This window comes from Salmo salar, chromosome ssa21 (assembly GCF_905237065.1).
Source record: "Salmo salar chromosome ssa21, Ssal_v3.1, whole genome shotgun sequence".
In the NCBI taxonomy this organism is placed as follows: domain Eukaryota; kingdom Metazoa; phylum Chordata; class Actinopteri; order Salmoniformes; family Salmonidae; genus Salmo; species Salmo salar.
Window position 1 is genome coordinate 14,823,181 of NC_059462.1, and position 144,179 is coordinate 14,967,359.

The 144,179-nt window shown below is 41.4% G+C and overlaps 4 protein-coding genes across 9 annotated transcripts; 2 read left to right on the plus strand and 2 right to left on the minus strand.

Moving 5' to 3' along the window:
* Positions 1-390: 390 nt before the first annotated feature.
* Positions 391-6,119, minus strand: LOC106581808 (CD302 antigen). Its single transcript, XM_014164142.2, has 6 exons — positions 5,732-6,119; positions 3,425-3,550; positions 3,154-3,264; positions 2,389-2,571; positions 2,017-2,040; positions 391-1,853 (listed from the first exon to the last, which is right to left on the minus strand). Exons 1-6 carry the CDS (start codon positions 5,820-5,822, stop codon positions 1,654-1,656), a joined length of 735 nt encoding a protein of 244 aa, XP_014019617.1. The 5' UTR covers positions 5,823-6,119; the 3' UTR covers positions 391-1,653.
* Positions 6,120-15,967: 9,848 nt separating this feature from the next.
* LOC106581710 (RNA-binding motif, single-stranded-interacting protein 1) lies at positions 15,968-88,327 on the minus strand. 6 transcript variants are annotated; one of them, XM_045704464.1, is made up of 14 exons: positions 88,058-88,327; positions 61,613-61,791; positions 49,492-49,550; positions 46,865-46,956; positions 37,172-37,329; positions 33,949-34,028; positions 33,237-33,352; positions 32,898-32,947; positions 32,729-32,816; positions 31,905-31,955; positions 30,557-30,622; positions 30,179-30,256; positions 29,911-29,989; positions 15,968-18,834 (listed from the first exon to the last, which is right to left on the minus strand). In XM_045704464.1, exons 1-13 carry the CDS (start codon positions 88,127-88,129, stop codon positions 29,918-29,920), a joined length of 1,161 nt encoding a protein of 386 aa, XP_045560420.1. In that variant the 5' UTR covers positions 88,130-88,327; the 3' UTR covers positions 15,968-18,834; positions 29,911-29,917. The 6 variants fall into 6 exon arrangements, with proteins under 6 accessions (XP_045560420.1, XP_045560416.1, XP_045560419.1 ...); XM_045704460.1 differs by having other exon boundaries at positions 30,557-30,667; XM_045704463.1 differs by having other exon boundaries at positions 46,859-46,956.
* A 17,305-nt stretch (positions 88,328-105,632) lies between these two features.
* LOC106581807 (TRAF family member-associated NF-kappa-B activator) lies at positions 105,633-112,060 on the plus strand. Its single transcript, XM_014164141.2, is given in 9 exon segments — positions 105,633-105,812; positions 107,048-107,189; positions 107,532-107,643; positions 107,913-108,022; positions 108,999-109,072; positions 109,153-109,271; positions 109,853-110,147; positions 110,149-110,254; positions 111,583-112,060. Coding segments are annotated over 8 exon segments (1,107 nt in total). The 5' UTR covers positions 105,633-105,812; positions 107,048-107,090; the 3' UTR covers positions 111,775-112,060.
* An 18,902-nt stretch (positions 112,061-130,962) lies between these two features.
* On the plus strand, positions 130,963-138,074 carry LOC106581806 (T-box brain transcription factor 1). The gene is made up of 6 exons (XM_014164139.2): positions 130,963-134,228; positions 134,528-134,682; positions 134,930-135,051; positions 135,378-135,536; positions 135,700-135,761; positions 136,386-138,074. Exons 1-6 carry the CDS (start codon positions 133,546-133,548, stop codon positions 137,221-137,223), a joined length of 2,019 nt encoding a protein of 672 aa, XP_014019614.1. The 5' UTR covers positions 130,963-133,545; the 3' UTR covers positions 137,224-138,074.
* Positions 138,075-144,179: the final 6,105 nt, after the last annotated feature.

A 144,179-nucleotide genomic window follows, 5' to 3' on the forward strand; every position in this document is an offset into this window, starting at 1 on the left:
ATAACTCATTCTGATATTTTCTTCCACTAGTTGGTCTTTTGACCAATCACAGATCTTTTCACAGCCAATCTGATTGATCAAAATACCAATTAGTGAGAAAAATATCAGAATTGGGCTGCTTGTGTAAACACAGCTTGATGAGGGATTACTTTAAGATTCCATTAATGAACTATGTAACATTGCTAACCATGTCAACTTGTTCTGTGTCAGTATGACAACTGCAAATTGTCAAGACTTGTCAAAGAAGCAATATGAACACAACTACTTTGACTGCAATATCATCTATTATGAAATCTCAAAACAAGCACAAGGTAACCATGTTTGCCCACAAAATGAGACGCACACACAAGTCAGTGTAAAAAACAAAAAAACAGGCCCATAACTCACAGGTGATTTCCAAACTTTATTTTGAATAACAAATAGGGCTTAGCTAAAGCCAAATTAAATTAATATTGCACAGTAATTAGCAAAAAGCTTTCACAGACATTCAAAGACCTTACGAGGGTGTAGTTCTGTCAATACACATTTTTAGGCCCACTCCAAACTGTAACATACTGTATCACTAATGCATTAGTAAAAGCACTGACCATATCAAAATTAGTCAATAAGAATGTGGATTAATAGCTTTGTAAAAAATAAATGATTATTTAGGAAGTTGGAACAAGGAGATGGTTCAGGTCAAAGGCAAACAATCCTCACTCTAAAATGTTTTCTCCCATGAATAGACGTTTATGCATGTCACTACAGACTAACGCACCAAAAAAAATTGTATCTATTATAAATGTAATCATCTGTAAAAGCTCGTCAGTACATTGACAATCGCCATAAAGAATGCTTTGAACTAAGTTACAGCAGCATGCAAACAATGGGGGACAGGACCGCCAAGATTCCTTTTTTTGAGAAAATGCACACTGGTTGAATCTGGCTCTTTGACAAGCCTTAATCTGTTTGTTTGAGATATAAATGATGGATTATCCCTCTGTAATTTCAATTACTTGTATTCATCTCTTAAATCAAGAACTAAGACATTTGAAGCCTGGACACTAGAGGAAGAGATGAAATCATTGAAAAATATGAACACTTACAAGGGCAATAGAACATGAAGATGTTTGATAACTTATCTCAATCGGACTCGCCATGCGGTACAAAGATCACAAATTGTATGCAGACAAAAACAACAGGAGACCGAATGTCTTTGAAGATTGAAAACAGTGATTCTCAAAATTCAATATTGAATCAATTGTAACTGCAAGCAAATGATAGTCTACATTCACAGCAATGGACTTTAGGGCACCCTGAACTATGAAACCAGAGTTTCTGAAGGAAAGTTTTCTGAAAACACACTTTCATTAGGATCCTGTTCGGCGAACACAAACATCCATAATTAAAATAATACATCTTCAAAAAAAGCAGACGGACCCAATATCCATAAAGGAGTCCATTCAGACAGGCAATAGTGTAAAGGACCTAAGCAGACGGTGGCTCTAGTTGGTGGTAAAAGTTGCCACGTGTCATTCCATAGCACCATGTTATTTTATCTGTCAAATCATCTCTTCTGGACAATGGAACCCGTCTCAATTAAGGTCACCTTTTTCTCTCCTACTCCGCTCCTCCAAGAGTGACTGCACACAGCATAATCTAAGAGGACTTCCACTAAGCCATGTCATCAGTCTCCTCGGTCTCCACTAGGCAGGCCTCGTCAGAGGTGGGAGACCTGAATGGGGGGTGGTACTCGAATGACGTGAGGACGGTACCGTGTCGGTGCTTCTGGTGCAGGAACCAAAAGACTGCCGAGATCCCCATGATGCCGATCACACTGAGAATTACCAGAGCTGAAAGCAGTGGACTGGGAGCTGAGTTCACAAAAAACAATGCAGGGATAGGTCACCATTGAGCTTACTGTATTTATAGAAATATAATGAATAGAACGCGCCAGGGCGCCTGTTCTATTCAGTCTATTTCTATGACTGTATGGCTATCTAAAAACAAAATGGAAAATGGCTTCACTTCACTTACCAGGTTTGCCATATTTCTCTGCTTCTGAAGAAGAAAGCAACAACATATCAGTGAAACATGACTAAAACTCAGAAATGAAAATTAACATAAATCTGCAACCACTTGTTAATCAAACTGACAAAACAACATATTGCTGCAGTGGATTTATGTCAACTGGGCTATTAGAAGCAGGACACACCATAACGTAGATCACCTGCGATTCAAAATGTGTAATTGTTGGGAAATTAAAAGAAAATGACGGCCAATATTCGGTTGTCAGAGGCTATTTGACGGCCGCCTACTGCGCACGGATGACGTTCGTTATGGTGTGTCCCGTCTCTTAAGAGTAAGAAAGGTTATGGTTCACAAATGCTGCTAAAAATAGGGCCTTACTTTCAGCAGTTTCACAGACCACGCCATTCTCTGGGTCTTCGACACAGCTGACTTTCTCCCACTCCCCTGTGCTGCTGTGCATGGCCACACAGGTGTCCATGGGAATCAATTCAGACTCACTGGAGCTATTCCCCCAGTTATTAAAGCTCAGACCCGTTTCATCTTGCCACTTAAAGTCCTCATCTTATCAGACAAATAAACAAAGACATCAAATTTAGAAAAATAGCAATGACCACTTATTCTCCCTCTTAAGTTCACCTTTCTTTCATAACCCCTCAAAAATATATTGTCCTAGAGAAGTTACACAGTCAAAACAACCCTGTTCAAATAAAATCAGTGGCGTCTGCTTTTTCTTTTTCACATGAAAGCCGTTAATAACTGGGTGTGGATCACAGTTTCTTTGAGTTTCTTTTTTTTAACCTCCTGTAACACAGAGCTTCATAAAAACAGGATTTCCTGACATTGTGCAGTTCCAAAATGGGACAGCTGCATTATCCATGCTTAACAAAACCAAAACTCTTTCCAGGCAGTTTTGGCACTACTGACAGAGTGTACAAGACCTGATGGACCTTATTAGCAAAGAAATGTACTCACAATACTCATTGTTACAAATATTACAAACGACACTGATCCCAAGGCCTACTTTAATATGGATTGTGGCAGTTGGTAAAGTGACCGCATTATACTGTACAACCAAGTGATATGGCAAAGTAGCATTCATAATACGGAGGTGTCATATTTTCTAGTACATCTAAAAGTACTTACCGTCACTGTCATAATACATGCCCAGCCACACGTGTACGTTGCCTTTCCACACCTGCGGACTGTACTTGATGATGAAATTATTCTCCTCTGCACTTTGGACACTCACCAGTTCTAAAAAGACAACATGGGACAATCTGTGGCAATTGAAAAACAAACATTGAGAGTAGTTTGAAATAGTTCCAGTTCAATTATAGCCTTTCATCTAATACATAAGAAAGGTGTAACATTATGTAATAAAAAGACAACTTCATATCGGGGGGCGTCGGAGTACCATATCCTGAGCAGATGGTTTTCGCAGCGTCAATCGTATAGCTTTTAGCCACGTCTTCTTCTCCATGGACGAAGTGGTAGCATCTTTGTCTGAAAGGCACCCAGGTGCGCCCATCTGCAGGACAGTCTGTGCAGAGAGTTAATCATGAGACAAAACCACTATAGTTTTCTACATCCACTTTCAAACAAAGTTAGGCGTCCCTGGTCCAACATACATTTCCAACAAGCTGCACAAACTAGTCAAGCAAGTGACCGTTTTATCAGTAGGGATGTGAATGACAAACAAGGATGTATGTTTGACTTTGTTAAGCAAGAGAGACTTCAGTGCAACATCCATTACATCTCGAGAACCCAAGATGGCTTATAGCCGGTCCCCATCTTTGGGTTCTCACCTGATGGTATGGAGGACAGCTGGCTCCATGTGAACTACAATACCGGCACTCTGTTTTAACCTTTAGAAACTGGATTAATCCTTGCTAGTGATACGGTTTTGCAAAGCCTTGGAACTTAACCTTCATATAAGCAAGAAAGAATCTTTCAAATGCAAAAGATACACCAACTGTTTGCAGTTTAGCAAAGTTGCACCTGGTTGTTTTCGCACACTGCCTCAGCTATGACACAGCCTCTCACCTTGTGCTCGCATTTCCATTTGACCGGATCGCATGCATTTCTCAAAATACAGCCGGGTGAAACTTTCCTAAACTGCGTAAATTAAGTGTATCTTTTGTATCAAAAATGATTATTTCTCGCTTATATAAAAGTTACGTTCCAAATGTTTCCAAAACGGCGAGGCGTATTTGCGTCTAGACGGAGCTTTTGGACAGTGTCGGGGCATTTGCCTAACAAGGCTAAATGGGACGTCCAATGGCTCAATGTAATGCAATGGATTTTATTTTATTTAACTAAGCAAGACAGTTAAGAACAAATTCTTATGTACAATGACGCCTACACCAGATGACGCTGGGCCAATTGTGCGCCGACTTATGGGACTCCCAATCACAGCCGGTTGTGATACAGCCTGGATTCGAACCAGGGTGTCTGTAGTGACATTTCTAGCACTGAGATGCAGGGTTACATACTGACTAAACCGCCCGTGTTGCATGCGCTGCAAAATAAATGTACACATACATGTTATTCAATCATTTAATCCAAACTGCTCGCAGGCGTCTGTGTAGCCAGGCGCTAAAATATGATCCAGTTGGTGGCGGTAATGCATCTTAAAGTTGGTTGCCAACCATCATATAAAATCCACAGAAGAGTGAACGACGAGAGATTAATCAAATAAAACTAAATGAGTTTCCCTTTTTATCTGTAGATTAACTGTCGGAGTAGAGAACACACAATTTGGTGTGACTCAATTCTACAAAGATCCAGCAAAAAAAGGACCATGTGCATTTCAGGTAAAACAACAACCCACTTATCTCCCAGGATTACCTACTAACAGCAAGCGAGCAAAATGTCCATAAATGTTTCATGTGTTTTGACCTGTTCCCAAATTAATATAGTGTCATGAAAATCAACAGGCACACTAATTAAATTGTCATATAGAAATCAATTGCAATGTGATCACCATTACACCTATTTACATGTATATATTACCATAATTATTTATATATTCCTACAACTAGTCACTTTTCAGCCCTGTTTACATGTATATCCATTCACCTATCACACCTACACTGACATTCTTGTGCTCACACTCACCACCCACACCACCACTTACGCTGCTTCCATACTGTTTACTGCTATTAATCCTGCTAGTCACTTTCTCCTAATCCCTGCCTAAATGTAAATTTCTACTTCAAATACTCCAATATCCCTGCAATTGTAAATTTGGTACTGGCACTAACCCCATGTAATTAATTGTTTGTTTACATTTTGTATGTGGCCCCACTTTGAGAATAGTCTATGCACATTTTACTGAGTATGGTTTTTAGACTACACACTTCCTGCTTCCTTTGTAAATTAGGGTCACATTGTTTGTTTCAACCTTATACCTCGTGTTGTCCGAACTTGGTTACAAGCCAAGTCACAATGCAGAAGGGTAGCCTTCTGTATTTCTAATAAAAACTAGCAAATATGAAGAAAAATATGAAGCCCTATAAAGCAGGAAATATTATCGTGCGCAACGCAATAGTAAAATGTTACAGTTGTTCAGCAGGAAACTGTGTGGAAAGGTTCTCGTCCAAGTTTAAAATGAACCACAACTTCCAGTTTTCTCGAACAATACCGATGAGTAAAGAGCATTTCGCACCCGGTTTTACACAATACAATTCTGATTGAAAAAAAATATACTATCTCGACTTACCACCAGCTAGAGTATATTGCCAACAAACAAAAACAAAAAGGAAATTGCATAAATATATGGGGCAAAGACGACATTTCTTCAGTGACTCCATGTTTGCGAGCTCCAAATCATGGCTCCAAAATGTTCTTCTTCGGTGTGGTATTAGGACGGACTACTTCCTGAAAAGTTGTATTGCCGCCAGAGATATTACGAACGAGAAAAGGTACACAGTGGACGTTAATATGATTCCAATGGAGTTTCCTATCTCCTCAAAGGAATTTCTGTTGCCGCCCACTACTGTACTCAGAAAACAAAAGGGGGAAATCCAAAACTTTTAACACCCTCTAACTTCCGGGAAACAACATACAAAACTAAACAAAAAGCAAGACAACAGAAAACATTTCGTCCCCCACGAATGATGCAGCGCGCCCCCCTCTTGGGCCAACTGAGATATCACCTGTGACTAACACATTTCAGTTAATTACTATAGCTCTCCCACCTTGGGCCAATCAGTGTAATTTCTGTGGCAAGACGCCTCATTCACCCAAATTTTGTCAAAATCGTGTCAGTGCTGTCTGAGATAGAGCATGTGACTATACGGGAACGCTCCTGGCAATGTAAATAGTTTGTTTGTATGCTTGTTTGCATGTGACTATTCCTCTTTTGTTTGTTGATATTTGTTAATACATTTTTTTTGTTTAATCCCTTAAAAAAAAAAAGACTATATGGGCAGGCGTAATCCACGACCGTCTAGCAATGTAAAGGTTGCGTGTTCGAGTCGCATGGGGGATGTATGTACGACCGCTGTGCCAATCATAATGTAACCTAATAGTGTAACATATCATACTAAACGGACCACGTTGCAGCATCTCACGTTGAAATTAAATCCCACCCCACTAACTTTAAATAGTGGTAAATACTCGCCCCAGTGCCAAGGGGCAGATTTGAAGGCCCCAGGATGAGGCCTAGGGCTGCTGAACAAAGAACTATTCAGAGCCAGCTATTTCAGGGGAACGAATCAGAATGAAAATGCTAACTGGAAAGACTTGAAATGCCCTCTATTACTAAATGTCTTTGCATCACCACATAGAATAGGGGTGGGCAATAATTTTGGTTTGAGGGCCACACTGGGATAAAAAATTCAACGGGCCGCACAGATTATTTTCCAGACCGATTTGTTTGTCAAAAGCAATTTGGGGGCTAAAAGAAGGGCAGTCGCTTATGAAAGTCTACAAACCCCTTGCACATTCTTCAAATTTTGCTGTCTTAAAATTAAATCTACTATTGCAGTGTTATGGGTATGCTTGTCACTGGCATGGACTGGGGAGTTTGTCAGGATAAAAAACAAATATGAAAGGAGCAAAGCCCAGGTAAAAAGTTAGAGAAAACCCTCAGTCTTCTGAAAATCTAACCCTAGGATAGAGTTTTATTTTTCAGCAGGACAATTACAAACATTTTAAGACACACCAGAAGGGCTTTCCAAGAGGTGTTGAGTGTTCCTGAGTGGTCCAGTGTCAGTCCTGACTTAGATTAGCTTGAAAAATCAGAGACAAAGTTTGAATATTGCTGTCCATCAATGATTCCCAACCAAATTTACTGAGCGTGAGCAATTTTGACAAAGATCCTGGATATCTGTTGCCGTAAGAGTTGTGCAAAGCTGGTAGAATATTTTGCAAAATTATTCTGTTTTAACACTTTCAATTTAGGGATTCATGATGTGTAAATTCTGGGCCAACACCTATATCTGATATTTTCTTTGCAATATCAACCAATACATATATATTAGTTCATTTTATGGACTTTTAAACCATTCTAGCACAGATACAAACTGCAACCAAGTTTTTATGTTCATAAGGCTAATAAGAAAATATGTCAATTGACTTGAATATGGGAAAGGTGTAACATTTCTTATTTGCATCACAAAGTGAGTGAAATACATCAGAGAGGTATTGGAAAGTTCGGGAAACCATCAGAGAAGATCATCAGGTATTAGGTAATAATTATGTGTGTAGAAAAAAAGATCTGCATTATTGCATACAGATGTCAGAATTCAGATATGACATCATTGTTTTAGCATTATTCATTGAGTTTTTAAAGTATGGCGCACTACATGGTTCAATGCGGCAATAAATCAGCACAATCTACTTTTTTGTTTATTTCAAATGGCTGGGGTCTTGAAGCTAAAATTGTGATCATGTATACGAAGGCCGGCCCAAGCCTTTTGGTGGCCCTAAGCGAGATTCGGTTGGGGGGCCTCCCTCTTGATGGTGGAGAGAAAAATGTACGTTTGAAAGTACATTTCCTGCAATTCTACACATGGGGCGTAGAGAAAATGTTGCAGTTTTAAAGCAAGTTTTCTGCAGTTCTACACATTGACCATGCGGCGGAGAGAAAATGTTTCAATTTTATATCACATTTCATGCAATTCTACTCATTTTGCCATGGGGCAGAGATACATTTGTGCAAATTTAAAGCTAATTTCCTGCAATTCTACCAATTTTGCCAAGGGATGGAGCTTTTTTGTGTTGCAGTTTTAAAGCAAATTTCCTGCAAAACCACACATTTTGCATGCCTTATGCCATGTTAATGATATCTGTCAGCTAAATTGTTTGCTGAAAAGGCTAATTGAGTGACTGTCAGTGACTGACAAAACAAGAGAAAAACTGCTGATCCACAGCCAAATTTCGAACTTGCACTTTGTGTATTCTACTATTCTAACCCTCAACAGTAAGTTGAGACCCCGACTGAGTTCAGCTTATGTCGCTTATGTCTTGAGCCGGCCCTGATGTATACCGTGCTAATGGCAATACAAAAATAGAGTAAGAGAGAGCAATGTACAATACGGCGATTGTGGAAAGTGCATGGGGGCTGCCATCTTTATGCGTCTCTGAAAGATGCGATTCTGTCACAATCCCTTCTAACGTGTCTTGCACTGCTTGTGAGCATCGTAGAGGGAAATAACAAGACAAAAATCAACAGGGAACATAGACGTGATGTCTTCTGCATATCCACTCCAGTTATTAGCTTTCGGTTATGGGGTCGTAAAAGCTAATATCACCAACCGTTCAAAAGCTACAGCCAAATTCGGAGGGGAAAAAACGATCCATTTGCTTAAGAGTGCACATTGGAGATTACTCACAAGCAGAAGATGGCCTCAAGCAGAGGAGGAAGATGAGATAAATAATGTATTATTCAACTATTGTAAGTATGCCAAGATCACGAGGCACATTGATGACTTGAGACCCCAGGCAATTGCCTTAGTTGCCTAATGGTAAATCCACCACTGCCAGTGCCTGAATTTACATGTTCCCTCAAAAAGTAGGCTTGCAAAGTTCAGTGTATGTTTGAAGCTTGTCAAAACAAATGGTTATGCAGCAACTCCCTTTTACATTTTTAATGCACCAGCTAAAATTATTGGGAAGTTGAAGAATATCATTGTACATGCATTTCATTCTATATAATTGTATTATAGATTGTGGAGAAGGAAACAACATGTTAATTAAGGGAGAAGTGGTTTTATTGTTATGTTTTGTTTTGAGAAAGGAGTTGGGCCCCAGGAGGACATTGATTTACAGAATAACCCATTAAGTCCTCTAGATGGTGCCATAAGTACATCAATTGTACAGATTTCAGTGATTGCAACCCAGTAGGATAACATGCTGCCTGAAAGCTTGCAGAGTGCCTCTCTATTTAATAAATTACAGTATAAATATGTCACAGTCACACAGGAACATATTTTACATATATATTCAACTGAAATTACTGACCAATTGGATGTAAATAAGAAGCACAGTGAATTCCACCCATTCTTAGGTTGTATAGCCAAATCCTTACTTGTAGGCCTACCACGACTCAAATGATGAATAACATTATTGTCTAATTAATTCATCCAAAGCTCCCAGTGAAAAATAAACAAGGCACAAGACATTAAGAAGTGAGAAGAATGTTGGTGAGAGCTGGAATGGCAGAGAGCTCAGTGGGGTATACGAAAGCCACAGCACTAGACAAAAGACTAGAGACACTACATTAATAAACAATACAAAATCAACAGGGAACGTAGACACGATGTCTGCTGCATATCCACTGCAGAAATGCTTCAGCAATGCCAGAGATTCTTTGGAGGTTTAACAGCCAGCCTGAATGTCTTTTTTTTTTAAATTAAAGTGAAGACAAGTTACTGTAGCAATGGACAAGACTGATTGGTAACTCACATGAACCCACTTAGCAAATATGTCCAGTAGACATCTCATCTAAAAATAACAAAAAACATGAATACCCTGTTATTATCTTCAGGAGCCCTCCAGGACCTGAGACCATACAGCCATTTTAGATCGAACCCTGTGTGAGCGAAGACAGAAAGAGCAATCATAGACACCCATCCATTCAAAGTCATCAGACTGTTGAATGTAATAAATCATAAATAATGGTCACATAGAAAGAGAACACTCGTATTTCACGCTCCACTGAGATAGACCTTGCCAGAACCCAAAAAGATAAAGAGCCCTTTGTACTCTCCCTGTGTAAAGGCCACGTTTTTCGATGGAACTAAAGACATGGTTATTTCAAAGACGACACATCACCACACAATCATTACACCTTTGTTGAGATCGCTCATATTACCTGCAGACAGACAAAGGGGCAGAATGGGTAGTATGCCGTAGCTGTAGTAGATGCAGAGGCGTGTCCGGCTTGTAACAGCTAGACGCAGGTGGCTGCAGGCCACAGACAGCTGCAGCATGGATCTGGCTCCTCGTCTGTCTGCTGCTCACGGTTTCCCGTCGGGTGGCACCACACCCTGCAGGAGACCAGGAAGACCCATCTGCCAGTCCAGGGCTTGGCCACCATGGCCCTCTCCAAGCCCCCGTCCCTTAATCCTCCCTCTCATCCACTATCCACCCAGGCCTGGTCACAGCCCTCCCCAAGCCCCCATCCCTGTAGCCCCCCTCCTGTCACCACTCACACTGGCTGAGATTGGGACATGCATGTTAACACCATGGCCAGGACATGGTGTTGATAATCTCTACACTGCCCTCACCCTCAGGGCTGTGAATGTGCTAATGCCAAACACACTGTAAGTCCAACTCAACAGAATGTCTCATCAACAGTAAGGCCTGTTCAGGCATTCTAAGGACAGACTAGAGAAGTGAGTCCTGGTATATTGATTAGATTGCTTCCATAGCTGATTTACAAAACAGTGCACAAGATGAGAAATAAAACAGACGAAAGGTTAATGATAAGATGCATTGTCAGAGTTATATTACTCGGCTGGATTGACATGATTCTACCCCATTTATCCAATTTCCTTTTCCTGAGGCTTCTGTACAAATCAAATCAAAGTTTATTTGTCACGTGCGCCGAGTACAACAGGTGTAGACCTTACAGTGAAATGCTTACTTACGGGCTCTAACCAATAGTGCAAAAAAGGTGTTAGGTGAACAATAGGTAAGTAAAGAAATAAAACAACGGTAAAAAGACAGGCTATATACAGTAGCGAGGCTATAAAAGTAGCGAGGCTACATACATACACAGGTTAGTCAGGCTGATTGAGGTAGTATGTACTTGTAGATATGGTTAAAGTGACTATGCATATATGATGAACAGAGAGTAGCAGTAGCGTAAAAGCGGGGTTGGCGGGTGATGGGTGGCGGGACACAAAGCAGATAGCCCGGTTAGCCAATGTGCGGGAGCACTGGTTGGTCGGCCCAATTGAGGTAGTATGTACATGAATGTATAGCTAAAGTGACTATGCATACATGATAAACAGAGAGTAGCAGCAACGTAAAAAGAGGGTTTGGGGAGGCACACAATGCAAATAGTCCGGGTAGCCATTTGATTACTTGTTCAGGAGTCTTATGGCTTGAGGGTAAAAACTGTTGAGAAGCCTTTTTGTCCTAGACTTGGCATTCCGGTACCGCTTGCCATGCGGTAGTAGAGAGAACAGTCTATGACTGGGGTGGCTGGGGTCTTTGACAATTTTTAGGATCTCCCTCTGACACAGCCTGGTGTAGAGGTCCTGGATGGCAGGCAGCTTAGCCCCAGTGATGTACTGGGCCGTACGTACTACCCTCTGTAGTGTCTTGCGGTCAGAGGCCGAGCAATTGCCGTACCAGGCAGTAATGCAACCAGTCAGGATGCTCTTGATGTTGTAGCTGTAGAACCTTTTGAGGATCTCAGGACCCATGCCAAATCTTTTAAATTTCCTGAGGGGGAATAGGCTTTGTTGTGCCCTCTTCACGACTGTCTTGGTGTGTTTGGACCATTCTAGTTTGTTGTTGATGTGGATGTCGAGGAACTTGAAGCTCTCAACCTGCTCCACTACAGCCCCGTAGATGAGAATGGGGGCGTGCTCGGTCCTCCTTTACCTGTAGTCCACAATCATCTCCTTAGTCTTGGCTACGTTGAGGGATAGGTTGTTATTCTGGCACCACACGGCCAGGTCTCTGACCTCCTCCCTATAGGCTGTCTCATCGTTGTTGGTGATCAGGCCTACCACTGTTGTGTCGTCTGCAAACGTAATGATGGTGTTGGAGTCGTGCCTTGCCATGCAGTCGTGGGTGAACAGGGAGTACAGGAGGGGACTGAGCACGCACCACTGTGGAGCTCCAGTGTTGAGGATCAGCGTGGCAGATGTGTTGCTACCTACCCTCACCACCTGGGGGCGGCCCGTCAGGAAGTCCAGGATCCAGTTGCAGAGGGAGGTGTTTAGTCCCAGGATCCTTAGCTTAGTGATGAGCTTTGAGGGTACTATGGTGTTGAACGTTGAGCTGTAGTCAATGAATAGCATTCTCACATAAGTGTTCCTTTTGTCCAGGTGAGAAAGGGCAGTGTGGAGTGCAATAGAGATTGCATCATCTGTGGATCTGTTTGGGCGGTATGCAAATTTGAGTGGGTCTAGGTTTCTGGGATAATCGTGTTGATGTGAGCCATTACTAACCTTTCAAAGCACTTCATGGCTACGGACGTGAGTGCTACGGGTCTGTAGTCATTTAGGCAGGTTGCCTTTGTGTTCTTGGGCACAGGGACTATGGTGGTCTACTTGAAACATGTTGGTATTACAGACTCAATCAGGGACATGTTGAAAATGTCAGTGAAGACACCTGCCAGTTGGTCAGCACATGCCCGGAGCACACGTCCTGGTAATCCGTCTGGCCCCGCAGCCTTGTGTATGTTGACCTGTTTAAAGGTCTTACACACGTCGGCTATGGAGAGCGTGATCCCACAGTCGTCCGGAACAGCTGATGCTCTCATGCATGCCTCAGTGTTGCTTGCCTTGAAGCTAGCATAGAAGTGATTTAGCTCGTCTGGTAGGCTCGTGTCACTGGGCAGCTCGCAGCTGTGCTTCCCTTTGTAGTCTGTAATGGTTTGCAAGCCCTGCCACATAAGATGAGCGTCGGAGCCGGTGTAGTATGATTCAATCTTAGCCCTGTATTGACACTTTGCCTGTTTGATGGTTCGTTGCAGGGCATAGCAGGATTTCTTGTAAGCTTCCGGGTTAGAGTCCCGCACCTTGAAAGCGGCAGCTCTACCCTTTAGCTCAGTGCGAATGTTGCCTGTAATCCATGGCTTCTGGTTGGGGTATGTACGTACACTCACTGTGGGGACGACGTCCTCGATTCACTTATTGATAAAGCCAGTGACTGATGTTGTGTACTCCTCAATGCCATCGGAAGAATCCTAGAACATGTTCCAGTCTGTGATAGCAAAACAGTCCTGTAGTTTAGCATCTGCTTCATCTGACCACTTTTTTATAGACCGAGTCACTGGTGCTTCCTGCTTTAATTTTTTCTTGTAAGCAGGAATCAGGAGGATAGAGTTGTGGTTGGATTTACCAAATGGAGGGCGAGGGAGAGCTTTGTACACGTCTCTGTGTGTGGAGTACAGGTGATCTAGAATTGTTTGCCCTCTGGTTGCACATTTAACATGTTGATAGAAATTTGGTAGAACTGATTTAAGTTTCCCTGCATCTCCGGCCACTAGGAGCGCCGCCTCTGGGTGAGTGGTTTCCTGTTTGCTTATTTCCTTATACAGCTGACTGAATGCGGTCTTAGTGCCAGCATCTGTCTGTGGTGGTAAATAAACAGCCACGAAAAGTATAGCTGAAAACTCTCTAGGCAAGTAGTGTGGCCTGCAATTTATGACAATATACTCTACTTCAGGCGAGCAAAATCTAGAGACTTCCTTAGATTTTGTGCACCAGCTGTTGTTTTCAAATATACACAGACCACCCCCCCCCCTCGTCTTACCGGAGTGTGCTGTTCTATCTTGCCGGTGCAGAGTATATCCCGCGAGCTGAATATCCATGTCGTCATTCAGCCACGATTCCGTGAAACATAGGATATTACAATTTGATGTCCCGTTGTTAGGATATTCGTGATCGTACATCGTCTAATTTATTGTCCAACGATTGCACGTTGGCGAGTAGTATTGACGGTAACGGCAGCTTTCCCAGTCGCCTTCGCTGGGTCCTGACCAGGCATCCGGCTCTTTGTCCTCTGTACCTGTGTCGCTTCCTCTTACAAATAACGGGGATGTCGGTCCTGTGGGGTGTTTGGAGAATGTCTTGTGCGTCGTCTTTGTTGTGTAAAAAATCTTTGTCTAATCCGAGGTGAGTGATCGCTGTCCTGATATCCAGAAGCTCTTTTTTTGCCGTAAAATACGGTTGCAGAAACATTATGTACAAAATAAGTTACAAATAACGCATGTCATTTGCTGCCGTAATGGACCACATACATAAATTTCCCCTCTGTCTCAAGAGGACTTGTGTCACGTCTTCATAGTATGCGACAGCGGTGTCAATCTCAACTCTGTGTGAGGTAAGGTCAGTGTGTTGAGGCAAATGACTGGAATTCTCATGTACTATGAGGAAATTGGTACTGTAGGAATAATCTCACTTCCGGGCCTTGGTGAGCCAGTCTCTGGTAAGGAGATAGGCCTTTACAGGCCATGCTGTGCTGTCGCTCCAATCATTCCTGAAAGCTTTTGTTTTTGTGAGGAAGATCCATAAGAAAATCACTGCAAAGGCTATGTCAACGGTAACTGCTGAAATTGTTTTCATTCAGCACCTTATCTGTGGAAACAGAGGTTACCGGTATCATTTACGTACAAAAGGAGACTCAAAGAAAGGTTAAAATATAATACACTTTCAAAGATAGGCTGAATTTCTGATATGCTTCCAATTTTTCTGTTCTTGACACATTTCACAGTATGGAAATATAAAATAATAAGCTACTAATATATTTTTTAATCTTCAAAGTAATTTGTCTTCCACTTGTTACTTCTGATTGTTACTGAACATTTTTACTCAGAAATGTATGTTTATGTAGAGCAGGAGCAGCTGCCATTGGTAAAATTAAGTACAACCAATACAGACAGTGGATTGATGGGGTAATGATCAGCAATAAGGAGGGAGGAGGCAAAGACTGTGAAACAAAACTTTATAGCTAAAGACAATGAGGGGATTTGATTAATGCCCCGGGCGAACCGGATTAGTGTTGATTGCAATCGTTTTAAAACCGGGCTGCCTTCCGGGGGTGAGCCAGGTGCCCTGGTCAAATTCGACGGCAAAGACGGCTGAAAACAAAAGTGATGTATGTCAAGCACGTGGAGTAATGAGTTAGGATTCAGTGTTTCCACATGCAAATTTGTTTACTCTTTATAGAAAACTCATATTGCTTTACCTGCATTCCCAAGGAAAACTACTATATATTTTATAGAAAATACATGTTTTATGTTTCTGAATGATTCATCATGCTGTTTTGTGGACATTATGGCCAGGGCATGCTCGACTTGAGGTGGGCACTCCTCCTTCATCACTTTTTCCCTGTGACCTAACGGGCCGTAGCCCGGTTTACCCAGATTCAGTCTAATCAAACTCCCCCATTGGCCGTGTTTGAGATCATCAAAGCCGGTTTGTATTGTGGGTAAATTATGACTGGCTGACCTACAAATCATATTGAGTAGTTATTTATGATGCAAGGTGATTTGTAGATCAGTCAGTCTCAACTCGCCTTTCAAGTCGGCTGCAATGTCAAACGCGCCCATTTACTTTGGGGGATTCGGCCTGTATAGTTTTAGACATAGAGATCCTATAACTTAGATAATGCTAACTTGTAACTACGATTCTTTTTTGTTATGTTGCTAGGATGGAAATGAACAAGCTCTTCATATGCAACTGGCTCAGCTCTAAGGGTATGTTTACAGCCAGATATCAATATAATGAGATCTCTTCCCTCCCACACCAACAGAACACAGAACAAGTCCAATTTAAGTTTTTATTTTTAAAAAAATCAAAGAAATTAATAGAAATAAAGCTTAAGTAACAATCTACTGAAAATATTTTTGGCTTTAACAAACACTATAAAACAAAAACACAGAGGATGGTTTCCTTAAACTGGACATATGTTACCACTGGGAAATGTGTGGCACATGTAAAACTAAATAAAAAATTAACTCTCATATAGATATCTCTATGAAAATCTTTTATTTCTTCAAACGATCTGTACAAAACTTCTTTCTTCATAAATTATTACTTTTCAATATAACTTAATGACTTTTTAACATGATGGTTGATTAAATGAGCATTTTTCTTTCTTTATGAACCTTTCCAAACCCTCGACCCAGACGCAGTATGGCACTTGGTTCAGACATTACTAGCAGCATAACCCTCACAAGCACTCGACAGTATTAGTTATCACTCTCAGGCATTACACAGAAATCTCAAGTATAGTCACAATGGCTCTTTACTTTGGTAACTCAACTCAAGCTGACTGCAGAGGAAATGCTGCTGCAAGTCTGTCTGGACTGACAAAGGGACTGACAAAGCAACAATGATGTTCTCAGGAGATGTCACAGATCCAGGAAATACCACTTTCAGCTTTAGCTTTTGTTTGTCTTCAACCACTTTTATTAGCCTCTGGTATGTCTTGTGATGAAAGCAGCAGTTCTACTTTTGAAACTATGAAACTTACTGTCTGAACACAACTAAAATACGCTCAACGCACAATTGTCCTCAAAATGATTAGAATAATATATCATCATTATTTATTTTTTTTGTGAAGAAAATCAAAAAGTATTAAAAACAACCTGAAAGAAAACAAGTGTATATGGCCAGCTCCTGAGCATGGCATTTGGTCTGGAAGGGCAGGCTGGACCTGCTAACCCGGCCCAATACAGAGGAGAAACGAAACTCTGAGGTAGATAACTGGTCAGTCTGTCCGACCATCAGGCCAGAACACGGGCTTCTGGAAGACAACTCAATCATAAAGCCTGTTCAAATCTACTATGATAAAAAATAATCAAACTTTTAGCAATATCATTATCTGTTGCACAATGTCAAAACAGATTATTATAAGATTTTTTTTGTTGTTGTAATTTCATAGTTTCAAACTGCCTTCTTTGTATTTCTAACACTGCATTTTCCATTTTTCTGTAGTGATGAAATCAGCGTGTGGCATTTGTTGGATCCAAATCGTCCTTTAAGCTTGTTTGTGTCCATACTTTCATAAAACGTATGAAAACTGAAAGTAAATGTACAAAAAAAGGCACATTTTCCAAACTGCAATCTAGTCTGGCAAAAAGTCAATTAAATCCTTGTGAGAGGGAAATGACACTTTCCTCAATTTACTAGCTCAGTTCTTTGGTGAAGTAAACTATAATTGGAAGTGCTGAGCTTGTTTGTTTCCTATCAAAGAGCTAGGTGCAATAAAATCGACATATCAATCTCAATTTTTTTCCCCAACTCAAACTCCATGTTGTACGTGAAGGCTTTGATCGTTTCTTTGCACAATAATATATCCACGTTTGCCTGTTTGCATTTCAACTGAAAGTGAAAAAGAAACACCCTGCCAAGCTGACAGAGAACGACAACATCTCTCAAAAAAGACACAACCACGCCCTCCCTTATTCCATCCCCACCCTAAGAAGTTCATTTTAGGCTAATCTACAACACCAAGTAATTGAAAGGCAAGATTGAAAATGTGATCATTCAGCAGGATATCTACCACATTCAACAACCAAAGACCTTTAAGGCCCTCAGATAATACAAACATGACATCCTATTCAAAATCATCATCAGATTCAGAGGGTCGTTTCACTCTAAACATTTTTTTTCAAATACTTCTACGTTAGATTCATTTTTAGAGGGGAAAAGCAAAACACATACGGATGTAGGATCTTTATTTGAGCCAGTTTGCTACAGCAGGAAAATAATCCAGCAGTAACAGGAAATGTGAATTATTATGTGGATTATAATGAATGGACATTTTTGTAGTGGTTAATATAATTTTCGTAAGGGAAATTACAAAATGGAAATTACACACTTCAGAAGCCTTTTGAAACCTCAAATACACCACAAGTTTAAAATGTCCTGCATTGCAGGAAAGTTCTCTGGCAACAGGGTGATCAAATTAAGATCCTACATCTCTAAACACAGCAGATTTTATAAGCTATAGTCAAAGGAAAAGCCCTATTTAGCTGATTTACAAGGCAATAGCTCTTAACATTTCTTGCTCATTTCTAGCCTCGGAGGTTGCCTATACAGCTACTGTACGGAAATCTTTAAGGCAAATTGTATGAGACAGAAAGATCAATCTAGACCACTAAGATAAATCACTTTACAAGAAAAAACATTGAACACTTCACCATAGCAACACTCACACAGCAAGCACAAAACATCATTTTCAAGATGTCTGGCTAATAAATCTTCAGAAAAATCAATTTCAGTACAAAACAAGAGAAAACAAAATTTAAATCATAAACAATATTAACAAAAGACATCTTTACTATCATGCACCTTAAACAACAAGTCACATGATCCGCTATAGGTTCTTGCATCCATGTGACAATCCTTGGTAAAAAATAAACATTCTTTCTTTATTAAAATACAACAATTTTTTTTATTCTTTTTTTGAGAATTATAGTATCCTTTGATGAAATTAATCACTTATTTGCACCTCATGGAACTTATAACAAAACAGTCTCACTTGTTTTTCTTATCACAAACAAAAGGAAATCATTGCGGAACCTGTGCAAAATTGGGATAAATCCTTAACGCACAATCCATCATCAGAGGAAGCCATGATTGTTTCAGCTGTCATACAACTCTTTCTTCTGGGCTCCTACCACACCTGAGAGGACACAACCAAGACAATCAGATGAGTTAAACTCCGGTACTAAGTGTCTTTCTATCATATGAAACATCTACCCACAACCATACAGGCTGGGGGTATTGGCTCCTTCCATGGTTCTGTCCCAAATGGAACCATATACATGGGTCATTCTATAGAAGTGGTGCAAATTGGGGTTTGGAAGAAAAAAAAATCACGTTTGTATCCTATTTTTCCCAAACTTTCAGCACAGATGTCTTACAACATATGCCAGGTAGGCATATATACTACTCACACAATGAAATAATAATATATAATATTTTACCTGAATTCCTTACCACCCCACTACATTTGTCACTACCGAACCATAGTGAAAAAGTTGCAATAAAGGGAAAACCATGCACAGCGGTGATCATTTTGATTAACCTTCAATTACAGATACATTTTAGAGACTGAACTTGCATACAAAATTAACAAAATAGTAAAAACCCAATTTTTTTACCTGATTTTCTAAACCTTTAGATTGAATTTAGAGAAAAAGAATCTAAATTATTCTCTGTAAAATGTTCAATGTTGATTGTATGAATCTGAAACTTACTTTATTACTTGTATATCTAATCAATGATATTGTTAGATGTTTAAATGATCACTTTACCTATCTTTATTTTGGCAAGATGACAGGCATTTCAGTGTCAAGTGTCAATCATAAAGATAAATGGAAGACTCGTTTTAGTATAGACATTGCCATTGACTGTTTCCACCATTTAAAAGTAGTCAACTGGGTGGGGATTCCTATGTGTTGGAAGCGATCAACCAATGATCAGAGAGCATTGTCTTCTTCAAATTGGGTTGCCTATGGTTTGTAAACCAAAGACTAAGGTAATATCCAGGAGCCACGACCAAGATCTATAACAGGACATTGGTCCCAAGGTCCAGACCCAGACCTAGTGAGTTGAGTCCATGACAAGTTAAAGACCGAATTTATGTGGTCTCAAGACCACTAGATCTGAGAGTCCATGGGCCCTTTCTTCAATTGTAAGAAACTCAAGTAGAGTAAACTCGAGTACAGTACGGTACAGTAGAGTAGGGTACAGTACAGTAGAGTAGGGTACAGTACGGTACAGTAGAGTAGGGTACAGTACGGTACAGTAGAGTAGGGTACAGTACGGTACAGTAGAGTAGGGTACAGTACGGTACAGTAGAAAAGGGGACAGTACGGTACAGTAAGGTACAGCACGGTACAGTAGAGTAGGGTACAGTACAGTAGGGTACAGTACGGTACAGTAGAGTAGGGTACAGTACGGTACAGTAGAGTAGGGTACAGTACGGTACAGTAGAGTAGGGTACAGTACGGTACAGTAGAGTAGGGTACGGTACGGTACAGTAGGGTACGGTACAGTAGAGTAGGGTACGGTACGGTACAGTAGGGTACGGTACAGTACAGTAGAGTAGGGTACGGTACAGTACAGTAGAGTAGGGTACAGTACGGTACAGTAGAGTAGGGTACAGTACGGTACAGTAGAGTAGGGTACAGTACGGTACAGTAGAGTAGGGTACGGTACAGTAGAGTAGGGTACAGTACGGTACAGTAGAGTAGGGTACAGTACGGTACAGTAGAGTAGGGTACAGTACGGTACAGTAGAGTAGGGTACAGTACGGTACAGTAGAGTAGGGTACAGTACGGTACAGTAGCGTAGGGTACAGTACGGTACAGTAGCGTAGGGTACGGTACAGTAGAGTAGGGTACAGTACGGTACAGTAGAGTAGAGTACAGTACAGTAGAGTAGAGTAGGGTACAGTACGGTACAGTACGGTACAGTAGAGTAGGGTACAGTACGGTACAGTAGAGTAGGGTACAGTACGGTACAGTAGAGTAGGGTACAGTACGGTACAGTAGAGTAGGGTACGGTAGAGTAGGGTACAGTATAGTAGAGTAGTGACGTGCGGTCAGGGTTGGGAGGGTAGACAGTGCCTACCCTGTGAAACGAATTAAAAAACAACTGTCATGAAAAATGAATACATATAAATGTTATCAATAATAATTTTGTCCTCTTCATGTTTTTTCTTCACGATAAAATGGATTTCTGAACTAGTACTTCCCAAATTTGCGGTGATCTACTACAAAAGATGGCCAGAGGAAAGGCAGCCTTGCCTTGTGCCTTTCTCCCGCCCTTCAAACTCCAAACTCAATGCAAGGCATTGACATGACTTGTGCATGCGTGTTTCTACCTTATACTCCCAGCTAATGGACACCGAAAAGCAGGCACAGCACTTCGCTGCCTTCCATGTGTCAATATCTCCCATTCATTTTCATTGCACTCAAATAATAAATGCGCATGCGTACTGGAGTGAAAAATGTAATGGGATAGGCTGGAGGATAGGCAGGAGGACAGGAAGAGCTCGCTCCTGCCTATGGACGTCACATGTCATCTGCCGCCTTTTGACGGTTACGTTCGTTTTACTGCTAGCTAAAGTAAGCTGATCAGGATGGCTAACATATAGCATCTGAAACAGTTTTCTAGCAAAACAGGGTGTGATAAGGGAGGGAAGAACAACACCTGGGTTTAGGGGCCTACATCAAAGGAAGGGACAGAAACTAACACAATTATTTCAATCTGAGTGGTATCAACGCCCGGAAAGACTGGCTCTGTGGCTGCGCTGCTAGCAGTGGACTCCGCTTCCCCCGCTTGCTGTTCCACCAGTGTGGACAAGAGCCGGATACTGCGACTAGAACAACTTGTCTACAGCACTCAACAAGCACAAGAAATCTGTGTCATATCCAAAGCCAGATAGCTTTTAAGACATTTGGCAGCTCACAGATAGATCTGGCAATAAACAACAGAGATTGAACATCAGCATGCACAATGCAAAGCTAAAGGAGAACTCTGAGATTTTGAAAGATCTAGCTAATTAATGCGACATGCTGCCGAGTTGGCATTTTGTGGTAATGATGAGAATGCCAGCTCATCAACCAGGACCAGGGGCAACTATGTGGAAATATTACATGCCTTAACCCTTTGCAGAAAAAAATGAACAGTTAGCAACCCATTTTTTTATTTAACTAGGCAAGCCAGTTAAGAATAAATGTGTATTTACAATGACGGCCTACTACGGCCAAATTCTAAACCGGACAACGCTGGGCCAATTGTGCGCCGCCCTATGGGACTCCCAATCACGGTCGGTTGTGATACAGCCTGGAATCAAACCAAGGTCTGTAGTGACGCCTCTAGCACTGAGATGCAGTGCCTTAGACCGCTGCACCACTCAGGAGCCACAGTTTTTCTTTTTGCTCATGGCCTATGATGGAATTTTCAATGAAACTGACGCGCTTTTCTATGTTCTGCAGAACACAGTGATGGATATGTATTTCTGCCGTACCCTCAGCAACACACTGGAACGCCAGCGACAAGACTTTGATCGTTTCTATGAGCGATTCAAACAGAAATGCAATGAACTGGGCCCGGCAAAAAGCGAAACTCATAGTAAACAGCCATTCAGAGGAGAGAGGGGGCGAATCTACTACAACATACTGGACAATATCAATGTTCAGATGTGAGCCAGGTTTGACCACTTTGGTGAACTTAATTTTGTTCGATTTAAGGCTGATTTTGTTGGATTGTACAGTTCACAAAAGGTATTATGAGACAAATCACCTGGACAGCTCCTCAGATTTTTGTTCCAGCATGACCTGACACAGACTGAGGCGACAAATTTACTGCAGCTGGTCCTCACTATACCAGCCACAAAAGTCATTTTCTGCGCAGAAGCAAATAAAGACATACAGTGGAAACCAGACCGATCCAAGACGACTCTCAACCCTTGCCATCATCTCCATTTAGATTTTTAAAACCGATGGCCAACAGGGACGAGTGTTACAGCTCAGTCACTGATGTCTTTACCCGGAAGGATAGACGGAATGACTTTGTTTACAAAAAAATGTAAGTGCACGTGTTTATTTACAGTAACACCCTCTAATTTTTTACTATTATGTCTATTGTGCCAGTAAAGTGCATTCATAAAGTATTCACACCCCTTGACTTTTTCCACATTTTGTTGTGTTACAGCCTGAATTTAAAATGGATTCAATTGAGATGTTGTGTCACTGGCCTACACACAATACCCCATGATGTCAAATTAAAATTATTTTTTTAGAAATTGTTACAAATTAATTAAGAATGAAAAGCTGAAATGTCTTGAGTCAATAATTATTCAACCCATTTGTTATGGCAAGCCTAAATAAGTTCAGGAGTAAACATGTAATTGCTTAACAAGTCACATAATAAGTTGCATGGACTCTGTTTGCAATAATAGTGTTTAACATGCTTTTTGAATGACTACCTCGTCTCTGTACCCCACACAGTGAATTTTAAACACAAATTCAACCACGAAGACCAGGGAGGTTTTCCAATGCCTCACAAAGAATGGGCACCTATTGGTAAATGGGTACAAATAAAAAAGCAGACACTGAATATCCCTTTGAGCATGGAGAAGTTATTAATTCAACTTTGGACGGTGTAACAATACCCCCAGTCACTACAAAGATACAGGCGTACTTCCAACTCAGTTGCCGCAGTAGAAGGAAACCGCTCAGGGATTTCACCATGAGGCCAATGGTGACTTTAAAACAGTTAGAGAGTTTAATGGCTGTGACAGGAGAAAACTGAGGATGCATCAACAACATTTTAGTTACTCCACAATACTAACCTAGATGACGGAGTGAATAGAAGGAAGCCTGTACAGAAAAAAATTATTCCAAAACATGCGTCCTGTTTGCAATAAGGCAATAAAGTAAAACTACAAAAAATGTGTCAAAGCAATTGACATTGTGTCCTAAATACAAAGCGTAATGTTTGGGGCAAATCCAACACAACATATCACTGAGTACCACTCTTCATATTTTCAAGCATGGTGGTTGCATCATGTTATTGGTATGCTTGTCAACGGCAACGACTAGGGATTTTTTTAGGATAAAAGGAAACGGAATAGAGCTAAGCACAGGCAAAATTGTAGAGGAAAACCTGGTTTAGTCTACTTTCCACCAGACACTGGGAGACAAATTCACCTTTCAGCAGGACAAGAACCTAAAATACAAGGGCAAATATACACTGGATTTACTTACCAAGACGACATTGAATGTTCCCAAGTGGACTACAGTAGTTACGGTTTACTTAAATCTGCTTGAAAATCTATGGCAAGACTTGAAAATGGCTGTCTGGCAAAGATCAACAACCAACTTGACACAGCTTAAATAATTTTAAAAATAATAATGTGCAAATATTGTACAATCCAGGTGTGCAAAGTTCTTAGAGACTTACCCAGAAAGACTCACAGCTGTAATCACTGCCAAAGGTGATTCTAACATGTATTGACTCAGAGGTGTGAATTCTTATGTACAGTTGAAGTCAAAAGTATACATACACTTAGGTCGGAGTCATTATAACTCGTTTTTCAACCACTCCACAAATTTCTTGTTAACAAACTACAGCTTTGGCAAGTCTGTTAGGACATCTACTTTGTGCATGACACAAGTCATTTTTCCAACAATTGTTTACAGACAGATTATTTCACTTATAATTCACTGTATCACAATTCCAGTGGGTCAGAACTTTACATACACTAAGTTGACTGTGCCTTTAAACAGCTTGGAAAATTCCAGAAAATGATGTCATTGCTTTAGAAGCATCTGATTGACATAATTTGAGTCAATTGGAGGTGTACCTGTAGATGTATTTCAAGGCCTACCTTCAAACCCAGTGCCTCTTTGCTTGACATCATGGGAAAATCCAAACAAATTAGCCAAGACCTCAGAAAAATAATTGTGGTTCATCCTTGGGAGCAATTTCCAAAGCCTGAAAGTACCACATTCACCTGTACAAACAATAGTATGCAAGTATAAACACCATGGGACCACGCAGCCGTCATACCGCTCAGGAAGGAGATGTGTTCTGTCTCCTAGAGATGGACATACTTTGGTGGGAAAATTACAAATCAATCCCAGAACAACAGCAAAGGACCTTGTGAAGATGCTGGAAGAAACAGGTACAAAAGTATCTATATCCACAGTAAAACAAGTCCTATATCGACATAACCTGAAAGGCCGCTCAGCAAGGAAGAAGCCACTGCTCCAAAACCGCCATAAAAAAGCCAGACTACGGTTTGCAACTGCACATGGAGGCAAAGATTGTACTTTTGGAGTAATGTCATGGTCTGATGAAACAAAAATAGAACTGTTTGGCCATAATGACCATCGTTATGTTTGGAGGAAAAAGGGGGAGGCTTGCAAGCCGAAGAACACCATCCCAACCGTGAAGCACGGGGGTGGCAGCATCATGTTGTGGGGGTGCTTTGCTGCAGGAGGGACTGGTGCACTTCACAAAATAGATGGCATCATGACAAAGGAAAATAATGTGGATATATTGAAGCAACATCTCAAGACATGACCGAGGAAGTTAAAGCTTGGTCGCAAATGGGTCTTCCAAATGGACAATGACCCCAAGCATACTTCCAAAGTTGTGGCAAAATGGCTTAAGGACAACAAAGTCAAGGTATTGGAGTGGCCATCACAAAGCCCTGACCTCAATCCCATTGAAAATTTGTGGGCAGAACTGAAAAAGTGTGTGCGAGCAAGGAGGCCTACAAACCTGACTCAGTTACACCAGCTCTGTCAGGAGGAATGGAACAAAATTCACCCAACTTATTGTGGGAAGCTTGTGGAAGGCTACCCGAAACGTTTGACCAAAGTTAAACAATTTAAAGGCAATGCTACCAAATACTAATTGAGTGTATGTAAACTTCTGACCCACTGAGAATGTGATGAAAGAAATAAAAGCTGAAATAAATAATTCTCTCTACTATTATTCTGACATTTCATATTCTTAAAATAAAGTGGTGATCCTAACTGACCTAAGAAAGGGAACTTTAACTAGCATTAAATGTCAGGAATTGTGAAAAACTGAGTTTAAATGTATTTGGCTAAGGTGTATATAAACTTCTGACTTCAACTGTAAATGATATATTTCTGTATTTAATTTTCAATAAATTTTCAAAAAATGTCTAAAAACACGCTTTCACTTTGTCATTATGGGGCGGCAGCGTAGACTAGTGGTTAGAGCGTTGTGTGTAGATGGGTGAGAGAAAAAAATATATTTAATTCCATTAATGTCATGGCATGGGGCCCACACTAATTTTATTCTAATGTTTGATAGCATAAGAACACGACATAAGCCATGGCAAAATGTGTAGAATTGCAGGAAATGCGCTTTAAAACTGCAAATTACAATGTTTTATTAGCACCCTGCACTTTCACTTTTTGTATTGTTTTGAGCATGGATTAAATTAATTGTACTATTTTTGCATCTTGTCCTCCTTGGGTTATTCCTTTTCATGGTTTTGAGTATGAGTACTTTAACTCTATAAATGTGTAAAATTGCAGGAAATTAGCTTTAATGTGAAAATCTCACTTTTAAACGTTTATATTGTGTTAACTCATACCCAAACAATGTTGTTGACTTGTCCTATACTTGTATTTGAGGCCAAAGCATAAATTGTAGAAAGAAAAAACACTTCAAAAACCGCACCTCAAACTTAAAAAAGTGCTTGCTATTTCCTCATAGAGTATGATGTGATACTCCTCAGAAGGATGAGCTGGCCAATCAGCGGTCTGGAGGAGGATGAGCTGGCCAATCAGCAATGTATTTACGTTAATATTTTTAATGACTGGTATATGTGGCTAGCTAGTTAACGGTGCACGCTAATAGCGTTTCAATCGGTGATATCACTCGCTCTGAGACCTTGAAGTAGTTGTTCCCCTTGCTCTGCAAGGGCCGCGGCTTTTGTGGAGCGACGGGTAACGATGCTTCGAGGGTGACTGTTGTCGATGAGTGCAGAGGGACAGAAGCAATTCTGTTACCAAGTCTGATCCCGTATCCTATGCCTCTCCCGGGGAAACGGTTAGAGGCCTCAGGAATACTTATGTCTCCTTAATGCTCATCGTCTATGCAACATGAGACAGCGGATGGATTATAATAATTTACAATGTATGACATATCCTTCACATTTAGAGGTGCTATCACACTGGCCAGCTAATTCAACTATTTGGGTGATGAACGGGTTGAGTAATGTAGGGCTAGGGTTTCAATTTTTTACGTTGGTCATGCTATGGTTACGCATATGGTTAACATGTTATGGTTACCATACTATAATTTCTGCAGCCTTGAAAGGCAGGCATCAACATGGCAGAACTAAAGGCTGCCAGCGATTTATAGAAATCGCATTCTATGGGTACAACCCTTTTCCCCATGAATATAAATCGCTTTCTACGAGTGAGAAATTTCTTTCTAGCGTGAGAACTTTTTTTTATACACGTCATAACTTTTTTCTACGACTACTAATCGGTTTCTACGTGTGATAACCTTTTTTTCTCCTATGCGTGCTAACTTTTTTTCAACACATGAGAACTTTTTGTCTTTTTCTTGTAAAAACCCTGCCAAAAATCAGTTTGCCTAAGCGCTTCCAAATATAGAGTTGCAGGTTTTGCCATATCTGTCATGTTTGCTCATATCTCTCCTATGCGCAAATCTTTATGGCAGTCATTTTACTTAAGGCCCTTAGAGATTATCTGCAGTTATAAAACAATTCTAATGCAATATATCGATTTACAAATACAAATCAAAAGGTGTTTGTTTGTGGATAGTGAATTGCATTTCTGGATAGCGATTTACATTTGTGGAAAGTGATTTACATTTGTTGATTGGTGATTTACATTTGTAAATACATTTGGCATGATAGTGATCCCATATATATGCCAACACCACTCTGTTGTTGGGGTATGCCTATTAGTGTTGCATGGTATACCGAAACAATTTTCAATACTAGAACATGAAAAACGGCCCGTTACTAGAATTGTTGTTACGTGCGGTACTTCTGTCAGTGTCTCACGGATCAAGTCTATCTATCAGCGCAGCCGATGTTCCCCTTATACCGCACCTTGCCTGGTCCACTTACAGCGCAGTCCACATAACACGTTGGAGGCGATGAAACAACGGAGCTCCATTTATTTTCAATGGAGGGGAGTGAAGCGGGCGGGGGATCGTTGGGCGTGGGCTCTCCAGGCTAACTTTCATTGCTAGCTTACAGCTGAAGCTAACATCAATTCACTACCCTGGTACTTTGTTTGTGATAATATGCAAAACATAAGGCAAAATATGTTGATTTTAAAGCTGATTGCCACCAAAACTTTATTAATTCACTTCATCAGTCTCTCTCTCACGTCTCTCCCAAAAATGATCTATTGCCTCATCGAACCGACGGACCTCCAGTCCTCTTCCTCTTGCCTTGTGTATGATGTCATTAGTGGTTAAAGAGACAGTGCACACTTTCATAAAATAAATAATAATAATAATACAAAAAACGACTACTTCTATGCCAATGTTGTTGATCAGTACAATACAATAAATCCCACATGGAAGGGAAACAGATTGTTTTTCATCTGTAGCCCCATGCAAACAGGCTCAATAACTCAACGCATGCACACACTCCTATTGAATAAGCATTCATCTGTATTGTGAACAGGCCTAAGCTCCATCTTGATTTACCCAGTTTATCAATAGAGATTTACCATTCAAATAAATTATTACTATTATGTAGTTAGATGGGTAAAAAACAAATTCAATTTGACTGTATGATTGTATAATTGATTCATTAATACATACATGGATGTCTCTGAAAAATGTTGATGTAAGAAATTCCAAATGTCATGACGTTGAACTCAAAATATGTATTGTATTGTGATGGTATCGAGTATCGTGATACTGAACCTGGTATCGGTATCAAAGTCAAAATTCTGGTATCGTGACAACACTAGGCTTTTTAACAAACGTAATTACACTTTTCTGTAAGGAAAACTATTTATAGGTCGTACTTGATAGAAATCTGGAAACACTGGGTAGTTACTTTAAAACTCCTATATGAGGGTCCCCCCTATCCCTACGCTAACTTTGCCACCGCTACTGAAAAAAATCCTAGGGGAACACTGTACAGTACAGTATAGCAAATTAGAGAAGTCTATGTCTTGGCCAAATAGATGTCAATGTTTGGGCTCTTGGAGAGTTGGAGCCCCCTGCTGACTATGCCTCTCAACACTCTATACTTTTTCCTGAAGTGTGCACTTGTCCACTACCCACATTGGAGTCCTCAGCTCAGTTGGTAGAGCATGGCACATGCAACTATACATGGATATAACCTCAATGGCGCTGCCTGTGCTGTCACATAAATGGCACAGATACAAAGATGAGACCTCTATATATATCTCTATAGTGTCAACTGTTTCGGTTGTGACCATTTTGGTTTGGCTGATTTTGGACTTTAAAGAATCCCCATAGCCAGCCATATGTTAGCCATCTTTCATTTGGACAGATGTACATCCCAGCAAACCAAATCCACACTTGATATATTAGATATGCGGTACTGACACTTAAAAATACATGCAGAGTTACCAACTTGCTCACACATTTTCTCCATAATCTTTGCAGACAGACTACTCATCATGTGGCCATGAATTGCAATCCTATCACTTGTTGATATTTGTAGGGCTGTGGCTTAAGGCACATTCATTCCACAGTATTGGAATGCGTGTGTTTTGGTAGTGGCATTAAAAGGTGGGACATATATGTTTAAAAATAAACAAAATGACTAATTAGATCGGCATCTTTCAATGTAACAATAGAACAACTCAATATGTTCTATTAAAATATTAGTGTGAAAAAATATAAGAAAATCATAAATTGCTTTATAGTCAGGGTTTGGGACAGCCACCTCTTAATATAATAGTGGTATAAACAATGACTTTGTACTACATTCATTTAACAAATATGTTTGTTATTGCCTTGGATTGAATTAGAACATATCATGATGTAAATAAATGTCCTAAGTTTGAAGACTTAACTGTTTTTTTAAAATTATATTTTTGGGGTGGAACTGCAATTTGCACCACTTCTATAGAATTCTGACCAGAGGACTATGTGCACTAGGGCACTATATATAGCGAATAAGGTGCCATTTGAATCGCACCCCATTCACAATATAAGACACTGACTGTACCTCCGTGTTACTTGGTTTGTTGGTAGGTGTAAGGAGAATGATCACCGGATGACTCCATCTGTTGTTGCTGACTGTTGTCCTGGAAGGAAAATGAAGACTGGATAAAGCTCAGCAGCAGTTTATCATCTAGAAATACATCAATAGTTATCCATGTGAATGACCTCTCTAACCTAGTGTCTATAAACACCCAAGTAGTACGTAGAGCTAAAATCATATAGCTATAATCTTATACCTCGGGTACTTTATGAATAGTAAGTTAATCACAAACCTCCACTGGAACATTTGCCGTCTGCATGTGTGCATACTGGGGAATATAGGCTCCTTGCATAGAGTTTGCAGCCATATACTGCACAAAGAAGGACAGAACTGTGTAAGTATAAATCCATCTAAAATTCGACTTCAAGACGACAAACAATACAGATCCCAATATCAAATGTACTTCTGGGGCCGTATCTATCAAGTGTCTGAGAATAGGAGCACTGGTCTAGGATCAGGTCCATGTATTCTTATTCCTGATCTATTAGTCCAAACTGATCCTAAATCAGCACTCCTACTCTGAGATACATACGGTGTGGCCCTTGCTCTAATTATGTAATACATGAACCCAGTGTTAACCTATTTGACCCCTTGACCATTCCCCTCTTACCGTTCCTGTGCTGCCCATGGAGAGGTGACTCATCTGCTGAGTGAGAGGGCTCATCATGGATGTAGGCTGTAGTGACATTGTATGGTCCATAGAGGGCGATATCACCGCTCCCTGGGACGGAGAGTGTGAGGATGAGAGCAGAGGGTAGCAGAGGCATACAGACATCCATAGATCCTATATTTATTTCTACTTATAACAAGTAAATGCAATACAAACCCACGGTTACTACCCAAAATATCTAAATGACAGAAACAGGAGTAAGAGAAAGGGGAAGAGAGAAAGAAGGACAGACTGACTTTGCCCTAAATGGCACCCCATTTCCTATGTAGTGCACTACTTTTGACGAGAGCCTGAAGGGAACCTGGTCAAAAGTAGTACACTATAAAGGGAACAGGGTGCCATTTGGGATCCATCTGCCCTGTTCAGTCTCTTGGCACTAGTCAGGGCAGACAGGTGGAGGCTGGAGAGGGTTGCAATAATACCTAGATGAAATCCTTTTCCTTCATGAATCATTTATCATTCCACCAGGGCTTGCCCTGTGTCGGGTTTCAGACCAAGAGGGAGCTCAACTGAGCTCAGTGTGTCGGACTTCATATCCTGTATCCACATTACAAGGTAGCTGGCCACACTGGCTTTAGAAGTCACTGGATGCATCTGAAATTTCACCCTACTATTCCATGTACAGTGGACTACATTTGACCAGGGCCCATACTCCTCTGGTCAAAAGTAGGGCACTTTATAAGGAATTGGGTGCCAACTGGAACACAGACACTGACAATCCTGGCTGATTAACACTGAAAAGGCTAGAGGCACATGGGGAGGAGTATTTGTAAAAACATCCATTGGGAACTGCTATTTCCTTGTAAAAATGAGAAATACTTTATTACAGAGCAATACTTACTCAGCTCCCAACCATCTGTTAGGAAATACAAATGGAATCAGTCATCAAACACAAGATGTTTGAAGTGTTTCCAACTTGTCGTGTGGTGAGCAACACCAAGGGAGCCAGGCATCCTGGTGCTAGTATTTTTGTCAACACCGTAGTGCCAGTAAATCCCAGAGAGCCCAGTCACACACTGTACTGTATGTGTGGCATCATCACCCTCCATGTCCCTTTCCACATCCCTGTTTCTCCTCTTTTTCGAAACAACACAAAGCAAAGGGAACAGCTGATTTATGCATCTGACCAGAGGTAAGAAAGAACAGAAGAGATAAGATGGAAAGGAAAAAAGGAGAGGAGAAACATGACATTCCAAAGTGAGGGAGGAAAGAAAAGGACAGGAGATGACGTGAGAAAGAGGCAGTAGAGTAAAGGATGGTGAGAGAAAGGTAGTATATTTGGTCTTACTGGGTGCTGCATGATGTAGGGCTGGTGAGTAACCCAGGAGGGATTCTGTACCTGGAACATCACACATACACTCTGTAAATATACTAGCACAGGGCAGGCACTGGGGAGGAGCTATTTCAGGAGCTCACACGCCTCTGTGTTTGGCTCAGCACTACATGACTGCAAATGGCACCCTATTCCCTATGTGGCGCACTAAGTTTGACTAGAGCCCCGGTGAAAAATAGTGCACTATATAGAGCACAGGGTGCCATTTGGGACGTAGTACCTCTATACTAGGCAGTGTCAGAGAAAGGCCCGGGAAAATTGTCTAAAGACCCCAGCCACCCAAGCCATAGACCTTTCTCTCTGCTACTGCACGGCAAGCAGTGCCGGAGCGCCAAGTCTGGGACCAAAAGGCTCCTGAACAGCTTCTACCCCCAAGCCATAAGACTGCTGAACAGTTAATCAAATGGCTACCCGGACTATTTGCACTGACTCTCTTGCACTGGCTTTATATACACACACACACACACACACACACACACACACACACACACACACACACACACACACACACACACACACACACACACACACACACACACACACACACACACACACACACACACACACACAAAAACATAGCTCTGAGAAAGGCCATAGTGACCTCTCACATCCTGAACCACAATCCTCCAAGGAGAACACTCCAATATAAGTGTCATAAAAGGTTCATAAATACCTGGTCAGTTACAGAAAATGGGTATTATGGGTGTAGATAATAGTAACGCTATTCAAAGTCATGCAAACCCATCTATCCATTGAAATTGAATGAGGTAGATGCCAACCTGGTACGTGGAGAGAGGTGAGATATATGGAGACATGGACGTTTGAGCGATCATCCTGTTTCCGATGCTGTACGGCGACACATAAAATCTGTAGAAGGAAATTCAACTGTTTATAAAGTCCTACAAGATAATAGGAACACTATGGATTTGTTGCAGTGGCTCCTCTTACCCATTTTGCATAGCAGCTGTGGTGGGGTCGTATGTGAGGGTCATTCCAGCCTGGGGACATACAAAATAACAGGAGCTAAAATGAGACGAGCTAACCTAATGAGAATAAACCATACCCTGAGGCAACCTACACACACAAACACATCTCCCCTTGACACCTGTGGACTAACTACACGTATTTACACTTCATAAATCTGTCCGTTTTTTGGTATAAGATTTAACCTTGACGCATGTTCATTAAAACTGGAGCCAGAATGCCCGCGATAGATGTGCTCCTCCACGTACAGTAATCACACTCCATCCAAAATGCACGCTGAAACGAAAGGGCAGCAGCACTCACCAGTCTAGCGTCGCCGTCTCTAGCCCACGCGCGGCTGTTTTGCACAAATTTATTCTGGCTTTGCCTCTTTTTCTGCCCGCCGTCAGCAAACTTGCACAGCAAGGGCTCCGGTGGCGCTGGAGAGCGAGTGAGAAAGAGAGAGAGAGAAAGGGAACAAAGGGAGAGATAGAGAGGGGGGCTTCACAAACGCTACCATAGTTTGCACGGTGCTGTCTGCATTGCTTACTGTACTGTCAATCAGGCGGCCAGCTCTTGCTGAGCTTGGGAGTGGGCTTTAAGACGCCCGGCTGGGAAACACAGACATCACATTTGGCAGCTGTGGCCCTGTAATCCCTGTCCTCTCCTAAAGGCAGCAGGGCCAGAGGACACTATTTGAGTCAAATAATCCAATTAAATAGCTTAGAGTGGGAAAGAAGGCAGGCAGCTCTCTGGCCACACAAGGCAGCTCTGCACTCTGCCTCTTAGTGCTGGGTCTATGGGGGCCTTATAATGTTGGGTCTATGGGGCCATCGCCACACACATACCCAGTATTATCAGTTGCTTGACCCCTCGCTGCCTGACCACTCAATGTATTGGTTCTCATCCCAATGAACCAACAGGCAATCCATCATTTACTGTAATTTGAAGCTATTTAATAAAAGTGCTAACCCTTGAGAGCAGTGCTGCTGCTCAAAGAGCGAAAATAACTGATTTGTAGAAATCGGTCTCTTACCAGGAACTCCAGGTGGTGTCTTAATAAACTTCCCGTTGAAGTGAGAGATAACCGCATCACATTTATCCGTCGACTCCATCCTGAAATATGCAGGTTAAATGAAGTTAAATCAATTCCATGATATATACTGCAGAATCACACGGTGGCATCCTAGAGTGCTTTATGTTTAAGAGTGAATACAAATGCAGCCTTTCCATAAAATGTAGTTTATTTTAAAGATCAATATAGTGGACTTTTATCTGGGTTGGCAGGTCTTAGAGTACACTTGAGGTTCATATATATTCATATATTTGATATAGTAAAGGGACTTGACAACACACCCTCTCATAGACAGACATGTCTATGGTTCATAAATAGTGTTGCTAATTTGTGAATCAAACCCTTTTTAGATTGGTCTAGTGTCCTGTTATGCGAGCTTGAAAGGAGGCGGCCCCCATTAACACTATAATTACGCCCTTCTCAACAGAATGCATGCTCTCTCCCTTTGTTCCCTTTCTCTCGCGTTCTCTCTCTCTCTCTCCCTCTCTCGCGCGCCACCGGACCCCTAGGATCAACAGCTAACCGCACTGTGTTCACTCAACCTCTCTTGTGAAAAACTGAATTAAAATAAGTGGAAATACAATAAACACTTTTATTGCAAACGAATGGGCTGTCGCTATAATCAACCTAATGGGCACACACTGGTTGAATCAACGTGTCTCCACGTCACTTCAATGGAATTACATCCAACCAACGTAGAATATAAATTGAATTGACGTCTATGCCCAGTGGGAAGCCATGTATTGTTGGGAATTTTTGATTATGTGATATAAACGTTAAGCCTGATCTCAGATCTGTTTGTGCACTTGTAAACTCCATTGCTGGCCTTGCGAATACATTTGCATAACAAGGAGTGACAAGGAGTTGGCATAATAGCACAAACTCACACTATCAATTTCTGTCATGTGGATAAAAAAAGTAATTCGGGAATGTTGGGGTTGTGACTCCTGTTCATTCTACAACTACGGTACGTGGTCATTTAGAATAGAATACGTTCATTCTACAACTACGGTACGTGGTCATTTAGAATAGAATACGTTCATTCTACAACTACAGTACGTGGTCATTTAGAATAGAATACGTTCATTCTACAACTACAGTACGTGGTCATTTAGAATAGAATACGTTCATTCTACAACTACAGTACGTGGTCATTTAGAATAGAATACGTTCATTCTACAACTACAGTACGTGGTCATTTAGAATAGAATACGTTCATTCTACAACTACAGTACGTGGTCATTTAGAATAGAATACGTTCATTCTACAACTACAGTACGTGGTCATTTAGAATAGAATACGTTCATTCTACAACTACAGTACGTGGTCATTTAGAATAGAATACGTTCATTCTACAACTACGGTACGTGGTCATTTAGAATAGAATACGTTCATTCTACAACTACAGTACGTGGTCATTTAGAATAGAATACGTTCATTCTACAACTACAGTACGTGGTCATTTAGAATAGAATACGTTCATTCTACAACTACAGTACGTGGTCATTTAGAATAGAATACGTTCATTCTACAACTACAGTACGTGGTCATTTAGAATAGAATACGTTCATTCTACAACTACAGTACGTGGTCATTTAGAATAGAATACGTTCATTCTACAACTACAGTACGTGGTCATTTAGAATAGAATACGTTCATTCTACAACTACGGTACGTGGTCATTTAGAATAGAATACGTTCATTCTACAACTACAGTACGTGGTCATTTAGAATAGAATACGTTCATTCTACAACTACGGTACGTGGTCATTTAGAATAGAATACGTTCATTCTACAACTACAGTACGTGGTCATTTAGAATAGAATACGTTCATTCTACAACTACAGTACGTGGTCATTTAGAATAGAATACGTTCATTCTACAACTACAGTACGTGGTCATTTAGAATAGAATACGTTCATTCTACAACTACAGTACGTGGTCATTTAGAATAGAATACGTTCATTCTACAACTACAGTACGTGGTCATTTAGAATAGAATACGTTCATTCTACAACTACAGTACGTGGTCATTTAGAATAGAATACGTTCATTCTACAACTACAGTACGTGGTCATTTAGAATAGAATACGTTCATTCTACAACTACAGTACGTGGTCATTTAGAATAGAATACGTTCATTCTACAACTACAGTACGTGGTCATTTAGAATAGAATACGTTCATTCTACAACTACAGTACGTGGTCATTTAGAATAGAATACGTTCATTCTACAACTACGGTACGTGGTCATTTAGAATAGAATACGTTCATTCTACAACTACAGTACGTGGTCATTTAGAATAGAATACGTTCATTCTACAACTACGGTACGTGGTCATTTAGAATAGAATACGTTCATTCTACAACTACGGTACGTGGTCATTTAGAATAGAATACGTTCATTCTACAACTACGGTACGTGGTCATTTAGAATAGAATACGTTCATTCTACAACTACAGTACGTGGTCATTTTAGAATAGAATACGTTCATTCTACAACTACAGTACGTGGTCATTTAGAATAGAATACGTTCATTCTACAACTACAGTACGTGGTCATTTAGAATAGAATACGTTCATTCTACAACTACAGTACGTGGTCATTTAGAATAGAATACGTTCATTCTACAACTACAGTACGTGGTCATTTAGAATAGAATACGTTCATTCTACAACTACAGTACGTGGTCATTTAGAATAGAATACGTTCATTCTACAACTACAGTACGTGGTCATTTAGAATAGAATACGTTCATTCTACAACTACAGTACGTGGTCATTTAGAATAGAATACGTTCATTCTACAACTACAGTACGTGGTCATTTAGAATAGAATACGTTCATTCTACAACTACAGTACGTGGTCATTTAGAATAGAATACGTTCATTCTACAACTACAGTACGTGGTCATTTAGAATAGAATACGTTCATTCTACAACTACAGTACGTGGTCATTTAGAATAGAATACGTTCATTCTACAACTACAGTACGTGGTCATTTAGAATAGAATACGTTCATTCTACAACTACAGTACGTGGTCATTTAGAATAGAATACGTTCATTCTACAACTACAGTACGTGGTCATTTAGAATAGAATACGTTCATTCTACAACTACGGTACGTGGTCATTTAGAATAGAATACGTTCATTTTTGAGCACAGTATGCCAGAGGCTGACCTCGCAAAGCCCACTCCTCTACTGGCTCCATTGGAGTCCCTCAGTATCCGGGTAGAGATGACCTGGCCAAACGGTTTCAGCATGTTTTCCAGCTCCTGCTCGTCCATTGACAGCGGCAGGTTGGAGATATACAGGTTGGTGGGATCTTGTTCTTGTTGCTGCGCGGTGATATAAAGACAGGAAACATTAAAGGTGTTAATGACATGACACACCTGGAAAAACACCAACATCTCAAACATTCCAACTCAATCTCTTTATTGACATTCATTTCAGTTTCAGGCACGGCAGGTATGAGGGAGGATTTGGATTCTGTTTCAACGTAGTTTATCCAGAGATCACCAGAACTGCTTACACAGTCATATCCCATGAATAATTCCTTCTCCCTGTCCGAGTCCCAAATTGCACCCTATTGCTTTTAGTGCACTACTTTTGACCAGGGCCCATAGGGCTCAAAAAGTAGTGCACTGTAGAGGAAATGGGCAGCTGCTTTTAGCAACGCTGGTTTATTTACACTAGCCTTGCACGCAATTGTGGGAAGCCAGAAGTTATTATTAATATTATTCATAAACAGACGTTCCATTTCTCTCTGCTTACCTCAATCCTGTACGTGTGCCATACTGTATGTGCACAAACAAGGAATAACTTGTGGGTGACTTATTTTTGACATGGTAAGCAGAGAGGAAGTGGGTCTACAACAGACCCACGTTTGGAAAGTCTGTTTAATAATACTTTCCTTTAGAGCAGTGGTCACCAACCTTTTCTGAGTCAAGATCACTTTCTGAGTCAAAGTGCATGCCGAGATCTACCGCTCTGATTTTTTATTAACGTGACTTAAAAAATGTAAGCCTATGCAACATTAACCAATTAAAAACAGTACTGTAGCAATGAGGTTTGTGCAGTAATTTATAGGCCCAGTACATTATCACTGCATGTTGGCTATGCTTGAATTGCCCTGCCAATGTTGATGTTCTCAGACCATTTTGAAATTATATTTAAAAAAATGTAGGTATATGATCACACTGGTAATAGACAATTTGTTGTATTACTTGTGAGGCATAGCTGACTGAGCATAGTAATTAGATGTATTTTACTGGAATGATGGCTTGCATCTGATGGTCAGTCTGAGGGGAGGGAGGAAACAGCGGCGAGGCTGTCTCTCATCCGACTCACCGTCCCTCCGCTCTCCCTCCCTCCGCTGAGAAACGGGGACACAGTCTTCCAGGTGATGGCGAAACTCAAGTCGAACAGCATTATCTTTGCATCATGCACCAATTCATGTTGTTACTCCTATGACCAGAGAAAGTAAAATATTCCTCAATATTAAAAAAGACACAAGCCGCTAATAATAACAAAGCAAGCTTATGGGAACACTTTGCTGTACTTATGAATTGCAGCTGCAGTGCCGGTTGTAGTGTGAGTGGAAGTAGGGAGAAGGCGCATTTTATGGCTTATAAAAATGTTGAACAAAGTTTGGGCAGTGCTGAATAACAATTTAAACGTGCGCTTACTCATAAAAACAGCAGCTCTTTTCTGTATTAGTTGTCTCTCTGTAGTCGTGGTTTTACAAGTTTGGAAGTCTTACAGCATCAACTTTGTTGTGCGTTCAAGGTTTCTTTTTACAGTCTATGGCTCGAGGAAACTGTGCAGACACGGTGATCTGAGCTATCTGATTGGCCAGCGGCAGGCCTTATAGTTGCACACGATTTGCTCTCTTGGCCTTCGTTGTAGGTGGAGTTCTACCGTCAGACATATGAAATGGTTCCAAATGGGCTCACTTTTGCCTTCCCCGCGCTATGGCTGCTGAATCAAGTGCACATACCTCCAACAGCGCGAAAAGGCTTTATCGTTCTTTACAGAAATGTTTGGTGTTCGATGAGGAATGTCTTGGAGATTGCATTGGTGACCACTCCTTTAGATACTTTGTCTTAAATTCCCCCCGTTTTAAGGACCAGCAGTCCAGCCCACCGGCACAGTAAGTTGAAATTGAATTTGATTTAACTTCTGGCTTCCCGTGGACTGTTCCGTTTTTTTTTTTGCAACGCAATTGCGAGCAACACTAGTGTAAATACACCAGCGTCGCTAAAAGAAGCTAGGGAATAGGGTGCCATTTTGAATACACATTCTGAGATCCATCTGACTACCGTGATTGGGTTAACCCTGGCCATGATGTCTCTCTCCCGCTTTGCCGTCTTTGTCTGCCTGTGTTTTTAGCTAATAAAGGGTCACCATGAATAGTGATGAGTAGTGATTTGCATGCAGCCCAGGGCTGGTTGAGACCCACATTAGCTGATTTCTTCCTGTATTTCAATAGCATCAGCAGAAACATAAGACACAGTTACGGGTCCCCGGGGAGCAGCCGCTCACCATTAATATTCATCAGTGTCCTGCTGTATTCAGAGCTAGCCTAACACTAAAGTAATACGCTGACAGAAAAAACAACATCCAACTATTAGGAACAATGAATTGGCCCCACACAGAAAAGAACAGCAGAGCATAGCCACACCCAGAACATGTGTTGAATCAGAGGGGTTGGTGAGGAGGTAAGGGTGAGATCGATGGCTAGGCGAAGGGAGGAGTGTGTTTCAGGACTCAGCAGCACCAGGGCTCAGAGTGTGTGTGTGTGTGTGTGTGTGTGTGTGTGTGTGGCTGTAATAACTCTAAAGAGCTCTCTGGAATGGAAAGAGGGGTCAGCAACACTCCTCCCTGTTCACCACACAAACACACCTTTGTTTTACTATCCTTGTGGGGACCCCAAAAAATGTCCCATTCAAAATCCTAATTTCCCTTAACCTAACCTTAAACCCAAAACTCTAACCCTAATCCTAAAACTAAACCTAACCTGAAACATTTTACATTTTAGTCATTTAGCAGACGCTCTTATCCAGAGCGACTTACAGTAGTGAATGCATACATTTCATAGATTTCATACATTTTTTCCATAACCCCTAAGCCTAAAAAAAACGTTTTCCTTGTGGGGACCCGGCGTAATGTCCCCACTTGTCCGAATTTTCCTTGTTTTGCTATCCTTGTGAGGACTTCTGGTCCCCACAAGGATAATCAAAACCAAACAACACACACACACACACACACACACACACGCACACACGCACACACACACTAATTATATTCAAGCGCCAAAAGACTGCCTTATCTAAAGGGTAATGGTGAAGCGTTCATCCAGTTAAATGGGCTTTAGAGATGTAATATCGAATAGGCCACATAGATCCACTCAGATAGCAGGCTGCCTACATTATGTGTTAAAACATGGGAAGTAGGGAATAGTCAACACACAACCTGTATTCCACAGGGAATTTGACTAGTAATATAGTCAATGGATCAAAGGAAGGGGTTGAGTGTCGGATAATTTCCACATGGTTTACCCGTGATGAGTCATCCCGAATAGGAGTTCTCTTAGTATAAGCCCCGGCTAACTACTAATTCCGTCATCATCTGAGAGAAATTAGAGAGAAGAAAGCCTTCCTGTGCGTGTGGAGCGGCTCTTAAAACGCAGGGACCAAAATTTGGCAGCGAGATAAGACATCTGTTTGTGCAGCAGTGAATGGGGTCAACAGCAAAACAGTCAGTCATTAGAAGTCATGTGACCGAGGCGTGCTCACCGAGGGCCAGTGGCGGGCTGATGGGAGGGGATGGGGGTGGGGTAGAGGGGAGTGTTTGCTTGTCTAGCCTGAGAGGGAGTCCCTCCAAATGGTGTGCTTAGGGCACAGGGTTATTACTATGGTCATCTGTTTATGTCCAAAATAAGTAGTGAAGTAGAGCTTCCTCATCCGTCAACACTAGAGGATGTTTACTAGTCAATCCAAAACAAGTTTATGCACACATTATTAAGGATGTTATTTGTATCATCCAATGCTATTGATATATGATATACTCTTCTGCAACATGTTAGTATGTCAAATCAAATTGTATTAGTCACATGCGCCGAATACAACAGGTGTAGACCTTACAGTGAAATGCTTACTTATGAGCCCTTAACCAACAATGCAGTTTAAAAAAAAGTATGGATAAGAAATAAAAGTAACAAGTAAATCAAGAGCAGCAGTAAAAGAACAATAGCGAGACTATATACAGGGGTGTACCGGTATAGAGTCAATGTGCGGGGGCACTGGTTAGTTGAGGTAATATGTACATGTAGGTAGAGTTATTAAAGGGACTATGCATAGATGATAACAACAGAGAGTAGCAGCGGTGTAAAAGAGGGGGGGGGGGGGCAGTGATGCAACCAGTCAGGATGCTCTCGATGGTGCAGCTGTAGAACCTTTGAGGATCTGAGGACCCATGTCAAATCTTTTCAGTCTCCTGAGGGGGAATAGGTTTAGTTATGCCCTTTGTTTACAATTGTCTTGGTGTGCTTGGACTATGTTAGCTTGTTGGTGATGTAGACAAGTAACTTGAAGCTCTCAACCTGCTCCACTGTAGGCCCCGTAGATGAGAATGGGGCGTGCTTGGTCCTCTTTTTCCTGTAGTCCACAATCATCTCCTTTGTCTTGATCACGTTGAGGGAGTGGTTGTTGTCCTGGCACCACACGGCCAGGTCTCTGACCTCCCTATAGGCTGTCTCGTCATTGTCAGTGATCAGGCCCACCACTGTTGTGTCATCGGCAAACTTAATGATGGTGTTGGAGTCGTGCCTGACCGTGCAGTCATGAGTGAACAGGGAGTACAGGAGGGGACTGAGCACACACCCCTGAGGGGCCCCTGTGTTGAGGATCAGCGTGGGGGATGTGTTGTTACCTACCCTTACCACCTGGGGGTGGCCCATCAGGAAGTCCAGGATCCAGTTGCAGAGGGAGGTGTTTAGTCCCAGTGTCCTTAGTTTATTGATGATCTTTGAGGGCACTATGGTGTTGAACGCTGAGCTGTAGTCAATTAATAGCATTCTCACATAGCTGTTCCTTTTGTCCAGGTGGGAAAGGGCAGTGTGGAGTGCAATAGAGATTGCATCATCTGTAGATCTGTTGGGGCGGTATGCAAATGGAGTGGTTTCTGGGATAATGGTGTTGATGTGAGCCATGACCAGCCTTTCAAAGCACTTCATGGCTACAGACGTGAGTGCTACGGGTCGGTAGTCATTTAGGCAGGTTACCTTAATGTTCTTGGGCACAGGCACTATGGTGGTCTGCTTAAAACAGGTTGGTATTACAAACTCAGACAGGGAGAGGTTGAAAATGTCAGTGAAGACACCTGTTTAAAGGTCTTATTCGCATCGGCTGCGGAGAGCGTGATCACAGTCTTCCGGAACAGCTGGTGCTCTCATGCATGTTTCAGTGTTATTTTCCTCGAAGCAAGCATAGAATTAGTTTAGCTCATCTGGTAGGCTTGTGTCACTGGGCAGCTCTCGGCTGTGCTTCCCTTTGTAGTCTGCAATGGTTTGCAAGCCCTGCCACATCCGACGAGTGTCAGAGCCGGTGTAGTACGATTCGATCTTAGTCCTGTATTGACACTTTGCCTGTTTGATGGTTCGTCAGAGGGCATAGCGGATTTCTTATAAGCTTCCGGGTTAGAGTCCCGCTCTTTGAAAGCAGCAGCTATAGCCTTTAGCTCAGTGCGGATGTTGCCTGTAATCCATGGCTTCTGGTTGGGGTATGTACGTAAGGTCACTGTGGAGATGACGTCATCGATGCACTTATTGATGAAGCCAATGACTGATGTGGTGTACTCCTCAATGCCATCGGAGGAATCCCGGAACATATTCTAGTCTGTGCTAGCAAAACAGTCCTGTAGATTAGCATCTGCGTCATCTGACCACTTTTTTATTGATCTAGTCACTGGTGCTTCCTGCTTTAATTTTAGCTTGTAAGCAGGAATCAGGTGGATAGAATTATGGTCAGATTTGCCAAATGGAGGGCGAGGGAGGCTTTGTATGCGTCTCTGTGTGTGGAGTAAAGGTGGTCCAGAGTTTTTTTTCCCTCTGATTGCACATTTTAACATACTGATAGAAATTTGGTAATAATGGATTTAAGTTTCCCTGCATTAAAGTCCCCGGCTACTATGAGCGCCACCTCTGGGTGTGCGTTTTCTTGTTTGCTTATGGCGGAAAACAGCTCATTCAATGCTGGTGGAATGTAAACAGCTACGAAAAATACAGACGAAAACTCTCTAGGTAGATAATTGGTCTACAGCTGATCATGAAATACTCTACCTCAGGCGAGCAATAGCTCGAGACTTCCTCAGATATCGTGCAACAGCTGTTATTTACAAAAATAGATAGTCCGTCGCCCCTTGTCTTACCAGACGCCGCTGTCCTATCCTGCCGGTACGGCCTATAACCAGCCAGCTGTATGTTGATAGTGTCGTCGTTCAGCCACGACTCCGTGAAGCATAAGATATTACCGTTTTGAATGTCCCGTTGGTAGTTTAATCTCCCGCGTAGGTCATCTATTTTATTCTCCAAAGATTGCACGTTTGCTAGCAGAATGGAAGGAAGTGGGGATTTATTTGATCGCCTATGAATTCTCAGAAGGCAGCCTGCCCTCTGGCCCCTTTTCCTCCAACTTCCTCTTCATGTAAATCACAGGGATCTGGGCCTGTTCCCGAGAAAGCAGCATATCGTTCGCCTCGTCAGACTCGTTAAAGGAAAAAAAGGATACTGCCAGTCCGTGGTGAGTAATCACAGTCCTGATGTCCAGAAGTTATTTTCGGTCATAAGAGACGGCAATGGCAACATTATGTACAAAATAAGTAAAAAAATAAGTTATAAACAACACAAATAAACAGACAAAAAAACACAATCGGTTGGGGGCACGTAAAACGTCTGCTTTCTTCCCCGACGCCATGTGATAATATAAGTATGCATGCATCTACGAAAAGGAACCAACCTAACCGTGATTCATCCATGGGAATACCATTAGGAGAACATTTTCAACAGGAAACCCTTATGCTGACTTTCCACCCACCTGCCTTTGAAATAATAATCAGTGAATGCCTTTTGAATGGTGCCCAGGCAGAGAAAAAAAACACTTTCAGGAAAAAGGACGTTTGCTTGGAGTGTCCATTAAGCCCAAGCAAGTCCTTGTAATAATGAGAAAACATAAACTGAAAAGGCTGACTTTTTAATGGCCTTTACCTTGAACAATGCCTATATTAAACTTAGGCATGCCCTACAAAACAGCTTTATTTTAATTAAAAGTTAAACAGGTGCACGGAGGGATGTCAAGAAGCTGCAGAGATTCACGGGGGAATATAATTTCTAGGATTCTTGTTCAGACTTTTCAGGCCTGATTTCCACAAATTTAACTGGCTGAGTTGCCATGACAACCTCCAATTATTTACTTCCCTTTCTTCTGTCCAAGAATGTAAACTACATTGTTCAAAGTTATTACAGGGCCTGCTACCCCTTTGAAGACCAACAATGTGAAATCTCTGCCCAATTGACTCCCACCAGAAACTGGCCTCAAAACTGTGGCAGCCTTACTGAGCTCAGTCGACCTGACGCATAAGACTTTCAAAGGACATTCTATAACAGGGCAAACTAGCTACACGTACCCTGATCATAGCCCTTTCATTACAGGCAGTCTAGTTAGCCAGGCCTTTTTAAAGTGACACAAACTGGTGTGACTTCAGGGAGTACTGCTGCACCAAGCTCGATCGGTTACACACAAGATGCAAGGCTCATGACTCATGCTTCTCAAACTAAGATCTATCTCACCACCTTGTCTTATTCATAGTGTCAGGTTACTTTTACCCTTTTTTCCTTCCAAATTTCCACAGCAATACTTCCAGAAGCTTGAAAGAGAAACTAATGGCTCATTTAATGTATACACTTTACTTCTTCACACTATAAACTGGAAAATATGTTTATGCAAGCACATGATTTTCCAGTAATTACGGAAAAGTCTGTGAGACATGAATATTCGGCACTGTGTCAAAAAGCAGCCCAGCCTTCACCTGTCTTGCCTAAAGCCAAGGCGATCAAACTTGTCTCAGTGCCAGGCTGTACTTGAACCTATTTAAGACTTTCTAAACCTGGAACCCCGTTGATTTACATTTACATCTATCATCTTTGGATGTAGAGAGAGGACACGGGAAAGTATATTTCCCAACAATTAGTGCCTTGGTTGGTTGTGCCTGAAAGTCCGATTGGCCGGAGCTGGCTTTGGAAAGGCTAGCGTAAATAAGCCCTTTGAGCAGACGAGATGAGCCTCCTTTAGATAATACACACTGGCTGCGTCTCAAATGGCACCCTATTCCCTATGTTGTGCACTACACTAAATAGGGAATAGGAATCCATTTTGGGACGCAGCCACTGACTGCCCTATGAGCCTCCTTTAGAAAGGAGACACTGAGCCCTCTCTGCTCCTGCTGAAGCTTAGACACACGTCCCCAGAGAGGATTCCTTCTTCAGCACGTCACCCTGTTGTCATCGCAGCGTATCATCAGCCTGTCCTCTCCACCTCACAGTCGGCGCCACTCACTCCTGGAGCCCCTCCAAAGCGGGTGAGCACTCAGCTGACAGGATGACATTAGGCACACACACACACACACATTACATGACCAAAAGTATGTGGACACCTGCTCGTCAAACATCTCATTCCAAAATCATGGGCATTAATATGGAGTTTTTTATGCACTACATGCTACAGCACTCAACAGTCCCGTTCTGTGAGCTTTTATGGCCTATCACTTAGCGGCTGAGCCATTGTTGCTTCTAGACGTTTCCATTTCACAATAACAGCACTTACAGTTGACTGGGGCAGCTGTAGCAGGGCAGAAATTTGACGAACTGACTTGTTGGAAAGGTCGCATCCTATGACGGTGCCACGTTGAATGTCACTGAGCAGTAAGGCAATTCTACTGCCAATGTTTGTCTATGGAGGTTGCATGGCGGTGTGCTTGATGTTTACCCCCTTGACAGCAACGGTGTGGAATTGTCAGTAGAGCTCCGAGACAGAACTGTGTCGAGGCACAGATCTGGGGAAGGGTATCAAAACATTTCTGCAGCATTGAAGGTCCCCAAGAATACAGTGGCCTCCATCATTCTTAAATGGAAGAAGTTTGGAACCACCAAGACTCCCCATCCAACCTGACAGAGCTTGAGAGGATCTGCAGAGAAGAATGGGAGAAACTCCCCAAATACAGGTGTGCCAAGCTTGTAGCGTCATGCCCAAGAAGACTCAAGGTTGTAATCGCCACCAAAGGTGCTTCAACAAAGTACTGAGTAAATGGTCTGAATACTTATGTAAATGTCATATTTCTGTAGTTTTTTTTGTGTGTGCAGAAATATATAACAACAGTTTTTGCTTCATCATTATAGGGTATTGTGTGTAGATTGATGAGAAAAAAATGACATGTAATTCATTTTAGAATAAGGTTGTAACAAAACAAAATGTGTAAAAGGTGAAGGGGTCTGAATACTTTTTGAGTACACTGTATGCAAGTACACACGAACGTAAGAGCGCATGCACAAACAAACAAACACACGCACTTGCACACACACACACACATACTGCCTATGGGCTAATGTTACTGCACAGTGACCACAGAGTCACGGGGGGGCTGCAAACCAACTCGAGAGGTACACATGCACCCCTGGCATGGAGATTCCTATCCCTCTACGTAATGCTGGGTGGGTCAGGTTGTTGCTGCCTATAAATGGACTACCTAACTCCATTGAAGGCTGTGTATTGTCAGGTGTTTGTGTGTGAGAATACAAATAGACTGGAAGCATACCCTCACCTTAGCCATCTGGGCTTGGACCCCACTGGTCTTCAGGGCAGTGACGGCTTTCTGAGCTGCAGCAGGGCTGTCAAAGTCCACAAAGCCGTAACCTGAGGGATAAAACACCACACCAGTCAAGACACTTCCTACTGTATGTATTACACAGTCTACCTGGAAAGACCACCATGCACAACTATCCTGATTCATCATTTAGCTATATCATAGGTATTCTGTTGTTAACACCGTTAAAAACGTGCTCCGGTACTTTGTCGACTAAGTAAGTATTTATTAAACCTCTTTGGGCTGGATGTATCTATGTATAGTTCATACATGCATAATCTATGAGCAGAATTACTGTCTTACCTCAATTAGCCACGAAATCCCTAGTTTGAAAGTGACCATTTTCTGGAAGCTATGTGAACCATTTAGAGTACTGCAAGCTTGACCACGTGGGTCAGCCCCCTAGCAATTCGAGTTCTAGCCAGTGAGGTTCAGGCCCTTGCCATTTGAGTGACAGCTAGCAAGAGGCCTGCTCAGCGTTATCCAATGAGGTTGCAGGGCGGGCCCAACAACTCACTGGACGCAGCAGAAAGAGAGCGAGCAATGACGTGGTGTACATATCTGCACATACGTGACTTACTACGACATTTTTGGGGACCACTTTTGGTTTGTGAGCCCTACTTTCAGAACTACTGGCTAAAAAGTATACAAAAGTACCAGAGAATAATCCCTAAAGTAGCACTCCAGTCTCCTTTTCACACCATTTAACACCTGATTTACTTAACAAAAGGAACATCTCAATAGGTGGTCCAGGTAAGTCATGACATGGCACATGTATGGGGTTGGCCTTTCCTCTTCTGTTTTCTACTGCTCCTCTATTGTTCCTCAAGCAAGGGGGAGGCCGATGACATCACAGATTCCCATAAGAACTCCTACTCCTTGAAGTTTGCAGTCGTGAAAAAATAAAATAAATGTTTTGCTCAGAAGTAAAAATATAAAAAACTTTAGTGTGTGTACTTTACTGTATTTATATTTGGGATATCGCTTTTCAACAGTAAAAGTTCTGAAATCGCTGGAGGAAGTCTAACAGTATAACAATAACAGGCATACAAATGTGTATCCGTGGTGAAATCTTGACTTAGTCTGCCTCCCAAATGGCACCCTATTCCCTACATAGTGCACTACTTTGTAACAGAGCACGATGGGAATATAGGGAATAGGGTGCCATTTGGGAGGGAGACTAAATCTCACGTCTAACTTGACATCTACAGCAGTAAGTGGCAGGCTGTGTTTGACACCCACCACAGTGAGGCCAGGCCAGAGGCCACCATGTTCTGTGGTGTGGTTGACCCCCACCTACTGTATTTGTGGCCCATAACGGTGGTCAGTCAGTGACTGGTGGTGAGACAGTGTAGTAGGCCGGGGTGGAGCAGAGCACAGTGCTCAGGCTGCAGATTGCAATGATGACGCCCAGGGCTCAGGTCAGCTCATTGTCCCCTGGGGCTGCATGCAGGCCAGGCCAGTCTAGAGTCAGACCTGCAGCCCAGTTCCTCTCTACTCTGTGTTGCTATATTTAACCATCAAACAACCTCACTGCTGCTCACTGTGGAATCTAATTACAGATTCTAGTTTGATCTTCGTGATAAACAGCCCAAAGTATATAATGAATCCGAACATTCAGATATTTGTTTTTATTAAGGACATTCAGATAAATGGCAAATGTTCATTTTCCTTTCAAGTTGGGATTTTGGGAGTTTTTTTTAAGTATCTTCAAGCAAGCTGCGAGTTAAAGTCAAAATTGGAATGCAAGATGACAGGATGTTTCTTAGTCTCCACCTGTGATTAGTTAGCGTATCGTAATCCCCAGCAGGACAGTGACCAAGCTCTTTTCTTCTCAGCCCATCTGTGGTGCGTGCTGGCTGGGCTGGCTGGGCTGGGCTGGCTGGGCTGGGCTGCGTGTCAGCGTGCTCCTCAGTAGTCAGGACAGGGTGTTGGGCCAAGGGCTGCAGCCGGAGCCAAGACTTTGCGTCACGCTCCAGAGGGAGGGGCACGAGCTGTCACTTGGTGTGGGGATCCGCTGCTAGCGCAACGCATGGTAACAGACAGACCATCAGTAAAGGGCCAGGACTAAAATAACACAAAGTGGTGGCAGCCTTTTGCCTGTCTGCCTGCCAGCCTGTCTGTTTCCTGACTAGCCCGGCCCCTATGAGCCACATAGCTGTTGAATGACTGAATGACTTCAACAAGGCCGGGCCAGTGCACTGTGACAGTACTGGGCTGCCAAACCCACTGCACGAGTCAAGGGGGCCTTAAGCAAGGCTCTACATCCATTCCTTAGCATGGCCATTGTCTTTAATATAATAGCATTAGGAGGATTATGGTAAAAGTCCTCTGTGTCATCATATCACAGACTGGAAGCTCCAAAGCCTTTGCACCGCTATCCTGGATTACAATGAGTCATTGTGATACACACATCCAGCATCCTCTCAATGATGCATGTGATGAGTTTTTATTGCTTTAAGCCTGACGGTTGTTATATGAGCATGACTTCTTGATTTGTGTGCATATTTTTGTGGGGGGGGGGGTGTCTAGATCTTTTTACGGAATGTCTCCACTACGTCACGACTTGCTGAAGCCATACACACCTTTACATTTGTTTGTCGTCTTATCCAGGATGGCCTTTGTTGACACAATTTTGCCATACCTACGAGAGGAAGAGAAAGAGCGCTATTGTTAGTTGTGCTACGTTACGTACCAGACAGACAGCCTCTCCTAAAAAAAAAAAAAAAAAAACACACAAAGAGTGAGGCCTGGCTTGCACAAGAATTTATGACATCACCAAAAAAGCACGAGAAACAGGACGTCGTTTCCATGTGGATTTAGGAATCTCAGCGGCGCAAGAGCAAAGGTTGGCTCGATTTTTTTCCTACCCTACAGCAATATTAAGCAGGATTAACTATCCTCTATACAAAAGGATTTAAAACAAGTGAAAATGACTGAGAAGCTTCTTCAGTAAAACATACAAAACATCTAAAAACATTGTGTGTAAGTCTTAAGTGAAAAACGTGTATAAAATGTGCATAACACACTGTGGATTTATGACTTCTTGACAACGTAGGGACGGAGCGGACCGAGTGGCATTCCACAGCTACATCCTGTGCTTTAACAGTTATTTGGTGCACTGTGTTACTGCTGCCGCTGCCAGCTCTGACAAATGAACTTTGCGGTGACCCCTAAACCCCGGCTTCACTGCATTTCTTTTCAGCTCTAAGCTAGTGCACTCTATTCAGAATGAATAGAAAATCAATGCAAAGAACACAACAATTACATATGACGACTTTCTCTCTGTACAATGATGAATGCAACATATAAGAACACACAGACGTCAGGCCGTAGTAGTAAATTAACCTCCCTGGTAGTAATCAGCGCGGCAGACAAATGATTGATGAGGGGATTGGCTCTCTCGATGGAGGAGGAAGTGTGAGCTTTGACCTGAGCTGGGAGGTGGGCAGGTGGTGGTTTTCTGAAAATGAGTCCTCCACCTCGACCCCAAGACGTAGATAGAACAGATTATGACAGATCTGGTTGTGTGGCATGGTTTTTATGTTTGCCACAAAGGGAAAGGTCACCTATAGCAGTGTTTTCCACAAGTACATAGAGTAGCCAGCCAAATAGAAAAGGTAGGCAGCCAGGTGTCCCCTGCTGAGAAATTAGCTCTATTTTGGTGGCCTCTGGTACATTCTAATGCCTTTATTCCATATGAAATACACAGCGAAATGATTTAATACTTGTTGTGGTATTGTGTAGCGAGACATGACTTTACTATTTCAATTACTGAAAATGTATTAATTAAATGTATTGTCGGTTGTTTTGGATATTGTCTAGGTCTAAGCCTACTGCATATGCTCAGGACTATAAAATAACATTCAACTTTTTAACATTTAACCTGTCTTTTCTTGAGATTACTTAAAGTTTTACTGCAATATACAGTACCAGTCAAAAGTTTGGTCACACCTACTCATTCAAGGGTTTTTCTTTATTTTTTACTATTTTCTACATTGTAGAATAATAGTGGACACATCAAAACTATGAAATAACACATATGGAATCAGGTAGTAACCAAAAAAGTGTTAGACAACAAAAAATACAAGTGTGTACTGTACGACAACGTGATAGACCGTTTTATCAACATGAAAGAGAGGAGGATGGCATTGGCATTTCTCTACAAGAAGGGTGAATCAACATGTTTTTCTACTTGCACACACACACACACACACACACACACACACACACACACACACACACACACACACACACACACACACACACAGAAATCAGAAACATGGACAGCCAAATCATATTTAGTTTACGTTGATTGGACTAAATTGTTTTTGGTATCTTTTAGTTGTCACTGTATTAGACTAAGCATAGGTAATTAGATGCTGTTCAAATGTTAAAGTTAAAATGGTGCTGGAATAGTGGAGGCAGCTCCTGTGTTCTTTGCAACTTGCGGTAACTCTCTGTGGTTCTAAATCAATCGTTGTTCAGTGGTCCGAAAATGTCGGAAACATTAACTTGCTTGACCACGCTGTAGGTCATGTAACTGTCTGTTACATGCAATATGCTTTGTGGACTTCACCAGACAGATGTAGCTCTCCGGTTTTGTGATGAAACAAACGTGTGGTGGAATTTATTCTGCCACCGTCTTCTTATTGTCTTGGCCTTAGGCCTATATATCCCGGTCACAAGGCATATGAACAAATATAGAGCAAACAAGACAATTATCACAACACATAGGCTGTAATGCAGCTTTTTTTCTGGCTTCCACGGTGATTTTACCAAGGCACCTCAACTGCAAGGTGCCGAAAGCGTTCCACAGGGATGCTGGCCCTGTTGACACCAATGGCTCCCACAGTTGTATCAAATTGGCTGGATGTCCTGTGGGTGGTGGACCATTCTTGATACACACAGGAAACTGTTGAGCGTGAAAAGTGAAAAACCCAGCAGCGTTGCAGTTCCTGACACACGCAAACCAGTGCGCATGGCACCTACTACCATTCCCTGTTCAAAGGCACATAAATCTTTTGTCTTGCCCATTTACCCTCTGAATGGCACACATACACAATCCATGTGTCAATTGTCTCAAGGCTTAAAAATATTTATTTAACCTGTCTCCTCCCCTTCATCTACACTGATTGAAGTGGATTTAGCCTTCCCTGTGGCTCAGTTGGTAGAGCATGGTGTTTGCAACGCCAGGGTTGTGGGTTCGATTCCCACGGGGGGCCAGCACAGAAAAAAAAAATGTATGAAATGTATGAAATTGTATGAAATGTATGCATTCACTACTGTAAGTCGCTCTGGATAAGAGCGTCTGCTAAATGACTAAAATGTAAATGTAAAAATTTAACAAGTGACATCAATACGGGATCATAGCTTTCACCTGGATTCACCTAGTCAGTCTGTCATAGAAAGAGCAGGTGTTCCTAATGTTTTGTGCACTCAGTGTATAGCCTAACCACGTTGCATGATTTATGAATGGCAAAGAGATATAGGAGATCAACTTTTTCGACACCCTTTATAAACTAGTCAAAACTTGATGTTCAGTTGTCAATCAATGCGCAGTAAATAGTCTACTATGCGCCCCAACTCCGCGTGGCTGGCTATGTGAAACACACAAAATAAAATAAATAAACGTAACAGAAAACAATAATTAGGCTTAGTTGTGGATTTCGACTCATCGTTACCACTTACAGTACATTACATGGGATGTGCAAATTCACAAGCATTATGCTCTATTCCTCCTCCGTGTAAATACGTTTGACTGCAACCATAAGATCTGTATATAATGACGAGATGCTCTGGAGTCGTTGTCCCAAAGGCATTGGGCTTATTTTGGACAGATTTCGGTGAGAGTGAAACCTCTCGCTTCGCCTCTTCTTTTCTGCTGCGTTATCGTCATTGCTCGCTTTGTGACTGACAGGCGCCTGTCCTATCAATAGCTCGCTAGAAGATGCATATCGTTCATTCTAGCGGGATAGGGCTCGAGGGTCTAACGAATTGAAAATTTTAAATGAAATTTAACCTGCTGAAAATCAGTAACAGCCGGTGCTAATGGAAAACAGTGCTGTAGTGCCTTCGCCATAATAATCGCTGATCAGCAGTGGCTTAATAATACGCAAGTAAGTGCTTTTTTTAAATCCAATTTCAGAGCCTGACTGAGCGATTAACCGAAATGTCGGTTATTTTTACGTTTTTAAACAACTAATTGACATAATCATTTGAATTCCATTTTGGTCGTTTTTTTTCTTCTTCTGTGAGCTCAACGCGCACATTGCACAGTTTTTCTATAGATTAATCAGATCAAGCCTGAACAGTGCAATATAGTAGGGAGTTGTAGTTCCCAACAGGCCAATATTCTACATAGTTTAACACAGAAAACTTGGTAATTAACTACAATGACCATAATCCATTGCGTGCCTACTTATCCGGTCTGTTTCTTTTCTACTCATGCTACAAGAGGTTAGTGTGGGACAGACAGAGAAAAAAGAGAGAAGAATGCGAGATCGAGAGGGATAAGAGAGAAGTTGCTTCGCAAGGTATCTCTACCTGAAAATACACAGTGATGGAAAAAGTACTCAATTGTCATACTTGAGTAAAATACTACTTGAGTAAAAGTCTAAAAGTATTTGGTTTAAAATATACTTAAATATCAAAAGTAAATGGAATAGCTCAAATGTACTTAAGTATCAAAAGTTAAAGTAAAAGTATAAACCATTTAAAAATTCCTTATATTAAGCAAACCAGATGGCACACATTTACTTTTTAAATGTATTTTGGAGGATAGCCAGGGGCACACTAACACTCAGACATAATTTACAAATAAAGCATTTGTGTTTAGTGAGTCTGCCAGATCAGAGGTAGTAGGGATGACCATGGATGTTCTCTTGATAAGTGTGTGAAATGTACAATTTTCCTGTCAAAATGTAACAAGTACTTTTGGGTGTCAGGAAAAATGTATGGAGTAAAAAGTACATTATTTTCTTTAGCAATGTAGTAAAGTAAAAGTAGTCAAAAATATAAATAGTAAAGTACAGATAGCCCCAAAAAATACTTAAGTAGTAATTTAAAGTATTTTTACTTAATAAGTACTTTACACCACTGAAAATACTGGATCTAAGTAATTGATAGTTAGTATTCAGCAGTCATAAAAGTATGTCTTATTTACTTTGAAGAACTACTAAAATAGTGATTTTGTCAGTCAGCTCTATAGAGATGAGATGATGACTTGGAATGAAATAATAAAGTCATCAAATAAAACCACAACAACTGAAATATTTTATTAAAGTGATAAGCAGTAATGGGCAGTCACTACCATCATGGGACTTGTATTAATTGTTTTATTCCGTGTTAGAGTATTCAACCCACATTATGCATAGTGCATTTTATGTAAAAAAATTATAATATTGAAATCAAAAAACGATTATCTTGGTCCAATTATTACGACGAACGTGACAGAATATCCCATCAAACCAGGACAAAGCAGCGTGTTCACCAGGTGAAGGATTTCTGGACATCGGAAGGAGATAATGGAGGACAGCGACGACGACAGGGTTCGCGGCTACAAAAAGCCCAAGGACAACCCCAAGTTTTTTTGGGGGGGGGGCACATGGAGCGGTCCCCCACTCCGGAGCTTCAGGCGACGGTCCCCCAGACCGGAGCTTCAGGCGACGGCCCACGGTCTGGAACCTCCAGCTCCATGGCTGGAGCCTTCCCCTGCGCCGATGCCCAGTCTAAGCACGGCGTCCAGCTCCAAGGCCAGAGTCTTCTTCTGCGTTGGTGCCCAGTCCAGGCACAGCGTCCAGTCCCACTCCATGGCGGGAGCCTTCCCCTGCGCCAATGCCCAGTCCAGGCACAGCATCCAGTCCAGCTCCAAGGCCAGAGCATTCTCCTGCGCCGGTGCTTAGTCCCGATACGGTGTCCAGTCCTGCTCCATGGCAAGAGCCTTCCTCTGCACTGATGTCCAGTCCAGATCTGGTGTCCAGTCCTGCTTCATGGCAGGAGCCTTCCTTGACACCGAGGTCCAGTCCAGGCACAGTGTTCAGCCCGGGTCCATGGCTGGATACACGAGATGAGCGGGTTCTTTGGCTCGCACCAGAGCCGCCACCAAAGCTGGCGGATCGACGAGCTGAGCGGGTTCTACTTCCCGCACCAGAGCCGCCCCCGATGCTGGCGGATCCGCGGGATTAGCAGTTTCTTCGTCCCGCACCAGAGCCGCCACCGATACTAATCACCCCCCCTACCCTCCCCATTTGGTTTCAGGTTTTGCGGCCGGAGTCCGCACCTTTGGCGGGGTATTGTCACGCCCTGACCATAGAGAAGCATTGTTTCTCTATGGTATAGTAGGTCAGGGTGTGACTAGGGGGTGATTTAGTATATGGATGTCTATGTTGTATTCTAGTTTATTATTTCTACGTGGTTATTCTAGTTTTCATATTTCTAGGTTGGTGTGCTTGATATGGTTCCCAATTAGAGGCAGCTGGTTATCGTTGTCTCTAATTGGGGATCATATTTAAGATGCATTTTTCCCACCTGTGTTTTATGGGAGTTAGTGCACGTAGCACCTCTTAGTTATGGTTCGTTGTTTGTTTCGTTCTTTCTTTGTTGTTTTGTGCGTTTCTAATATTAAATATGTGGAAACCATATCGCGCTGCACCTTGGTTCAATTATTACGACGAACGTGACACGTTAATCGCTCAGCACTAGTGCTTTGTTAGTCTCTGCGGGCCGGCGTGACCTTACCCTGCGAGGCCCGAGGATGAAGGGTTTCCACTAATTGGCTCCAAATTAATCAATTACAGGAATCACCACAGCGTCAACGGCAAGCCCCCTCCCCCCAGAGCAGCTCACGATGAAGGGACACAAAAATCGAAAGCTTGAATGAAAGAGGTTAAAAAAAAGCTTCCTGATCTGGTTCACTGTGGGGTGACTGAGAGGACACAGTTTAACTCTCCACAAAAAACCAATGGATTAGCATCGAAAGTATATGAAACCAGCACAGTCGTTAAGGGTAAGACAACTGCTGAAGCTGCGTGTGTGTATGCGTGTATGTGTGCGTGCGTTACAGTGAGCTCAAAGTTTTCACATCGCTTGATTTATAATTTTTTTCCCCCACATTTTGTTGTGTTACAGCCTCAATTTAGGATGGATTCAATTTAGATTTTTTGTCACTGGCCTACACACAATAAGCCATAATGTCAAAGTGGAATGATGTTTTTTCAAAATGTTTACAAATGGAAAGCTGAAATGTCTTGAGTCAATAAGTATTCAACCCCTTTGTTATGGCAAGCCTAAATAAGTTCAGGGGTAAAAATGTCCTTAATAAGTCACATAATAAGTTGCATGGACTCACTCTGTGCGCAATACTAGTGTTTAACATGATTTGGAATGACTATCTCCTCTCTGTACCCCACACATACAAATTATCTGTAAGGTCCCTCAGTCGAGCAGTACATTTCAACCACAACGACAAGGGAGGTTTTCCAATTCCTGAGTGGACTAGTTACAATTCTGACTTAAATCTTCTTGAAAATACTGTGTATAGCAAGACCTGAAAATGGTTGTCTAGCAATGATCAATAACCAATTTGACAGAGCTTGAAGAATTTTGAAAAGAATAATGGGCAAATGTTCCACAATCCAGATGTGGAAAGCTCTTAGAAATGTACCCTGAAAGACTCACCGCTGTAATCGCTTCCAAAGGCGGGGTGTGAATACTTATGGAAATGAGATATTTCTGTATTTCATTTTCAATAAAATTGCAAAAATGTCTAAACATGTTTTCACTGTCATTATGGTGTATTGTAGAGGTCGACCGATTTATGATTTTTCAACACCGATACCGATTATTGGCGGACCCCAAAAAAGCCGATACCGATTAATCGGACGATTTTTATATATACATTTGTAATAATGACAATTACAACAATACTGAATGAACGCTTATTTTAACTTAATATAATACATCAATAAAATCTATTTAGTCTCAAATAAATAATGAAACATGTTTGGTTTAAATAATGCAAAAACAAAGTGTTGGAGAAGAAAGTAAAAGTGCAATATGTGCCATGTAAAAAAGCTAACGTTTAAGTTCCTTGCTAAGAACATATGAAAGCTGGTGGTTCCTTTTAACATGAGTCTTCAATATTCCCAGGTAAGAAGTTTTAGGTTGTAGTTATTATAGGACTATTTCTCTCTATACCATTTGTATTTCATATACCTTTGACTATTGGATGTTCTAATAGGTACTTTAGTATTGCCAGCCTAATCTCGGGAGTTGATAGGCTTGAAGTCATAAACAGCGCAATGCTTGAAGCACAGCGAAGAGCTGCTGGCAAATGCAGGAAAGTGCTGTTTGAATGAATGCTTACGAGCCTGCTGCTGCCTACCACCGCTCAGTCAGACTGCTCTATCAAATCATAGACTTAATTATAATATAATAACATACAGAAATACCAGCCTTAGGTAATTAATATGGTCAAATCCAGAAACTATCCTTTCAAAAACAAAACGTTTATTCTTTCAGTGAACTACGGAACCGTTCCGTATTTTATCTAACGGTGGCATCCCTAAGTCTAAATATTGCTGTTACATTGCACAACCTTCAATGTTATGTCATAATTATGTACAATTCAGGCAAATTAATTACGGTCTTTGTTAGGAAGAAATGGTCTTCACACAGTTCGCAATAAGCCAGGCGGCCCAAACTGCTGCATATACCCTGACTCTGCTTGCACAGAACGCAAGAGAAGTGACACAATTTCCCTAGTTAAAATGAAATTAATGTTAGCAGGCAATATTAACTAAATATGCAGGTTTAAAAAGATATACTTGTGTATTGATTTTAAGAAAGGCATTGATGTTTATGGTTAGGTACACATTGGTGCAACGACAGTGCTTTTTTTGCGAATGCGCTTGTTAAATCACCCGTTTGGCGAAGTAGGCTGTGATTCAATGATAAATGAACAGGCACCGCATCGATTATATGCAACGCAGGACAAGCTAGATAAACTAGTAATATCATCAACCATGTGTAGTTAACTAGTGATTATGTTAAGATTGATAGTTTTTTATAAGATAAGTTTAATACTAGCTAGCACCTTGGCTCCTTGCTGCACTTGCATAACAGGTAGTCAGCCTGCCACACAGTCTCCTCGTGGAGTGCAATGTAATTGGCCATAATCGGTGTCCAAAAATGCGGATTACCATGTTTTTATGAAAACGTGAAATCGGCCCTAATTAATCGGCCATTCCGATTAATCGGTCGACCTCTAGTGTATTGTGTGTAGATGGGTGAGAAAAATAATATATTTAATCCATTTTGAATTCAGGCTGTAACACAACAAAATGTGGAATAAGTCAAGAGGTATGAATACTTTCTGAAGGCACTGTAAAACACAGCTTCCAGGAAAATATGTTTTTTAACCTTAGCCATTAGACTCCCCCCTGTTCCATTAGCTTTCACTAACCATCTATCACAGTGCTGCTTGGTGCTGTCAGACAGAGAGAGCTGCTTGAATCAGGTAGAACGTCGTCTCTGAGAGAGAGAGAGGCAGCAGCAGCTAGGAGAACAATGGACTCCCATTCCACCTGCCTTTCATCTCCTGCCTTTATCCCATTACATTGGTTAAAAGGTCTCCGGTTCCTATTCGCTGCATGCTTATTGATTCCTGGGGACACCGCTAAGGGATACTCTTCTGTCTGCTCTGAAAATAGCAGGATTGAGTTATGGCCTGAAAGAACAGCCTGAAGAAACAGCCTCGTCTTGCTACCAACAAGAACTGATTATACCCTGTCCTTCTTGAGTCCTCAACCGTTGACTCAGCATTTTAAACAGAGGTTTAATTGGGATTTTATTTTCGCGATATTTTGGGATTGTGTGGTGGATCAGCTCAGGTCAGACACAAAATGATGAGAGAAAGATGGGAATTGTCAGAAAAGCACAGGGACCTATTTCAACCTCTTTAGATTGTCCAACAACTATCTAGCTTGCATTACCCCTGACCTACTAACTGAGTAGACTGGTGGTCCAGTCTGTGCGTTAGCCAACTTCTGTTTGTGTCCATTCATGGTAATGCCAAACCGACTGGCCTCTGCAATCTCAACGTTAACATGCGTTCCCATTTCAAGCGGGGTTGCTGATTGGTTGTTGAACACAACGTTCTTCATGTAACTTTCTTAAGAATTTATTTTGGGAGAGCGTGGCTGAACTGTTGACAGTATTTAGGCTGCGATTCAATGAAAAGCAGCGTTGATATAATGTTGATTAGAGTGAGTTGATATGCTAAGAACATTTCAGTCAGGGGAAGGATTAAGCTAAACACAACACAAGGTAAACGAGCACGAACCCTTGACTCTGAATCTCTAAGCTGAGCTCTAATCCCAAATCTTAAATGGCAACAGCCAGCCACTGCTCTCTGGCAAACCATCAACAGTGCAAGAGATGGTCAGGATATGACTACCTTATGTACATGATGTTATCAGCATGAATCTAACTGCCTTTCACTGTGCACACAATAAAGACCTGCATCGGGTCGAATACCCACGATTCCCTGCGGGTGACACGAAAAAAAAAAAAACAGCTGGCGGGTGGAATGAAAACATTATTTCAACCAGAGGGTTGGCTCACGGTTCAGAACAATTATATTTCTGGTCGGAAACATTTTAAATGAAGATAAAACAGACTATAGGCCTAGGCTACCAGCCAGCCATGCACGCTTTGGGACAGTGAACGGTCGATTATTTGCGTGGTGCTGAAACATTCCTAATTTGTTTATGTGCAGAGCTAATATTCCCTCCCCCCACGCGTGACTACATTGCCAAGTTAACTTTCCCTGGTTTGCCTAGTTCATGCAAAAAGGGCTAACATAGCTTAACTGTGGAAATAAAAAGTAAGGTTATAGTGGTGGAATACACCATCGTGGAAACAGGTGCTGCGCGAGTGAAATCCCAGATTTGGAAGTATTTTGGAGTCCTTGTGGACAAGGAGGTCAACAACCTGGTTGATGGATACAGAGCCTGCAGAAAGTGCAAGCGTGTATTTGTTTAAGGTAATTCAGTTAATTATCAGTTAATTATTATGTTAATTCAGGCTTTAGTTCATTTAGACCATACGCAGGCCATATAAAGTTGGTAAAAGTTTGAGCAGGCTATAGCCTACTAAATAAATGTATGCTATTTCTGAAGCCTATAGCCTATTTCATTCTGGGAATTGTTTGTTTGAGTTTCAATTAAACTATTTGATTATCTAAACAATATTGAACGTAAAGGTCTTGTTTTGTTAAGTCGGTTAAAGGGTTTCATTAGGTAAGAAGGCTAATTAGAAGACTCTTCTTCAAAGCGATGTGAATTGTCAATGTGCCACTTTACATTGTGGAAAAAAAGAGGATATTAATTAATGCCAGAGTTTCCTTTCATCCAAATGTTGAATAGATATGCAGACAAATGAATTAATGCAGAGAAGGGGTATAGCCTAATAGCCTATTAGGGCCTACTCTGGAGTCATAAAAACAGTTCAATAAATTGATGTTATTTGTCGGGTCACAGATTGGATCCCAGAACTATGTGGCTGGGTCGGGTTGCAGAGAAAAATCTGTCTTGACGTTGGTTATCGGGTGGGGCTTGGAATTGATGTGGCCAGCGCAGGGTGGGTGCGGCTCCAAAAAACTGACCTGTGCAGGACTCTAACATACAACACCTGTTTGCTTTCTTCATTCGACGAATTCCCTCTTCTTCCCCATTTAGTATGTTTTTTTAATGAAAAGTTAACAAAGAGATGGTGTTGTAGGTAGCTAAATCGCAGCTACCACTCTGTATCTCTTTCTAAACACGGGATAGAGGATCTATGCCAGCCGTTCAGGAGATCGAGGGGTTGAATGTGCCGCAAAGTCAACATCGTATTGTGGAGCTGGGGGGAGGGGAAAGCGGGGGGTCTGGGAAAAGAAAATTAGATTTCAAAGTCACCTCGGTGGTCTTTTTCCACAGACGTGAGGAACACAATAACAATTTGGCTGTGGACAAGAGCGGGCCGAGATTGCCCCTTTATCCCCTGCATTAACTACATGAACTACCCACTGTATCGCTTCAGATACTATCAGCTCCTAAAGCTCTCTGGGTTTGCCCTTGTAGTCTTCCAATATCATTTTCATTTTAAATTCAGATGTAATGCCCCTGTCAGCTCTCCCCCTGCAGTGTTGGCCATCATCTTCTCAAATATCTCTGTCCCTTCCCCCTAACTCACAGCTCTCCCTCTCTCCATCTCTCACTGTGGTCATGTGATCTGACCTGTCCCAGTTAGCCATGGTTCTACTTAAAACATGGCAGTGAAAATAAGCTTTATTACCAGTGCGTCATCTAACCTTTTTGGTATCTACTGAATGCACAGCGAGCTGGTCCACTGGTAACTGAGGTCATATTCGTCACCTAGTAATGTGACGTCACCAAACATATCCCGATATGGATGCATTTCCAGGAGATTCTCAATATACGTTTCTGAGTATAAATTAGATTAAATTAAATGACGCTTGCAGAGATCCGACAAACAATATGAAGACTTCGGAATTACATTGAACAGGCTGTTGTTATTGCCATCTCAAGTCAAATAAGTAACTGTTGCTTTGAACTCTACCACAGTCATGGTGGTGGTGACCATAGCCGACAAGTCATTAACCAATCAATTGTTAGAATCATAAGAGGAAGGAAGTGTACTCACGGCTGGCAGAGCTTAACCAGATCATGGTCGGTCGTGGCTGGGGGAAGGCCTCGGATGTACAGGTTGGTTTTACTGAGCTGCTCCCAGCCTGCAGTGCTGGAGCTACTGCTGTTGTTGGTGCTGCTGTTGGTGCTGGGGATGGGCGGAGCCATGGGGTGTGAGGAAAGGGCTGCAGGTGGCTGCCGAAGGAAAACACACAGAATGGTGTCAGTCCAAGACAAAACGACATGTCGGTGCGAAGTGCCAACATACTGGTGTTCCCTGTTGCTAAACAAAAGAGAGAGAGAGACAGACACAGAGAAATAGACTACTCGGAATGAAACAGACTACATTGCCTTGCCACGTGGATGCGCGGTCACGTGGACATTTAATTGTGCAAATAAATACATGTGTTCATTATTGATTGACGTCTAGCAGAGCTAGTGATTGCCAGTGAGTAATCATGAAACAATACACGTTTGCATTTCATTAGTGGGTTAAGAAAACGTGCTTGGATTTTATTCCAACCCTTAACGCAGCTTTGTCTACGAATCTTGTCTCCTCCATGAGTTACTCAGAGAGATTCTTTATTTGACTCCCGCTGTAACCATAACAGTATTTTAGTGCGCTGGACCAGAAAACCATCGGTCTTCACTATAAGCATATCGCTGTGGCCCAGCTAAATCTTCCATATTGGTGCATGCTATAAATGAACTGTCCTGCTACTTCATAATTTAGTACTATCGAATGGGTGCCCCGTGTGAAGATTAATATTGAACAGAGCAGTGATACATATCTGCTGAGCAATCTCCATCAGAAGTCGGGAAGTCAGCACAAACTACGTACCGAGGGGCGTGCAGATCTGCTCTGATACTGATGTGACACTGGAAGGTTGTGCGTGATTTAGAGAGCCCTTCCCACCAATCCCCTGGTGATTGACTGACTTCCCAACTAGACATGTCAATGACTACATTTCCAGCATAGCCTACTTTACCATCCCACTGCCACCCCTACACTTACACACAGGCTTATTTGCATTAGGTTCCAGTTAGAGAGGCATGGTGGAGAATGTAACTCAACTTCAACACCAGTTCTTTTGAACACTGAGGATCAGCGTGTTTGGAACAATGATATGCCACCCGATTTCTGTAACTTGCAGAATACAAAATAAATATACCCTTTTCAATCGATTGGAAAGAGAAGGGAAGTTCTGTAATGTGCACGGAAAATGTGTCGACCAGTTCTTCCAGCATTGAATTTCAGAGATATTTGGTCTCATTCAGGGGCTTCATTCCAGCTAAACCTAGGGTATGGGTAAGGTCATTTACTGCATTTCTACACAATTAAAAAAACTCTAAAATGCAATTTGGAGAACAGCATTGACTCCAGCCATTATCACCATGTTGCTGTAGCATCATTCACATCAGTCAATAGGGGACTTAACATTCTACAAACACATGCCATACAATAATTAGCTGCCATGTCAAGTCAAACAGCAGTTACCTAGCCAAAGCCATCCATTACAGCCATCTTTACCTCTGCAATCTGTTGAGAAAAAGTCTTGCTGTTCCCTGCAGCTGCGTCAATGCACTCTCCACAGAAAGGAAGAGGCAAAGCGAGAGGTTTAACTAGACAAAATCTGTCAAAAATAAGCCCAATGTGTTTCTATGGGCTTATTTTGGACCTAAACTTGTCGCCTGTCTTCCCGCCTTTGGGACAACGACTCCCATTGTTAAGGCGGAGACATGAGCATCTCGTTATTATTATACAGGCTCCCGAGTGGTGCAGTGGTCTAAGGCACTGCATCTCTGTGCAAGAGGCGTCACTGCAGTCCCTGGTTCGAATCCAGACTGAATCACATCTGGCCGTGATTGGGAGTCCCATAGGGCGGCGCACAATTAGCCCAGCGTCGTCTGGGTTTGGTGGTCATTGTAAATAAGAATTTGTTCTTAACTGACTTGCCTAGTTAAACAGAAATACAGATCTCTACTCTCCATAAAGCTAGGCAGCCATACAAACAGCCTTCCTAGGTGTCCGCATGGTCCTAAAGTCAGCTGACTACTACCGCTAAACTTCATTTGCCTTTTAATCAGGATTGGAATGATTTTAGTAGTCTATTTTAAATTGGTGGTGTTGAGCTAGGGTATGGTGACTGCCCTACCCAACTGACGCCCCTGATCTCATTCAATCAACATCTGTAAATCATATGGGCCGTGTCAAGAGTACCTCCACATCTCAGAGGCAATAAGCCAGTATAGCATGCTTCCTGTTTGTAGGGCCACAGATGTTTGGATCTGAAAAGCTCGGCCTCTTTCTAAGACTGTTCTGTGAGTCTGACACTGTTTATCACCCCTCCCCCTTCGAGGAATCACAAGAGAGGAAGCTGATGGAATCCCAAGCAATACGTGGTGACAGAATTGAGCAATCGTCAACTTGGACTCGGCCCAAGCAAGAGATCTTCTTCTTCTCCGGTCTACATGCCTTTTACTACGGAAACCAACTTGACCTGCTGTTGGATTCATTCATTATTTTCCTTCCTGTCACAAACAGCTCTTTGCCAGGGAATTTTTATGTATGCTGTGAACGTAACTCCTCAAATGAAATGACCTTTTCACAAAGGCTTCTGCAATGACTCTACAGTTATCTCTGAGGACTGTCCTCAAGAAATTAACTCTAACGGGACTGTTGGCGTTTGAAGGATCCCTTGAGATTTCCCCTGTATTTTCCCTCTATATGGTGGGAGGACAGATTAAGACATTAATCACCATGCAGTGCATGCTTGAGGTCATACTATGTTGGCTAGGGGTTTTGAGGAAAGATAGATTGTATCTTAATGAACCATTCTCATGTTATCTAACATCATATCTGACAGACGGGCTAGACATCGTTTCCAACATCTAGACAAAGAATGCAACTAACATAAATGCAACTTTCTTATCCCAATCTGCCCAAATAACCCTGGCCTTTGTCACTGTAAAAGAAAACAACCAAAAAACATAATATAAACGCAATATGTAAAGTGTTGGTCCCATGTTTCATGATCCCAGAAATATTCCATACACACAAAAAGCTTATTTCTCTAAAATGTTGTGCACAAATTTGTTTACATCCCTGTTTGTGAGCGTTTCTCCTTTGCCAAGAGAATCCATCCACCTGACAGGTGTGGCATATTAAGAAGCTGATTAAACAGCATGATCATTACACAGGTGCACCTTGTGCTGGGGACAATAACAGGCCACTCTAAAATGTGCATTTTTGTCACACAACACAATGCCACAGATGTCTCAAGTTTTGAGTGAGCATGCAATTGGCATGCTGAATGCAGGAATGATTGTCCACCAGATATGTTGCTAGATAATTTAATGTTAATTTAATGTTAATTTCTCTACCATAAGCTGCCTCCAACATCGTTTTAGAGAATTGGCAGTACGTCCAACCGGCCTCACAACCACAGATCACGTGTATGGCGTTGTGTGGGTGAGCGTTTTGCTGATGTCAATGTGAACATAGTGCCAGTGTAACCACGCCAACCCAGGACCTCCACATCCGGCTTCTTCACCTGCGGGATTGTCTGAGACCAGCCATCCGGACAGCTGATGAAACCGAGGAGTATTTCTGTCTGTAATAAAGCCTTTTTGTGGGGAAAAATGAATTCTTATAAGCTGGTCCTGGCTCCTAAGTGGGTGGGACTATGCACCCCCAGGCCAACCGCTGGCTGCGTCCCTGCCCAGTCAGGTGAAATCCATAGATTACGGTCTAATTAATATATTTAAAATGACAGATTTTCTTTTATGAACTATAACTCAGTAAAATCCTTGAAATGGTTGAAATTGTTGCATGTTGCGTTTATATTTTTGTTCAGTATATATGCATAAACTCAGCAAAAAAAGAAACAACCCTTTTTCAGGACCCTGTCTTTCAAAGATAATTTGTAAAAATCCAATAACTTCACAGATCTTCATTGTAAAGGGTGTAAACACTGTATTCCATGCTTGTTCAATGAACATGCACCTGTGGAACGGTTGCTAAGGCACTAACAGCTTACAGAAGGTAGGCAAATAAGGTCACAGTTATGAAAACTTAGGACACTAAAGAGGCCTTTCTACTGACTCTAAAAAAAGGAAAGATGCCCAGGGTCCCTGCTCATCTGTGTGAACATGACTTAGGCATGCTGCAAGGAGGAATGAGGACTGCAGATGTGGCCAGGGCAATAAATTGCTATGTCCGTACTGTGAGACGCCTAAGACAGGGCTACAAGGAGACAGGTCGGACAGCTGATCGTCCTCGCAGTGGCAGACCACGTGTAACAACACCTGCACAGGATCGGTACATCCGAACATCACACCTGTGGGACAGGTACAGGATGGCAACAACAACTGCCCGAGTTACACCAGGAATGCACAATCCCTCCATCAGTGCTCAGACTGTCCGCAATAGGCTGAGAGAGGCTGGACTGAGGGCTTGTAGGCCTGTTGTAAGGCAGGTCTTCACCAGACATCACTGGCAACAACGTCGCCTATTGGCACAAACCCACCGTCACTGGACCAGACAGGACTGGCAAAAAGTGCTCTTCACTGACGAGTCACGGTTTTGTCTCACATGGGGTGATGGTCGGATTCGCGTTTATTGTTGAAGGAATGAGCGTTACACCAAGGCCTGTACTCTGGAGCGGGATCGATTTGGAGGTGGAGGGTCCATCATGATCTGGGGCGGTGTGTCACAGCATCATCGGACTGAGCCTGTTGTCATTGCAGGCAATCTCAAAGCTGTGCGTTACAGGGAAGACATCCTCCTCCCTCATGTGGTACCCTTCCTGCAGGCTCATCCTGACATGACCCTCCAGCATGACAATGCCACCAGCCATACTGCTCGTTCTGTGCGTGATTTCCTGCAAGACAGGAATGTCAGTGTTTTGCCATGGCCAGTGAAGAGCCCGGATCTCAATCCCATTGAGCACGTCTGGGACCTGTTGGGTCGGAGGGTGAGAGCTAGGGCCATTCCCCTCCCAGAAATGTCTGGGAACTTGCAGGTGCCTTGGTGGAAGAGTGGGGTAACATCTCACAGCAAGAACGTGCAAATCTGGTGCAGTCCATGAAGAGGAGATGCACTGCAGTACTTAATGCAGCTGGTGGCCACACCAGATACTGACTGTTACTTTTGATTTTGACCCCCCTTTGTTCAGGGACACATTATTCAATTTCTGTTAGTCACATGTCTGTGAAACTTGTTCAGTTTATGCCTCAGTTGTTGAATCTTGTTAGTTTTATACAAATGTTTACACATGTTAAGTTTGCTGGAAATAAACACAGTTGACAGCGAGAGGACGTTTTTTTGTTGTTGCTGAGTTTATATGCATATTTGCAATTACTAGGGAAATATATAAGACATACAATACCAGTCAAAAGTTTGGACACACCTACTCATTCAAGGGTTTTTCTTGATTTTGACTATTTTCTACATTGTAGAATAATAGTGAAGACATTAAACTATGAAATAACACATGGAATCATGTAGTAACCAAAACAGTGTTAAACAAATCAAAATATACTGCTCAAAAAAATAAAGGGAACACTTAAACAACACATCCTAGATATGAATGAAAGAAATAATCTTATTAAATACTTTTTTCTTTACATAGTTGAATGTGCTGACAACAAAATCACACAAAAATAATCAATGGAAATCCAATTTATCAACCCATGGAGGTCTGGATTTGTTGTCACACTCAAAATTAAAGTGGAAAACCACACTACAGGCTGATCCAACTTTGATGTAATGTCCTTAAAACATGTCAAAATGAGGCCCAGTGGTGTGTGTGGCCTCCACATGCCTGTATGACCTCCCTACAACGCCCGGGCATGCTCCTGATGAGGTGGCGGATGGTCTCCTGTGGGATCTCTTCCCAGACCTGGACTAAAGCATCCGCCAACTCCTGGACAGTCTGTGGTGCAACGTGGCGTTGGTGGATGGAGCGAGACATGATGTCCCAGATGTGCTCAATTGGATTCAGGTCTGGGGAATGGGCGGGCCAGTCCATAGCATCAATGCCTTCCTCTTGCAGTAACTGCTGACACACTCCAGCCACATGAGGTCTAGCATTGTCTTGCATTAGGAGGAATCCAGGGCCAACCGCATCAGCATATGGTCTCACAAGGGGTCCGAGGATCTCATCTCGGTACCTAATGGCAGTCAGGCTACCTCTGGCGAGCACATGGAGGGCTGTGCGGCCCCCCAAAGAAATGCCACCCCACACCATGACTGACCCACCGCCAAACCGGTCATGCTGGAGGATGTTGCAGGCAGCAGAACGTTCTCCACAGCGTCTCCAGACTCTGTCACGTCTGTCACGTGTGCTCAGTGTGAACCTGCTTTCATCTGTGAAGAGCACAGGGTGCCAGTGGCGAATTTGCCAATCTTGGTGTTCTCTGGCAAATGCCAAACGTCCTGCACGGTGTTGGGCTGTAAGCACAACCCCCACCTGTGGACGTCGGGCCCTCATACCACCCTCATGGAGTCTGTTTCTGACCGTTTGAGCAGACACATGCACATTTGTGGCCTGCTGGAGGTCATTTTGCAGGGCTCTGGCAGTACTTCTCCTGCTCCTCCTTGCACAAAGGCGGAGGTAGCGGTCCTGCTGCTGGGCTGTTGCCCTCCTACGGCCTCCTCCACGTCTCCTGATGTACTGGCCTGTCTCCTGGTAGCGCCTCCATGCTCTGGACACTACGCTGACAGACACAGCAAACCTTCTTGCCACAGCTCGCATTGATGTGCCATCCTGGATGAGCTGCACTACCTGAGCCACTTGTGTGGGTTGTAGACTCCGTCTCATGCTACCACTAGAGTGAAAGCACCGCCAGCATTCAAAAGTGACCAAAACATCAGCCAGGAAGCATAGGAACTGAGAAGTGGTCTGTGGTCCCCACCTGCAGAACCACTCCTTTATTGGGGGTGTCTTGCTAATTGCCTATAATTTCCACCTGTTGTCTATTCCATTTGCACAACAGCATGTGAAATGTATTGTCAATCAGTGTTGCTTCCTAAGTGGACAGTTTGATTTCACAGAAGTGTGATTGACTTGGAGTTACATTGTGTTGTTTAAGTGTTCCCTTTATTTTTTTGAGCAGTGTATATTTGAGATTTGAGATTCTTAAAAGTAGCCACCCTTTGCCTTGATGACAGCTTTGCACACTCTTGGCATTCTCTCAACAAGCTTCACCTGGAATGCTTTTCCAACAGTCTTGAAGGAGTTCCCACATATTCACTTGTTGGCTGCTTTTCCTTTACTCTGCAGTCCAACTCATCCCAAACCATCTCAATTAGATTGAGCTTGGGTGATTGCGGAGTCCAGGTAATCTGATGCAGCACTCCATCACTCTCCTTCTTGGTCAAATAGCCCTTACACAGCCTGGAGGTGTGTTGGGTCATTGTCCTTTTGAAAAACAAATGATAGTCCCACTAAGCACAAACCAGATGGGATGGCGTATTGCTGCAGAATGCTGTGGTAGCCATGCTGGTTAAGTGTGCCTTGAATTCTAAATAAATCACTGACAGTGTCACCAGCAATGGATCCCCAACCCATCACACCTCCTCCTCCCTGCTTCACGGTGGGAACCACACATGCGGAGATCATCGGTTCATCTACTCTGCGTTTCACAAAGACACGGTGGTTGGAACAAAAAATCTCAAATTTGGACTCATCAGACCAAAGGACAGATTTCCACCAGTCTAATGTCCATTGCTCGTGTTTCTTGGCCCAAGCAAGTCACTTATTCTTATTGGTTTCCTTTAGTAGTGGTTTCTTTGCAGCAATTGACCATGAAGGCCTGATTCACGCAGTCTCCTCTGAACAGTTGATGTTGAGATGTGTCTGTTACTTGAACTCTGTGAAGCATTTACTTGAGCTGCAATTTCTGAGGCTGGTAACTCTAATGAACTTATCCTCTGCAGTAATGGTAACTCTGGGTCTTCCATTCCTGTGGCGGTCCTCATGAGAGCCAGTTTCATCATAGCGCTTGATGGTTGCTGCGACTGCACAATTTTCCGGATTGACTGACCTTCATGTCTTAAAGTAATGATGGACTGTTGTTTCTCTGTGCTTAATTGAGCTGTTCTTGCCATAATATTCACTTGGGCTTTTACCAAATAGGGCTATCTTCTGCATACCACCCCTACATTGTCACAACACAACTGATTGCCTCAAACACATTAAGGAAAGAAATACCACAAATTAATTTTAACCTGTTATGGCTAGGGGGCAGTATTTTCACAGCCGGATAAAAAACCTACCCGATTTAATCTGATTATTACTCCTGCCCAGAAACTAGAATATGCATTTAATTATTAGCTTTGGATAGAAAACACTCCAACGTTTCTAAAACTGTTTGAATGGTGTCTGTGATTATAACAGAACTCATTTGGCAGGCCAAAACCTGAGAAGATTCCATGCAGGAAGTGCCCTGTCTGACAATTTCTTGCCCTTCTTGATTATCTCTATCCATTACAGAGGATCTCTGCTGTTACGTGACACTTCCTACGGCTCCCATGGGCTCTCAGAAGGCGGCAAAAAGCTGAATCGTGGCTTTGCAGGCTCTGGTTGAAAAAAAGTAGCGCGTTTGGGTAGTGGCTGGTTACAGTACTGTGAGACTCATGCTCGTGCCCGCGTCGACAGAATGCTTTGTTTTCTTTCGTCTGTTTACCTAAACGCAGATTCCCGGTCGGAATATTATCGCTTTTTTACAAGAAAAATGGCATAAAAATTGATTTTAAACAGCGGTTGACATGCTTCGAAGTACGGTAATGGAATATTTAGAAATATTTTGTCACGAATTGCGCCATGCTCGTGACCCTTATTTACACTTCGGATAGTGTCTTGAACGCACGAACAAAACGCCTCTATTTGGATATAACGATGGATTATTTTGGACCAAACCAACATTTGTTATTGAAGTAGCAGTCCTGGGAGTGCATTCTGACGAAGACAACAAAGGTAATCAAACTTTTGTAATAGTAAATCGGAATTTGGTCAGGGCTAAACTTGGTCGGTGTCTAAATGGCTAGCCGTGATGGCTGGGCTATCTACTGAAAATATTGCAAAATGTGCTTTCACCGAAAAGCTATTTTAAAATCGGACATATCGAGTGCATAGAGGAGTTCTGTATCTATAATTCTTAAAATAATTGTTATGTTTTTTGTGAACGTTTATCGTGAGTAATTTAGTAAATTCACCGGATGTTTGCAGGGGGTATGCTAGTTCTGAACGTCACATGCTAATGTAAAAAAGCTGGTTTTTGATATAAATATGAACTTGATTGAACAAAACATGCATGCATTGTATAACATAATGTCCTAGGGTTGTCATCTGATGAAGATCATCAAAGGTTAGTGCTGCATTTAGCTGTGGTTTTGTTTTTTGTGACATTATATGCTAGCTTGAAAAATGGGTGTCTGATTATTTCTGGCTGGGTACTCTGCTGACATAATCTAATGTTTTGCTTTCGCTGTAAAGCCTTTTTGAAATCGGACAGTGTGGTTAGATTAACGAGAGTCTTGTCTTTAAAATGCTGTAAAATAGTCATATGTTTGAAAAATGGAAGTTTTCGGATTTTAGAGGAGTTTGTATTTCGCGCCACGCCCATCATTGGATATTGGAGCAGGTGTTCCGCTAGCGGAACGTCTAGATGTAAGAGATTAACCTGTTGGGGCTAGGGGGCAGTATTTTCACGGCTGGATAAAAAAACGTACCCGATTTCATCTGGTTACTAATCCTACCCAGTAACTAGAATATGCATATACTTATTATATATGGATAGAAAACACCCTAAAGTTTCTAAAACTGTTTGAATGGTGTCTGTGAGTATAACAGAACTTATTTGGCAGGCAAAACCCTGAGACATTTTCTGACAGGAAGTGGATACCTGATGTGTTGAATTACCTTTAAGCCTATGCCATTGAAACACACAGGGGTTGATTAATGTTTTGGCACTTCCTATTGCTTCCACTAGATGTCACCAGCCTTTACAAAGTGTTTTGAGTCTTTTACTGTGAGATCTGACCGAACAAGAGCCATGGAACGGTGATGGCCGATTAGACTCTGGCGCGCGAGGTCATGTTGGGTACCCTCGTTCCAATACGTTTTAAAAGAGAATGCATTCGTCCACCTTGAATATTATTCATGTTCTGGTTAAAAAAGGCACTAATGATTTATGCTATACAACGTTTGACATGTTTGAACGAACGTAAATATATTTTTTCCCCTCGTTCATGACGAGAAGTCCGGCTGGCTTAGATCATGTGCTAACAACACGGAGCTTTTTGGATATAAATGATGAGCTTTTTTGAACAAAACTACATTCGTTATGGACCTGGGATTCCTGGAAGTGACATCTGATGAAGAGAATCAAAGGTAATGGATTATTTACATAGTATTTTCGATTTTAGATCTCTCCAACATGGCCGTTTGTCTGTATAGCAAAGCATATTTTTCTGGGCGCAGTGCTCAGATTATTGCAAAGTGTGATTTCCCAGTAAGGTTATTTTTAAATCTGGCAAGTTGAATGCGTTCAAGAGATGTAAATCTATAATTCTTTAAATGACAATATAATATTTTACCAATGTTTTCTAATTTTAATTATTTAATTTGTGGTGCTGACTTGACTGCCGGTTATTGGAGGGAAACGATTTCCTCAACATCAATGCCATAGTAAAACGCTGTTTTTGGATATATATATGAACTTGATAGAACTAAAAATGCATGCATTGTCTAACATAATGTCCTAGGAGTGTCATCTGATGGAGATTGTAAAAGGTTAGTGCATCATTTTAGCTGGTTTTATGGTTTTGGTGACACCCGTCTTTGAATTGACAAAACATTACACACAGCTATTGTCAATGTACTCTCCTAACATAATCTAACTTTATGCTTTCGCCGTAAAACCTTTTTGAAATCGGACAACGTGGTTAGATTAAGGAGATGTTTATCTTTCAAAGGGTGTAAGATAGTTGTATGTTTGAAAAATTTGAATTTTGACATTTATTTGGTTTCAAATTTGCCGCTCTTGAAATGCACCTGCTGTTGATAGGGTGCACCACGGGTGGCACGCTAGCGTCCCACATAGCCCCAAGAAGTTAACAAGGCACACCTGTTAATTGAAATGCATTCCAGGTGACTACCTCGTGAAGCTGGTTGAGAGAATTCCAAGAGTGTGCAAAGCTGTCAAGGCAAAGGGTGGCTACTTTGAAGAATCTCAAATATAAAATATATTTTGATTTGTTTAACACTTTTTTGGTTACTACATGATTCCATAGGTGTTATTTTATAGTTGTGATGTCTTCACTATTATTCGACAATGTAGAAAATAGTAAAAAATAAAGAAAAACCTTGGTATGACTAGGTGTGTCCCAACTTTTGACTGGTACTGTATAAGTTGGAAATATGGCTCTCTCATGGTGAAACCCAACACTCCAGTATTCCATGTTTATCCTGCACTCTCTGGATGTTTGGGTTTCAGGCATAAATCTCATGTTGGGATCTATAGGGAACAGCAATTTCCATTTCACATCACATTCTTCCATTCACAGCATTTCACTACCCATGAACATCACAAATTCTAACACTTCGAATATTGTTGCATCCATGTGATTAATCATTCAGCAACACGTCTCATTTTGTGGACAACAATGTTACAATACTAATGCATTAAAAAAAGATTACATTGAAAGTCTGGACACGAAGGTGACATTGACCAATCTCCTATTGAGTTGGCATCATAACTCAATAGACAGTCATAGCCTAAAAGACATGAGAAAAAGGAGATAAAAGGTCAATGCTGACATCTGTTCTCATAGTTGACACTAACAGTAGAACCTGATTGAGAATCCTTCTATGCATTTTTGAAACATGTCCCAAAAATGCCATGTATTCAGGTAGCATGCAAGAGGAAGGATCACATGTAATCTCCAGGCTATCTGTCAAAGAGTGTCATGTCCAGACAGGTCACTTCGCTTTACAAAAACAGTCAACTCTTTCATGTGTTTTCTGTAAACTCTGAAGGTCCTTCAGTCACCTTTTGAACCCATAACAGATGTATCTGCTAGAGAGGGCATGTGGTACTGAAAATGCCTTAGCATTGAGAGCATTGGGTATAGGTTGAGAGCCATGTTGATATTTCTCATAATAGTCAATGATGATGTCGTTGGATATTTGTGCTTTATGAACATTCCTAACACATAATTATAATTTAGTAATTTATAGCAATATAATGTATTCAAGGGTTTGTTTTAACTTTCTATACATGACTTTCATTCTGTTGTAATAGTGAAGAGAGAGAGAACATTTAGTGTCTGTTATACTGTAGCTCATGAAATAATCATCTGATATCATCATCAGGCTCCCAACTAGGAAGTGTGCCACTAGCTCAAGCTATTTGTGAACAAAGACAATCTTTGAGGAGAATGCCAGCGGTGCCCTTGGTTTTCAGTCCCGGCTAAATCCGCACACCCAAGGAGAGAAACTCCCTTTTCCGCAGGACTGAAAGCCAGTTTGTTTTCATACATCTGCCTGCCTATTGAGCACCAGGAGTCTGAGGGAGTGTGATGGGGAGAGCCCAGTGTCTTATCAGCATGCTCCAGACCAGCAGAGCCCGTCATATCCGAGCTGGAAATTCACTAGGCTTCCAGTAACACAGGCCTCGCCCTCACAGAACTATCCAAGCCCTCAGCTAAAACTAACCTCTTACTATGACAGCAGACTTGAATAATCCTGAATATGAATAAATCTTCAACACCATCAACAGTTTCCTGTCAAAAATGTTAATCCATATAGAAATTGGGAAAATTGGACGCATGATTGAATTACATTCCACCGCTTTGCCTACATTTTACATGGGAAACAGCAATCTACAGAGGCACATCATAATTTCAAAGCTATCATTCAATTATCACAAGGTCATTCCAATACATTTCTCCATGACCTCAATGTTATCTGGGTGGTTTATTACATTGTTATCGTTTGAAAAATATGGGATATAGGGTGGTTTATATAGAATCCTTACAGCCTAGCGGTTCAGAGTGTTGGGCCAGTAACCAAAAGGTTGCTGGTTCAAATCCCGAGCCGACTAGGTGAAACAATCTGCCGATGTGCCCTCGAGCAAGGCACTTAACCCTAATTGCTCCTGTAAGTCGCTCTCAATAAGAGCATTTGCTAAATGGCTAAAATATAAATATAAAGTGGCCGAATATCAACATTGGTAAGGCACTTCTACTGAACTAGTTCTACATTGGAACACACAGTAGTGAGGACAAGCTCCTGAATCTCCAAAGTTTAAAGGTAAAGGGGATTTCAGAAAGTCTCTTGAGAATGCCTTCACTTCTCTACCACAACATATCAAATTAAATGAATTTGATAACATAAACTATACATATAAACCATCAACTAAATTAATTGTTGATTAAAATCCAGGTCAAAGAAAAGGTTGATGAGTAGCTAGATTGAATGCACTGTTAAAGGGCTAAATACACTGACATCAGGCCCAGCTATGGATATTCTAACAAAATCATTGAATTAAAAACAGTAGCAATAGCCTACTAGTTTACTGAAAGAATACAACGAGAATACAGTAGTTTCAGAGATAACCCACTAATACTATACGAGTAGAAATATGTTTTAAAATGCCTAGTGAAATTCTGTTGACGAATTAAAACTAAACTTTCTGTTCCTCAATTCTCTCTGGGAATAGGCTATTTGTCCCCATAGTCTGATCAAAAAAATACATGTTTTGCGATTTCAATGAGTCAGCTTGATGATGAGGATGAATGCCTATTACATACATTTTGTATAATCAAATAGGCTATTTACCTGCTTACGATACGGAGTCCTCAATGGGTTGCAAGAATTCGCAAAAATCATCATCGGTTTCCAAAGACCCAAGATCGATTGTTTTACTAATGTATTTCGAACTATTTGTATCCAATGGCTGTTTAGGTGAAGTTGTAAATTTGACTAGCTACATAGATGTGTTTGTAAAAAATCGTCTCTTTGCTATACTAAAGCAAAGACTACTAGTCTTACTATGGGCTACTGTAGGCCTATATAGTATACTGTATTTGACATATAGTATCATATACTACCATAAAATATAGCGATGTCAACGTATGCGCGAATTAGTCCGAACTTCGATTTCCCAACCCCGTTTCTTGAGTTCATTGATTTGCATTGAGTCCCCCGCATAACGCTCTCCATTAGTTACCACAGCCACAAAGTCATAAACCCCGCCTATTTCTACAATGTCTCTTTTTAAAATGTGATTTAAAACCTAACCTCAACCCGAACCTTAACCACACTGCCAACCTTATGCCTAAAATGAAATTAAAACCAAATAGCGCATTTTTTATTTCATGTTTTCTTGTCTTTACGATAGAGTCATACTTTGTGGCTGTGGTAACTAGTGGAAACCCCGCAGAACAGAACCTGCCTGGTGGAAGAAACCATTCCTCTATCCGGTGTAGGGATGATGACTTCACTGGATAACATGAAAACAACACTACATCATATTTTTTTCTGCAATTTTCAAGAATATAATCTACTACAATACAGCCTATGGAAGGTGTAAGTACAATTAGCTGGTATAATTGAATAACAGGTCTATACAAGAGACATTGTTACAATGTTTCTTTCCCCTTTCGCTACTATTCTAGTCTGGAATGCATACCAAACATTCCACAGGGTTAGCTATCGGAGTTCATTGGGACGTCCCTACCCTAAACTCTAACCTTAAATTAACCCTATCCTTATCCTAACCATTACCTAACCCTAACCTTAACATTTTTAAACTTCAACTTCAATGGGGTTGGGACGTCCCAAGGATCCCTGATAGCAAGGACCACACAGTGCGGCCATTAGATAGTTAAAGGAGCAGGACGATATTTTGACCGATGCAGGACCCATATGTTATTACAATTTGAATTAAATTGAATGTCCGCAGCGCAGGCCACACCATAGTACATTAAACTAAAATGACTGAATTGATATGTAGATAAACAACACTGAAACAAAAAGGCAACTGAGGGTTAAATCCATAGGACATTTATAACACAATAATAATACATATTAACTCCTCGAAATAAATATTAATCAGATTGATGAAAGCAGACAAAAAGAGCAAACACAGATAAAAATACACCTGGGAAAATGAAATTGAAAATATATATAACCAATTGAAAATGTTTTAAATTTTCACAGTTCTAATGAAGTAATCGTTACACAGTCTAGGGATGCTATGGATGTGGAGTAAATGTGCAAAGAGACTGCACGCAACAGTAAGGATCGAGCCACTCTTCAGCAGAGATCCGAAATTGTAAGTGAAAGGGTGACCCAGGTTTTTATTATAGCAAAACATACACTCAGAGGCTGTACTTGGCTATAAATCAAAACCCATTCACCCACCAGTCTCCATCTCTGATTGGAAAACCAACAGTGGTGGTGAAGTCAGAATGTGAATTCATGCTGACCTTGTGTGGTCGTTGCCTTTGTGGTTACATTTTTTACCTATTTCTTGTTCCGCCATGCTCTTTCTTTTCACCTAGCGTGTTGTCATCCTTTACAGATTACATCCTCCTTCTCCAAGCTGCATTTCCTGTCTTTAATTAAATATATTGGTCATCATAGCATCAGCAACTCTCAATGTAATTCCATGAGGGGTAGAGTGGTCGTTTTTTTTACCCACTGGGCACAGTGTCAGAGCTCACCCTCATCATGCATTTTCTGTCCGGGGCTTTGAACCAACTGCTAATAAGATGATGCAACATCTGGTCCTTTGACCACTGCAAACAGAGCAATGTCAAAATTGGTCTAAAACCAAATCAGCAAAAAAAAAGCCAATCCCAGTAAAATGTTTCCTTTTGGTTTCAGCATGGGCTCACTTTAAACCTGAACAATAGAGGTGATTTACTAAAAGCTCCAATGAATCTTTCCTTCCTATCTTTTCCTAGTTGCATTTTTTGAGGTTGTCAAATGGTTTCCTAAAATGTTTTCCTAAAAGACACGACAGATAGAGTCATATATAGAGAGCATATTGGGAGGCCATTTCAGCCACCATTAGATGCAAATAGGTCACAGTTAAAGGGAACAGAAAGACCTGAATCAGCACTCTGTGGAGGTCACTGAGTGAAAGGGGACCAGGGTGGGGAGCGTGATAGTCAGTGGAACTATCTCTTTATATAGGAGTCAAAGGTACATATGTAAACCTGTCAAACGTTTGGACACACCTACTCATTCAAGGGTTTTTCTTGATTTTTACTATTTTCTACATTGTAGAATAATAGTGAAGACATCAAAACTATGAAATAACACCACATGGAATCATGTAGCAACCAAAAAAGTGTTAAACAAATCAAAATATATTTAATATTTTAGATTCTTCAAAGTAGCCACCCTTTGCCTTGATGACAGCTTTGCACACTCTTGGCATTCTCTCAACAAGCTTCATGAGGAATGCTTTTCCAACAGTCTTGAAGGAGTTCCCACATATGCTGAGCACTTGTTGGCTGCTTTTCCTTCACTCTGCGGTCCAACTCATCCCAAACCATCTCAATTTGGTTGAGGTCCGGTGATTGCGGAGGACAGGTCATCTGATGTAGCACTCCATCACTCTCCATCTTAGTAAAATTGCTCTTACACAGCCTTGAGGTGTGTTGGGTCATTGTCCTGTTGAAAAACAAATGATGGTCCCACTAAGCGCAAACCAGATGGGATGGTGTATCGCTGCAGAATGCTGTGGTAGCCATGCTGGTTAAGTGTGCCTTGAATTCTAAATAAATCACAGACAATGTCACAAGCAAAGCATCCCCACACCATCACACCTCCTCCTCCATGCTTCACAGTGGGAACCACACATGCCGAGATAATCTGTTCACCTATTCTGCGTCTCAAGGCAGTTGGAACCAAAAATCTGAAATTTGGACTCATCAGACCAAAGGACAGATTTCCACCGGTAAGCCTCTTCTTCTTATTGGTGTACTTTAGTAGTGGTTTCTTTGCAGCAATTCGACCATGAAGGCCCGATTCACAGTCTCCTCTGAACAATTGATGTTGATATGTGTCTGTTACTTGAACTCTGTGAAGTATTTATTTGGGCTGCAATCTGAGGTTAGCTCTAATTAACTTATCCTCTGCAGCAGAGGTAACTCTGGGTCTTCCATTCCTGTGGCGGTCCTCATGAGAGCCAGTTTCATCATAGCGCTTGATGGTTTTTGCAACTGCGCTTGAATAATCTTTAAGTGCTTGAAATTTTCCGGATTGACTGACCTTCATGTCTTAAAGTAACGATGGACTGTCGTTTCTCTTTGCTTAATTGAGCTGTTCTTGCCATAATATGGACTTGGTCTTTTAACAAATAGGGCTATCTTCTGCATACCACCCCTACCTTGTCACAACACAACTGATTGGCTCAAACGCATTAAGAAGGAAAGAAATTCCAAAAATTAACTTTTAACAAGGCACACCTGTTAATTGAAATGCATTCCAGGTAACTAACTCATGAACCCGGTTGAGAGAATGCCAAGAGTATGCAAAGCTGTCATCAAAGCAAAGGGTGGCTACTTTGAAGAATCTCAAATATAATATATATTTTGATTTGTTTAACACTTTTTTGGTTACTACATGATTCCATATGTGTTATTTCATAGTTGTGATGTCTTCACTATGATTCTACAATGTAGAAAAGAGTAAAAAATAAATAAAAACCCTGGCATAAGTAGGTGTGTCCAAACTTTTGACTGGTACTGTATGTCTACTGCAGTAGCGGTCGCTGCCGTTTTAAGATTAGTAAGGACACATTTTTTTTATGAGCATTGCCTTATTTCTATTACAGCATATTGGATGACTGTCATTCATAATCCATTCACCAAGTTTAACATTGACAGGTTTAGGCTACTACATGATACTAAAATGTTCTCTATATATGAGGTTGAAATTCATCCAAAAGGTGTTCGATGGGATTGAGGTCAGGGCTCTGTACAGGCCAGTCAAGTTCTTCCACACCGATCTCGACAAACCATTTCTGTATAGACCTCACTTTGTGCCCCGGGGCATTGTCATGCTGAAACAGGAAAGGGCCTTCCCCAAACTGTTGCCACAAAGTTGGAAGCACAGAATCACCTAGAATGTCATTGTATGCTTTAGAGATAAGATTTCCCTTCACTGGAACTAAGGGGCCTAGCTCGAACCATGAAAAACAGCCCCAGACCATTATTTCTCCTCCACCAAACTTTACAGTTGGCACTATGCATTGAGGCAGGTACAGTTGAAGTCAGAAGTTTACATACACTTAGGTTAGAGGCATTAAAACTTGTTTTTCAACCACTCCACAAATTTCTTGTTAACAAACTATAGTTTTGGCAAGTCGGTTAGGACATCTACTTTGTGCATGACACAAGTCATTTTTCCAACAATTGTTTTCAGACAGATTATTCGCTTATAATTCACTGTATCACAATTCCAGTGGGTCAGAAGTTTACATACACTAAGTTGACTGTGCCTTTAAACAGCTTGGAAAATTCCAGAAATGATGTCATGGCTTTAGAAGCTTCTGATAGGCTAATTGACATCGTTTGAGTCAATTGGTGTTGTACCTGTGGGTGTATTTCAAGGCCTACCTTCAAACTCAGTGCCTCTTTGCTTGACATCATGGGAAAATCAAAAGAAATCAGCCAAGACCTCAGAAAAAAATTTGTAGACCTCCACAAGTCTGGTTCATCCTTGGGAGCAATTTCCAAACGCCTGAAGGTACCACGTTCATCTGTACAAACAATAGTACGCAAGTATAAACACCATGTAACCACGCAACCGTCATAACGCTCAGGAAGGAGACGCGTTCTGTCTCCTAGAGATGAACGCACTTTTGTGCGAAAAGTGCAAATCAATCCTAGAACAACAGCAAAGGACCTTGTGAAGATGCTGGAGGAAACAGGTACAAAAGTATCTATATCCACAGTAAAACGAGTCCTATATCGACATAACCTGAAAGGCCGCTCAGCAAGGAAGAAGCCACTGCTCCAAAATCACCATAAAAAAGCAAGACTACGGTTTACAACCGCACATGGGGACAAAGATCGTACATTTTGGAGAAATGTCCTCTGGTCTGATGAAACAAAAATAGAACTGTTTGGCCATAATGACCATTATGTTTGGAGGAAAAAGGGGGAGGCTTGCAAGCCGAAGAACACCATCCCAACCGTGAAGCACGAGGGGCAGCATCATGTTGTGGGGGTGCTTTGCTGCAGGAGGGACTGGTGCACTTCACAAAATAGATGGCATCATGACAAAGGAAAATTACGTGGATATATTGAAGCAACATCTCAAGACATCAGTCAGGAAGTTAAAGCTTGGTCGCAAATGGTTCTTCCAAATGGACAATGACACTAAGCATACTTCCAAAGTTCTGGCAGAATGGCTTAAGGACAACAAAGTCAAGGTATTGGAGTTGCCATCACAAAGCCCTGACCTCAGTCCTGTACAAAATGTGTGGGCAGAACTGAAAAAGTGTGTGCGAGCAAGGAGGCCTACAAACCTGACTCAGTTACACCAGCTCTGTCAGGAGGAATGGGCCAAAATTCACCCAACTTATTGTGGGAAGCTTGTGGAAGGCTTCCCGAAATGTTTGACCCAAGTTAAACAATTTAAAGGCAATGCTACCAAATACTAAGTGAGTGTATGTAGTAAACTTCTGACCCACTGGGAATGTGATGAAATAAATAAAAGCTGAAATAAATCATTCTCTCTACTATCATTCTGACATTTCACATTCTTAAAATAAAGTAGTGATCCTAACTGGCCAAAGACAGGGAATTTTTACTAGGATTAAATGTCAGGAATTGTGAAAAACTGAGTTTAAATGTATTTGGCTAAGGTGTATGCAAACTTCTGACTTCAACTGTAGCGTTCCCCTGGCATCCACCAAACCCAGATTCGTCCATCGGACTGCCAGATGGTGAAGCGTGATTCATCACTCCAGAGAACGCGTTTCCAATGCTCCTGAGTCCACCCGACACCACTCCACCCGACGCTTGGCATTGCGCTTAGGCTTGTGTGCGGCTGCTCGGCCAAGGAAACCCATTTCATGAAGCTCCCGACGAACAGTTCTTGTGCTGACGTTGCTTCAACAGGCAGTTTGGAACTCGGTAGTGAGTGTTGCAACCGATGACAGACGATTTTTACACGCTACGCGCTTCAGCACTCGGCGGTCCTGTTCTGTGAGCTTGTGTGGCCTACTACTTCGCGGCTGAGCCGTTGTTCCTTCTAGACTTTTCCACTTTACAATAATAGCACTTACAGTTGACCAGGGCAGCTCTGGCAGGAAAGAAATTCAACGAACTGACTTGTTGGAAAGGTGGACTCCTATGAAGGTGCCATGTTGAAAGTCACTGAGCACTTCATTAAGGCCATTCTACTGCCAATGTTTGTCTATGGAGATTGTATGACTTTGTGCTTGATTTTATACACCTGTCAGCAACGGGTGTGGCTGAAATAGCCGAATTCTCAAATTTTAAGTGGTGTCCACACTGTTTTGTGTATATATAGTGTATCATAACCGCAGCTAGCTCACCATATTAGCTAAAGTAACGTTATAGTCAACATAGCTAATATAACTAACGCATTAGTAAACCCTCTACAATTATGCAGTACAGTGTAGTACACAGTTTAGCAGTTACACCGGTGGGCCCCGGTGGCAATAAATTAGTATAGCCAAAAGCTTACTTTGACTTGGAAGAGTTCCAGTGTTGGATATCCAGCTAGCTAACATCCCTCTGTTTGAGAAGGCTAAACTAGCTAGCTGCATTTGCTAGCTAAGTAAGTGAAAGTGAAAAAAAATGAAGAAAGATCTTTCTCTCTATCTCTTGCTTCTCCTTTATCTTTGAAGAAATTAATTTGTTCAAAACTATTGTCTTTCTCTCTCTTTGAGTCTACTATTCTCCACATTTCATGCACTGCAGTGCTAGCTAGCTGTAGCTTATGCTTTCAGTACTACATTCATTATCTGATCCTTTGATTGGGTGGACAACATGTTAGTTCATGCTGCAAGAGCTCTGATAGGTTGGATGATGTCTTCCAGAAGTTGTCATAATTACTGTGTAAGTCTACGGAAGGGGGTGACAACCATTTACTTTCCTAGGTTTTGTATTGAAGTCAATGTACCCAGAAGAGGACTCAAGCTAGCTGTCCTCTGGCTACACCATGGTGCTACCCTACAGAGGGCTGTTGAGGCTACTGTAAACCTTCATTGCAAAACAGTGTGTTTCAATACATTATTTGGTGACCTGAATATATTTTGTATAGTTTTATCTAAAAAGGATAACTCTTGAAATGTTTAACTTTTTATTTTTATGAAATTCACTGAGGAGGATGGTCCTCCCCTTCCTCCTCTGAGGAGCCTCCACTGGTCTAGTGCTTTCAAAGTTATTACATAAAACATATAGCCAACTGTAATTATTATTTATTGTGAATGCATTTATTTACCTGAAACTTCATTTATTATTTTCTTTAGGAATTGAGACTGACAATGAAATAAAACTAAAGATTTGAGCTGCTGCTCTACGGACTTAAAGCAACACTTTCTGTTTTCATGAGGTATGACAAACATCTCACCTATGAGTGAACCTACAATCACAGAAAAGCCTGCGGTGAGATCCGATCTCACACGGCCACAAATCAGTTCTTTTAAGCATGCTGTTTTGACATGATACAGCTGTCTCTGCTGAATCGGCAGAACAAACAAATGATCAGGAAGCAGGCCCCTCCCACGCAGTGTATACCTTTCAATTTCGTTTTGGCTCTATGCCAGATCAAACCCTACAGACATCAGGGCTCTTACACAGAATCTAGCAGCTTGACTAATAGATGACAACTATACACACCATTACAGTGTACATGCGCATTTATGGGAACGGTATACATAAGCCTGCAACACCCTTTGATGGTAAGGAAATCAGCTACTTCGTCAGTTAAAAGGAATCAGGCACTCACAGCACATAGAATCATAAGACTGCCCTCCGTTTTTCTCGAGACTAAGAGCAGCTATAAGGTTTAACACAAGGCTGACATCTCTCTCCCATCCATTTCCTTCCTCTCCGTTAGCTCGCTCAGAATGAGATCCAGCAATACCACGGAACCCTACAATTCAAGTGGAGGAAAGACAGTCCCAGCAGTACCAGGAAGTCTTTACAAACAGCTCTGTATATTTACCTTCCTGCCTGGATGGAAGGGGTGTGTTAGGGGGCCAAAGCCCCACTGAGGCAGCGACAGAATCATTTTCGACGACTCCCAGCGCGTTAGGGTGGAAACAAGTAAACCACAAAGACAAACGTGTGGGTGTGTGTGTGTGTGTGTGTCACACACAGGAAGACAAATGATAAAGGCATGGGGGTGGGGTAGGAAAGCTCAACCTAAGGTTCTCATTATCCAAGATTGAGAGTAGATGAATGGAAAGTCTTTCCATACTTCCAAATTCATCAAATTAAAAAAAAAAAAAATCTCACACAAACATTATCAACGTATTACATTCGATTAGTCTTAAAGGAGACTCTGCAGGCCATCAGGTGTATCAAATTGCAGAGACAATTCAATAAAAGCTTTTAGAGTGGATGCTACACTCGTGATAATGTTCGTCTTGTAACAGAAACGTTTACTTCAGAAAAACAGCACTAAAACTACACAAATTCCTCATAATAAAAATTTAAATCAGTCTTAGTTTTGCCAGAAGTCTGCTCTGCAGACAGTTTTTCAACAATAAACAGAGAGGAGCTTGGACAGGACAGGACAGAGTTAACATGCTGCACTGTAGATCCCCATGACAGACAGCACTCTGCCCATCTGTCTCCAGCACTCACTGGTCATGTGATGTCAGCACCAAAGGGATGTGATCATGTGGCAAGTGATCTATGTTTGACTTACAGCACAGAGGGATAGAATATCAAACACTGATGTTTTGCTGTCAACAGCACATTGCTCAATCAGAGAGATTTGGCTTAATTGTTGGTCAGTTGAGAGGGGTTGTAATAGAACATTGCAAACTCACTTGTCACGTTTTCTTCATGTGTTGATGGTGAAAGACACATTCATATTTGAAGAATGTTTGTAAGAATTCTAAGGACGTTTCATCTAGTGCCCAAAATTTAGCAATGACTAAATGTAGAGCATGCAATTTATTCCAAATGGGAAAAAATATATATTTTAATTTCATACTATTGTGGCCACAAATTAGACCTTTCTTATTTATTGTTTTACTTTGAAAGCAAATAGTGAACATTGACTCACCCACATCCATTATCTGATATTCAGTTGATTATAAGCAGAAATAATTAATATCCGTATTGCTAGAAAATACATGATTGACATGCACTCATTTTCAATAATCTTTCCTATTCCCCGTTTTTCATAATCAATTTCCCCTTTCATGAATTATTTATCAATGAAATAGCCTGATACAAGATGTTTATTGGTTTTCCTCATAAATAACATATGTTCTCATGAAAAAAGATAATAAAGGCCTTGATGAGAAGTGAAAATGTAAGTTTGTTCAACCCTGACTACGCTCTGCCTCCATAATAATTGTCTTTGCAAAGTAAAAATCAACAACATAGATTGCAATATTCCTGCTACATTACGATTGATATTATAACTGTTGTTGCTTTATTTAATTGCATACTCATGTACATTATTTACACGAGAAGCAATGAATAAGACATGATTACCTTTATGGCTCACGTGTCACCATTGAAACCTTTCTAACCCTGATGAGGCTTTTCAATGTATTCTCTCTTTTTATGAGAGCCTCTTGGCAGAGAGAGACTCAACAGCAGGGTGGGTTTTACTGTGCACTGGGTAGGCCATCATTTTGCTCATGTCAAAAGTCGCCAAGAATGAGAATCATAGGAGCACAATGGGCGCTCTTTCAGCCCTGCGCCAACATAAAGAGCAGCACCTCTGTGCTGTTCAATTGTATACATTCCGCTGCCAAGCAACTCTCCAAACTTTATTGTAAACATTGTATAGGGCTTTTTCAGGCTCAGCATAATGCCATTGTTCACAGTCTCTGTATGTAATGTCCGATGGCAGTTAATGTGTTCACTTTTCATTGATTAAAGGCTTGTGTTGACAACAAATAACATTGATTTTTATTTATTTCAGGACTGGGAGCTGTGAGTATTTTAACAGTGATCGAACTTGTAAAAGCTTATTTACGTCAATGTAAACACTTTTTCAGCAGTAAGGACCATCTGTTGTTCAACTGCAAATCTGTGACCCCCTAGTCTAGCTCTTCAATCCACTACTGGATCACTCATATAGATAGATATCCCTTGCACTGACACCAGTGTTCAAGTACTCGGTTTTTAACCTAAAAGCAGCCTGTTCTGCGCCACTTGAATTCCTCAATCCCAGTACAGTAGCTGGTCTCCTGCCGAGACAGAAAGTTGCTTCAAAAACATGCTCCAATTTTCTGTGCTTTGTCAATGCTTTTCATTCCTGTGACAATATCTCATAACAAATTGACAAAAACAAGAACCCGAACAATGAATAATGCAATATTTATGCACTGGGGGAGGGAAACATCAGATACACACCTAAATAGACGGCATGTTTACAGCCATGGAGAGAAATCTGTGCCAGGCCCCCGCAATAAGACAATAACAGAGTCATTTCATTTGGATCCCAGCAAAGAGGCCAGCAGGACACAGCAGGACAGTGATAATGTAAACCACCATGTCAGTTATTCACAAAGCAGGGCCCTGTTTGAAGTGGACAAGCCATTTCTGTATTAAGGCCACCCCACACATATCTGGTGTGTCATAAAACAAAGTGAACGGGGCCACATCCCTTTCCATGCGGAAATCAAATGAATGGCCCTATTCTTGAATCAAATTCAAAGAATGAGTCTTTAGTCAATGGAAGAATGGGATTAGAAGGAAAAAACACTGAGGAATATTGCTCATCATTAGGAAGATGAGTTAAGGCAGCGTTTTATGACTAAATGACCAGCAGCTATGAATGCAGGTGATGTTGACTAACTTTGGCAAATAAGCTAATACTTTCTCTTCAAATGATATCTTCAAAGAAAAGAGAAACATGTAACCTGCTCTTGCTAGTATCACTTATTTTTATTGAAGCTCTTCAAATGATATCCAAATGGTAAATAAACAGCCCATGCATTCATAACACAGCTATAATAGGCTGTGTTGCTAACACAATGTCATTCTAAAATCCTGTTTAATGTCCTTTTCATTGGATCGACACACTCAGATGTCTATCACTGTTTGAAAACGTATCCTCATTTTACAGTCGCATACTAAGCAGCCTACAGGGCTGGAGCTCTGGGACCTTGTCATTTAATAGGCAGCCAAGCTGATTAAACATGTATGGAGCCTAACTGATGCAAAGTATTCTGTAGGAGCCTCTTGATGATCATAGGAGATGCCTGTAATTCAACTAAGGACTGCCAGTTGACCCCATATGCCCTCTGATTTTCAACACAAAATGTATTAATGATGCTCTAAAGACTTCTATGAAACCTGACTTGCGCTCTTATGACCATGAATCAATACAAAATAGAATATCAAATACTACATAAACAATTCATAATAGTTGAATAAATTGGGTGTATCTTGATCTAATACTTAAAGGTCCAATGCAGCCGTTTTTATCTCAATATCCAATCCTTTCAGGGTAACAATTAAGTACCTTACTGTGATTGTTTTCAATTAAAATGGTCAAAAAGAAACCAAAAATAGCTTCTTAGCAAAGACCAATTTGTTAAGCAAGGATTTTGCTAGGACTGTCTTGGAGTGGGGAGGGGAAAACTGAAAACTAGATGTTATTGGCGGTGAGGTTTGGAACATGCTTTCTTATTGGTCACCAGGCAGGCCAAAACCATCTCACAAAAACTGTCTCTTACACTAAAAGGGCATTATCACAATTTTCAGTTTCACAGTATTATTCCAATAGTATTATTCCTCATAGTGTGGAAATATATATAAAACACAAGAAAATCACGTTGTTGACTGCACTGGACCTTTAATTATACGGCAGTGTTTAAGGGATTTGGTAATAACAGTAATCCTATAAATTGAATGTCCTTTCTATTAGCTAACCCTGGAGAACCACAATCTGGCCAATGTGAATCTAAATGATCCAAGTCAATAGTAACAAATAGTAACAACAAATATGTATGTCAGAAGAGTTTGACAGGTGTGGAGATGCACTAAATAAAGTCATCTCAACATATTTTCCTGAATAGGCGATAATATGCGTTTCAAATAAACATAACCCTAACGAACAAGAAATCTTACAGACAAAGTAGAGTACAATAATCGGGGCAGATGATGAAGAACATTTTCTTATCAATTGTGGAATCTAACCGCGCATTGTTCATTTTACAATGTAGCTACTTTTCAAGTACATAGAACACTGTTTTACTTTACCTTCGCTTGCAGGTATTGGGGGTAGTAATATGAGTACTGGGGGTACATCTGTTGTTGCCACGCTTTTCCCATGAATATAGAAATATGAACTAGTCGGTTACTTCAGTATTTCCGTCTATTCCGTTTTCCCGAAGTCAATTCTCTCGTTGGGGCGGGAGACCTCACCCTGGAACCAAACAGCGAAACAGTGGAATGTCCCAATGTCAGCCAGCCTCCGCGCAAATGAACTGCGTTTCTGCGTGGGAGTTGGACCTGATTCGGGTAATGGGCTTTCTCTGGTGTGCGTACATTCTGACTAGAGCTAAAGTGGTCACCGCAAATGCTGACCAGTTGGCTATGCATGAAACGTTCAGAATAGTTTAAAGACAACAGTTGTATATTTTTAGATAATACAATTTGTAGTTGAAGATACAATAACGAAGTTTCAGTCAATGATGAATTGGAAATTCCATAGGCCTACTCTCCAGACATCGGTCTCCGATGTTGGACAGGTACTCCCCTTTTCACCAGCAATCCAAACATTGCCATGTGACATCAATAAGTGAAGGATCGAAATTTACAGAATGGTTACTTTGAGGAAATGTAAATGCTTTTTCAATGTCAGTCAAGGGGAGGGTTTAGTTAAGTGATAATGCCAGAGAAGCCGGTGTTTTGAGGATATATTGGCACGGGTGTTCATCTCGGGAAGGCAAACCGTGCCAATATATCCTCCAAACACCGGCTTCGAGGGCATTATCACTTTTACACAATGGGTTACCAACATATTCAAATAATGATTGACATATTTTAATAAAATAAATATATTTTGATTAATTTATTCATGCTATTTCATTCTTCCACAAGATATAGTCCCGACCGAAATCTAAGGTTGCTACCCAAGCCGACTGGTCGTTTGTTCTGTCGTTTAGGTTGCCAGAGACACTACCCAGTCATGAAGTATTTTTGTTCTGTATCTATGTATGCGACCCAGTTGTTCCTACTAAATGTTCCATGGCCATACTGGCTGGCAACGTTCTTATCCCCTGCTTGCTAGCTAGCCAGCCAACTGCTGCAAATGTACAGTCACGTCAAACAGTGCAGCCAGAATATCAGCAAAGTAGCCGCATTTGCGTATGTTTGAGCTGTTTTCTAGTGACATTTATTTGGATACACCCATAAGCATTTTGCTACACTCGCAATAATATCTGTTAACCATGTGAATGTGACCAATAACATTTGATTTTAACAATGAGCTAATGATGCGCGATTTCACCTGGCATAGAAAATGTGCTCTCTCATCAGGACAGTTGTCCAGAGGTGCTAGCCAACAACACAGCTAACACAATCACTTCAAACTCAAGCTGGAAAGACTGCAAACTGTCTGCATTTAATTTGGGTTTTACCAGTTTTCTGTTGACATTTCTTTGTATATATACATAAAAATGATGCCAGATTGATATAGAACAGAGTAAATAGGCATTTCAACATAATAGATTTAGCCGGTGCTAATTTTAGGATTTTAAACTGCATGGTTCAAGCCCTGAATGCTGATTGGCTGACAGCTGTGGAATTTCAGACCTTATACCACGGGTATGACAAAACAGTTATTTTTACTGCTCTAATTAAGTTGGTAAACAGTTTATAATAGCCGGTTGGAATGCGGTTTTAACCAATCAGCATCCAGGATTAGATCCACCCATTATATTATATTTTAAAGTCGAGTCCAGGGGAGGGTGATGTAATTTGTTATTGATGCAATTTCAATATTTCTCAGTGTTTTAGAATTAGTTGCTTATTAGGCTATATATCGATGTGTGCCCGATGCCGCCCCTCATCTCTGATTCTCCGCTGGGTCACGCAATCCATAGCCTTATAGGCTATAAATTGCACCCAAAAAAATCATTAAAAAAGACTCAATGTTTGTCACATGCGCCGAATACAACAGGGGCTCCTGAGTGGCGCAGCGGTCTAAAGCACTGCATCTCAGTGCAAGAGGTGTCACTACAGTCCCTGGTTTGATTCCAGGCTGTATCACATCGCGCCGTGATTGGATGAAGAACAGTTTCTAAAACTGGTCTGTCCAAGAAGTGAGGCTAAACGGTAGACATATTCTCTGCTATTCATTTTGTTAGAATTATTATTTTGGGTGTAGGGGAGGGTCAATTGTTAGTTTTTTTAAGCATTCAGGGAGGGTTTAGTTCAAATATATTTTGCTGAAAGGAGAGGTCCGATATTTTCATTTCAGAGTGGTCCGATTTTCTCCATGTAATCCGTATATAGCGTTCACTCCCTAAGTGCTTGACCGTAATGAAGCACTCATATTGGTTCATGGCACCTTTCATGGCATCAAAACAAGGCAATTTAAAGTCATTAACTAAAAACTAAGTCTGATATCATCACAATGCACAGATCACATTATGCACATTTAATCAAACCAATCTATCACAGTTGTATACCAACAAATATCTGCCTAGCCAAGAACAAGTACCATGATTCTACTTCGATAGCTTTTCTTTAAATCACCATCATATCCTCACATATTAGTCATGGAAACTGCAAGGGAAGGGAGCATATTATGTCGGGTTTTTGTCAATGAAACACATTTATGTGAAAGGTCACAACAGGAAATAGGCTTACAATGGCCGCCAGATTTGGCTCCAGGGATGTTCTTTGAATTAGGAAAGTCGTATTGAAGTACTATTGCATGAATTTGTTATCAACAAATTGTTCAGATAGTAAGGACACATACACAACAGTTTTTGTAGAACAGAGTTCAGGACACAAAGCCACAGTATCACTAAGGATGCTCAGAGAGGTTACTGGCAGGAAACAGGATATACTGTACAGTATCATGCGCATTCCTCTGCAATACCACAACTCATATAAAGGGAGATACATTATAATCACCACTTTTCCTTCTCAGGAATATGAAGCCCTGACATTTGGTTCTCGATTGTTTAGAACTGTGGGGAGCTTTTCCGAAGTTCAACCCCAGTCCTATGTGGTAACGGTCAGGGACCAGTGAGAGCAGAAACAGGAAACTCCCATCGCCCAGCCAGGAAAGGCTTGGTCTATTTCTGCATGACGCCGCTGATTTAAAGACAGAGGACTCATCAACCTGATTTGAATAAAACATTATTAAAAATTCCTCCCAAAAATATCCAAACACAGGAGTAGTAATATTAATCTTCATTAAAGTGCAGGCAACCATGTCTGGGCATGGTCTTATTGCTGTCTGTTGCAAATGTTGTTTGAATCCATTAATGAGGATGAAGAGCTTCTTCTCTCCTTTGATCCTGTAGTAATTAGAGCAAGCTAGAGCCACATGGAGCCAAACTAACCTTCCACAGGTTTGCGGCAGTGACTGTTTGGGCCACTATTACATAACACTACTACAGTATATTGTATTAGTGGTTATGACTCTTTTGTGTCAAGTACAAAAAGTGGTCCTGAAAATCAACCATCAGAAGATTTGCACTGTGCTTCAAACCAAGTTGGGGAAATAACAAGCACACGGCACGTTTGTTCCAAAGAATTATCCATGTTCATTGTCCTTCACCATTGCCATCTAACCGGAGCTCTGTAGGTAATGGCATGACTATGGACTTGGTTTATCCGTTACATTTTAAAGGCTCAGGAGGGTCTGTTACGGGTCACTGGTTGTCTTGGTGCTCCCTTCATTGTCAATTTATTATCTGCTGTCTATGTGTCCTGCTACTCACTTCCAGATGTACATAGATGACATGCTCATTTATCAAACTGAATAATTCACTACAGGGGCCAGGGCAAAATGTGTACAGGTGAAAAATAGCCCCATACCCCACTCACATTATCTCCCACACGATGGATACCGACTTATAACGTAATCACTCTACTGTTGGACCAACCAAAACATATTTGAGTTGGGGGTCTGTTTTCCATAATTTTACATTTTTACACAAATAATTGACTAAAAAGCCAAAATGTAGTGTAATATTTTCTGCGACCTCCAAACCCTTGTGGATTTCATTTGACTTTAGAGTTTCATTTCAGGATTGCTTCTTAGATTCTTGTTCTCAAGGTTCCTGAAATATGATCTGTGAGATTTTTCTCAGCATTCCTCTTCCCTCCCCCCGGCATGCTTGAGCTTTTTCTCTCTCTGCTCTGCCCTCAGCCTGATCTCCCGTTTCTGCAGACCTACAGCAGTTTGTTTATTTTGCTAGCTTCGAAGACATGGGGTAAACCATCAGATGGGCCAAGATTTACGGGCGTGCTTAGGTCCGGCTCCAGAGGGCTGTGCATCCAACAGGACGGACCCCATCTCGACTAGAAGTGGAGTGTCCCTTTCAGGGATGTCATTCAAGACTCACTCATGTAAAGAACATCGTGCAATAAAAATATCTGGATTTCCTTGTCTGGAATCGGCAAACCAGAAGAAGACATCCACGCCTTGCTTGCATTCATTTAAGGACTGGCAATGGAGATATAATGAATCATGCTGAATGAATAGCCTCTATACTACAACCTGTTACAAACAATCAATAAAATGTTTATAAGTGCCATTACATCTGTAGCAGAAATTCAATTGATGGATTGTGCCATCAGTGTTTGAATTCAAATGGGGCCCAGCCATTTAAATGTTTCAGAGGAGTCATTTTGCTAAGAAGGCAGTTGGGGAATCTACTGTGGCATACACTCAGTGCCCTTTAATTAAAGTCTAAGGATATTGCCAACGGTGAACATTCTACAAACATACTATAATCCTGTCACAGGATACCGCATGACCTAATATCCAGGAGAACGAGTGCAACAACGAACCTTATTTGACCTCACCAGATGACGTCTTATGATCGAGTTAAGAGACCCCTTTAGAGACCCTATTTAGAGACCTCCTTTAGAGACCCTCTTTAGAGACCCCCTTTAGTGACTCTTTTCGAGAACCCCTTTAGTGACTCTTTTCGAGAACCCCTTTAGAGCCCTCCTTTAGAGGCCCGTTTAGAGACCTCCTTTAGAGAACCCCTTTAGAGCCCTCCTTTAGAGACCCCTTTAGAGCCCTCCTTTAGAGGCCCGTTTAGAGGCCTCCTTTAGAGAACCCCTTTAGAGCCCTCCTTTAGAGGCCCCTTTAGAGCCCTCCTTTAGAGGCCCGTTTAGAGACCTCCTTTAGAGAACCCCTTTAGAGACCTCCTTTAGAGAACCCCTTTAGAGACCTCCTTTAGAGGACCCCTTTAGAGGCCTCCTTTAGAGGACCCGTTTAGAGACCTCCTTTAGAGAACCCCTTTAGAGACCTCCTTTAGAGAACCCCTTTAGAGACCTCCTTTAGAGGCCCCTTTAGAGACCTCCTTTAGAGGCCCGTTTAGAGACCTCCTTTAGAGAACCCCTTTAGAGACCTCCTTTAGAGGCCCGTTTAGAGCCCTATTTTCCCCGTTGATTTTTACACAAAAATGTATGGGGTCCTTCTTTCTATATCACTGAAGGCTTCATGGCAGGGCGTTACAAGACAAGCAGTTTTAGAAATGTTTCTTTTGACTGCATTGCATTTCTTCTCTGCACACTTTATGATGCATATTGCTGGGTCAAAGAGTTTTTTACTGTACATTTAGTGAACACTTCCAATATATCTTGAACATAGTATGTATGACACCTTTAATTATTTTGAGTTTGAGTAGTCATTGAGATTATGTGGAAATGTGGACGGAGCCGACTTGAAGCCAATGACTGTCAGTTTTCCTTTGATCTCATAAAAATGTGTGCAAATGCATGAAGGAAAGCAGCAAATCAGATTCCTGCTTCCGCTGACTGTGTTCAGACCTAACCAAGTGGGTCGGATCTATCTAGAAAAAGGTGACAAGGTTTGTGTTACAGAACACGCTTGGTTTATGATAGCATAGACATTTAAATGGAAAATTGGCTTTTTGGAGGTGTCAAGTTGACACAAATATGCTGGGGGGAGGGGCAGCACATGGCATCTGTCAGAATTGGTTTACATCTAGTTAATTTGGGAGTATAAAGTAATTCTGTACGCATACAGAAACCAGACTGAATATTGATGACAGGCCTACCTATACTTCTTTCAAGAAGTCTAGCATTCAAAATCAAATAAAATGTTATTTGTCACATGCACCGAATACAACAGGTGTAGACCTTACAGTGAAATGTTTACTTACAAGCCCTTAAGCCCTTAACAACAGATCAGTTTTAAGAAAAATAAGTGTTAAGTAAAACATTTTTAATTAAAGAGCAGCAGTAAAATAACAGTAACGAGGCTATATACAGGGGGTACCGTTACAGAGTCAATGTGCGGGGGCACCGGTTAGTCGAGGTAATTGAGGTAATCTGTACATGTAGGTCGAGTTAAAGTGACTATGCATAGATAATAAACAGAGAGTAGCAGCAGCGTAAAATCGGGGGTGGCCAATGCAAATAGTCTGAGTAGCTATTTGATTAGCTGTTCAGGAGTTTTATGGCTTGGGGGTAGAAGCTGTTAAGAAGCCTTTTGGACCCAGACTTAGCGCTCCGGTACTGCTTGCAGTGTGGTAGCAGAGAGAACAGTCTATGACTAGGGTGGCTGGAGTCTTTGACAATTTTTAGGGTCTTCCTCTGACACCGAAGGGTATAGAGGTCCTGGATGGTATAGAGGTCCTGGACCGTATGCAAAACCCTACTGTCGTATAGTCCCCTCAAGACAGGAAACATCAGAGGTGTAATCTGAATTCTGGTTGTTGTGGCCAATCTGGATGTGTAAATCGTCCACACCAGGTGAAGAGGTCGGGGTTGGAATGTCTCAGAGGGTCATGGATGACAACTACAAAGCAGAGCTCCCAAGAGGGTGATCCCTGGATACAGTCTGCGGCTAAAGAGTCACTGTGCTAGGCTGGGGGCCACAAAGACCAGCAGCAGATACATGCTGAGCTTCACCACAGACTGAGAATATAGACATTCATGCTCCAGAGTGGTGAAGTGGTCAAGGGTACTGCATCTCAGTGCAAGAGGCGTCACTACAGTCCCTGGTTTGAATCCAGGCTGTATCACATACGGCCGTGATTGGGAGTCCCATAGGGCGGCGTACAATTTGTTAATTTTTTGTATTTATTTATTTATTTTATTTCACCTTTATTTAACCAGGTAGGCCAGTTGAGAACAAGTTCTCATTTACAACTGCGACCTGGCCAAGATAAAGCAAAGCTGTGCGACAAAAACAACATAACAGAGTTACACATGGGATAAACAAACGTACAGTCAATAACACAATAGAAAAATCTATGTACAGTGTGTGCAAATGTAGTAAGATGTAGTAAGATTATGGAGGTACGGCAATAAATAGGCCATAGTGGCGAAATAATTACAATTTAGCATTAACACTGGAGTGATAGATGTGCAGATGATGATGTGCAAGTAGAGATACTGGGGTGCAAAAGAGCAACAACAAAAAAATAACAATATGGGGATGAGGTAGTTGGTTGTGTTATTTACAGATGGGTTGTGTACAGGTACAGTGATCGGTAAGCTGCTCTGACAGCTGATGCTTAAAGTTAGAGAGGGAGATATAAGACTCCAGCTTCAGTGATTTTTTTTTTCAATTCGTTCCAGTCATTTGCAGCAGAGAACTGGAAGGAAAGGCGGCCAAAGGAAGTGTTGGCTTTGGGGATGACCAGTGAAATATACCTGCTGGAGCGCGTGCTACGGGTGGGTGTTGCTATGGTGACCAGTGAGCTGAGATTAGGCGAGGCTTTACCTAGCAAAGACTAATAGATGACAATTGGCCCAGCGTCGTCCGGGTTTAGCCGGGGTAGGCCGTCATTATAAATAATAATTTGTTCTTAACTGACTTGCCTAGTTAAATCAAGGTTAAATGTAATTTATATATAATTGTTTAAATACAGGAACTTCTAATTCACGTATTCCATTCTCCTCTGTAGGTCTTACAAATGCAATATAAATAAACTATACACTCTAAAAAGAAAAGGTTCCTGGAGTATCCTTTAGGGGTTCTTTAAAATGAAACTTAGAAGGGTTCTTCAAAGATCCCCTTTTAAGAACCCCTTTTACTGGTTACTTGAAGAACCGTTTGAAGAACTTTTTGGGGTACATTTTTGAACTACCCCCCTTCCCTATTATTATTATTATTATTATTATTAATAATAATATGGGGATGACCAGTGAAATATACCTGCTGATTATTAACCTATTATTAATAATAATAATAGGTTAATAATCAGACTATCCGAGTGGCTACTCCTGGCTAACGTCTCTGTCTTGAAGCAAGCACCAGTTAGCCTGGAGCTAGCCTCGAACTAGGCACATCTCCCGGCTAGCCGAAGATGTACTTCAGCCAATTCTTGGGCTACAATACCTATTTTGCCAATTGGCCTGGAACCTTTTACTGCCGACACAGAGCCCCGCCGATCCATCCCGACTGGTCTACCGACGTAACCGTACGAGGGGTCTCAACAGGCTATTCTGTCACGATGTCTCCGAAGAACAATTTACTAGCCCCGGCCCGCTAACTTTTCTGATAGCTGTGTCCCCTGCTCGCCTAGCGTAGTAGTGACTACAGAATGGCACCCTGACTCACCTATTGCTGCTCTTTTGACCCTATGATCACTCGGCTACACAGCTGATGCCCCCTGGACTGTTTTAATAACACGGTACCTCATTTTGTTTACCTGTCGGCCCCAGCCTCGAACTCAGGTCCTGTATGTACCTAACTAACCCGCTCTGCCCATTCATCGCCATTTACCCTTTGTTGTCTTAGCTCTCCTGATCAACACCTGTGTTTGCATTATGCCTCTCTCTAATGTCAATATACCTTGTCTACTGCTGTCTTGGCTAGTTCTTACTGTTTTATTTCACTGTAGAGCCCTCAGTCCCACTCAAAATGCCTTAGATAGCTCTTTTGTCCTACCCCACACTCATGTGGAGACCTCACCTGGCTTAACTGGTGCGTCCAGAGATGAAACCTCTCTCATCGTTACTCAACACCTAGGTTTACCTCCACTGTAGTCACATCCTACCATACCTTTGTCTGTACATTATGCCCTGAATCTATTCTACCATGGCCAGAAATGTGCTCCTTTTATTCTCTGTCCCCAACACACTAGACGACTTGTTCTTATAGCCTTTAGCCGTACCCTTATCCTACTCCTCCTCTGTTCCTCTGGTGATGTAGAGGTTAGCCCTGTAGCCCCCAGTTCCACTCCTATTCCCCAGGAGCTATCTTTTGTTGACTTCTGTAACCGTAAAAGTCTTGGTTTCATGCATGTTCACACCAGAAGCCTCCTCCCTAAGTTTGTTTTATTCACTGCTGCATCACACGCCAACAACCCTGATGTCTTAGCCGTGTCTGAATCCTGTCTTAGGAAGGCCACCAAAAATTCGGAAATTTCCATCCCCAACTACAACATTTTCCGCCAAGATATAACTGCCAAAGGGGGTGGAGTTGCAATCTACTGCAGAGATAGCCTGCAGAGTTCTGTCATACTATACAGGTCTGTGCCCAAACAGTTCGAGCTTCTACTTTTAAAAATCCACCTTTCCAGAAACAAGTCTCTCACTGTTGCCGCTTGTTATAGACCCAACTCAGCCCCCAGCTGTGCCCTGGACACCATAAGTGAATTAATTGCACCCCATTTATCTTCAGAGTTTGTACTGTTAGGTGACCTAAACTGGGATATACTTAACACCCCGGCCGTCCTACAATCTAAGCTAGATGCCCTCAATCTCACACAAATTATCAAGGAACCTACCAGGTACAACCCTAAATCCGTAAATGCGGGCACCCTCATAAATATCATCCTGACCAACCTGCCCTCTAAATATACCTCTGCTGTCTTCAACCAGGATCTCAGCAATCACTGCCTCATTGCCTGGTCCGTAATGGGTCCGCGGTCAAACGACAACCCCTCATCACTGTCAAACGCTCTCTAAAACACTTCAGTGAGCAGGCCTTTCTAATAGACCTGGCCCAAGTATCCTGGAAGGATATTGACCTCATTCCGTCAGTAGAGGATGCCTGGTTATTCTTTAAAAGTGCTTTCCTCACCATCTTAAATAAGCATGCCCCATTTAAAAAAATTGAACTAAGAACAGATATAGATAGCCCTTGGTTCACTCCAGACTTTACTCCCCTTGACCAGCACAAAAACATCCTGTGGCGTACTGCATTATTATCGAATAGCCTCTGCGATATGCAACTTTTCAGGGAAGTTAGGAACCAATATACACAGGCAGTTAGGAAAGTAAAGACTAACTTTTTCAAACAGAAATTTGCCTCCTGTAGCACAAACTCCAAAAAGTTCTGGGACACTGTAAAGTCCATGGAGAATAAGAGCACCTCTTTCCAGCTGCCCACTGCACTGAGGCTAGGAAACACTGTCACCACCGATAAATCTACGATAATCGAGATTTTCAAGAAGCATTTTTCTACGGCAGGCCATGCTTTCCACCTGGCTACCCCTACTCCGGTCAACAGCTCTGCACCCCCTTCAGCAACTTGCCCAACCCTCCCCCATCTCTCCTTCACCCAAATCCAGATAGCGGATTTTCTGAAAGAGCTGCAAAATCTGGACCCCTACAAATCAGCTGGTCTAGACAATCTGGACCCTCTCTTTCTAAAAGTATCTGCCAAAATTGTTGCAACCCCTATTGCTAGCCTGGTCAACCTCTCTTTTGTATCGTCTGAGATCCCTAAAGATTGGAAAGCTGCCACGGTCATCACCCTCTTCAAAGGGGGAGACACTCTAGACCCAAACTGTTACAGACCTATTTATATCCTACCCTGCCTTTCTAAAGTCTTCGAAAGCCAAGTTAACAAACAGATCACCGACCATTTCGAATCCCACTGTACCTTCTCCACTATGCAATCTTTCTTTAACGAGTCCAACGCAAAGGATATACTGCTTTCTCGCGAACGGGCCCAAATCTCCGTCATTTACGCGAAGAAAAGACAGAGAAAAAGTGGGAGGAGGTTGGGGTGCCTTCTGAGAATTTGAATGGCGAGTGAGTAAACCCCCTCTACAATCAGTCCTATTAGCCAATGTGCAGTCATTGGATAACAAAATGGATGAGCTCCGATCTAGGATATCCTACCAACGGGACATTAAAAACTGTAATATCTTATGCTTCACCGAGTCGTAGCTGAATGACGATATGGATAACATACAGCTGGCAGGGTTTTCGGTCTGTCGGCAAGATAGAAAAGCTTCCTCCAGTAAGACAAGGGGTGGCGGTCTGTGTCTATTTGTAAATAATAGCGGGTGCATGAAATCTCATATTAAGGAAGTCTCAATGTTTTGGACACCTGAGGTAGAGTATCTCATGATAAGCTGTAGACCACACTATTTACCACGAGTTTTCTTCTATATTTTTCACAGTTGTCTATTTACCACCACAAACCGATGCTAGCACTAAGATGGCACTCAACGAGCTGTATAGGGTCATAAGCAAACAGGAAAATGCTCATCCAGAGGCGGTGCTCCTAGTGGCCGGGGACTTTAATGCAGGGAAACTTAAATCTGTTTTACCTCATTTCTACCAGCATGTTAAATGTGCAACCAGAGGAGAAAAAAACTCTAGACCACATTTATTCCACACACAGAGATGCGTACAAAGCTCTCCCTTGCCCTCCATTTGGCAAATCTGACCATAACTCTATCCTCCTGATTCCTGCTTACACAAGCAAAATCTAAAGCAGGAAGTACCAGTGACTCGCTCAATAAGGAAGTGGTCAGATGACGCAGATGCTAAGCTGCAGGACTGTTTTGCTAGCACAGACTGGAATTTGTTCTGGGATTCTTCTGATGGCATTGAGGAGTACACCACATCAGTCACTGGCTTCATCAATAAGTGCATCGATGACGTCGTCCCCATAGTGACCGTAAATACATACCCCAAACAGAAGCCATTTGTTAGTGAGTGAGTAAACCCCCTCTGCAATCAGCCATTGTGCAATCATTGGATAACAAAATGGATGAGGATATCCTACCAACGGGACATTAAAAACTGTAATATCTTATGCTTCACCGAGTCGTGGCTGAACGACGACATGAATAACATACAGTCACTGGCTTCATCAAGTGCATAGAGGCAAAATCCGCACTGAGCTAAAGGGTAAAGCTGCCGCTTTCAAGGAGCGGGGCTCTAACCCGGATGCTGATAAGAAATTATTCTATGCCCTCCGACAACCCATCAAAAAGGCAAAGCTTCAATACAGGACTAAGATTGAACCGTACTACACTGGCTCCGACGCTTGTCGGATGTGGCAGGGTTTGCAAACTGTTACGGACTACAAAGGGAAGCACAGCCGCGAGCTGCCCAGTGACACGTCTATACTCGCTTCAAGGCAAGCAACACTGAAGCATGCATGAGAGCATCAGCTGTTCCAGATGACTGTGTGATTACCTTTAAACCTTTAAACCTTTAAACAGGTCAACATTTGCAAGGCCTCAGCGCCTGATGGATTACCAGGACGTGTACTGACCAACTGGCAAGTGTCTTCACTTACATTTTCAACTTGTCCCTGAGCGAGTCTGTAATACCAACATGTTTCAAGCAGACCACCATCGTCCTTTGTGCCCAAGAACACCAAGGTAACCTGCTTAAATGACTATCCACCCGTAGCACTCACGTCTGTAGCCATGAAGTGCTGTGAAAGGCTGGTCATGGCTCACATCAACACCATTATCCCAGAAACCCTAGACCCACTCCAATTTGCATACCGCCCCAACAGATCCACAGATGATGCAATCTCTGTTGCACTCCATGCTGCCCTTTCCCACCTGGACAAAAGGAACACCTACGTGAGAATGCTATTCATTGACTACAGCTCAGCGTTCAACACCATAGTGCCCTCAAAGCTCATTAATAAGCTAAGGACCCTGGGACTAAACACCTCCCTCTGCAACTGGATCCTGGACTTCATGACGGGCCACCCCAGGTGGTAAGGGTAGGTAACAACACATCTGCCACGCTGATCCTCAACACAGGGGCCCCACAGGGGTGCGTGCTCAGTCACCTCCTGTACTCCCTGTTCACCCATGACTGCATGGCTAAGAACGAATCCAACACCACCATTAAGTTTGCCGACGACACAACAGTGGTGGGCCTGATCACTGACAACGATGAGACAGCCTATAGGGAGGAGGTCAGAGATCTGGCAGTGTGGTGCCAGGATATCAACCTCTCCCTCAACATGATCAAGACAGGTATGGCAACTGCATGGCCTCCGACCGCAAGGAACTACAGAGGGTAGTGCGTATGGCTCAGTACATCACTGGGCCAAGCTTCCTGCCATCCAGGACCTCTAAATCAGGCGGTGTCAGAGGAAAGCCCAAGAAATGGCCAAGGACTCCAGCCACCCTAGTCAGCAAGAGGTACCGGCAAGCGGTAGTGGAGCGCCAAGTCTAGGTCCAAAAGGCTTCTTAAAAGGATCGGTGTCCCGTCAACGGGACAGTTGTAAATCATGCAGCACATTATGTCAAGATCGCAGATTTTAGAAAAACAACAAATGTTGGTACATATGTGTCTTATATCGGCTGAGAGCTTAAATTTTTGTTAATATAACTGCACTGTCCAATTTACAGTAGAAAAAAATGCCATGCTATTGTTTGAGGAGAGCTCTTAACAACAAAATAGTTTTTTCATCGCGATAGGTTTCAAAAATTCACCTGAAGGTGAAATGTGTACTTACATTCTGAAATATTGCTCTGATTTATCATCCAAAGGGTCCCAGAGATAACATGAAGTGTCATTTTGTTAGATAAAATCCTTTTTCATATCCTAAAAAGGTCCATATAGCATGCACGATCGATTTTGTATTTCCACTCGTTCAATTTGCAAAGAAAGGAATCTGTGAAAATCTCACCCTGAACGTTGTTTCAACGAGTCAAATCACATTCGTATCTATTCCTCAAGGATCCTAGAAGGTGACAAGACTTCACTATTTCATTAGGGGTGTAGTATATCCTATAGGACACCGTATTTGTTCAGAGAGCAACTCCTTCATGGCATGCTGATGACGTGGGCGGCCATCACTTGAACAACTGTATCTTTGTCAAATAAGCACCAATCAGGGTCAAACCAAGCAAGCTAGATAGCCAATGAGCTGGGCTTTACGGGAGTATCCGGTATGTATATGTCGTAAAATGTAGCGTCTAACCTTGTACAACAGCATGCCTTTTCATTTTGGGCAAAAATTATATAGATATTCAGAGTTATGAAGTTATGAAAACTGGTTGTTTTGCAAATATTGAACTTATAATATGGCTACTAAATCAAAGTCCAAGTATACAGATTTGACGATATTCTTGCAGAAAAATGGAATATGAATGCGAATGTCTCCTTCCCGATTTGGCCAAATGTGCCTGGGGACTTCACACTAAAAGTCATGAGGTTCAGTCATACTTCAAGTTGTCCATCTTAAACTTTGCACATACACTGCTGTCACCTTGTGGACATTATTCAAATTACAACCAGAGTGATCGCTATAACAGTGATCTTTATCTTGCATTTCAAAGATGGTGGTAAAAAAAACACTGGTTGTTTTTTTTTTCTTTGTATTTTCTTCTACCAGATCTATTGTGTTATATTCTCCTACATTCAATTCACATTTCCACAAACTTCAAAGTGTTTCCTTTCAAGTGGTACCAAGAATATGCAAATGTTTGCTTCAGGGCCTGAGCTACAGGCAGTTAGATTTGGGTATGTCATTTAGGCGAAAATTGAAAAAAAGGGGGCTATCCCTATTAACAAATTCTACCCCCAAGCCATAAGACCCTTGAACAGTTAATCAAATGGCTACCCGGACTCTTGCATTGTCCCCACCCCACCCCCCATTTTTACGCTGCTGCTACTCTCTGTGTATTATCCATGCATAGTCACTTTACCTCTACCTACATGTAGATATTACCACAATTGTTGGTTAAGGGCTTGTAAGTAAGCATTTCACTGTAAGGTCCTGTTTATTCTCTGTGTGACAAATAACATTTGATTTGATTTGAACATTTTGATTTGATTGGAGCCCCTAATTTTTAGAGTGTAGGTTGTGTTTCCACTCATTGTACAAGTCCCCTATTGTAAAGCCAAACACATGCTTTAATTGTTAGAGTGCAAACAAAATGAGTAGGCCCCACCCCTCTTTTCACAGGGGTGAAATGAATGTGTCAATCAGAGCCACAGCATCTTCCCCCTCTGGCCATTAATGCTATGGCAGCAAACAGAGGTGTGAGAGGCTCACTCAGACAAGGCTGACAAGAATGCCAAGTATTCAAAGAGATATCTCCAAACATCCATGTGGCTAAGGTTGAAGCATGTAGAGCAAGCACTGTTGTAACTGACCTCTATTGACAATGTGCATTATGCTCCTGCACTAAATTATTTTCAAGAAAAGTTATTATATATATTTTTTGCATAGCACATTCCTTCCTTTAGTATGAGTCTCTGAGACAAAATGTTCCCCACACACACTGTTTATACTCAGAGGGACACAAGCCATTCAACCCTGTGGAAGTTCACACTTTAATATATTTTTTGGTATCTTTGTCAAAGTGCCTTAGCTGAATTTATTAGGTTTCTCTTCTTCCCCTGCCAACAGGCATATGTGTAGGCCTCCTCTTGATTTGAGAAGGAGTGACTCTGAAATGTTTTGAATAATGTGTTATCATATAGAGATGACCCCATCTTCTTAGAATTGTGACCATAAAGATGCAGTACGGGATCTTAAGCACAACAAATGTGTAACATATTGCATGAATTGGATTTATAACATATCACACGAATTGCAAAATTAGTTTGATATCCTTCAAATTGCAAAATTCGTAATATATCACATGAAATGCATGACGTAGTACACAATTGGATGACATAGTACACAAAGATCGGGGACCCGTTTTGGCTCGTGAGCACCACTTTCAAAACTACTGGCTGAAATTATACTGTACGAAAGTTTGTGAGTGCATCTTTAAGATCCTATGAGAATTGAGCTATAAGGACAAATGTCAAATGCATAATTCAAATGCATGATCAAAATACCAGCCAGGTCACTCGAGATCCAATGCGATATTTGACATTCATCCAGGTCCCAGGATGTTGGGAGATGCCTTCAAAACAACCCACTATGGTCAACGCTAAGCGCTATTACCATCAAGTAAACCGCGAGCTCTGCCTCCAAGGGCCATGTGTTCAATCCCAGTGGTAGGCACCTGTTTTACTTCTTTTTTTTTTAAACTCTATCCCAAAGCTTAACCTTAACCCTTACCTTAACCATTCAGATTTAATGCCTAAACTTAACTTGATGTTTATCCCCTTCCTGGGCAAACTTCAACACTGAAGTCAAACAGTGAGATCCTGAGGCAACATACGGTAATAACATAACAGTAAAAGATGAACGAGGGTGTCCATTTATACCCAGTTTGGAGACGCCAATTTTGGAGCCAGGGAAGGGAGTTGGAATGACCCAATCACGGAAGAAAGGTTGGTTGCCAACTGGTATTTATGCCAGTCTGTTTTAGAATTTCGGGCCTGGAGGAATGGGGTAGACTGCTGATCGTTAGGATACCTGCCTGTCCGTCACTAGCCTACGAGATGGTTGTAATGAGAGTCATTAGCCTATAGTAAATAGCTGTAGTTATAACTGTGAATAGTGTTTGTTAGACAGTTTTATATTTGAGCTTTTATTATTTTTCTGGATCCATTAATATTGATTAAAGTCGACTGCCTACCACTACACATTGCTGTAAATAAAACACGACTTCACCTGAAAGACTGTTGTTCAGCACCTTCCTGCGATCTCTCTTGGCCATTTGACTGTCTCACAGAGGGATTTTTGTTTTACTGTTTTGACAGTGCCTTAAGGAAACCCCTTAATAATGATGACCATGGTAAGATATATTATTCTTCAATACAGAATGTATTTGAAGGCAACTAGCTGCCCTCTGTTGGTCACTATTGGACTTGGCACTGTCCCATTTTCCTTTTGCACTTCTGCACAAATGAACTTTTTCAATGAATGTGTGAAACAGCAAAATACTCATGAGTTATGATTGCATTAATACATGTTAATAAATGTGTAATTGCATATTGTGGGAAAAAAAGAGTATATCTTCCAACTTGGCCTACAGCTGGATGTTGATATATTTGTGTACTATGTTTATGCAATGAAAGCAGATTACTTGCTGTAGGTTGCAGTACACAGTGACATGCCCCCACCTTTCTGTCTGAATCATAAAAAATAACACTATAAAGTTTACTAAATCAATAGTGCTTAGTGATATGGTCATATGAATATCTCAGCTAGTGATACTTCTTTTTTGCAAAGAGCAACATGTCTTTTTGAATATTTTACTATACACGTTATCTATCAGAGACCAAGTTGTCACAATTTAAGCAAAACACCTTTTACACTAATTAGGCTGAAATGTTGGTTTCTGCGGAATTTAGCTAAGTTCAACAGTGTGAGAAAACACTCATCAGAGACAATAAAATCAACACAAATATTTCTGACACTTAACTATGTTTTATCTGATTACTTTTTACATGCACAACGTTGCAGACGCGTAGGCACCAAGAAGAACCCTCAACTTGCTAAGCAAGAACTCACTACCTCAAAGATGATTGGTCAGTCCAGCAAGGCGGAAGTCTACTAGGCTCGGGGATTCCCCGAGGGAAGTTCCCCAAGCGTTATAATGCATGTACAATGAACATTTGTACGAAATACACCACTCTCGCACGTAGTAAATGTAGGCCACCTGAAGAATAAGAAGTTGTCGCAGTATCAAAACAATAATTTGGACATATTCGAATGAAGGTAAGATACTGCAATTATACAGTCAGATACGAAAGTCGAGGCGAGCTCAACTAGTGTCTGGTTAGGTATCAAACTTACTCAACTATTCAACTATTGACACTGCTCGATACAAAAAAACGGAACTGTGCCGGACCGATTTTGTACACTCGCCAATGAAGGTCGACGTTATATGATGTAGCCAGTTCGTGCTACAATGTTGCTACAATGTATAACTATTAGGTTGCTTCAGGCTCGTATGTGTCTTCATAGTATCATGCACTTTGGTATGCAATCAGTGACATACAGTGACTACTATTGTACTGTCATAAACGGGTGTTTAATCAAATACACGACTGGATGGAGAATTGGATTAGCTGTGTATTCAAACGAAGTAACCAATCATATCAGAGTTGTACCATGCTCAGTTCACTATCAGAAGTCTGAAAAAAATATATTCAGGACACCCAGAAAAACAAAACCCCAACTGCTTTTAAAAGTATTCGATCTGTCATAGCTTCCCATTTTAGGTAATTGGCTGTTGACTTTATCATATTAGTAATGTATTAATCATGGCATAATACATCTTTTTTGAAAGAAGAGATAGGCTATTTGTTATTGTTCATTAGCTACCATTAATAATGGGCAACCACATTGAGGTGTGTTTACCCAAAATATATGCCATTATAATTTATTAAATCTATTAACATCTTCTCAGTGCACAAAATGATTGTGAATATCTCATATTTTCCACACGTTTGTTTATTACAGTGATTGCAGGCATTTCTCATGTATGACCAAAGATTAATTGACTAGTAACAAATCATGGCATTCAATAATGTAAGTTAATGTATTGGTACACAGCACTGTACTTGTTTAAAAAAAATACTATTATTCAATATCGCATCAGTGTCAATAGATTTATTCAGTTTATATTTTTATTCCTGTTTTTTTTTCTGTACATATTTTGGATGTTTGTTTGTTTTCATTAACAAGCTGTTTTTACTTAGGACACTTGTATAATCAACCAGAAATGTTGATTTTTTGAATTTCTAAAATTAGCAAGGACAGGTGTAAAAGAGAAGTACGCACTGGCCCCATTGTCATGATGAGAGAGGATGACTTGGGTTTTTCAGTTTTATTCAAGTGTTTGTCCAAGTTAGGTGATTAATAGGGTTTACTTATAGCAAATGATGTGATGATGTGCTTTAATGCTGTATTGTGCCCCTAAACTTTGGTTGTGTGATATTTTGCGCCAGGCCCCATGACTGCTGTGTCAGTGATGATCGTGGAGCACACAGCATGGAGAGGAATATTGGAGATCAGCTCAACAAGGCCTATGAAGCTTACCGCCAGGCCTCTATCGAGAGAGACAACGCCAAAAAGGAACTACAGCAGATGGTATTATACCTTATGCACAGTGATAAAAAACAAACGGTCAGTTTCCCGGAAAGCCTAGCCCTGGACTATAAATGTATTTTAATGGATAGTCTCCACTGAATGTACATTTTATTCCAGGACTAGACTTAATCTGGGTCTGGGAATCCGGCCCCAACTCTTCTAATTCACTTATGAGACTTGAACTCCGTCCAGTGAGATGTGGTATAGCTTTCCATACAGTGCTTCGATATAATGAAATACATGATCATTACATAGTAACGAACTATAAAGGATACAAAAGTTTAGATACTAGTAAGTGATGCCGTTCACGATTCATATGTAACGGAAGTTTTACATTTGCAGAATGTAAATTATGAACAGCACACTCAGAAACTTCAGAAACAGATAGAAGACCAACAGCAGTTGATTTCAAAACTCAAAGCTCAGTTGATATCAGCAACTAAGCATCCCTCAGGTAAGTGACAAGCATAGTTGTTTTCTTAATAGAATTGTTTGCATGATGACATTTTCTGACATATTCCATACCTCACAGTTCATCTCCAGTGAAAGAAACGAGATGCCTACATTGGGAACATCCAGGCATACCGTTGCATTGTCTATTCCCCGGGAGATAAATTGTGCTGTAATACATCTTATTGTTGTTTCAGGACATTGCAAATCAGATTTTCTGTGTTGACTAAGTAGTTAGGTTACATTATATTTCCTCTCTTATTTGATTCTTAGGAGAGGTCAAAGGTGAGGCTGCTCCTAGAAAACAGGAAGAAGAAACCTTGTCTCCTTCCAACCATATCTTTGACAACCCAGGAAGCTCCTTGAGGAAGATTCATTACTTGGTAGATATGTTTAACACAATCAAACAATCCCCACAAGATTAGAGTTAGATCTTGTTTATTTATGTTTACAAATAGGATGTAGATGCAAGGACGTGTTGGGGTGCAAACATGACATCCCCATTGGCTGCCTCGTAACATTTGTTTTCTCTCAAAAAAGCTCAAAATCTTCTCTCACACATGCACACGCACACACACAGATGTTATTGTTCATAAATCATACATTTGCTTGTAGATACAGCTATCAGGGCTTAAAGATACAGAATGCTATCAGAGCTCAGTGCACAATACAATAGATCCACTTCCTGTGACATAGGCCATCATTCATCTTGTTGCTTTTCTGTAATACATTTATAGCTGGATAACAGCAATGTTTTCAAAAAAATATTAATTTGTAATATAATCAAAACTCCTTAGCGGGTATCATTTTAATAGAATGAACACACACATACTATGTTTCATCAACAGGTGGCGCTAGAGGATAGCATCACCAACCCTCAGGGTCTGAGGCCATTTCTTTTTATTTAAATAGGAAAGTCAGTTAACAACAAATTCTTATTTTCAATGACGGCCTAGGGACAGTGGTTTAACTGCCTTGTTCAGGGACAGAACGACAGATTTTGACCTCGTCAGCTCGGGGATTCGATCTTGCAACCTTTACGGATACTAGTCCAACACTCTAACCACTAGGCTGCCTGCCGCCCCATAGTCATCAGCTTTATAGAACCACCAGCTTTATTGTTGAGAAGTAATTCCCTAATAACTTAGATCACAAGGCATCACCCATGATTCTTTTGTTAGAATGTATAATTGTCATAATTATTGTTACAGTATATGACTTTTATGACATAAATATTTAGATTTATGAAATGATCACATTATGCAGAAAAAAATATCATTTTAATATTCAATTTGGATAGTGTAAGGTTGATATTTCCTGCAGTGTAAGTCCTCAATGCCATGTGTGTCTGTTTTTCAGAAGGAAAATATGGAAACTGCTGTGATTGCGTCATCTTCACCACACACAGCACCAGTAGCCAGCAGTTTTGAGAAGTATGTGCATTAGTATGTGCATCTTTTCTTCATTTTTTGATGAAAAGCAGTTATTTTACTTGCATTTCTTTGTCTCTCAGTAAAGATGTTCTTGAAGTGTTTCAAGCTCTTCGGGGGAAATTCCAGCAGATACATACATTAACCCAGAGACAAAAAGATCACCTGAAAAAAATCTACAGAGGAAATTACATGGCAAATGGTAATATTAAAGTCTGCACAATAGTCATTTGGAATTTGCTTATTATTCCAGCACTGTTGAAAGGAACCCAAGGCCTGAACTGATGTACTCTAATTTAATTACAATAGAGAAAATATGTTGAGCTACAATTGCTTTGGATATGTCATAACACGATATTAGTAATCATATATGGCAGCTTTAGCTTTTTTCCTATACACAATTAGATATCAACACCTTAAGCAGAACAGTACATGAATGCCTTGTTGGCCTATTTAACCATGGCCCTCCACCTGTGTGGAAATAGAATGAGCAGATAAATATGTTGAATTATTCCACAGACACATGCTGTGATGTAGCGCTGGTTAGTTATATAATGATGGGAATGAAAAAAACGACAATCATATTATACTTACCGTGTGTATTTATACTTATTGAAAATAAAAGTGAAAATATTCTTTACATTATTCATTATTACTTTATTATTCATCATTACTTGAACTAATCGCTACTCAATGGCAAAACGTAATATCTAAACGTTGTAAGTGAATGTCGATATGTTACAGAAACAGTGTGATGAAAGCATTGTGTTTGACATTCGACAGAGCAGCAGTTCTCCATGCCCATTCAGTGTACAGACGTGACCGTGGAGCAGGCGGAGAGGCCCTTCCCCTCAGCCTTGAGGCCAGGGGTCGACCTCCAGCACCCGCCCATGTCCCTGGCATCCCGCGGTGCCAGCCCAGAGGACACGAACCAAGTGGACTCCCTCACCATACTCAGCATCAAGTTCCCCCCCTCCATAGACAGTGAATACGAGTTCCTGAACAGCGCTCCGGAAAAACGCATTGACCTGTCCATGCCAAGGGAAGCAGTCAGCACTGTCCCTGCCGTCATAGAGGTAACCGTCTATGGAGCTGGCCATCCCATTCCTGTATCCTACCTCTGTCTCTCACCCTCCTTCCCCCTCCATGTCGCTCTCACACAAGAGTGTGCGTGGACACCAGCAGGTGAGGTTCACAGGAAATGCTCATTCCTTTATTTGCAGGTAAAATTAGGAAACTCTCAACTACTGATTTTTTTCCTGGCAAACGAATGGGAGAGAGAAAGCGTATAAATAGTACAAGGCAACCTCACACATCGACACAAGCGTGGCAAGTCTCTGAAAGTTGTTAATCACAATAAGCTACGATAGGCCTATGTGTACAACAATGCTTGTTACATAGTTATTACAAATGATCATAAAACACACCAATGCTTTTAGACCATAATGTTTTCTTGCCATTCAGTTTTGTTGTTGGTTATACAAGTCCATGTTGATCTCAGAACCAAAGGAATGTATATTTAATGATTTCCAGTATCAGTACAACTGTTCACACCTGTGAGGTTGTGAATGCAGAATGATAGAGGCAGTATTGCTTTTTTATTTATTTCAGTATACGTCAAATTGATCTTACCTGTCACGTAGTATTCTTTAGAATTTTCGGAAGGTCATCTGACATTTATGGAGTATTATTTAAGACCATGCTTTTGGTTAGAAAATACACCGAAGGACCTCCTGAGGGGCGCAGTGGTCTAAGACACTGCATCGCAGTGCTAGCTGTGCCACTAGAGATTCTGGGTTCGAGTCCAGGCTCTGTCGCAGCCGGCCACGACCGGTAGACCCACGGGGCGGCGCACAATTGGCCGTGCGGGTTAGGGGAGGGTTTGGCCGGCAGGGATGTCCTTGTACCATCGCGCACTAGCAACTTCTGTGGCGAGCCGCTGACACGGTCGCCAGGTGTACGGTGTTTCCTCCGGACACCTGGATAACATGATGAGACAAGACTGTAACTACCAATTGGATACCACGAAATTGTGGAGAAAAAAATAATTAAGAGAATAAAAAATATCGAATCAATGTAATTATTAAAAATAACAACAAAAAAAAGAAAATACACCGAAGAAATACACCTTTGTTGAGACGTGTGTCTGTGGTATGGTAAATAGTGGTACAACACCCACACTGATGGTAGATTTTATTTTGCTATTAGATCATGTCATTGGTTGGATTTCTCAGTTTCTAACTTACCATGAATGCCAGAAACGAATAACTATTCAATTCTACTGTAGCAAATATACAGCATTACAATAGTACAAGTCGTGGGCAGGAACTATGGATGTTGAGAAAGCGGGCTCAAGTTGGACAATGCTTTGCTTGTATTCCCCCGGAGCAACAGATCTTTCCTCAGTGAAAGACCCAAGCACATGACCTACCGTGCTGTAAGTGGGTGAATGTAAGCAATGCTAAGTGTATGAATTCTAGAGTATAAAGTGGTGTGTTTGTCCTTCCATGTAGCCCCTGAGGCGCCCTGAGCTTTGCGACGCTACTACAGCAACAGCAGCGCAGGCCGTGAGTGCGGAACAGCAACAACAGATGAACAACAACAGCCCTGATATATGTACCTACTGCAACGCGGTAGTTCCCGAAGAGCACATGAACAGCCACCTTTTTACTCATTGCCAGAGGGAGAGTGAAGCCAGCAATTGACACTAGCAGACAGTGGCTGCCCAATACAACACCTCTAGGGTTGATTCATGGTTAATTCATGTCTTTGTTGCCACGCCATGAATTACACGCGCTCTGCTGTATGTCACATGACACTGGCGTTTTGGGACTTGAATCCACTCTCAATCATTTATTTAATTTGTAAGAGGTTAATGGTACATTTTAGAGTTTTTCGTCTTAAGATATTACTTGGAAATTGTATGTCGCCCTATGAAATGATATTGTACAGTATCGGTCTGAGTGTAATAAAGCAAACATTTAATCATGATTTTTCACACATTATTTAATATGTTTTTTGATTATACACAAGGATTTTAATGGCATGCATGGTGCGAGTATGTTGACATACAGTGCGTACATGTAGGCCTACATTTGTCCCCCAAAACAGTAATAAATTGATACTGTATGTATTTTCAGGGGAACATTCACTGAGATCTTTGAAGAAGCATCCACTTTGATTCTCCAAGTGGATCTGGAAATGTGTGAGTCATGCAAATTACAAGTATAGAAAAATGTGCGGTTATTTTATGGCATATAGTAATATTTCAATCCAAAATACATATGCCAGCATAATGTTTTGCTAATCAATTTATAGTGATGATTTCTGTCTAAATGATTATGCTGTGCACATGTTGGTTTGTGAAATACTGGTCACAGGCATTTTATTAAAAGTAGGCTATACATAAATTCTAATTGGCTAAATTAGCTTTTGTAATTGGTAGCAGCTGCATGGTATACTTAGTGCAGAATATGAAATAATTCCATTTAATTAAAACAATGTTATAATTTATAACACCATATGGTCATTGAAAGCAGAGTTGTGCAGGTAAACAGGTTAATTAAACTATGTGTTACTCTACATAATATCAGGTACCGGTTCAGTTCTTCAATTACATGACAAATTATCTTGCAATTTGTAGATCAATGTTTTTATCCTTGACAATATTAGTCTTATACATCTTCAGATGATAGGTGGTACTTTATTAACAGATGAATAGACACTTGGACATGATTTTGCACTCCCCCGCTCCCCTTTTATGGGTTGGTTTACATTAATAATACATTTTACATTTGATAGTCTTTAATTTTATAGTCTTTAATTATATCTGACCAGCTAGTAACAGTATACCAATACACAAGCTGTTAGCAACACAGTCGATTTTCATGATGAGACTTAGCCTCTTGCCTACATGCTTAGAAAAAAAGGGTTCCCAAAGGGTTTCTTCAGCTGTCCCCATAGGAGAACCATTTTTGGTTCCAGGTAGAACCCATTTTTTGTTCCAGGTAGAACCCTTTTAGGTTCCATGTAGAACCCTCTGGAAAAGTCCCACATAGAACCCAAGGGGGTTCTTCAAAGGGTTCTCCTATGGGGACAGCTGAAGAACCCTTTTAGGTTCTAGCATGCACCTTTTTTTCTAAGAGTGTACCAATAGCTTTTGACTTCGGCAATATTTATTCACAGCTTTGCAAACAATTGTAGTCATTTTTACTATCTTGTGTGATGATGTCTTAGTGAAGTAGGGGAAATAAATGTATTAAAACATTTTGTGTGCAGTGAGGACCTTTGCAGCCCTTTGGATATGGGCTAGTAACACTTGTGCTGTCTAGATGAGCTGGTGTGAAGACTGCAAACAGGGTCTGTTATTAATCCCATTTTACATGCTTTACTTGACACCGGCGGATACTTCATAGCTATTTTAATATATTTTTACATTATTTTGAATCAAATTGAGTCGAGTCTTAAGGATTTGATAATCACAGAATATGGCCTTTGCTTTATCACTGACATTATTACCTGATTTTTATATAACTTCACCAATCTTCACGGTAATGTTCAAATCTTCTGTGATGGAGGAGCAACCAAAAGTGAGCAGGAGTTGATATCAAAAGAAAGAGCAGAGCCTATTCATCCTCTTTGACATATGCTAATAGATTATTATAATCATTTGTTGCTGTTCAAGTGGACATGGGAAGAGGAAGACATTAGTACCACACAACAATGCATTATCTTAGAGGGTGAAATAGCTGAAACAACATGTCCTTGTGCTGTATTTACAAAGCTGAATATTACATTTTGGTCATGTACAATGTGCCAAGCATAATGTGCTATGCCTAACTTGGATGAACATAAATTGCAGAATTTCCACATCAAATTATGGACAGTGAAGGATAGAGAGAATTTATTCAGGAAAAAATGTAGCAAATACAAATAACCCATCTCCCTAATGATGCTGCCTTGTAAATCTGTGAAGAGTTGAACACAGTGCAGACTGTATGGTTCTCTCTCTGGAATCATCGACAGATGCTTGCACATAATTATGTTGTCACTGCTTGTTATTTGGAAGAGGGAAGCTGCACTGACAGCTAGGTCTATGATTTTTTTTATTTGATATGTTTACTCACTTGTTAATAAAGCAATGTGGACAGCGAGCTAAGGACACTGACTTTAGCTCTTGGGAGCCCATTGTATGCCCACCTTGAGGGGAACAGCTTGTGTACCTAACCTGGGCCAGCTTGTTGTTCCATGTGAGCTGTGACGGCTGTGGCAGGTATGTTTGGAGGGAACATAGGAAGAAATATTTAAAAAAAATTGAGGAGGAGGAAGATGGATATGGATCGAGAGGGAGAAGCAGCAGGCTGATTACGAGGTGTCAAAATTGCCAGGAGCAAAAAGGTGAAAGCAATCAGGGGTGAGAAGAGTGCAGCATTCGTGAGGGGCAACTAATTATCCATCTCATTTGTGGAGAGCAGCATTTGAGGCAGCGCTAGCCCACTGAACGGTGACAGATTGGTGCGGAGGAGAGGGGAGGTGTTAGAACAATGGAGCCCAGCTCACAATCATTACTGCATGCTAATCAGGAGTGCTGCTGCACCGCCATTCTGAGCTGCACAGAGTTCAGGGATAAATAGGAAGTCACCAGCTTCAGGGGACTTCAGTCAATTCCAACTGGAGGAGAGAAGGGGACGATGACATATTTGTTCTGGCACCAGTTCTGCCAGCCAATGAATAAGCCAAAAGGTCCTCCTAGACAGCAAGTGGCCTGTATCACCACATCTCTGTATTCTAACCGACTTAGAAAAGGAATCTGCAGATTGTACATCTGAAGTTTTTTTTTTAATCATTCAACTATCAAACTAATATAACTTGAACGAGGGATTTCTATGATCACAGTGGTCATTGTAGCATCTGCGGTTCATTTTTGTTGTTGTAAATGATTGGCTTCCTTTGACAATAGCTGCTATTGAAATGGAACTAATAATGCGTGTGTTCTTTCCGATTGTATGATATATCTTGACTCCAAATACAATTCTATAATCATTGAGATTTTCATAATTACTAAAGGAATTGCTTGAGTGGCAGACTTACAGTACATAGTGTTTAGAGTAAGGTATACTATATGCAATACACTGTCATGACATTACTCACTGTCTATCACGCTTGCTTTATTGGGGTGGAATGTAAACCAAGCATGAAGCAAAGACAACATGGCCTTAGCGAGAACACTTGTCAATCTCTCAACAGATTTAACACATCACAATCACTGAAGAGTACTACTGTACCGTACTGCTTACCAGAACATCTGAAGGGAAAAAAAATAGACAATGTTTGTTAGATAGAAAAGAAAGACAGATTCTAGAATTTGTATGTAGTGTTAATTAACAGGAAGTTTGATCAACCCTTTTACTTACCACCAACATTTGGGAAGTTGAGCTAGTAGACTGCTGCATTGTTTACGATGAATTCTTTCTGTAGCTTTTCTTATTTACAGACATAGACAGACCCACCAGGTTGGAAATGCTATGACCCAGACAGGTACAAATGTGTTCCTACTGCTTTTAGTGCAAGGTAAAAAGCAAACCTTCTTCGTACTGAACATTATTCTACGATATTCTACAGTTAACACATAATGTGATCTTCAAAGGCCTTGCCTGCTAGTTTTGGAATCATTCGTTTGATTCTTTGTATAATCTCTTATTAATTTTCTTCTAGATGTGTTTACCTTTCCCCATTTTTAAATCTTGTGTGATGTTTGCAACAACAACAAAAAAAGCCTACAGTCTAGATGCCCGTTTACACATGCCCAGCCAGTGTAATAAGACCACCTGGCCAGAACAGTGTCTCAACATCAATGTCATGCAAACAATTAACAACTCATGAAAGAACCATATTCAGTTATCTGCGGGCTGGTCACAATGTCATTTTGGACTGCCAAATCTCCAGGCATAGTGAACTCAAAGTACCACCTCACAGTTTTCATGCCATGGGCTGAGCTGCATCTTGCTCCTTGTTTCTAAGTTACCCGTCTCAGATGAAATGTGTTGAAGCCATTGTTGCCTTTGGAAAGTCTCAGAATGGCCCCTCTCTCCGTGATGTGTTTGTTTCGGGTGCTGATTTGAGAGCCCTGATTTCTGGAGAACAGATTTGGCAGTCACAGCAAGTGATGACAAGAGGCAGTGGTGAGATCACACCCAGAACCCCAAAGGAGCCTCCCATTTCAGGGGACCCGGAGGCTGGATATGTACACGGTTCGCAGAGCTAGTGGTCAATGTGAGTTTGATAACGTCATTGTCTGATACATTTTTTCAAACATATTAATAGTTCCAAGAAATATGACCCTTATTGACATGGTGTTGAGTGGGCCTCGTACAGTAACGTCTTGTGACTGTCTTTTAGAAGGATTATCAGGAGCCTAATTGCAGAATTGTTGGTAGATAGCCATTTCTTGTCTTGCATTATGGTTGTGAGATTGAAAGCCGTAGCCTACAAGATATTCCTCATCTTTCGATGTCCCTCGGTTGCATCGATGTAGATTGTATTTCACCATAAGACATGGGGGCGGGTTGGAGCTTGGGGGGGGGGGGGTAGTGGAATAAAATGAATAAACTTGGATTTCAAGGGTTAAGGCAGCATGAAAGAATCCATTCTCGGTTTAATGACCTAGCCTTGCTGGGCGAGGACGACAGGGAACATGCTCTTGACTTTTACTGAATTTGCCAATTAACACCTCCAATAACAGGCTTCCTCTGAACATCACCAATGCTGGGAGGAGGAGCAACTCACATGCACTTTGTTTTCATCCTTTGATCTCGTTATTTTTTTGGGACTAGAAATTCGGCATGTAATAACGAATAATCATTTGCCAACACCAATTATCCTTCTTTTGTAGAATCCTTTGTAGAATCTTTCCGCCAAGGTATCTTTGTATTAACTGTCATGATGAACCTGTCATTCGTTGATGAGATCTTCAGGAATTGACTATCAGACTGGTAATATTGGAAATGCTGTCTTTTTTCATGTGCCATATGAATCCTTATGCACTTCCTGGACATTCTATTTTTGCATTTGCCCATATGGCCATGTTCAGCTCCAGTTAGAACAACCACTTTGGTATCAGATACACTGCTGCTCTGTAATTATTTATTATTTTTTGTTTTACATAGAGATAAAGAAATAACCATCTGAGTCTCACTATTCTCTTGATTTCTATATCAGAAAATCCAGACTCTTGTTTCGGATGATGTATCCATTCTACTCCACCCCTTACGTTTCACACGTTTATCAGCCTTACAAACAACACTCGTATAGGTGTGAATTTCCAAGCCCCTGGTGAAAATCGCAGTGGGCACTCCTTTGTTTTCCTTTGAGTCCCTCTGCAGGTAGAGGGGCCCTCTGCTTTCAGCCTGTAATGATGGCGGCATATAAAAAAACCCAGAAACACCTTTGTCTATGTGTAAGGTGGACATCCTCACACCAGCTACTGGCCTAATGAATGAAAACCCCTAAAGATGGACTGTAATTGAAAAAGGTGCTTGCATACCGCTGTAAATGTGGTGAATCATTCGAGTTGAGCCGCCACAATCACACCACAACACTTGGTTTCACAATTCATTAGCAGGTATTTTAACAATATGTAATAATTAAAAGACGGCTAAATAATTGATACCAGTTCACACCATAAGGAAAGGTGGAGGGATCTATGTGATGATGTTGACAAAGTGAAGTGGAGAAGGACTTGGTGGAGAGCACTTTTAGGTGTGAGCTGTGTACCGTTACGCTGACAAAGGTCTGTCTTAACACTTTGTCAACATAACAGCTTTAAACGCCGTGAACACGTTCATCAACTTCCATAGCAGCAGAAACCTTTCCTCGGGAACACGTGCTAACCAGGTTATTAGAGCAGAACTTTCTTCTCCTTCTGATGACCATCCTGTTGTCCTGTATTTAAGTACACGAACCCTTGCAATAGAGGTCTACACACCAATCCATTTATTTATTCGGTGTTAAGAAACCATCTGGCTTGGGTAGAACTGAGTCATTCTGGCAGGCCACCTCCCTTACTGACACCTCATTGAATTAGCGGGAGGATGATGGCTTCATTAATGCCCAGTCTCTTTGCTCTGCCGCTCAGACTGGTCTGAGCATTGTTGCATCCCCGTGGAACATCCATCTCTCGCTTCACTATTTGTTTTTGGTGTAGTGTGCTTAGTTAATTCACCTGGAGTCTTTGTTACGATGGTAATCTTGTTTATTGTTTTAACAGTGTTGGATAGTGAGAGATAGCACTTTTTGCCTTCTCTTTGTCAAAGTTGTGAAAATGGCAACCCATATGTAATGCTCCTGCTTGCTGTTATCCCTGCCAATTCCCCATGGATCAGTGGTTCTTGTGCCAATGTTCACACTCTCTCTTTGTCTGTGTGATTAGATTGAACATCATGGATATTTATATATTTCTTGCTTTTTTATCTCGTTCATGGTTGATCTTATGTTTAGTAGTAGTTGGAATTTGAGTCACAGCCAATCTATGTCTTTACCGTTTTAGATGATCCAGAATATATGCAGGTTATATTTTCCTCTATTATAAATCAGCGCAAGACAAATTGGCTGCATATTTTTTTCACACCTTTCTCTATCTGGGGAGAGCAAGCGCAATTATCTCCCGTCATACCTGAGACAACAACCTGCAAAGTGCTCCCAGTGCCCCGATCTGTAAGTTAGGGACCCTGCTCTGTCATTGCATCGAGAAGAGATATGTTTTTGTTTTCTTCTTCTTCCCTCGTTGCTCGTCTCTGTGGTTTTTGCATTTACACAACCCATAGGATTACATAAGATCGAACAATATGTGGGTGTCCTATAGGCCAGCCTTCCTCAAACAAATGTGCTAGCTACTGTTTTACACAATACAAGCATGCTGAACATGTTCCATATAGAACTGGCAGTCGAACCATGATTTTAGATCAACAGATGGCCGATAGATTGATCTAAATATGTGTAGCATAGAAGTGCTTGGATTTGGAGCAGTTTCAAGTTTTGATACTACTCCCTGATCTATGGGATGATCTCAATGTCCCTGTGTGTGCGATGATCTTGTCCAGGAAGATTATAGCTCCACAACAGATCAGAGCTACTCTGCCATGTCTGTAGAGACCTGCACTGGGAGATCCCTGTGTGGCTGCAGTATTAACAGTATTAAACCACACTCCCTAGTTCTCAGAGGGAAAAAGCGTCTGTTGAATATTTGAAGGAAATATTGGATTTTTGATTTAAGGATATAGATTTAGATGTAGAAAGAAACGGGGTGTGACACTAGGCTACCAGAGACAATACAGTAAGATGTTATTATTCACCCTTTGGGACATCGAACGCCGTTCAGTGACATCGTTACATTTCTCAGGAATGTGCAGCTTTACAGATGTTTTTGGTTTTCTATAGTTCTGGCTATCTCTTCCTACATATGCCCCACTGAGGAACACTGCCACGCATGTCACATCACCTCACTTGCAGTAAATGAGAGGTCAACATTTGAAAAGACCATAAGCATTTCTGAGAGGAACCATCACTAGGCATTCTATAGTTTGAAGATTAAGGAACCTCATCATTATTACGCAAATAAATAAAAAACGCAGAGCTGCTGAATCAGGTAGGACTTGATATTGAAGCGGATAAACGTTGCCGTATAACTGCTCAGATGCTCACTGAGCTAAGCTAAGCATCGATCCATCTGGCTCAGAAGACACTGTCATGTCACCTCCATGTTTAAGTGTTATCTTGTCAGGTTCCAATGATCTCCCTGTCAGATTCAGGACGTCACGGGGACATCTGTTGTCATCTGTTACTGCAGTGCATCATTATAGAATACTATACATCGGCTTGGTTTTGTATAATTGTGAATAGGTATAATAAGTATGTTTTTGTCTGTATCTGTGTATTGTGTTGCGTTGTATTGTATTGTATTGTATTTTATTGCATTGTATTGTCGTGTTTTAGAGAAGGATAGAAAGCACATCTTATGAGGATTAGCTCAATCTATTACAGTTACAATAATTGTCCATTCTGTTCCCTTCAACAGTTGTTATCCACTTCTTCGAATACCTTTGATGTAGAAAGGAAGAAAAAAACATGAAAAATGAATGTGAACAAAGGCTCAGCAGCAGAGCAACACAGTGCAAATTGCTTGATGATGGATTCCTTAGCCCCACTGCTGATTTAATTGATCCTTAAAGGGTGGATATCCAGTCTCGGGCGCTGAAAGGCTACAAACTGTCTCAGCCATGGTGTGGTAACAGTGTGAAAAATTGAAAGCAAGTTATTCCACTGCTAATGTACATCCCGCTTAATGTAAGCACACCTTCTGTAATCCACTCGCAGCGCTCACTCTCATGTTTTCCGTCAGGCATGTTGTAAAAAACATCTCTAAATGTCCTTTGTTCGTTTTTTTTCCCCCACCCTACATTTTTCATCATACCCACCTGCTCAATTTATAAAATGTTGCTGCAGGTGCCCAGTCAATTACGGATTGGCACAGCTCCTCGTAAGTCCTTCTTGTGCTGCAGGCCTGAGATGGTGCTGGTGACTGGCTATCAAAGCCATTGTGGTTGTAACGGCAGGCTGTCTGGAGACCATACTAACAGCTAGCAGAGGTTCTTGTCGGAGCATGCAGGTGGTGCCTTGGTGATGGCAGAGCCCTTCCAGAGTGTATATCTACCAGGTATGCTTCTATTCCTCACCTTCGCCCTTGTGGCTCTCATGTCCACATGAGAGGCAATGTGACACTGTCTAATTCTGTATTATTTACTCTATGCAATGGTTCATTTGTAACATATAACTTAAACATAGTGATTTTCACTTGAGAGAAATCCAATACTATGTTGATTCAATGTCAAAGGACATCTAGTTGATTCAATGTCAAAACAATGACATTTCATCAGCCTACATTACTGTCATAGTTTGGTTTTTAAAGCGGCACCTGAAGAAGATGAAGATATTACTGTTTTTTTCACCTGTGGTTGTTTGTCATAGGGAAGAGACGTGCGTCAGTCTGCCAATCATGTCACATTTCTTTCCTCTCAATTTAAAGCGTAGTTTCTCCCTGTACAATTCAGAAATGATCATTAACCTTTCCTTTGGTTTCCTCCCTCGCCTGGTTGCCTCTCCTTTCTACTTGGTTCCTGGCCCCATATGCCACTTTCCTGTTTCCTGTCTGCAGACAGCAGGGAGTATAGGTCTATTGTCACCTTCACAGAGCTGTCTGTGAATGTGAGAGGCAATTCCATTTCACTTTGCCATGGGGAGGAGGAAAGAGTGAGGCGCACCATACAGCACACAGAAATTGGCTGAGGGTTACCTCTCACAGTTGAATGGCAAGGACACTGTCTGCTTCTATTGCTTTCCCTCTTTTTTTACTATTATCAGATGTATTGTGTGTAGGCCTAAAGTGCTGGCGCAGATATTCTTCCTGAAGTTTGGAATTACTCCAAGGGTTAAGCATATCATGTTTGGTTGTTGCGTGAACACCTCGTTGTTAACTTCACTTAGAGATGGGGTCCTGAAGTATTAATGGCCATAAAGCGATGATATTGCGCTGCTGTGAACCTGTGCTAAACATATTGAAGATGTCTCTAATGCTTTCACTCTCGAGCGTTCACTCAGCCATTTTGTGCAGTGACTGTGTGGCTGTGTTATTTCTGGCTTTGGTTTTTGGGGTTGGATTCCAGCTTTTATCAGTCACTATTCCTTTGACAGAGAGGGACCCGGACTGTATTGCTCCAGGATAAATTCAACATGAGTTAAAGCGATAATCTGTGGGCCTCTCTTTTCACACTGCATTCCCAATGAGCCGTGTGTTGGCCAGCTGTTGTTGCTTGCTACTTTAATTAAGATGACAATCGGCTGTTTGCTCCCATTTCCAAAAATATCATCTCTTCTGCACTTTGCCTGAGAATTGTGTATTTTCTGATTGTACACGTAATATATCTCGGTGTTATGCAATATCCACTCATTTGCTGTGAATATGATTGTTTTTGTCACAAAAGATATAAACATGATTGTCATTTTCAGGAGAAAAAAAAATTCCCAACATTCAGTTGAAAAATAGAAAGATAATTGTTTCACTAAGTACTACTACTGGTTTCACTATCACAAAGCAAATGTTATTACAATATGATTTTTAACTATGTGTTATCCACAGTCTCTTTGCAGATATTGGGATTGTAGCAGTGTCGCTTCTACTTCCATGCTTGTTTTGATCTATTAGAAGGACAATGCGGAGGATACTAGAGGTTGTTTTCCATCATTTGATTTAGGCCCAGTGCATAGAGACTCTCTGGAGAGGCTGAAGGGAAATGTTCACACTTCATGGCATGGGTACTCTTAAAATGAAATTGATGTTTTATAAATAATTTCAACATTACAAACATCAGCCCCGCAATCTCAGCGTTTCAGTGATATTCATTTGGCATAAGTCAGTTTCATTTCCTTATGCTTTTCATCAGAAATGGCTTAAAAAGTAGAGTTAGCCTGAATTTTTTATGCCACTAGGGACAGTAACCAATGTTCTTCACTTGTAGACGACTGACCGTGCATGGCAGCAGAAATAACAAAATGGTCACAAACCCCAGCTGCACTCACAGGGTCACACAGTCCAGTACATTTTTTTTAAGAGACTAGCAACAAACTGAACACTTGATAACAGGTCACTAGCAGGTGATAAAATACATTTTAGTTGGAACATTAGTCCCTTTTCTACACATTTGTGATTTCTGGCATTATCTCCTCCTAGCCCGATAATCCTTTATAATACACATTAGTGATTTAGCTTGGCAAAGCACTTGTATAGCGTTGAAATGAATATTGTACTAGCTTACTATAGTGCTCTTTGGTAAAGTCATCTCTTTTTTTTTTACAACATTGCTGATTTTCCTGAGTTCATATGTGTCAGTAATTCCACAGCTGTTAATTTGTGCTCCAGTCCTAGAGCTTGAGTTCGAACACAGGGACATCTGGAGATCTGGACGCTCAGCGCCTGTTTATTTTCCACAACCGAAAGGAAAAGTTCCACAGCTTTATTCATTAATACTCTATTCATTTTCCACGGTTAAAAATATTATTTGAACATTTTTGCACACATGCACAGCTTTACATGCTGATCACAACATGCTGATATGATGAAGAAGTGTTAAAACGTGGTAATTGTAATGCAGTCAAGGTCTCAAGATATTCGAGAGGGTTATAGAAACAAACAACTGGACCTAATTCCACTTGACCTCTGTCTTTTTCAGTGCCACATAAATAAGAAAGTGTAAAAGGATGATCTCATACTAACTTTGCCTTTGACAATGCACTGAAAACGTTACGTCTCTTATTCGTTTCAAGATTCCAGATGCAAGGGTTTGCAAGCTTGTAATTACAGCTTGGCAACCAGAGTTTCATTTTAGTTTGGAGTCCAAAGTATTCAAAGAGACACCTTATTTCATCTACCCTTTTATCAAACTCACTGACAGCCAGGTTAAGGTTTGTGGTCAAGAATCGGAGGGATCTCTGACTCGAGGACCTAAAAGGACATCAATAATGATGGCTATATGAGTGCACTTCTGGGGATGACATGGCCGAGTGTCTAACTGTGTCTCTGGGAGAGGGAGGAGAGGGAGGATGCCTAATAAGGGTTTAAAAGCCACAACTGTCCACCTGGCCCCTTAGCAGACCACCTGCTGTCTTTTTCCTAAAGTGCACCCTGATTCTTTCTGACAGTGGGAGATCTGTGGTTGCAGGAGACCACAGGGGCCAACAGTTATGTTAGCATCAAACAAACAAAGGCTTAAGACAAATTAGTCAGACTAATTAAAGTTCAGGGGGAATTTATTTGCTTTCTCTTTTTTATTAAATATGGACGAGAAAAATATAAATATTTTAACTTGATTTATTGATGGAAATTCCAATGTGAAGTGTGGCAAACAACATATAAATAACTTAAAGGGCATCTTAAATGCATTCCCATAAAATGTTTAGTGCCACTGTAATATAAGCCACTACCTGTCATGAATCACAAATAACCTTGGCTCTATCTTCTTAGTTCAGCTCAGTGAGCTTCATTCCTTATTACTGGCCTGACAGGGAAATGTTTACCCATCCGACAAGAGAGATGCCATTTCATAGTCACAAAAAGCAATTGTATCTGACTGGGGCAGCACACTCTGTCCCCGTATCCTTGCTGGCTATAATTTTTTTTGTCATTTTGTGTGCTATGATCACATCATTGATGTGACAGTGCCGGGCATTAGGTAAAGTCCCTGAGCTGGTGCTCACTTTCAGGCCTTTTCTCTCCTTGTCATCCACATTGATTAGATTAGACCCAGGTGGCAAACTGAGTTCCTTGGGACAACATGGAAAAGGAGGATGATACCTTTCTTAAAGAAATCATACCTTTGACTAAACATTCAGAGTAAAATGTTAGAAAGATGTTAGGATTATGTATTTTAATCTTTATAATTGTTTGAATGAGACCATTTAAAAAGAAACCTGACTAGCAGCCATAAGCAGATTTGTTGGTGCGGTGGACTCCGACTGTAAATAACATTTTGTTTGTTTATATCCTTACATTGATGCCAACATGATTTTTTTCGGACATGAACCATAGTTGAATGAGCTGTCCATATGCCTACAGGTAAAGTTTCTTACAAAATATTTAAAAAATGTTTTTATCAAATAGGCACTATTGTTATTTTATATCTTCCATTATAATCCATTTCAAGAATGCTTATGGTTATAACGGATTACATTTTCATTATGTCATATTATTTCATATTGTTTTCATATAGTCTGGTCAGTGGATGGTGTATGCCAAGCATAAGGTATAGTCCCTCCCAAACCTGCACAATGACCTCCTGAGGGACTGTCTGGCCGTGGCATGGATAATCAGCCTGGTCTCTCTGTGGTTATGGCCACTAGCTGGGCTAATAAGAGCAAAGTACTGAGGCTAATAACAAACAAATGGGAATAGAGCATGGGGAGAAAACAAACTACGGTGCTGCTGCATCATGGATGACTCAACAATTGTCTGAATCTAAAAAAGCAAGCCCAGTTTGCTTATTAAAGGAAAACTCCACCCAAATACGATCTTTCAAAATACAGAAATCGAATCAAATCATGAGCCGAATACAACAGGAGTACACCTTACCATGAAATGCTTACTTAACCAATAATGCAATTTTAGTTAAGAAAAATATTTACTAAATAAACCAAAGCAAAAAATAAAATAGCAACAATAAAATATCAATAACGAGGCTATATAGAGGGGGTACCGGTACCAAGTCAATGTGCATTGGTACAGGTTAGTCGAGGTAATTGAGGTAATATGTACATGTAGGTAGGGGTAAAGTGACTATGCATAAATAATGGTTAATAAACAGCGAGTAGCAGCAGTGTAAAAAAAGGGGGTTTCCATTTGATTAGCTGTTCAGCAGTTTTATGGCTTGGGGTAGAAACTGTTAAGAAGTCTTTTGGACCTGGACTTGGCACTCCGGTACCGCTTGCCGTGCGGTAACAGAGAGAAAAAAGTCTATGACTAGGGTGGCTGGAGTCTTTGGCAATTTTTAGGGCCTTCCTCTGACACCGCCTGGTATAGAGGTCCTGGATGGCAGGAAGCTTGGCCCCAGTGATGTACTGGGCTGTACGCACTACCCTCTGTAGCGCCTTGCGGTTGGAGGCCTAGTAGTCGCCATACCAGGCGGTGATGCAACCAGTCAGGATGCTGTCGAAGGTGCAGCTGTATAACTTTTTGAGGATCTGGGGACCCATGTCAAATATTTTCAGTCTCCTGAGGGGGAATAGGCGTTGTCGTGCCCTCTTCACGACTGTCTTCCTGTGTTTGGACCATGATAGTTTGTTGGTGATGTGGACACCAAGGAACTTGAAGCTCTCAACCTGCTCCACTACAGCCCTGTCGAATAGAATGGGCGCGTGCTCGACCCTCCTTTTCCTGTAGTCCACGATCGTTGAGAGAGAGGTTGTTGTCCTGGCACCACACTTCCAGGTATCTGACCTCCTCCCTATGGGCTGTCACATCATTGTCGGTGATCAGGCCTACCATCATTGTGTCGTCGGCAAACTTAATGGTGATGTTGGAGTCGTGCTTGACTACACAGACATGGGTGAACAGGGAGTACAGGAGGGGACTAAGCACTCACCCCTGAGGGGCCCCTGTGTTGAGGATCAGCGTGGCAGATGTGTTGTTGCCTGCCCTTTCCACCTGGGGGCTTGGTGTTCTTCGGCACAGGGACTATGGTGTTCTGCTTAAAACATGTAGGTATTACAGACTCGGCCAGGGACAGGTTGAAAATGTCAGTTGAGACACTTGCCAGTTGGTTAGCGCATGCTCAGAGTACACGTCCTGGTAATCCGTCTGGCCCTGCGGCCTTGTGAATGTTGACCTGTGTCATGGAAATTCTAATCAATAATGAGGAAAGACAAGGTCAATCACCAATCAGGATATTACTTTATTCAAAATGTATTAATAACATTGATTAATTATTGAAATAATTAAGCTTGTCGACAACCCACCCGTAGGTGATTCGTTGAGAAGCCCAACGAGCGGATTTGAGACACAGCATTTTATAGCAAAGTTCATCTTCTTGGATGTTCATGACATACAGATGTATGGAATGGGTCACAAGGTTAAGATTCGTATGGAAGATACTAATAATTCACAGCAAAAAGCATCTGCCGTAAAGACTTCTCATTGTATAGAAACTAGGGTCTGGCCCTGAGCCATCTCTCCCTGGTACTTTCCAGTCAGGCACACAGACACATGCTATGGAATGTTGTCTTTATCACCAATCCATCATAAATCCACAGTCAGTGTTACATCTCCCAGAGGCCCACTTTCAGTTCACACAGACACAATAGAGTTATAAGAACCCTCTATTATGTTGCATAAAACAACCATTTGATGCAATAATAGTGTTAAAACATAATCTTGTCATTTCTGTTCTGACACCTGTTTAAAGGTCTTATTCACATTGGCTACGGCGAGCGTGATCACACAGTCGTCTAGAATAGCTGGTGATCTCATGCATTCCTCAGTGTTGCTTGCCTTAAAGCGTGCATAGAAGTCATTTAGCATGTCTGGTAGGCTTGTGTCACTGGGAAACACGCGGCTGGGCTTCCCTTTGTAGTTCGTAATAGTTTGCCAGCCCTGCCACATCCGATGAGCGTCAGAGCCGGTGTAGTAGGATTCAATCTTAGTCCTGTATTTACACTTTGCCTGTTTGATGGTTTGTCTGAGGGCACAGTGGGATTTCTTATAAGCATCCGGGTTACAGTCTCGCTCCTTGAAAGTGGCAGCTCTACCCTTTAGATCAGTGTGTATGTTGCCTTCTGGCTGGGGTATGTACGTACGGTCACTGTGGGGACAACGTCATTGATGCACTTATTGCTGAAGCCGGTGACTGATATGGCACACTCCTCAATGCCAGCTCAGCATCTGCGTCATCTGACAACTTCTGTATTGAGCGAGTCACTGGTACTTCCTGCTTTAGTTTTTGCTTGTAAACAGGAATCAGGAGGATAGAATTATGGTCAGATTTTCCAAATGGAGGGCGAGGGAGAGCTTTGTATGTGTCTCTGTGTGTGGAGTAAAGGTGGTCTAGAATTGTTTTCCCTCTTTTTGCACATGTAACATGCTGGTAAAATTAGGTAAAACAAATTTAAGTTTCCCAGCATTAAAGTCCCCGGCCACTAGGAGCGCCACCTCTGGATGAGCATTTTCTTGTTTGCTTATAGCTTTATACAACTCGTTGAGTGCGGTCTTAGTGCCAGCATCGGTTTGTGGTGGGTAAATAGACAGCTACGAAAAATATAGATGAAAACTATCTTGGTAAATAGTGTGGTTTACAGCTTATCATGAGGTACTCTACCTCAGGCGAGCGCAACTTCAAGACTTCCTTAATATTTGATTTTTCACACCAGCTGTTATTGACAAATAGACATAGACCGCCACCCCTTGTCTTACCGGATGCAGCTGTTCTGTCTTGCCGATGCATGGAAAAAATGGCCAACTGTATATTATCCATGTCGTCGTTCAGCCACGACTCGGTGAAACATAAGGTATTACAGTTTCTAATGCCCCGTTGGTAGGATAGTCATTAATGGAGCTCATCCAGTTTATTCTCCAATGATTGCACGTTGGCCAATAGGACGTATGGTAGAGGCGGGTTACCCACTCGCCGACGAATTCTCGTATTGACGAATTCCTGTATCGGCGTCTTCTCTTCATGTGAATGGCGGAGATTTGGGCCTGGTCAGGTATCTGGAGTAAATCCTTCGTGTCCAACTTGTTAAAGAAAAAATCTTTGTCCAGTTCGAGGTGAGTAATCGCTGTTCTGATATCCAGAAGCTCTTTTCGGTCATAAGAGACGGTGGCAGAACCATTATGTACAAAATAAGTTACAAACAACGCAAAAAAAAAACAAATAGCACAATTGGTTAGGAGCCCGTAAAACGGCAGCCATTTCCTCCGGCACCATTTTTCTCTATGCATCACCTTATGATGCATTTTGGATCATATAATGATGCATTTTGGATCATATAATGCTGCGTTTTGCATCATATGATGCAAAATGTATCATACAGGGATGATTTCTGTATTTTGAAAGTTACATATCTTGAAAACTTGATTGCTGACAAGCAAAACATTTTGGGACTATGTCAACAATGGACGAATGAAACAAATACCAAAATATTTTGGAGGTGGAATTGTCCTTTAAAGATCAGTGATGGAAGTGAACCATAATCCTGTAATGAGGAAGAGAAGACCTGCGCCAGTTCCTGGTTAGAAGCACAGGCAAGCCCATGCTTGTTCGTTTCACAGGAATAGGATCCTGGACCCTATTGCCCTGCTGTAATGACCTCTCTTGTTAGCCTCATAGATGCACAGCTCTTCATTAGAATACAAAGACTTTAGCCTCTACTGGAAACCCCACTATCAGAGATTGGGGCTTGTTCTGCACCATTCAATTTGGCTTGTATAAGGTTCTAACACACACTTTATGTAACTTTATTGAAATAGAATGCAACATTTATGTGTGTTCAGTATACTTATGCTTTATGCTTTATTTCAAAATTGGCTGTTTTTCCCCTGAAATATAATGTTGATGACTCAAGAAAACAGGGAAGTTGTATACATCAAAAGTATTCTGTTTAATTTACTTCAGTCAAACTTTATTGATTGCCGCCAATACGCCATTTCAGTTATTAGTAGCTCATCCTCTCACTAGTCAACTGCCTTGGCCTGTAGCAATGGTATTGAACCATGCAGCTCCACAGCACTTCTTCTGATTGTTCACATTGTGTTTCCCCACCTATCATGTAAGAGAAGAGAAATGCATTTGCTGAACTTGCTAGAACTTGCAAGACTACCAAGGACCTACCAAAAGCTAAACTGTACCATTGTGATAGAGATGCTGGGATCACCCAGCACTAAAATAATGTTATCAGTTGGTTGTGCTGATCCCTTTGAGTTAAATGTAATGTCAAAATGTACATTTCCACCTAAATAGACATACCCAAAAGTAATTATTTATCATGGGCCATAAACAATACCTAGTTATGGGCGGCAGGTAGCCAAGAGGTTGAGAACGTTGGGCCCGTAGCTGAGCCGACTAGGTGATACAGTTGAAGTAGGAAGTTTACATACACTTAGGTTGGAGTCATAAAAACTCGTTTTTAAACCACTCCACAAAATTCTTGTTAACAAACTATAGTTTTGGCAAGTCGGTTAGGACATCTACTTTGTGCATGACACAAGTAATTTTTCCAACAATTGTTTACAGACAGATTATTTCACTTATAATTCACTATATCACAATTCCAGTGGGTCAGAAGTGTACATACACTAGGTTGACTGTGCCTTTAAACAGCATGGAAAATTACAGAAAATACTGTCATGGCTTTAGAAGCTTCTGATAGGCTAATTTACATTATTTGAGTCAATTGGAGGTGTACCTGTGGAGAAATTAGAAATGCAAATCAATCCCAGAACAACAGCAAAGGACCTTGTGAAGATGCTGGAGGAAACAGGTACAAAAGTATCTATATCCACAGTAAAACAAGTCCTATATCGACATAACCTGAAAGGCCGCTCAGCAAGGAAGAAGCCACTGCTCCAAAACCACCATAAAAAAGACAGACTACGGTTTGCAACTGCTCATGGGGACAAAGATGGTACTTTTTGGAGAAATGTGTTCTGGTCTGATGAAACAAAAATAGAACTGTTTGGTCATAATGACCATCGTTATGTTAGGAGGAAAAAGGGGGAGGCTTGCAAGCCAAAGAACACCATCCCAACCGTGAAGCACGGGGGTGGCAGCATCATGTTGTTTGGGTGCTTTGCTGCAGGAGGGACTGGTGCACTTCACAAAATAGATGGCATCATGAGGGTGGAAAATAATGTGGATATATTGAAGCAACATCTCAAGACATCAGTCAGGAAGTTAAAGCTTGGTCGCAAATGGGACTTCCAAATGGACAATGACCCCAAGCATACCTCCAAAGTTGTGGCAAAATGGCTTAAGGACAACAAAGTCAAGGTATTGGAGTGGCCATCACGAAGCCCTGACCTCAATCCCATAGAAAATTTCTGGGCAGAACTGAAAAAGTGTGTGCGAGCAAGGAGGCCTACAAACCTGACTCAGTTACACCAGCTCTGTCAGGAGGAATGGGCCAAAATTCACCCAACTTATTGTGGGACGCTTGTGGAAGGCTACCCGAAATGTTTGACCCAAGTTAAACAATTTAAAGGCAATGCTACCAAATACTAATTGAGTGTATGTAAACATCTGACCCACTGGGAATGTGATGAAAGAAATAAAAGCTGAAATAAATCACTCTCTACTCTTATTTTGACATTTCACATTCTTAAAATAAAGTGCTGATCCTAACTGACCTAAAACAGGGAATTTTTACTAGGATTAAATGTCAGGAATTGAAAACAACCGAGTTTAAATGTATTTGGCTAAGGTGTAAGTAAACTTCCGACTTCAACTGTAAATCTGTTGATGTGCCCTTGAGCAAAGCTCCTGTAAGTCACCCTGGATAAGAGTGTCTGCTAAATGACTTAAATGTAATGCTTATACTGCCAGAAATATTAAAATCGCACCTTTCTAGTAAAAATAGTTAAATTGCTCACTTTTGAGGACACAAGCTTAAACACACAGTATAAAAAATGATGAAAACATAAAAACATATCAAGTTTTCCCCTTTCAACAAAAGTGGGCTTGAAATGAATGAAGTTGTTTCAAAATATAGTAACAATCAAATTATAAACGACTTATTTCATCTTTCTTATAACACTAAAATAAATATGATCATACTTAGTGACTGTACAAAATTGTCCCCATTTCATTTAATTGATGACATAAAATGTTCTGTCAGACGCCATTTTTTTTAAATCAAAATTTAACTAGCTAGGCAAGCCAGTTAAGAACAAATTCTTATTTACAATGATGGCCTACCGGGAAACAGTCGGTTAACTGCCTTGTTCAGGGGAAGAACGACAGGTTTTGTTTACCTTGTTATCTCGGGAATTATGATCCAGCACCTTTCGGTTACTAGCTCAACGCTCTAACTTTAAGCACTATGTGATTGTATCCCTCTGTGACGAAGAGAAAGTGGAATTGTTTCAATTCTAAATCCAACTGAGTACATCCAAGCTAGATGATGCTGCTTTTTCTGCAATTGCTAGGCTCTCCATTTCAAATGCCTCATTGTAAACGGAGCTGCAAGGGTCACCGCCAGAGGATGTCGATCCTTTGTCTGGATAGGCCAGAAAATATGACATGTCGCTCTCTATGCAAATATTTATCATGGTGTGACATTTCACATACTGTATCTCAGACGAGAGCAGGACGCGTCATGCGAAGCGGGACAACCAGAGCTTTCACGGAATGCACGGCAATTGATGTTGCGTCACTCACAGAGTGCTCTGTACACACAAAAATGTCAGTCGGAACCGGTCCAGAACCGCTCAAAATCTCCTAAATAGATAACTTAATGTTTAAGATTAATACACAACTGTGAAGACTGCACATGATGGTTACTGAGTTGAGTTCTCTAAATCTAGCTGTTGAGGAGGAAATGATGTTAGCCAAACAGCAAACACATATCAGTGTTGATATGGAGCTTTAAGTTTTTTTTTTTACTTATTTATCTTCTTCAATAAATTATTAATCGCCTGAGTTTCCAAAGAGACATTTAAATACAAAATATTGGTCTACATCTCACATTTGGATAACCTATAATGTATTTCAGTCAATAAGTAAATAGTTGGAGTTTTGCCAGCCTTGTAAAGCAAGACACAGCATCGTCTTGGCTCTGTCTGGACCACAACGTTCAGGTTGGATTTTGTCCAACGACGCTGTCACACTGCCCATGCACATCAATGAAGCTCTCATACGGAAAAACAGTCAAAATGATGAGATGAAATCGACCTTTAATGCAGAAATATTTTTAGAGGAATATCAGTTTTTCACTTTTTCCCTGTGTATTATTAATTAGGCCTATAACTGCTAATCAAACAATGAAACTCAAGAGTCCACTCGTTTAATAATAACAGTGCTATGTTATAACATCAATGAACAAAAATATTTTATACATTTGTTAAAATTCTGAAATGTCTAAATTACTTTCATAACGTTATTTGATTGGTGTTTTTTCCCCATTCTTGCTGATTTTTATGGTGTTTTTTTTATTTGTCATTGCACTCACTGTTATGAGTGCTTTGATTCATAACTCTGGACCAGTATAATGAAATATTTACTTGCCTTGAGACTCATAAACACATTTCAGAGGAACGGCATGATTTCACGCTATCACAAACATTTTAAAGCATGAAGTGCACTGCCTGTCATTGCCTGTCACTTTTGGTATGTTCATAATATATTTTAGTTTCTCCAGTAGACATACTTTGCCACTCTTACCAGATGAATAGGTAAATAAGGCATATATCCCATAATAATGTCGAAATCTACAGGGGAAAAACGTAACTATGATTCCGGCCTATTTTTGTTGATATTTATATGAGCATGCGGCAATGCATCATTAAGATAATAAACAATTAACATTGGTGTGATAGCTACACAAATATATCACATAAAGTAAAATGTTATCAAATAAGGACTGGCTGATTGTCTCTGCAAGCAAATTGGGTTTATGGGCAAAGCCCTCATGATTATCCTAATTAAGAGCTGTCTAATTAAATTATTGTCTTGAGCTAACCAATAGCAATAGTTGTTTCATTAGCAATGCATGAAGAGTGATGAATAACAAATCCTTCCTGATTGCAGGATAGTGTCAATTGGCTCATTTGCTCTTACTCAAGGTGACTGAAAACATAGGAAGGCGATTTTTTTGCGTTTCTTATATAGAGTTAGGAGTGGGCAAAAGCTTGCGATTCCATATAGGTTGTGTTAATAGTGTTGAGAGCCATGCAGCTCGAGAATTGCACTAGTGAGCTCTCCAAGAAATGTCTGAATGTGGGCAGTGGCTACCCAAGCTCCGATGGATCTGAGCTCTCCTTGCAGGACCATCGTATTATATCTGCTAGTGACAACCTGGAGAGAAGTTCAACTCTGAAAAAAAAATCCAGGGGGATGACGAACCAGTCAGAGGCAGACAATTTCCCGGACTCCAAGGACGCATCAGGGGACGTCCAGAGAGGCAAACTCTCTCCTGATCTTCACGGAGTCTCTGAAATTCGTCATAATTTCGATGGATCTACAGGAGAAAGGTATATCCTTTCGCAATCTAGCCAACCACAGTCAGTCTCAGCAACTCCAAGTACTATGTTCCCCTATCCGAGTCAACATGGACCAGCGCACCCGGCTTTTTCTATCGGGAGTCCGAGTCGTTATTTGGCCCACCATCCAGTCATCACTAATGGAGCGTACAATAGTCTTCTGACCAACAGCTCTCCGCAAGGCTACCCAACCGCGGGTTATCCATACGCACAACAGTATGGACACACTTATCAAGGAGGGGCGTTCTACCAGTTTTCCTCGGCGCAGGCTGGGCTGCTGCCTGGGAAAGCGCAGGTATATCTGTGCAACAGGGCCCTGTGGCTGAAGTTTCACAGACATCAAACAGAGATGATAATCACCAAACAAGGACGGTAGGTATCCTCAGCTACATTCATTTTAATCACAAGTTTGGTATAGCTTGTGAAGTAATACGCATGAGTCCGATTTGTTTTAAATAAGGAAGGGGCATTGCAATTGTAATTCGTTCAATATATTTCCTTTATTATAAATTACAATTTAACATTTTGAACTGACTATGTTTTTCTTGAATTGTTTCAGTAATACTTTCAAATTGGGTAAATCACTAAATGTTGGACAGGGTCTATTATGCAGGACATTTACACCGATCTTGACCAAATGTTATTTACATATTTGTAATTATTACCCGCAGACGAATGTTCCCCTTTTTGAGTTTCAACATTTCTGGTCTGGATCCGACGGCGCACTACAACATATTTGTGGATGTTATTCTTGCTGATCCAAATCACTGGCGATTCCAAGGTGGCAAGTGGGTACCATGTGGCAAAGCGGACACCAATGTGACAGGTATGCATACGTTCCTTTACATCTCTGTGAACAATACAGTGATGATAATGGTTGATAATTAAGAGTCGTTTATATTATAAAAAGAATAATAATCTTAAACTGATTATGCCGTTCCAAGTTAACACGCAACATTAGGCTAATACAAAAAAATCGAATTAATGTAATTGAAAATCAATATTGTGTTGTGTATGATATTTTGTAAAAACAATGCATTTCAAATGTAGGCTATGTCATTTGTTTTCCACAGGAAACAGGGTGTACATGCACCCTGACTCTCCAAACACCGGTGCGCACTGGATGCGCCAAGAAATCTCATTTGGAAAGCTGAAGTTAACGAACAATAAAGGAGGCTCAAACAACACCGGACAGGTCAGCTACGACCTTGTTTAAAAAACGTTAAATATTATGATCAGAGACTTTCAAAGACCCTGAATTAACTATTGAGCGGTGTGCATGGAGAGAGTTTGTTGCGCACACCTTTTGCAGTTATTACACAATATGTATTAGGTATTTCTCCAATGATACATCACCATCAAAAGTCCAAATAATAATTTTCATAAAATGTCATAAAAAAACGAAAGCCTTATCCTGTCTTTAGTTTAGGTCATTTAGCCTACATCATGGCTAATTGGCTCCAAATGTAGGTCGAAATTGACAGTGGTCTTGGAATCTCTTCCTTACTTGTATACCTCCAGATGGTGGTTCTACAATCGCTTCACAAGTACCAGCCCAGACTCCATGTGGTGGAAGTCAACGAAGACGGAACTGAGGACTCCAGCCAACCTGGAAGAGTACAGACGTTTACCTTCCCAGAAACACAGTTCATCGCAGTCACAGCTTACCAGAATACCGATGTAAGAAAATCTGATCGATGATAATTCCATTCGTTAAGTATTCTAGTTTTGTTGCCTATCGAAAGACACATTTCGTTTGGCATAGTAGGATTTGCAACGTAATTAGGAATAAACAACTATATGCACCTATTCCTAAAATCTGCAAAATTGTTTTTGTGTGCAGATTACCCAGCTAAAAATCGACCACAATCCATTTGCTAAAGGATTTCGGGACAACTATGACACGTAAGACTATTTGCCATTTGTTATTTGTTCTTGATCCCTTCTCATTATGAAACAGTTTGTTTTGTTTGGATCCTCTTCTCTCCGAGGCAATACAAATGATAGATTTTATGCAAATGAAGTATAGCATAGGCTACCTCAGATTTTTTGCTCATGTTCAATTGAAATGTAAAGAAATTTAAATGGCAGGAAAACTTTATTTTGTGTCCTCGTTGATCAAAATTAAAATGTTATTGAATATCAATGGGGACACATTTGATCATACCCACTAGGCACACACTCGTTCAATCAACGTTGTTTCCATGTATTTCAACGAAATTACGTTGAACCAACGTGGACTAGAAGTTTAATTGACGTCTGTACCCAGTGGTTAAGCATTATATTTTGGAGTAGGCCTTTGTACAATCCAATATAATTACCACATTATAAAATGGTGACAATTTTATCACGACATTTATTTACATTTATTTGCTGATGTCCCCTCCCCAAAAACATCGTTTATTCAGCATTTTTATCAAATGAGTGATGAACAAAGTTTGTTCCATTCTTGCACATCACATTGGCAGTGACAACCTTAGGCCATGGTGATTCATAATTTGTTTGTCTGTTTCTTCCTCGTCTTTTCAGTGTCTACACAGGTTGCGACATTGACCGGTTAACACCATCCCCGGGTGACTCGCCTCGCTCTCAGATCATGCCTGGTGCGAGATATGCCATGGCTGGTTCTTTCCTACAGGACCAATTTGTCAACAGTTATGCCAAATCTCGCTTTCACCCTGGCGTAGGGACTGGACCTGGCACGGACCGCAGCGTCCCACTTAGTAACAGCTTGCTATCCCCGCAACAAACCGAAGAGACCACAGTTGCATCCCCGCAGCGATGGTTTGTCAACCCTGCCAATAACCGACTGGACTTTGCCGCCTCTCCATACGATGCTGCCGCGGCTGCTGATTTTGCCGGTAACGCGGCCACCCTGCTGTCCTACGCAGCAGCTGGAGTAAAGGCACTTCCACTGCCCACTACAGGGTGCTCAAACAGACCTCTAGGTTACTATGCCGACCCTTCCGGCTGGGGGACACACACACCACCCCAGTACTGCAGTAAGTCTAGCTCTGTGCTCTCTTGCTGGCCTACAAATTCTGTTGGCAGAACAGGCACGTCCAACTACCTGGTTGATAACGCGGACACCATCCCAACAGAAAGGTCACCCATCGGAGGGTCTAACGAGGCAAAACCAAAAGACTTATCCGAATCCAGCTGGATAGAGACGCCGTCTTCAATCAAGTCGATTGATTCAAGTGATTCTGGTATCTTTGAGCAAGCTAAACGGAGAAGAATTTCACCGTCTGCCACACCGGTTTCGGAAACAGTGTCCCCGTTGAAATCTGAGATCTTGCCTCCAAGAGAGTGTGAGAAAAATTGCGTCAAGGACATTGGTTACTATAGTTTCTATCCACACAGTTAGACAACCACAAAACGAGTGTTCTATTTAGATAAATCTATCTTTATATGCAACTGATAATATCCAACTGATAAGCCGATCAGTTGTAATGCACACCCTGTCTTGGACCAATATCGACGAACGATTAAAAAATGTCGGCTTGTAGCGCATAGGCCTACTGGGGAAATGTAGGCGACATTTACATTTAACATGATAAGTTTGCTATCTAATAGCTGAAGGCCTACATACAGTAATCTATTTATTTCATTTAAACTAGTTTTAATCAACAGCTTATTGTCTATTGTAATTATGAAAATGATGTACATAATAAGCTATTGAACCATTTTGTCATATTGTGAAATGATTGTAAACTATCGAATTGATTTGTAAGATTTTGAAGAGTAGAAATAGTTGTTAGTTGTGTTTTAAAAACGCACATCGTAGGCCTATGATATAGTCAAGTGATCTCATACAATGTGATAAATAAACGATTGAGAGAGAGTCTATGATGGCTATTTCGTTGTGTAACAGAGTGAGATCTGAGTCCATGTAGCCTAATAATTTATGTTCCCATTGTGGTACTCTTTACCCATAATGTTCAATCACAGTGTCAGTAGAAAACATTCAGATGTTAGACATTTGAGGGCACAGCCATTTGATCAAACTCAAAATAAGACAGACATTCATTATAGGTGTGGTAATAAACGGTATACATGTTAATAAAGTGTCATTTTTACTACATTCATAAGAGAAAAAGCATGTAATTTTCAAGTCTTTCTCTGACCATCCATACTTTTTTTATAGATTGTGTTTTATGTGGAAGCTTCTGTATCTGCTGTAATGTGCTTCATTGCAATAAACGATATAAAAGCTAATTACCTGGAGCAAGAAGCTATCATCCTTCTAAATCCAAACCAGCCTATGCATGTACCAATGATGAAATAATGAATTTTTGTGCCTCAAGTTCATATTGATTGGCCTGCAGGTCACCGGTATAAAACAGCAGGGACCATAGCCTAACCAGGCTTGTACAGAGTGGAGTGGAGGTGCTGGACCACTTTCCCAAAAGGTGCAAAATTATGCGGAAATGCAAGGTAAGCATGCATCTCAGAGAGAGGCTATATGTGATCTATGTTTTGTTCATTGTATTTTTAACTCAAATGTATAGCCTATTGATGGATATTATATATATATGGATTAAGGCAAAAGGTATCAAGGTATCAAGTTATGGCAGACAAGCCTGGGAGAGTGGATTTGTTCAATGGAACGAGGGTATCAAGTTATCTTGTTATCAAGATAACTTGATACCCTCGTTCCATTGAACAAATCCACTCTCCCAGGCTTGTCTGCCATTAGGCTAGTAAAAAGAACAGAGGTTTTAATCCATCCCCATATATATATTACATTACCAGTCCAAATTTTGGAAACACATACTCATTCAAGGGTTTTCTTTATTTTTACTATTTTCTAAATTGTAAAATAATAGTGAAAACATCAAAACTATGAAATAACACATGGAATCATGAAGTAACCAAAAAAGTGTTAAACAAATGAAAATATATTTAATATTTGAGATTCTTCAAAGTAGCCACCTTTTGCCTTGATGACAGCTTTGCACACTCTTGGCATTCTATCAACCAGCTTCATGAGGTAGTCACCTGGAATGCATTTCAATTAACAGGTGTGCCTTGTCAAAAGTTAATTTGCGTAATTTCTTTCCTTTTTAATGCATTTGAGCCAATCACTTGTGTTGTGACAAGGTAGGGGTGGTATACAGAAGATAGCCTTATTTGTTAAAATACTAAGTCCATATTATGGCAAGAACAGCTCAGATAAGCAAAGAGAAACGACAGTCTATAATTGCTTCAAGACATGAAGATCAGTCAATCCAGAAAATGTCATGAACTTTGAACGTTTCTTCAAGTGCAGTTGCAAAAACCATCAAGCACAATGATGAAACTGGCTCTCATGAGGACCGCCACAGGAAAGGAAGACCCAGAGCTGCCTTTGCTGCAGAGGAAACGTTAATTAGAGTTAACTATACCTCAGAAATTTCAGCCCAAATAAATGCTTCACAGAGTTCAAGTAACAGACACATCTCATCATCAACTGGTCAGAGGAGTTTGCACTTAGTGGGACTATAATTTGTTTTTCAACAGGACAATGACCCAACACGCCTTCAGGCTGTGTAAAGGCTATTTGACCAAGAAGGAGAGTGATGGAGTGCTGCATCAGATGACCTGGCCTCCACAATCACTCAACTTCAACCCAATTGAGATGGTTTGGAGTGAGTTGGACGCAGAGTGAAGGAAAAGTGCTCAGCATATGTGGGAACTCCTTCAAGACTGTTGAAAAAGCATTCCAGGTGAAGTTGGTTGAGAGAATACCAAGAGTGTGCAAAGCTGTCATCAAGGCAAAGGGTGGCTACTTTGAAGAATATAAAATCTATTTTGATTTGCTTAACACTTTTGGTTGCTCCATGTTTCTATATGTGTTATTTCATAGTTTTGATGTCTTCGCTATAATACTACAATGTAGAAAATACAAATAAAGAATGAGTAGGTATGTCCAAACTATATACAGTTTTGTCTAAGTCGTAAGTTAACATACACTTAGGTTGGAGTCATTAAAACTCGTTTTTCAACCATTCCACAAATTTCTTGTTAACAAACTATAGTTTTGGCAAGTCGGTTAGGACATCTACTTTGTGCATGACACAAGTCATTTTTCCAACAATTGTTTACAGACAGATTATTTCACTGATAATTCACTGTATCACAATTCCAGTGGGTCAGAAGTTTACGTACACTAAGTTGACTGTGCCTTTAAACAGCTTGGAAAAATCCAGAAAATTATGTCATGGCTTTAGAAGCTTCTGGTAGGCTAATTGACATTATTTGAGTCAATTGGAGGTGTACCTGTGGATGTATTTCAAGGCCTACCTTCAAGCTCACTGCCTCTTTGCTTGACATCATTGGAAAATCATAAGAAATCAGCCAAGACCTCAGAGAAAAAAATTGTAGACCTCCACAAGTCTGGTTCATCCTTGGGAGCAATTTCCAAACGCCTGAAGGTACTCGTTTATCTGTACAAACAATAGTACGCAAGTATAAACACCATGGGACCATGCAGCCATCATACCGCTCAGGAAGGAGACGCGTTCTGTCTCCTAGAGATTCACTTACTTTGGTGTGAGAATGTGCAAATCAATCCCAGAACAACAGCAAAGGACCTTGTGAAGATGCTGGAGGAAACAGGTACAAAAGTATCTGTATTCACAGGAAAACGAGTCCTGTATCGACATAACCTGAAAGGCCGCTCAGCAAGGAAGAAGCCACTGCTCCAAAACCATCATAAAAAAGCTAGACTACGGTTTGCAACTGCACATGGGGACAAAAGTTTTACTTTTTGGAGAAAATGTCCTGTGGTCTGTTGAAACAAAAATAGAACTGTTTGGCCATAATGACCATTGTTATATTTGGAGGAAAAAGGGGGAGACTTGCAAGCCAAAGAACACCATCCCAACCGTGAAGCACGGGGGTGGCAGCATCATGATGTGGGGGTGCTTTGCTGCAGGAGGGAAATTATGTGGATATATTGAAGCAACATCCCAAGACATCAGTCAGGAAGTTAAAGCTTGGTCACAAATGGGTCTTCCAAATAGATAATGAGTGCAAGCATTCTTCCAAAGTTATGGCAAAATGGCTTAAGGACAACAAAGTCAACGTATTGGAGTGGCCATCACAAAGCCCTGACCTCAAGCCTATAGAACATTTGTGGGCAGAACTGAAAAGTGTGTGCGAGCAAGAAGACCTACAAACCTGACTCAGTTACACCAGCTCTGTCAGGAGGAATGGGCCAAAATTCACCCAATTTATTGTGGGAAGCTTGTGGAAGGCTACCCGAAACATTTGACCCAAGTTAAACAATTTAAAGGCAATGCTACCAAATACTAATTGAGTGTATGTACATTTCTGACCCACTGGGAATGTGACGAAAGAAATAAAAGCTGAAATAAATAATTCTCTCTACCATTATTCTGACATTTCACATTCTTAAAATAAAGTGGTGATCCTATCTGACCTAAGACAGGGAATATTTACTAGGATTAAATGTCAGGAATTGTGAAAAACTGAGTTTAAATGTATTTGGCTAAGGTGCATGTAAACTTCCGACTTCAACTGTATATATACAGTGCATTCGGAAAGCATTCAAACCCCGGAAAGCACTCAGTACTTTGTTGAAGCACCTTTGGCAGTGATTATAGCCTTGAGTCTTCTTGGGTATGACGCTCCAAGTTTGAGACATCTGTATTTGAGGAGTTTCTCCCATTCTTCTCTGCAAGTTCTCTCAATCTTTGTCAGGTTGGATGAGGAGCATTGTTGCACAGCTATTTTCAGGTCTCTCCAGAGATGTTTGATCCGGGCTCTGGATGGGCTACTCAAGGACATTCAGAGACTTTTCCTGAAGCCAGTCCTGCGTTTTCTTGACTGTGTGCTTAGGGTCATTGTCCTGTTGGAAGGCGAACCTTCGCCTCAGTCTGAGGTCCTGAATGCTCTGGAGCAGGTTTTCATCAAGGATCTTCTTTACTTTGCTCTGTTCATATTTGCCTCGATCCTGACTAGTCTTTCAATCTCTGCATCTGAAAAACATTCCCACAGCATGATGCTGCCACCACCATGCTTCACCGTAGGGTTGGTGCCAGGTTTCCTCCAGATGTGGCACTTGGCATTCAGGCCAAAGAATGCAATCTTGGTTTCATCAGACCAGAGAATCTTGTTTCTAATGGTCTGAGAGTCCTTTAGGTGCCTTTTGGCAAACGCCAAGCGGGCTGTCGTGTGCCTTTTATTGAGGAGTGGCTTCCGTCTGGCCACTCTATCATAAAGGCCTGATTGGTGGAGTGCTGCAGAGATGGTTGTCCTTCTGGAAGGTTCTCCCATCTCCATTGCGGAACTCTGGAGCTCTGTCAGAGTGACCATCAGATTCTTGGTCACCTCCTTGAATCCTACTACATCGGCTCTGACGCTCGTCGGATGTTACAGGGCTTGAAAGATATTATGGACTACAAAGGGAAACTCAGCTGCGAGCTGCCCAGTGACACAAGCCTACCAGACGAGCTAAATGCCTTTTATGCTCGCTTTGAGGCAAGAAACACTGTAGCATGCATTAGAGCGCCAGCTGTTCCAGGCGACTGTGTGATCGCGTTCTCCATAGCCGATGTGAGCAAGACCTTTAAACAGGTCAACATTCACAAAGCCGCGGGGCCAGACGGATTACCAGGATGTGTACTCAAAGCATGCGCGGACCAACTGGCAAATGTCTTCACAGACATTTTCAACTTCTCCCTGGCCAAGTCTGTAATAACTACATGTTTCAAACAGACCACCATAGTCCCTGTGCCCAAGGAAGTGAAGGTAACCTGCATAAATGATTACCGCCTGTAGCTCTCACGTCATTATCCACATGAAGTGCTTTGAATGGCTTTGAAAGGTCATGGCTCACATCAACACCATCATGCTAGAAATACTACTCACTCCAATTCGCATACCACCCCAACAGATCCACAGATGACACAATCTCAATTGCACTCCACACTGCCCTTTCCCATCTGGACAAAAGCAACACCTTTGTGAGAATGCTGTTCATTGACTACAGCTCAGCTTTCAACACCATAGTTGCCCACAAATCTCATCACTAAGCAAAGGACCCTGGGACTAAACACCTCCCTCTGCAACTGAATCCTGGACTTCCTGACGGGCCGCACCCAGGTGGTAAGGGTAGGCGACAACACATCTGCCACTCTGATCCTCAACACTGGGGCCCCTCAGGGGTGCATGCTTAGTCCCCTCCTGAACTCCCTGTTTCCCACGACTGTGGGGCCAAGCACGACTCCAACACCATAATTAAGTTTGCTGATGACACAACAGTGGTAGGCCTGATCACCGACAATGATGAGACAGCCTATAGGGAGGAGGTCAGTGAGCTGGCAGTGTGGTGCCAGGACAACAACCTCTCTCTCAATGTGAGCAAGACAAAGGAGCTGATCGTGGACTATAGGAAAAGGAGGGCCGAACATGCCCCCATTAACATCGACAGAACTGAAGTGGAGCCGGTCGAGAGTTTCAAGTTCCTTGGTGTCCACGTCACCAACAAACTATCAAGACAGTAGTGAAGAGGGCACGACAACACCTTTTCCCCCTTAGGAGACTGAAAAGCTCATGGCATGGGTCCCCAGATCCTCAAAAAGTTCTACAGCTGCACCATTGAGAGCATCCTGACCGGTTGCATTACCGCCTGGTATGGAAACTGCTCAGCATCTGACTGGAAGGCACTACAGAGGGTAGTGCATACGGCCCAGTACATCACTGGGGCCAAGCTTCCTGACATCCAGAACCCATATACTAGGCGGTGTCAGAGGAAGACCCTAAACATTTTCAAAGACTCCAGTCATAGACTGTTCTCTCTGCTACCGCACGGCAAGCGGTACTGGAGCGCCAAGTCTAGGACCAAAATGCTTCTTAACAGCTTCTACCCCCAAGCCATAAGACTGCTGAACAACTAAACTAATCAAATGGCTACCCAGACTATTTATATTTACTTTTGTTTTTACACTGCTGCTAGCTGTTTATTATCTATGCATAGTCACTTTACAAATGACCTTGATTAACCTGTGCCCCCTCACATGGACTCGGTACCGGTACCCCCTGTATATAGCCTTGTTACTGTTATTTACATTTCTTGTGTTAACTTGTGAGCGATTGGCTTTTTTTAAAACTTTAGTTTATTTAGTAAATATTTTGTTAACTCGATTTCTTGAACTGCATTGTTGATTAAGGGCTTGTAAGTAAGCATTTCACGGTAAGGTCTACACCTGTTGTATTCGTCTCATGTGACAAATAACATTTGATTTGACCAAGGCCCTTCTCAAATCAAATCAAATTCTATTGGTCACATACGCATGGTTAGCAGATGTTAATGCG

What these genes read in the sequence shown, in the direction of transcription:
- LOC106581806 (XM_014164139.2), top strand. Translation starts at nt 133,546, where the DNA reads ATGCAGCTCGAGAATTGCACTAGTGAGCTCTCCAAGAAATGTCTGAAT. An exon ending in AGCGGACACCAATGTGACAG is followed by an intron (nt 134,683 to 134,929) that starts GTATGCATACGT and finishes TGTTTTCCACAG; the next exon opens with GAAACAGGGTGTACATGCAC. An exon ending in TTTCGGGACAACTATGACAC is followed by an intron (nt 135,762 to 136,385) that starts GTAAGACTATTT and finishes TCGTCTTTTCAG; the next exon opens with TGTCTACACAGGTTGCGACA.
- LOC106581710 (XM_045704459.1), bottom strand. Translation starts at nt 88,129, where the DNA reads ATGGGAAAAGCGTGGCAACAACAGATGTACCCCCAGTACTCATATTAC. An exon ending in CCCAGATGGCTAAGGTGAGG is followed by an intron (nt 37,330 to 46,858) that starts GTATGCTTCCAG and finishes ATCACCGCGCAG; the next exon opens with CAACAAGAACAAGATCCCAC. An exon ending in GACACCACCTGGAGTTCCTG is followed by an intron (nt 33,353 to 33,948) that starts GTAAGAGACCGA and finishes CTCGCTCTCCAG; the next exon opens with CGCCACCGGAGCCCTTGCTG.
- LOC106581808 (XM_014164142.2), bottom strand. Translation starts at nt 5,822, where the DNA reads ATGGAGTCACTGAAGAAATGTCGTCTTTGCCCCATATATTTATGCAAT. An exon ending in GGTCTGTGAAACTGCTGAAA is followed by an intron (nt 2,041 to 2,388) that starts GTAAGGCCCTAT and finishes TTTCTTCTTCAG; the next exon opens with AAGCAGAGAAATATGGCAAA. An exon ending in AGAGAAATATGGCAAACCTG is followed by an intron (nt 1,854 to 2,016) that starts GTAAGTGAAGTG and finishes TTGTGAACTCAG; the next exon opens with CTCCCAGTCCACTGCTTTCA.